Source organism: Ptychodera flava, chromosome 16 (genome assembly GCF_041260155.1).
Source record: "Ptychodera flava strain L36383 chromosome 16, AS_Pfla_20210202, whole genome shotgun sequence".
Lineage (NCBI taxonomy): Eukaryota > Metazoa > Hemichordata > Enteropneusta > Ptychoderidae > Ptychodera > Ptychodera flava.
Genome location: NC_091943.1, coordinates 26,550,390 through 26,673,888, shown reverse-complemented (window position 1 = coordinate 26,673,888; position 123,499 = coordinate 26,550,390). Strand labels below are relative to the sequence as shown.

Below are 123,499 nucleotides of genomic sequence, written 5' to 3'. Positions count from 1 at the left end.
TACAATAAATTTCGTTTTTGAATCACATTTAAAAAAATGTTGATTCACTCTATACATGGAAAAGTTGAGAAAACTATGAACATTATTTTACAATATAATACGATAATATCTGTGCATTTCTAGATGACTACTTGTTGATATAAATCTCCTCGGTGAGAATAGGGTGGTTACGGGTACATATGGGTACAAGAAATTTGAATTTGGAATTTCAACTGAAATATTGATTCACTTTACATTGCAGTCTATTAGGAAAAACTATGACCAATTTTTTCCAATACAAAACCAGCTAATTCTGTGTATTTATACACACTTTATAATTGATATTGACACTTGATTAGACAAATGTGTTTACAATTACATATGTTTGCAAGAAATTTGAATTTGGAATTTTACCGTAATGTTGATTCACTATACATTGTAAACTATGAGGAAAACTATTAAGATTTCTTTACGGTAAAACAAGCTTAATCTGTGTATTATAGACTCTTGATAATTGATGTTAATGTACTTGATTAGACTAGGGAGGTTACAAGTGCATGTGTTTGCAAGAACTTTTCACCGAAATGTTGATTCACTTGTCATTGTAGTCTATGAGGAAACTGAATATTTGTTTCTAATACAAACTTGCTAAGTCTGTGCTTTTATAAATGTTTGACAATTTATATAAATGTACGTTATGAGAACAGGGTGTTTGAAAGAGCAGATGTGAACAACAAATATGATATTGGAATTTCAACCTGGTGATTATTTGTGAAAGTTAAAAAGTGTTCTTTGAAAGTTCAAAGGTCAAATAAGAAATCATACGTCAATTTGATATTATTGATACATACTTTGACACGCAGGGGGGTCACTGTTTATGTGCATGAAAATTTTGGAGGGCCACTTTTTTCCTGCAAACGTAACATTTTTTAAGGGTCACTTTTTATTTTGAAACACACCTTAAAATTAAACATCATGTGTGGAGTGAAGCCTGATGTAAATTACATAATGCTTAATAAACGTTTGTGCGCAAGACTAGTTGCCAAATTTAGCAAGAACCCGCTAGCCTCTATATCCCAATCAACTGAAGAAAGTAGCTTTGTTTGATCACAGTTGGGCAGCAAATTGGCGTCGCGCGAAAGAACTATTTGAGAAAGAGTTTAAGCATGCGCACTAAATATGTTTATTAAGAACTCATATGTTCACCCTTTACACTTCCAAGTACCTGTATCTTACTTGTATGCTCGTTTCACTAAATGCAAAAATTAAAGTGATTTAGTGACTATGTCAATGTCTTCATCTACTGTACTTCTGCTAACCATGTGTATTATTAAATTCTGTAAATGTTTACATTAAGGTAGTATGCGCCTCGAAAGTGAAAGACTTAAACTTTTGCTGTAACTTTTCTTAAGTTATCTTTCACTGATGTTGATTTTGAAAGAGAATATCAAAATCAAGAATGAATAATCGGGGATTACCAAGCAAATTTTGCCACTGGAAAAACAAAACAAAAAACCCCAAGATTTACTGGTATTTAAAATTCAAAATGGTCACAATCCCTGTGTTTACTCCATGGAGAAAATTAAAATTTCGAATTCCGATAAACTAAGCCGGTCAAAAAGTTTTTACAAAATAGCTTTAAAATGAACGCCCACAAGTGGTATATCAGAAAAAAATTTATAAAAGTTTAATAGTCTGAATATCTGTCACCGAGGCGCATTCTTAATTAAAATAAACTACTATAGCTTTATTTTTCAGAAAGAGCAAGTGGAGCATCTAAATGCTCATACAAGATAAAACAGTTCACAAAAGAGAATAATTCCGAAAAAATATATGTTTTCACTGCAACTAATGTTGATCATAAAGATGAAATAGATAGGATTCACTGTTATCTTTCAATTGATCAAATCCTCAATTAAATAAATAAACAGTAAAACGATGATAAAATACTTATCCAGCTGGGGTGAGCAGAGGCGAACTTCCTCCCTTAACTTTGGCACTTGAGGGCATTGTGGGTATACATCAAATACCCTCCAAGCATTCAGTCGAAACAACTAAATGGTTCTTATTCCATTCTAGTGTCTGGAATCATGTTGGTGATATTTACATCACAAGATGCAAAATGAACGCGTCCGTCTGTTGCTGTGTGGTTATGTGACTCTTTCTCTGTTTCTCATCTTGTCGTCTCCCTAGGATTCATGTGTAACCCGTTTGAAACAGCGTAGAAACGGCAAAGTGAAGGTGACACTTGCCTGCATGAAGGCGAACGTGAGGTATTCAAGTTGTGTGTGTAGCAATTACCATGACTTTGAGAACAAATATCCCCATCTTTGCTCAAGCTCCAGACCAATGCTAATGTTGACATTTAATGCTCCACAGTGTAAGTTTGTTTCTAATATATCACGTTACCAGACAATATATGCAATCATGAAGTTTGTAATCGCGGACAAGAAAAATGTTACTGATGAGCTCTGGTTGGTGAATAAGACTGTTGTCAAGCTGTTAAGTGAGAGGGATGAGATTCTCAGTGCAGGTCCCGATGGAAGTGAGTCTGATGACCAAACTGAATTAAAACATAGACAGCCTGACATCAGCCATAAATAGCTGGCACAAAAACTGCCACTACAGCAGGTCCTGGATGAAAGAGAAGTCTGCCTGAAGGTGAAACGCACTGAACTGTTCTGCTGTAGGGGCTAATAGTTGGCCAGTTCCTCTAACTCTTAGAGCGACAGCAGCAATCATTACAGGAATTACTTTAAATGCAGTAACTTCCGTATTAAAACCTTCCGCAAGTGATGTAGGTTTTATTGACAAACGACTGTGGACATGGCTTATGGCTTTGACTTTCTTTATGGTCAGTGTCAGGCATCCAAGAATAAAAATTACAAATTGTTTGGGGCACCCGGCCAGTTTGCAAAGAAAGATTGATGGTTCTAGACTCTCTACTGGCTGCAGCTAGGCCCGCTTTTCCAGCGCAAACTCTTTGCAAGGAGCTGATGCTTTTTGACAGAATCCTGTTGATTGAGAAGGCCATCCTATGTTTTTATCTCAAACCGTTTGCAAGAAAAACTTTATGATTCCTATAGACGTTCACTTCGCTATTTAACAAGGTAGATTGCATTAAAGCCTATCTGTTGCGACCATTGAAAGAATGCAGTAGGCTGTGTTTGAGAAATTTTAACGATGTGCTTATGGTTTCTTTCTTCGCTGCTGTGATACAGAGAGTCAGTATTATGCCAGTATTCCTTGCTTGACGCATAAGAGCAATACTGTTTTGAAGGGCAGGGTTAAAATGCCGATATCCATTGTGATAACAGTCAATGAAGGAACTCTATGGATGGTTGTGCATGTTGTGGATTAACGGTACATATTGTTTATAAGTGTTACCCAAGAAGAAATTATTTGATATTATTTCTATGAAAAGCCAAAAATTAACACCGTTGACATAGTCAGTGTCAACAAAACTACTAATGCGGCTATAAGGGAATGTTTTCGTGTGGAGAGTGGAAAGTGGAAAACTCACGGGCAAAAGTTTTAAATCGAGGGGAAGGTGCCAGTTGCGAAAAGCTTTCACATTTCGCTAAGAAATTAACGTTCTTCAAAATACCATGGGATAGTATATTTATTTGTAAATTGCCTATGAGTACATTTGCACAAAACTGACCAGTTAGTTATTCCCGCATACACATATGTGTATCTGTTACACTGCGTTTCCTATCGGATTCGATCTCGCAACCTGCAGCACAGGCGGCCCAGACAGTATTAAAAAGCTTACTGTTGAGTTTTTCTGAGTTTTCTCTATCAGTTCCTCTCCTTTTCGTCATGCTCTGACTATTCGTAGTAAATAAAATAAATGACTATATAGCCTAACCTAGCCTCTTGACTCTTTATTTATGGTACATCCCATTACAAGGACGTTTATCTCTCATATACACACATTTTGTAATTAATTAGTCAACACAACTAATTATGCTAATCCATGGACTTATTAGGGATTTTATGGGTTGGTCAACATCGCAAAAGATAGGAAAAGTTACTTACATTTACATCTCTATCTTTCAAATATTGACCAACACTTGATAAATCCAACTCAATAATAAGCCTTTTAATAGTGTCTGGGCCGTTTGTGCCTGTGGCTGTAGCATCTAATTACATAGTTATGACGTCAGCGATGAGAAACACTCGTCAGATAATATCAGTATGTATCGTGTATGAAAACATAATGGTTATCCTCTAACTTTCCAAAAAAATGGAGTACTTTTTATGTACCACATGTTTTATTGAACTTATCCTCCTTCATTTTATGATAAATGGAACATATTGCTACTATTTGCCACGGACCCTTTATCTCCGAAATTTTAATATTACAGGGACAAAGTCGGCCATCTTTTCATGAATTTTGTTTGATACGAGATACTATTTATATTGTTTGACATGTTGAAAGATACTGAATGAATGGGTGACCATGCATATATTCGACTCCGGTGTTAGACAAATTAAATGAAACCATCGCGAAAATGTATTAATGGTCATGACCATTAATTCATTCTCGTGTATCGTGTATAAAACTTGGGTCGAATATATAAATATATTGAATATATATATATATATATATATATATATATATATATATATATATATATATATATTACATACCGGCAGTGACAAAGATAGCTCTGACTGTGAAATAGCTGAAGAAAAGTTCGGGTCATGTGTCGCTCATGGCAGTGATATTACTGTACACAAGGTCAGGCCAGAGGGCAACACATGGGAGACCAGTGGACTTAAAAGTTATCAGGGAGTTTTGAATACTGGCACATGAGAATAATGAAATATTAAAGAAGAAAGAGGGTAATCAAATATTAAAGAAAATGATGGAGGTCACCATGCTTGATTTTCTGAATTTTCACATTCTCATTGTAAAAAACACAAAGGACAGCTTTGTACAATAAACACTCTAATTTAAATGAAAAATGTGTGACTAATAGAATTATTCTAATTTTACCAAACCAAAAATTTGGAGATTAAAACGTATAATTGATGGAAACGGAAAACAGGGTACGAACTGTGGCCTACCAATACTTTAAGCATAATCATGCGATATTACATAGGTACTGAAGATAATCTTTATTACCTTCATTGTGGCATGTTTTTCCTAAACAGGTCATTCCTCCATAAAATGTCATGCATACTTTACATGGTTAATACGCTCTGATACGTAGAGCCTATATGTGTGTAGCTCTCAACTTCCATGAAAGAGTTTACAAATTGTACAGCGTATAACAAAGTCTGCTGTCGGTGGTACCAAAAATGCTACAAGAATATTCGCTTTGATGTTTATCGTTGGTAATGAACAACTATTTATGAAAATATACCTACGCAGGGATTGAATTGCGATACGAAAAGCAATGTCGAAGGATTGGGACGGTCAAAATAAAAACATATGTCTAGTAAAGATCAAAGTCTCTTAACAGCTTGCGGCATGCTGATGACATTTTGAATATCACTGTAAAAGAAGGGTTGGACGCAATTTGATAGGATGACGTATGTCTCAGTACGCACTTCTTTATAGGATGGCAACAGATATACACTAAAGGAGTTGCAATGTAAGCTCTCTTTTCTTTTAATTACGAAGACCATAAACTCCGCACTACATACGGCTAGTTTACTAAAATCGGGTTCGAACTCACAACATACGGCATCCAGTCGCCCAGCGGAGAGGCAACAGACAGAACCGCTCGGCCATATCCCCACTCTCAAAAAAGAGTGGTTCAATAACCGGGCTAAGTTGTTACATTTCTGACTGCGACCGCTCCACACGTTGTAGAGTTCTAAAGCACTCACGCTCGTACACTCACTATCACACATTGCACACAAACTTTATCGAAGCAATACATACATCGCTTAAACTGGGCGAAAGACAGCTTCGGGGACAATTCTATACACCAACAGAGCTATCATTCGCACTATATTGACCGTTGTTATGGTGAAATATGATGCAATCAACATAGAAACAAACACCACATTTTTAGTTACGACAAATCGATACACTACTAGCAAACTCTACCCTTCAATCATCAATCGCGGGACTTTTTATTTTCAAATCCCCCTTTTTTAGGTTGCGCACAGTAATGCGTCTAGGATGCAGACGAAGTTAGGGATCGTGTAGATGCAGAATCAGTTTACATCAATACCCAACGTGACGTTATAAAGAGATAATGATGTGTGGGCGTATAATTTCATATGTCTGTGACACGAATGCTTGTGAGCCAAATGGTGGAGAATCCGCTCCAATCCGTTATTCCGCTTGGAACTTGCTCTCAAGGAGAACTTTAAAAGAAATTTATACAAAAAAAGGGTTAAATGACCTATTGAGCACTTTCTGAATTTCTTTATCAAACTATTTATTGTATAATTGTGTTGACTTCGTTCCCTTTTACTGTCAACCTGCTGCGCAGTTTTATTTATTACCTCTGAAAACTCGCAAAAACACACCGTCAGACCTAAATCATATTTATTTGGAGTTCTGCCCCTAGATTAGCAAAATTGACGACGACAAAAGTTATGATAATTACAGTATATAGGTACCTATTTTTAACACGCAGCTGACGCCCTACTCCGAATTTCGTATGATTATGCTGTGGTATACATATATGTATACCACTGTATTTAACACTACATACACGCCGTGTTTTTTAGTGTATCTGTCAAAGCATCTTTAAATAAGCCGATTACTTGATTTTAATTGATTACTGGAGTAAATGTTTAACAGACACAATAGAACACTAATAATCGTTGCAATATGAATTTGAATACATATTGGAAACCTTTACATGGGGCGATATAATTATCAATATGAATACTTGAAGTGAAGTATCTCTTTCAAAAATAATCGATATTAATTTTTTTTATTTATATCATAAACGTTACATGTAAAATAAATTGGACTTGTTTACCCTCGATTTCAGAGTTGAAACTTAATTGCAGGACAGTTGTTTGCATGTAATACTCAGGGATAATACAAACGGATCTGAAGCTGATATAATGCACCGCAAATAATTACCAATAGTTAGGTTAACATTAACTCTTTACGAAGGATATACCAATGTGATTGGTGCAAACACGACGACACTGAAGTGGTCCAAAACTTAAAAAAGCGGGCTTCACCCTCTTTGGAACAGGCATCATGTAATCTATGATTTACTGGAAAGTTTATAGACTCTCAAATAATAATAATCAGACATGCTATACATGAATTATCATCACTATCATGCAGTTGCAGTAAATTATGCAATAAATTAGCGACTAAAACATTTCGCCAGCGCTCCAGTCAAGCGTCAGTAATCACGTTTGAAGTAAATACTGCCGATTTCAACAACCTTGTAACACGTGTATCTTCACTCAATAACGTAGGATTGAGCTTCATTTGCACAGTTTCTGGTGGCATATCATCTTTACTTGGCACAAGATCTAAATTGCGGTACATCAGATAAATAGAGTAAGGCTGCGTTCACAAATAATGGTGAGGAACTAGAGAAATGGGGGTTTGAAAATTGTCAGGGTAGTAGAGGGGGACTTGAAAGTTTGCTGTGACACTATTTTGGTTCCCAATAATTTTTAACTTTTCCACATTCCATAGTTTGGTAGCTATCTCAATGAAAAATGAATTACATTTTGTTATGTCATCCGATGGTTCAAATGTCAGTAATAATTAAAAGAAATCTAGAACCATTTTGTCTCATTTCGTGACTTTTATTGCGAAAGAAATCTAAACTGTATGAATGCCATTGAATTTTCATAAGGAAATCAAGAAGTAGCAACTATTGACAATTTTTTTTATTATTTCTATGCAACTTATCAAATACAGTTTCTTGGTGTCTCCCTACAGTATGCCGAGACATACAATATTCAGTCTGTCATATGTCAACATTATTGGTCACAAGAGTCCAGACTGAAAGTTTTTGGTCAGCGATACAAATGCATAGTACACATGTACAGGCAGTGTATGCAAGCTGAATACTTGGCATGTCAACACGCTGTAAGGAGTAGAACAAGAACGAACAAAAATATTGTCAAAATTATCAAAGTTAATATAGCTACTGCCCTGCTATTACCTACGGGCAGTGTCACTGTCACTGCATACCGTCAGTGACAGTGGTAGAGGTAACTCTGACTCTGATGTAGTAGGACAAAGTTTAGGTCATTTGAGGCTCACGACAGTTAAACATACTTGTACACAAGATCATAGACAATGACAAAAAGGGACAATAGGTGTATAGGTTCACAAAAATTTTGCCGATGATACACAAAGAGAGTGCATCTCCTTGAAAGTCATGGTACAGTTTACTTCTATTCCTATATGGCTACCTGTATTTGTCATTTTAAAATGAATACATTGTCCGTAGAGTGCAATAAAAGATTTGAATGATCAGTAGGTATATTAAACTTGGATTTTGTAAATGTTTATTGTGTATCAACACCATTTTTGTACTTAATTTGTTTTTAAATCGTGTTGAAATGCTTTAAATTTATTCACACAGCCTGAGTATTAATATGTAGCAGTCTTAGGGTATATTGACATTTCGATGTGAGGATAAATGAAAAGCAATTGATTTGATAGCAAGCGTAAATAGCACATGTGTAAGCAATTGATTTGATAGCAAGCGTAAATAGCACATGTGTAAATTGTGTTGATAGGTTGCATATTTTAAGGGACAAAGTCGGCCATTTGTCATGAATTTTGTTTGATACAAGATACTACTTATATTGTTTGACATGTTGAAAGATACTGAATGAATTGGTGACCATTCATATATTCGACCCCGGTTTTAGACAACTTAAATGAAACCATCGCAAAAATGAATTGATGGTCATGACCATGAATTAATTTTCGTGATGGTTTCATGTATCGTGTCTAAAACCAGGGTCGAATATATGAATGGTCACCATTCATTCAGTATCTTTCAACATGCAAACAATATAAATAGTATCTCGTATTAAACAAAATTCACGAAAATGGCCGACTTTATCCCTTTAATATAAACAGCAAAAATACAGAAAAGTACCAAAATTGTACATTGTTTGCTCAGTGTGTATGATCAGAAAAATTGTAGCTATTGTTACACGTTTGTATCAGGAATTTTTGAATTTCCGTATATTAAAATAACCAAATATTAATTTAGAAAAAAGAGAGGGTCACCATGATTGACTTTCTACAAACGTATGATAAAAAGTCACAGTTTTTCACAAAATCACTCAAAATTAAAATATGAAAACCATTCATTTCAAGTTCATTCAGTGAATATAATGTTCACATTCTTATCGTACGATAACACAAAATTAAAACTTTGAACAGTAAATATTCTAATTAAATGAAAAAATTTGTTAATACGTTGAGCTTTTTGTTTTCACCAAATTTGCCAGAACATCCAAAAGTTTCCGAGATTAAAAGTATCATCTGATGGAATTTTTCAACCTTTCAGTATTTTCAATTTTGTAAAATGTTTATTAGTAGCAACAGGTCGTATATATCTGTACTTTTTATAAAAACATTATCTCTAGTGTATCACATGATCAGTTTTTTTCACTATTTGGCAAAGTGTAGCGGGAATTCACGATTTGCATCCTCATGATGTCATTTTTGGTGCTCTTCAGCGGGGTCTATTCAACAGACAAGATTTGAATTAACTTAAGTCGGCCATGACTGATGAATCCAAAAGTCCACTCATGCATTTAAAAATAAATTAATTTAAGAACTTGTCTTAGGAATATGGCTCTACAAACTGCTGACAACATTTCTATAACCACTACAGAATATCTATGTGTGCGTCAAATCAAGGTAGTGTCGAACATCTGCGAGCAGAGCTGCGTAATACATGTTTATTTTTTCTGTGCGTACACCCTTTATAAATATACAGCTATATGATAGTTGGGGGAACTTGAACAATTTTTATCATATAGAGGGGGATTTGATTTTTTGGGTGGATTTCGGGGGATATTGGGGGAGGGGATCTAAAAAAACATAAATTTCAATCGCGATTCCTCCAGCCCCCACCAGTATTTGTGAACGCAGCTTAAACCAATCAACCAAGCAAACCCGATACCAAAGTACAGATGTCGCTTTGCTGAAGTTTAGTTAAAATGCAATCATTTTCCTTGTGATTTCATGGACAAAATAACTGTAATGATACAACAATTTCAATGTATTCGAAGTTTTTACCGATGTGAATTCAGAGGATGAACACGACGCAGACAAATTGACATGGTTAATTTCCTTTATGTTAAAATAGTCAGTTGCATTAAATAATGTAATGGTTTCCCTCTTTTTTACAGCACACATGTAGGATTAATATGTCAATTATTTATCATTGCACTGCCCATGCTGTTTCCCATCGGTCGGTATGAACTAACTGTTGACATTTTCAAAACAGGGTTTTATTGCCATGACGAGCTAAGCGCCAACAAAGGCCGATGATGTCACACCAATCGAGATGGTTACTATGGAGTTAGGGGATTTTAAATTTTATTAAATACGGCTAGTTTTCAATCGGGATGGAACTCACAACATACGGCATCCCATCACCTAGCAGAGAGGCAACAGACACAACTGCTCGGCCAAATCCCCACTCTCAAAAAAGAGTAGTTCAATAACCGAGCTGCGTTGCTACATTTTTCTGTCTGCGACCCCTAAACACGTTGTAGAGATCATGAGGCATCACGCTTGTACACTCACTAACACACATCGCATACAAACTTTATCGAAGCAATGAATTATTAAATTTCTACCGTTTGCGTAATTACCGATAATTGTACATTTGTGTCAATCAAACGCGACATATCGCACCCATTTTTCACTTGCAATGTTATCTAAATATATGCATATGTATTGGAATACTAAACGTACCTATACTCTCGTAGTTGTAAATGATATTCAGGGTAACAGTAAATTTATTTTTTTTATTCGGACACGCGACGTAGCTGTCGATCCGAATTAAGGCAGTTTTTTTATTTGCAAGAAGCAGTGATTTCCCTCAATCAAACGTTCATCGATAATACTTTTTCTTAAAACAGCTAATTTCAAGTGAAAAACACTTGAACTTTCTATCGCTGATGATCAATTCAATATACAACATCGAACTAAAACCCGAAGGGCAAATCATGACTCAGTAAAAAAGGAGAGAAAAAACTAGTGTTAATTTAGCTAATGTACATACAACCAAAATTATATCCGGGCACAGCGAAAGCTGTGACCTTGTATGATTGAAAAATAAATTGGGGGTCATTATTTTACTACTTTTTCAAATAGGTGACCGATTTAATAACATCGGCGTTATATATTTCCCTCACTAATCTGCTAGGATTGAGAAATACTCCTTTTACCTTCGCCTTTTGGATTTTTTACAAAAGGTTATCTCACTGTTGCTGATTTCAATGGACATAGGGTGTGCTGTTATGAAGGGCAAGGTTGAAAATGTCGCAATGAGGAAGCTATAATATAATATAGTATAATATAATATAATATAATATAATATAATATAATATAATATAATATAATATAATATAATATAATATAATATAATATAATATAATATAATATAATATAATGTAGTTCAATAATAACACGCGCCAGCAAGGGCAAGATCACGATTTTGTTGCCCGCCAAAGGGATGGTGCTCATGACGGTAATATTTATGATGCCCGAGCCGAAGGCGAGGGTATCATCAATATTACCGTCATGAGCACCAGCCCGAGGGCAGGCAACAAATCGTGATCTTGCCCGTGATAGCGTGTGTTATTAATTTACACCGAACAAACACTTGTTTTCGAAAATTTACTCAGAATGCTGTCAAGTGTCGATCGAGACTCGCCACAGTGAAACGTTCTATTTGTTGCTGGTCGCAATGCTACATGAAGTTGACATCTAAAAACGAACACAGTGTTGTTCAAGCTTTTCTCGTTTAATGAACTAAACTTGGTCGTGTACTTCAGGTCGAGCTAATTTCTTGTGCCTTTCCAAAAGCAATTGCTTTACAGAAAATACCAAGCAAATGTACGCGACGATGTGGTACGCGCAGAAAGTACGCGCGGTATTCCAGAACGTGGTAGTGGGCTATATCACTGCACCTACAGGGCTATATCAGCGCACGCGACAGGGCTATATCACCTAAGCCATGTTCTATCACTTTTTGTTCTATATCACGTGAGTGAGGTTCAGCCAATCACGGTACCTGAATAATACGTGAGGTGTAATAATATAATATAATATAATATAATATAATATAATATAATATAATATAATATAATATAATATAATATAATATAATATAATATAATATAATATAATATAGTATAATATAATATAATATAATATAATACAATGTAATACAATAAAATGTAGAATAGTATAGTACAGTTAAGTACATAGAATAGTATAGTATATTATATTACCATGCCCTGCCCGTCGCATTTTGATTGGTCGAGCTGAACAACGTGACTGACCACAAATACACAGTAATGGTTTGTTTACATGCCCATGAATATGAATAATAACATTAACAACTCAAAGTATCGTAACTTTACAGCTCAAACGTAAATCATAATCAATCACAAAATAAAATGGAGCACTGGTAGGTCCAGTTGAGATACTTTTGTCTGAAAACATCTCCGGATTTGCCAATTTTTTACAGCGCGCGTGACAGTGCGTCGCGTAATGCTCAGTTTATGGGGCCCAGTTGTCGTTCGCTAATTAAATTTTCGGAAATTTTGACGGTTTTCTTAGGTTCGCTGATAATATAATGGAAATAACAGACTCCGCTCTGACCACTAACGTTTATTTTTTAGCGCGGGCTCGAGGAAAGCCAAACAAAAATTAACGGGCTCGGCAAGCCTCGCCCGTTAATTTGTGGCTTTCCTCTCGCCCTTGCCCACAAATAAACGTTAATGGTCAGCGCGTCGCCCGTTATTTTAATAGTTTAGTATAGTATTGTATAGTATAGTTAAGTATAAATTTAGTACACTTTAATATACTATTAATACTGAAATATATATCATTTCATATAACGTCATGCTATGTAACACAATATATTATATTACCATGCCCTCTCCATTGCGTTATAATTGGTCGAGCTGAATCACGTGACTGCCCACAAATACACAGTATAATGGTTTGTTTTCATGCCCGTGAAGGTGAATAATATCGTAAACATAGAAACTTTACAGATAAAACGAAAATTGTGGATTGTACAAAGATCATAATCAACCACAAAATAAAATGGAGCATTTGTTGGCCAAGTTTAGACGGTTTTTTTTCAAACAAATCTCCGGATTTGCAAAATTTTTGCAGGGCGCGCACTACTCACTGACAGATTCTGGGGCCCCGTTGTCGTTCGCACGGGAAATGTTCGTAAATTTTGACGGTTTTTCGGGTTCGTTTATAGTACAATTAAAATAAAAGACTCCGCGCTGACCATTAAAGTTTATTTATGGTCGAGGGCGAGAGGAAAGCCAAATGAACGGGCTCGGCAAGCCTCCTCCGTTAAATTTTGGCTTTCCTCTCGCCCTTGCCCATAAATAAACATTAATGGTCAGCGCGACGCCCGTTATTTTTGTAATAATAGTATTAAGTAACATATTATATATATATGAGCTAGAGAGAGAGAGATAGAGAGAGAGAAAGAAAGAGAGAGATTCGTCGAACGGTTTCTAACATAGTGTCTGTAAATTACTCGAGCAGTCCGACACGCTTCCTGAAATATATTTTGTCCATAGTTTTTTTGTGTTAGTGAAACCGTGGTGTGCGTAGTTTGTTGTGTGGATCAAACGGGGTGCATATTTTACAACCGGTTCCCAAGATACGGCAGCAACACAATGGCGTCAGTGAACAGATGGCGGCCACAGATAAGCCCCACTGCAATGCAAAACCATCGCGGATTTAATCGTCGTGAGTACATATATATAATAGGTTTGTGCGCAATACGTGCGTCCTGTCACTCCGCCGTAGCCGGGAAGAAGTCACGACGCTCAGCAGAAGGCAAACACTATACCATCGACAAGTGAAAACTAGGTACGCACCTCTCAGCTTTCAATTGTCCGTATTGTGGCATTGTAGTATTTTTTATTATTTCAAGGTAGAATGTACGCAGGCAAAAATTTTCTTCCTTCTCACTGTGATACATTCTTTCGCATTTTTTCCTGGGGATTGTGTACACAAATGTGAAAACAAGGCAAATTCATTGTTATACGTATTTTTTGTTCTACTACAGCTTACTGCCAGTAACTTAAAGCTCTAGTAGAACAATATCCACAATTATATCATACCAGTATATTGATGGCGCAAATACAGAGATCTGATTGGTCGAGACGCGAAAAGAACCGTAGTATATTGACGATATACCACGCCTGGCATATGCGCGAGCTCTCAGGTTGAGCAAAGATCCGTTTCGGACGTTCCATGCTAGAATTTCAATATACTGTTATGATATAATAGCAATAAATCACACCCAGCGACGGTATACCACTCGATTTTGACCAGTTCACTTCATATATGCACTTGCTGTCGCTCGTGCATATATGTCGTGAACTAGTCAAAATCTCGTGGTATACCATCGCTGGGTGTGCTTTATTGCTTAAATACTTATCCACTGGGTGATTATAGAGGAAGCATCATAAAATACTTTTGAAGGGATTTGCTTTCATTATTTTTGACTAATAAGGAAAATACGGTTAAATTATTCTTTACCAAATTATTAGCAATAGTTAAAAAATCAATTTCACTACTGTGTCATACCTTCACTGAAAGTTCTCGCTGCTAAGAGTCCGTTTTTAAGAGAAATCTTTAGAAATCAAAGCTTTGATCCACAAGAATCACTGTTTACCATACTTTCCACTTAACCGCATAACCGTTTCTAAAACGAAATAGGTTATTTACTCAATTAAAGACACATGGATATATTTATCCTTCGCCATCGTTGGACTTCTGTCATCACATTTGGTGCATATTTTTGATGATCAATTGCAAGTCTTGGCCACCATCATTTATTGATGGATTTTCAGCGAAACATAATGTTATCATTAAATAATCACTGTTATAGTGTATCTAAAATGTTACTATACGCTTTAATGCTCAAAAAATGAACGTTACCGATTGTGTATATTTTGATGTTTTGCGTAATGTTTCGTGTTAGACGGAGATTATATCATTCTTAAATTAGTTCCTCTCAAACATTGGGAAGAAATATTGCGTAGCAATCGTAACCTATATTTGGCTTCCGAAATGGCTACTTATCTCTGTATTATCCTATGAAATGTTTGCTGTATTCTTCTTTCCGTTTCAAAATGATCCGATGTCACTGTTATAGAAGTAAGTACGGGATTACTTAAGGTAGAACGCGCCTCGCGGACAAATATTCGGATTCTCAAATTTCTATAATTCTTTTCTGATCTACCACTTGTGAAGGCTCATTGCTAAACCTCTTGAAGAAAGAAAAACTTTCACCGTCTTAGTTTTTCCATGAACCAATGTTAACTTTTCCCAATAGAGTTAACACAGGTGTGGCGGCCATTTTGAATTCAAAATATCGCAAAATGTTGGGCGATTTGTTTCGCTAGTTCAAAACTTTGCACAGTGACCCCCAATTTTTATTGTTGATTTGGTAAGGGAATGACTGAAAGCTTCATTCAGGAATGTTTGAGCAAAATATTAAGTCTTTCACTTTCGAGGCGCATACTACCTTAATATGCCTTTTTCGCCGACAAAGGACGCTTTATCTTGATTTCATCGGAGAAATTGCGTGTTATCTGACTTTCATCTTATCAACTGACATTTTGTTGACTATTTAATGTTGTATTTTGGCTTTTTTTATGTCAAAGGCGGAGCAATGACTAAAATTGTATTGTTTGTGACCATAGCCATCAGCATCTTGGAATCCGCAGGACCGGGTTAGTAGACCATTAATATTATTGTAGTCTTGAGAAATAAGACTGTTTACTTGAAGCGAAAGTTTATTCTCAGTGGTGACATTATCAACGAAATTGCGTGGTCTTATCGATATTTCCGATTCAATATTTTATCTTACCCTATATACTATAGCAGTTAAAAACATTTTCCGGGATTACATTTAAACCTCGTTTCTCACACATTTGAGGCAAACCGTGTGCTCCATGTACCAATCAGTCTGAGCAAAGCTTCACGATTACCCTTGATAGAACATGACACAGTAAGGCATAAGTGTATATGTGAATCGAATAATCATTTCAGAACCAAAGAAATATAACCATGCGTGCGATAAAGTATCAAATGGCCGTGTTCTACAAAACTTAGAAGTAAAAATTAACGGGTGTCAACCTGCCTAAACAAACAATACTGGGGCAAATTAAACGAGTGGCCTAATTCTACCCTTGCATTTATACCGTTATGGTGTTCCCTTGCCAGCAATGGCAGCGTGCGGTCAAGATGAATTCCAATGCAACTCCGGTGAGTGCATTCCAGAGAGTTACGTCTGTGATCAGTGGCCAGACTGTCCTGGAGATGAACAAGAAGACGAAGAGGGCTGCGAAATTAGTAAGTGACGAAACAGTGTTTGCAGTTACAGGTCAGGAGCACCTAAGATATCATTGAAGAAAGCTTTAAGGCATAAATATCAATTGAATTGTAACAGCATGAACTTCACTTAGATGGAGACAATTTAGTCACCGGATATCAAATATACAAAAGTGCCGAACCTTGCTGGGTTTAACAATTGTATGCACTCGATGACATTGAATTTTGTGATTTCAGTTTTATTACCGATACCCCTTGAAGTATGTAATGCTACGTCGATAGCACTGTGTATAAGTTCAACTTGACACTAGTCTTGTCGTCCTGAGATTTGTAACCGACGGACGGTCACTCTTTCCTCTTTCAGGACCTTGTCGGTTTCCGGATTTAGAGTTTCAGTGCGACAATGGTGTTTGTATAATCGGTTATTTGAAATGTAACGGAAGTCCCGATTGCAAAAACGGCGAAGACGAAGTTTGTGGTAAGGTCAAACACCTTTGTACATTTTGCATTAATTTATTTGCCTGAAGCTAAAAATGTTTGCGCTTCTATTCAACGAAATCAAAACAAACAAACTGAGCTAAACACCCTTCGAAATTCTTTAGATGAAACTGTAGTTTGAATAGCACAAGAGATTGCATTTCTTATGATTACTCGCATTTCATCACACGAACCAGGAGAACTGTAGCCCTGGTGCAGGCTGGGCCGTGCGGTTTGGGCTTCTGTCGTGCGGCTCGCGCTATGCCCCATAGCGCACGGCCGCACGGCCCAGCCTCACCAGGGCTACAATTATTGCAGCTACAGAAGACTAATATGTTGGCCGACGGTGTAGGAAGTGTGGTGTACTGCTAATATTATTATTGTGTAATGATACGTTTCGCAAATTACTTGGTACAGGGTTCAACATTAGTGTATTACACGTGATCAATCATTTCGGTCCACCAGTGGAATGATGTCTCTGCTTTGGGAGGTTCGCATCCAAATTCAATGTTACGGTCGTTCATGAGTCTGCTTTTTCATAGTTGGTCCGAGCATATTGAAGCGAATGTCCGTGGGACTGCAGAACCTTTAATAGTTAACGTTCCCAGGCCGTTTACCGATGGCATATGCCAGCTCTTAGCAAGACCGGCCAAACCATCCAATATATACGCGACTGCCATTGCCAAATCTATCCTGCCCTCGTGTCAACTCTTTTTATGTCATGTCATCGATTCACACGTTAGGTGTATGCGTCATCAAAGGACAATGAGAACAATCTCAATTGCCAAGCGAGTTGGTATTCATACTCGTCGGTCAGGTTTTCCTTTCAGCAGTATTGTTAAAATGGCATTGTTAAATTCAAATTCTCTTTAATCAATTCTGTAGTCTGGTATTTCTGTAAGTATTTACATCCTTCGACTATCAAATATATGACACCCGCCTGTACTCTTGCTGATTTATTACAGGAACACGATGTAATGATTGCCGCGGGTGGCACACTATCCGGAAGTACTTTCCGCCTCGATGTGAGGATTATGGAAAGTATCCAAAAGAACCATGTAAGCTCAAGGTAAATATTGAGGCATAGTATGTAATTTAACTCCGCGCGCGACAAATGTGGCAAATTTTCTGGTATTTGTAAAGTTGCTTTATCCTAATATATGGGATGTACCTAATCACATTAAATGAGTGCTACATGTATGCATCCTGCGGTATGAATATTATATGTATTTACTTGCATACATATAAACGAGAGAGAGAGAGAGAGAGAGAGAGAGAGAGAGAGAGAGAGAGAGAGAGAGAGAGAGAGAGAGAGAGAGAGAGAGGGAGGGGGGGAGGATAGGAAGGGGAGGGAGAGAGTACTCTGATAACGATGCGCCATGTATATATCGGTTTGAACTGTGTACATGTAGTATCAATGATTTAAGAGTTAATTATTCCCACTTACCAACAGCAAAAGCTTCTTTCCAGCTTACCATTACATGCAAAGAATGACGCAGAAAATAACCTTTAAACAATGATCCTCATCATCCTCATCATCCTCGTGATGTGACATATGCCACAGTTTTTACTTTCACATTTGTTTTATTTGCCTCGTCCAAGCCCTATATCTCTCTTTGTGTCCGTCCGTCTCTGTTTACTTGCCTCTTTCTTTCTGCCCTGTATTTTGTGTTTTGTTTTGTCTCTCTGCCTTTATATCATTATCTATCTATCTATCTATCTATCTATATCAATCAATCAATCAATCTATCTATCTATCGATCTATCGATCTATCTATCTATCTATATCAATCAATCAATCAATCAATCAATCTATCTATCTATCTATCTATCTATCTATCTATCTATCTATCTATCTATCTATCTATCTATCTATCTATCTATCTATCTATCTATCTATCTATCTATCTATCTATCTATCTATCTATCTATCTATCTATCTATCTATCTATCTATGTATGGCTGTCAAGTTGTCTGTCTGTCACTTTCTCTGTCATTGACTGTCTATGTTTTCTCTCTACTATACGTAGGAAACATGTATTACCCGTTTGAAGCAGCGCAAAAACGGTAAAATAAAAGTATTTCTCGGCTGTGAAAAGAAGAAGGTAAGCTGTAAAAGCTATGCCATTTATCATCTAAAACTAGCTAGGTAAAAGCGCCAAAACACTTTGGGCTTCGGAAAATCATTACTTATTACAGCTGGCTATGTATTTTGTTGCTTTGACAAATGTAAATTATACTCGTACCATATTTAGGTATGATGCAAATCCACCTCTGACCTTACAGACAGCTGTATCCAAAAACTGATGGGTGTATACTTACATGCTAAGTACAGATCGCACGTTGAATTTTCGAATAAGGGGATACGTATATACAATTGTAATTTTATATTGCGGTTGTTATACTCGAATTCACGTCTTTAGTGTATCATTGTTGACACACTAAAGAATATGTTCATGCAAAAAAAATTGCGAGTCAATTACCGAATAAATTGATGATTAAAAACGTTTCATAATAATGCATGATGGGAAATGAAACTGTTCGATTCACTTGACATTGGAATACCTTTTACAAGTCTGTTGAAACTTACCACAAAATGTTCTTGTTTTTGTTTTTGTTTTTGTTTTTGTTTTCTTTCAAATGATTACAGCGGTGTAACAAACTGATGCAGGAGAACAAGCCGGGTTGCCGCGAAAGCCCAATCAAGGTAGACAGCGAGAAAGGGTGCACCTTCTGCTGCGAAAAAGATTATTGCAACGACTATCCAGAAAAGAAAAACGTCACCGCTTTGTAATTGATGAAACCGTCATGATGATATCAACATCGATCAAAGATCACGCCGTTGAAATATAACATCATCGAGAGCCTCTTTTCTGTCTGCTTGTTGTAGGAGTTGACTACATGAGTGCAGGTCTGTCCATTTGTAGAATTTGACTTGTTCAATCATTCTAATTTGTTTATAGTTTCCCTAAGGGTATGCCATGCGTAACCATGCTCTTGATCATAGGTGATTCAGTTATCAGGATTATACTTTTGTAAGAAGCGGGTTTTTCTTATAAATAGTAGCCTTCTTTTTCCTTTACATTTACAGCCAACTTGAAACTAAAGTATCGATTCGAAATATATGTAAATATCTTTCCCTGCTTATTTCTCCGCTGATTTCGTTTGCTGCAATAAAAAATAAAATCCATGCGACTACATGCTTCACTTGGCACTGCCTTTTCATTTATTAGAACGATTGGATATCCTGTTTTTCGTTCGTTGACATGATTTGAAGCTGCTTGACGACGAATCATTGTTGAACTACGGGACTGGTCATAGCAAAATTTGAATGAAACCGAATGATTTTACGAAGGGTGATGTCCTTGGGGAATTTAAACAGTCCTTTTGCACTGCTAGGTATAGGCCAAAAGTTCAGTGATGGCGGGAAGGGTAGGACCGGGGATCTTCAAATAAGGCCGTCTGCTTAACTTGACACGTTGCACATTATAACTGTGTATAATTTCGTGCATAAAAACCTGAAGCGGAGGAGCAGAGATTTTCAAGTTCAAAAAGTCACAGACATGCACATAACAAAAACCGTCTACTTAACGTCTTTCGAAATCTATTTATCTTTCTATGTCTGCTTGCCTGATTTCTGTACTTGCACTGTACCTGTCTGTCTGTCTGTCTGTCTGTCTGTCTGTCTGTCTGTCTGTCTGTCTGTCTGTCTGTCTGTCTCTCTCTCTCTCTCTCTCTCTCTCTCTCTCTCTCTCTCTCTCTGTCTCTCTCTCTCTCTCTCTCTCTCTCTCTCTCTCTCTCTCTCTCTCTCTCTCTCTCTCTCTCTCTCTCTCTCTCTCTCTCTCTGCCCCGGAAGCCCCGCCACCGATGTATCAACTAACTAATCGTAACTGTTTAAATTGAGTCCAATAACTAAATTATTATTTTCTCCGACATTACATTAGCTTACGACCCTGTTTTCACACGTATGAGTAACGTCATAACAAAAACACGACTTAAATTGCGTTGACGAGCGGTTGCAAAGGATGTCGAGCTTCGAGATTTGCTAATCCTCAGCGTTTTTCAACATCCGCTGTAACTAGGCTGCGGCACGTACAGAAAATTCATTCCATTGAAGACAGCCATCAGCTATTTTAGTCTTCCTTCATGTAGATGCTCCATGCGTTCAAATTATTTTTGGCCCACTTTAGAGCAGATAACTCAAAATGTAATAAACAGATATGGAAGAGTTTGAAAACCTAATGTGTGAGAGAGTGAGACCAACTTCGATGAAAATTCTAATTGCTTTGCTTCTAGCATAATGAGGAAAGTTGATCGTAACGGTTATCATATCTATAGTTCATGTCATGAAAATGATGAGTCAAATTCACGAAGAAGGATTACGTTGGCATTCTCTTCAAAGTGAATGAAATACAAATACTAGATGAAGTTCTTCAACATAACGTGGCTATAATGTTTGAGATTTCACAGTATACATATGAAAACAAAGGATGGCTTGTTTCCTGAAATTAAGGAGAAACATATTCTATACTTTATCAATTTATTGTCTTTTACTAAAATTGAAATTTCTGCCTTAATAATATACCTTTGACGACTCACAGAAACAACGTTTTGTGTTGTCGAGCAAACGTGTTGTAACTTAACTGCGTATATAGGTGGACCAACAACATTTTCCGGATAATATTTCCTTGTTTGTTTTTTTTGAAATCAGCTAGTTCAACAGTCTTTCCACTTTTGCATTTTTCGGATTTTGTTCGAAGAAAGACAACGAAAATTGACTGCAATGTCACCGTGAATGTTATATTTTATCAAGCAGATACACAATCTTAATGTATTGATTAATTGGATGTTAATTCAGTTGAAGAAATGCCAACGAAGAGAACGAAAATTTCTCTGCAAAGTTTTTTAAAATTCTGTAATTTTCCGACAATAAAAATTAATAAATATTTCTAGGTAATTTGCCTCTTTCTGAAATATGATGAGAAAATGGATACCTTTTTATTGCAAAAGCTTCGCACTTTGACATGACTGCCAATCTTGTATACAGTTCCATGTATACCCTGAACACGATCGGAATAATTGGGATAATATTGGATCTTCATGGTTTTTGAATTTCTCAAAAGTTTAGGTGCCGTCACAATACGCAATATTACAAATTACAATTGAATGTTGCAATATTACAAATTACTCATAAAACAGGTGTAAAACTTAAAAGAGAAAAAGCAGATGAACTTACATTTTCAGATTAAACTGACATTTCTTTACCATCCAATTAGCCCAAATTAGTTCCAATAATGTTCTTGGCTTCAAAAGGAAATATGTTTCTTGCATAAGTTGAGGTTAAGGTAGTTTGCGCCTCGAAAATGAAAGACTTAAACTTTTGTTCAAAATTTCCTCAGGGAATCTTTTAACCGTTCTCTTTCAAAATTAAGAATAAAAATCGGGGTCAGCCTGCAAATTTTGGTACTAGAGAAACAAATAACCCAAGATTTGCCGATATTTAAAATTCAAAATGGCCGCCATCCCCACGGAGAAAAACAAAATTTTCGAATTTCGAAAAACTTAGCCTGGTGAAAAGTTTTTCTTACACAAAGAGCTTTAAAATGAGACATCACAAGTGGTATATCAGAAAGGAAATTGTAAAAGTTTGAGAGTCCGAATATCTGTTCCCGAGGCGCGTTCTACCTTAACAGATTCAGTACGAACGTTTTCCCCTCTTTTTTGTGATATGCTAAGTAAAAGTAGCGTTAATGACCATAATGATTTATTGACAGCACTTTTTAGTTTTGCCTGAACTGCCTGTTGGAAAAAATGTCGTTTATATGGTTGCATAAAACACGGTGACTCAGAGAGTAACACTTTACTTCAAAAAAGGAGCCGCCGATTTACATTCGAATGTAAACAAACACCCTGGCGAAAACGTAAGCGACAATAAATGCATTGAACTCTATGTTTGACCCCGTTGGACTCCCAGGGTGCATGAGTGAGCCTGAGCGGAGACGCTTACACTGCAATTTTGGACGGGCATAATGGTCGCTGAACTGAATTTCAACAACCCAACCGTTGTGGCATTAGCCAGGTATGGCGCTTTGGTTGTCGGCAAGATGCTGTTTCTGTTGCTGCTGACGTCATTTTTTAGAGTCACGAGAAAGGTAAGGAAACACAAGGAAGCCATTAATTACCAAACGAGCAACTCCCTATGGATTGGTAGTTTGGTATTGATCTATAGGAGGAGGGGTATTGAAAACTTGGCGATGGTAGCGGTTTTGTGCTGTAACACTTTTAAAAAAGATGTGGTGTTTTGATGACTGAAAATGTTAGTTTCAGAAATATAGGAACGCTGTATTAAGTAAATGGAGACACTGAAATGAAAGACGGTTAAATTTGTATTACATGGCGGGCAGTTGTATTACTTCCTGCTTCTGTCAAACCAGAAAGGAGTTTCCTACGTCTGAACGACCGAACCAAATCCATCAATCCACACTCGACTGAGAAAACTTCGGGAAAATTTGCATTGCATTGCAGTGGACCTGAATAGAGAGGAGCAGGGGTGGTTATTCCCTTAAGCCATAGTTTGCCGCTACAATGACCTATACCTCCAACTGAACTTTACCCTTGAAACGCTGACCATCGGACAAAGTCCATCCGAGGTCAAATTTTATACTTGAAGCAAAACATTCATGCTTCAATTAAAATTTTGAGACTGAAGACCTAAGGCTTTCCAAACTTGCATAGGAAGATTAATCATCAAATGTAGCTAGAAGGAAATAGCTATTTGAAGATCTTTAAAATTCGACCTTGAAGTCTTCAATCGTATGTCGAGCAGCAGCCATTTCTCCGATCGTTGTGTCGTCACAAACATGGTGGACAGAGCAACCAAAAAGCGTATTATTAAAGAAATAGCAAAATCGCCATCGCTCGTTCCCCGTAGGTTTTGCTGCACCAACCGTGGGACCGTACCGCATAGCCTTATCGCTTGGATATCTCACCTGCAAGAGTTTCAACGAGTAAATGTGAAATGTTAAGTAGCAGCTTAGGGAGCCGTCATTATTTACGGCCTGGGGTGGGGTCGGAGAAATTTCATCAGAGACCCCGAAATTTCGAGAAACCCACCTGCCAACCATGATGAATTTGAGTAACTCCCCCTCTCTAACTCACAAATTTTGACTGAAACCCCCCCCCTCCCGACTTAGAAAAGTTCAATGTCCATGTATATGTACATTTACAAAATACTGCAATAGTAAAGACCTTTCAAATCCTGATGTACCCTGCTAGATAATCATCGGTTATCTCATGAGGGTTGAAAAAGGTGAAACTATCAACTTAAGTCACAACAAAATACAGATATAAAAGCTCACGCTGTAACCAGTATCCGACGATATACATGTAGTATATTGTTCGATTGGTATCATGACAGGGTTTTCACTAGGATATCTGATTTGGAAGAATTTAAAAGTAATGGGGAGAACACGCGAGAGGCTGGGGGAAGATGTCAGGGGGGCTTTCGAGGAGAACACGCGAGAGGCTGAGAGGAAGGTGTCAGAGGGGGCTGTCGGGGAGAACACGCGAGAGGCTGAGGGGAAGGTGTCAGAGGGGGCTGTCCCCTATCTTGCCTGTAAAATTTTGAGAAATTGATGTGTGCAAGGGCGCAGTCTGGTGTAATCTGCGATGTGTTTTTTGTAAAACTGTCAGAGCATACCAAAGCGGAGGGCATGGGATAGGGTCCCCCCTCACGTATCGAACATTTTGAGAAATTGATGTGTGTAATGGTGCAATCTGAGAGGTCTATCAATTTATTTTGCACTCAGTAAAACTGATTGAAAATGACATTGAACACTGATATTTTTATTACATTTTTTGCGTGATCAGTGTTTTAGTTACAATATTAAACCAAACAATGACAATGCAGTTTGTAAAAACAGTTATCAGGTTGCCATAGATTGAAGACCAAAGAATATGCAGGAATAGAAAATCAGTGACCTTCTTGTGTCATTTCTCAAGCTGCCAGCGTCTATATTCATTAGACCAAGCACAAGTTCAGTTTGTGATCGAATTTATGCGGCTTTCCTGTGGCGAAACTTTTAGTCTTATGCACCAGGTGTTGCTATTTAAAATGTCCAAAGTTGAAACTTGATGACAGATCTCGATCAGTCTCTCCCGCGCCTTCAAAACATTCCCTGTGCGTACTTGAGTCTTATTTGTGATTGTGTTTCTGACTCATGTAGCTATCTTTGTCTCTTTCGGTGTGTCACTCAGTCTTTCTAGCTCTCGATCTGTCTCCTTATTGTTCCTCCCGACGGTCTGTTGCAATATTCTCTCTCTCTCTCTCTCTCTCTCTCTCTCTCTCTCTCTCTCTCTCTCTCTCTCTCTCTCTAGGTTTTTTCATGTCCCGAAGACGCTAGATCCTCATACCTAGGAAATGCAAAAACTGAGGACCAAGTCAAGAAAATGTTGATCAAAGATGATATGATAGAACGTGTTCGCAGGTACGATAGTATAAGCATTGTAACAACGCAGACAATTAAGAAAACAATAGAGGAATGTTACAATACAAATCTTTAAAAATTTAATGAGGAATATAACATTTATTGTACTATAAACAGGGACTTTCACAAAAAATCTGCTGAAAAATTCTCTACACTCTTTGTGAACAATACTGTGTTTGTAGAAACATGGGGTATGGAGGACGTTTACATTTTCAATCCCTTAATAATTCAACATGAACACGTAACTATTCAAAAGGGTTACCGGTTCAATTACTAGTATCACATGTATGGCAACGATGCGTAGTATTAAAGAGATCTCAACTCTTCATGCATTTAAAGTTTCCTCCGAGAAAACTATGCGCATAGAACAAGAATATAATTTGTGACATGCCATGCTTTTGAGGTTTATTAGTTTGAGTGTGTCCAAAACTTATGTTGTCTCTTGGTGGTGCCTTCGTTCCTGTGTTTTATCGACATCCGTACACTGAAGCCATGTTTTTAAAGAATATTTATTGGCTCTTTTCTCGTATGATCTATTTTCATATATTAAGGCATTATGAATGAGGCGATACATATGTTGCATTCGTATCATCTCTATATTTGTGATATATTATTATATTATTACCGGAGCAGTATATCTAATGCATAAATCACCAATATGTTAAAGGTAACGGTCGAATTGGTAATTGCTTCAACGTTGTGAGGGAAATTATAGGTACGAAGTTAAAGATGGGTAACGCTGTAACATAAGTTGTAAAATTGGCGCTTGAAAACCAAACCAGAAAAAAAGATGAGTCTTATTTTCAATATGGTCTGAATGTTCATGGAATTGAAAGTCAATCAAACCCGGTTGACCCTATCGGTACGGTGTGTGGCCAAACCAATAAACAAACAACATTTTACCTTTTGCACTTTGTTGACTATGGTTGGCTACTTGTGATTTATATTTGCATTCTTGAGGTTGATACATTGCACCATTTTAGCTAAATGACAGAGTAACCGATATTACTGTATCAATATTAATGAGACAGTATTCGACAATGGTCAGGGCACAAAGCAGTTTCGCAAATCCTGTAACATTTCGGCTGTTAGATAAGCTGCTTCTGCTGGTGAACCACATATCGAGAGGGGGGACACCGTATGACTTCTTCCGCGCAAACACTGGAGTGATATCAAAGTTTGCTCTCACTTCCTCAACAGATGTGTGCTGAACGACATGGAAAACATAATTCCTTTCCTGCTTTTGGCGCCGCTGTACATCCTGACCGGCCCAGCTGACAGCACTGCATTGCTGCTCTTTCAAATATTTGTCGGTAGCCGCTTCGTTCATACCATCACATATTTGTTCGGGATGCAGCCCTTCAGAGCCTTGGCCTTCACCGCTGGATTATGTGTAAATTTCTATTTCGTTTTCCACATCTTCCGGAACAGTCACTTTTAGGTATCGGTCATGATGTGAAACTTCAATAAAAGCTAAAATAAAAGCCTTTTTTTGCGTGAACCAAACCGTACTTTCGCAATTTTTTATCCCTTCAACATCACAAACTTCAGTTTCGCTTCACTGTCACAAAATTAAATCCAATACATCGCTGACGTGGTTTTAGCGACACACAAAAGAAACGGATGAAAGGTTACGTCCATCTGGAAAACAGTGGGCCCAGAAGGGAAAGTGAATTCGCCAACATTTGGGTAGGGAAAGTACATGGTTGAATGAGCTTTGCATTTCAGCGTTACAAGGGAGGTAATTTATTTTGTCCCCAAAGTTCGGAATCGGATTGATATAATTAGGGGCAAATGATTTAAAAGAGGTGTCTAAAACTGCATAATTTTCTCCTTTTAACCCCACTTAGCTTGTTCACTTTGCTTGTCACCTGGTTATCTTGTTTTCCTGTCTTTGCCCTTTCATTTTTGCGATGAAAAATTGTCAGATGATGCCCTGTTGTTTCATGATGTCGAGGGTTAGCTAATGTGTTTGGTCGAAGCATCTGTCAATCATGCTCTCTTCGTCCCTACAATGTGTACCAGCTGACTTAAATCCTCAGACCATCTCCAAATCACTCGACGCATAATAACCAAGCAAGCAAAGGACCCTAAAACGATTGAGCTAACATGGTATTTCATTTATGGTATGGTATATCATACAGCAACGACCAGATTTCTGGGAAACCCGTGTCTTGCACTTCTTGATTTACTGTTTCCTTTTCAATTGCCCACCAATTCCTTAACTTGGTGAATGAAGCATTAACACACATATTGCCATATTTTATAGATATAATGCACCTCAGGGAGAGATATTCGGACCCTAAAACTGTTACAATACTTTTAAGTCTACCGCATTGTGAAGCTCATGGAATAACTTAAGTTTTGATAAGCATATTCGAAAACCTTATTTCCCCCCAAATTGTTTATGTGCACATCAACAGAACACTGTCTTCATATTTTGTCATTACAGGCAGATTTTAGCTTCTGAAAGATAATTACAGTGGATTTTGAAGGATTCGTTCTGTTTATAGTTTCTCTAAGGCTCCACCATGCGTTATCGTGCTCGTGGTCATCGCTGCTTGAGTTTTCTGTAAAATCCTACTGTGAAAAGAAAAGTTTGTCAAGTACGAAGACTTGTCCTTTTGCTTTATGTGTACAGCCATCTTAGAGATAAATTCCTCGTAGTTATCTTTCTCTTCATGTCGCCTTGCGTATTTCTTTTGCTGCAATATAAAATGAAATCATCGGATTGCGTAATTGACAAGCATTTGATTAGAAAAATTTGAAACCGGTTTTTGGTTCATTAGACAGTATTTTCAAGTAGCCTGCTGATGAATTATTATAGAAATATGAGTGAAAGCGAAGGATATTCTAAGAACGATGTCCTTGGGAAATTTAATTTGTCTGTCTGTCTGTCTGTCTGTCTGTCTGTCTGTCTGTCTGTCTGTCTGTCTGTCTCTCTCTCTCTCTCTCTCTCTCTCTCTCTCTCTCTCTCTCTCTCTCTCAGTAAGTCCCGCAGCTGTTTTACCTACCAATCGTACACGTTTAAAATATGGCAATAACTAAATTGATTTACTCTCCGAGATTACATAACCTTCGACCCCGTAATTTACACCTACGAGTAATAAATACTGATATAAACTAGACAAAATGCGCGATTCATTACGTTAACAAGCTGTTACAATAAAATCGGGCTTCCACATTTGCCAAAGCATGACAACTTATTGATCGGCAAACGCGGCTGTAACTAGGGTGAGTAACGCTTAGGAAAAACTGCATTTAATTGGAGAACAGCGATATCAGCATTTCACTAAAGTAGAGAAACACCCTCATTACTCTATTCTATGTTGTCTCTCTACAGTTTTCTTGTCTTATGGTAACAATTGTTGATAAAATATTAACCTTATCTTATCTATCTGTCTGTACGTGGCTAAAAGCGTCATTTTCTCATGTAAAGTTGCCAATTTTGTTTCCAGATAACTTTTCGACTGTGACCTTAAAGGGAAATGTGTTTCATGAAGAATATGAGGTTGAGAGATTCGGTATAAGTCAGCGAGGAAAGTACTTTATCTCTCCTTTTAGTGATATAATGCAAGGTTATTTCATGACAATAAAGATTCACCGAAATCCTACCACTGTTGAACAAAGAGTGTCGGAAATCAGCGTTTAAGGTTTGGATATCTTAAGGAAATTAAGCTAAAGTCAAAGACCACTTCTTTGGTTCAATCTACATAAGTTTGTATCATGGTGTTCTGCTTGGTTTTGCTTTGCCTGGACTGACTTTATTAACATGCATTAAGTAACTCTGCATTCCCAAAAGGAGCTGCCGATCTATATTTACATGTGTTTAATGAACACCTTTTCGAGAATATCATGCAGCGACAGTAAGTAAGTGCATTGAACTCAAAGTTTGACCTCATTGGACTCCAAAGGTAGTTTGTGTCTTGGCGGAGACGTGTACACTGCGTTGTTAGACGGGCATAATGGTCGCTGAACTGAATTTCAACAACCCAACCGTTGTGGCATTAGCCAGGTATGGCGCTTTGGTTGTCGGCAAGATGCTTTTTCTGTTGCCGCTGACGGCATTTTTCAGAGTCACGAGAAAGGTAAGCAATCACAGTGACGTCAGTAATCGGCATTTAATTGAAAACAGCCATTCCTACTGATCTGTAGTCTGCAGGGATTCACAGGATCTATCGTGAGGGGTATTGAAAATTTTCCTAGCGGAGAGCGGTTTTGGGCTGTAACACGAAATGAATTTAAAAGACAGATGTAAGTTGATGACTGAAAATGTCAGTTTAAGAAATTTAGAAACAAAATGGTATTAAATGAATGAATATGAGATGGAACACAGTTGAGCTTCCAGCTTCTCCAAAGCCGACAAGGGCGTTCATTGAGTACATGTTTGAATAACCTGTTCAATTGCTGTTTAGTGCATCTGTATAGGCGGAAGGGGGACTATTAATTCTCAGATGCCATACTTTGCAAGGTTCAATTAACCGTCCAAACTGGGACCCGTACCCTTATTTGCACTACCACCTTGAGCCGCTGATCATTGAGCAAAGTCCATCTAAGGTCAAACCATAATATGCAATGCACAAAGCAAAGCATTTAGGAATTGTACAGGCTTGTCGCTTGAATATGTCTCATGCATCATAAATCAATAATTTATGAGTACATAACAAAACTTAATACCAGTTTACGCATACTTATAACGTCTTCAAGATAGCAGTTGTGCACTCGATTTGTAATAAAATTTATGAATCCTTCATTTGCGAAAATTGCAGCGTTGTACAATACATTCTTAAGTATGGCTACTTAAAGACCAGAAGTGGAAAATTGTTTCCATCTTCTTTCAATACATTTTGCTCGTCTTCCGGACGTTATCTGTGTCTCTGGTTTGTGTTTTTGTCTGTGACTCGATCTGCCTCTGTTAGGCCTTCTGCAGTCTCTGTCTCTTTCCGTTCTTCTCCTATCTATTTCTTACTCGCTGTCTTTGTCTGTCTGTATGTCTGTCTGTCTGTCTGTCTGTCTGTGTATGTCCCTCCGATTCTCTCCTGTCTCCCCTCCCCCCTTCCTCCCTCCCAGGTATATGCAAACCCTGAAGATGCCAGATTTGCGTCAGTAGGAAGTGCAAAACCCGAGGCCCAAATCAAGAAAATGTTGGTTCAAGATGAGATGGTAGAACGTGTTCGCAGGTAGGGTAATATCACCATGGCAACGATGTTGACAAGAAAACAGACCCTTTGCTCCTCTGTTTCATCGACGTAGTTGTACATCAAGCCAACATCGTTAGGGGTGGACCATTTGATATAACCAGGGGGTATGGAAATGTTCGGGGGAAAAAGTCCCAAAAATTGTCAATAAAAATATCAGCCAGAGAAGGCTTGACAAACAAAATGGGGAGAGTGGGAAAAAATGATGTACAATGGATTAAGTAAAGTATAATACTACCTCATCAATCTTCCTGACTCCCAGGATATCAAACGGCCCACCCCTTAGAAGATTCACTCTCTCTCTTCTCGCGTGATTTATAATTATGCATTGCACTTACGACGGTATTATCGTCATATTACTGGCGAGGACAGGAAAAATGCCTTTATTAAGGAAGCGCTGCACGTGTTGCATTCGTACTATCTCAATGTGTCTTAAAACGTTATCATAGGAGTAGCAGAACATTGGCCACAGATACGTTTGGTAATAATATATAACGCATGCTTAACGGATGAGGCCAAATCCTGAACTGCTTCAGCGTTGAGAGCAACACGTTATACTGTAAACAGTTGATGTGCAATTTACTCCTGAAAACCAAAAGCAATAGGAGGTGCATCGCACTTCAAATATCGTATCAATCATCATGGAATTGAAAGTCAATCAAACCGTTGACCCTTGCACACATGTCGATGCTCAAACCATCTAAGCAACAGTCTACATTCAAATTTATTTGACTGTGATTTGCTGCTTGATATATATATATATATATATATATATATATATATATATATATATATATATATATACTGCATTCTGATGATTGATACGCTGCACGACAAAATACAAGACCGATATATATATATATATATATATAATTCTGATGATTGATACGCTGCACGACAAAATACAAGACCGATCTATAGTAATAGGCTTTGTTGATAGTTTCATCACGTGTTGTCGTTTGATGGCGAGTATGTATATTAAGTGGTCATAGGAAAATGTCAAAATGGTTTTGGGACCCTTGTAATTAACATTCCTGCTGTTCTAATAGTTGGTAAACCACGTTAAGCTGAGCCCCTATTACTAATAAATAAAATAGGGAGACCGAATAGTATTAAAAGCAGTGTGCCTCGAAACCAAAAGACTTAAACTTTGTTCAGACTTAAACGTTCCTCCATGAATATTTCAACTATTCTCTTTCAAAATCAAGAATGAAAATTGGGGGTCACCAAGAGTTTTAAAATGATCCCCCACAAGCGGTGGATCAGAAAAGAATTGCAAACGTTTGAGAGTCCGAATATCTGTCCCGAGGCGCATTCTACCCTAAGTTAACTGCTTGCCCAATTAACAAAAACTGGACGTACAACCACGTTTGCTCTCTCTTACTCAACAGATGTGTGCTGAACGACATGGAAAACATAATTCCTTTCCTGCTTTTGGCGCCACTGTACATCCTGACCGGCCCAGCTGACAGCACTGCATTGCTACTCTTTCAAATATTTGTGGGTAGCCGCTTCGTTCATACCATCACATATTTGTTCGGGATGCAGCCCTTCAGAGCCTTGGCCTTCACCGCTGGATTATGTGTAAATTTCTATTTCGTTTTCCACATCTTCCAGAACAGTCACTTTTAGGCATCGGTAATGACATGACACTTCAATAAAAGCTAAAATAAAAGCTTTTTACTTAAAGTAAAGTATACTTTCGCCATTCCTTCATCCTTTCACCATCAAAAACTTCGGTTTCACCTTTAGCAAATTAAATCCAATACATCGCTGACACGGTTTCAGCGACACACAAAAGAAACGGATAAATGGTTACACCTATCTCGAAAACACTGGGCTCAGAAGGGAAAGTGAATTTGACATAATTGGGAAAGGCAAAGTACATGTTGAAATGAACTCTGTATTTCAAAGTTACCACAAAGTTCTGGATTTGGAATGCTACATCAGGGGCAATTGATTGAAAAAAGGGTCTAAAACTGCCATTTTCTGCTTTCAACCCTACCTACTACTTTTTCACTCTGCTCGCCTCCTGGTTATTCTATTTTCCTGTTTTTATTCCTTCATTTTTGCGATGGAAGATTGTCAGATAATGCGCTGTTGTTTCATGATGTTAGGGGTTGTGGTCGAAGCACCTGTCGCTCATGCTCTCTTCGTCCCTGCAATGTTTACCAGCTGACTTAAATCATCAGACCATCTCTGAATCACTCGACGCATAACCAAGCAAGCAAAGAACCCCAAAACGATTCAGGTAACAAGGTATTTCATTTATGGTATGGTATAGGCCTATCATATAGTAATGACCAGATTTCTGAGAAACCCGTGATTTACACTTCTTCACTTACTATTTCTCTAGTACCAAATTTTGCACAATGATTCCAATAGGAAATCAAATACGCCGATTTGATCGGCTTTGGTTGACACTTCACGTTCTACAGGAGCGTTTGGTAGTCGCTATCAGAAGTGGTATCCTGAAATCTTAAGGTAATATGCACCTCGAAAGTGAAAGACTTAAACTTTTGCTCAAACTTTCCTCAGTGAAACTTTCAACCATTCTCTTACCAAAGCAAGAATAAAAATCAGTGGTCACCGTGCAAACTTTGGTACTAGAGAGACAAATAACTTGCGATTCTCGATGTTTGAAATCCAAAATGGCCGCCATCCCTGTGTTAACTCTATGGGAAAAAATAAAATTTTCAATTTTCGAAAAACTAAGACCATGAAAACTTTTCTTTCGCCGAGAGCTTCAAAATGAGCCCCAACAAGTGGTAGGTCAGAAGAAAATTGATAAAATTTGAAGGCCCGAATTTCTGTCCCCGAGGTGCGTTCTACCTTAAATTGCGTTCAAATTGTTCGTGCGCACATCTACAGAACACTGTCTTCATATTTTGTCATTGCAGGTAGGTTTTATGTTCTGAAAGATAATTACAGTGGATTATGAAGGATCGTTCCGTTTTATAGTTTCTCTAAAGCTCCACCATGCGTTATCGTGCTCGTGGTCATCGCTGCTTGAGTTTTCTGTAAAATCCTACTGTGAAGAGAAGTTTGTCAAGTACGAAGACTTCTCCTTTTGCTTTATGTGTACAGCCATCTTAGAGATAAATTCCTCGTCGCTTCATGTCGCCTTGTGTATTTCTTTTGCTGCAATATACAATGGGATTGCTTAATTGACAGGCATTTGATTAGAACGATTTGAAGCCTATTTTTCGTTCGTTAGACAACATTTTCAAGCAGGCTAGTCTACTGATGAATCATTAGTAAAATACAAGTGGAACCGACAACGATGTCCTAGAGAAATTTAATTTGGCTCTTTCTCTGTCTGTCTACTGTCTGTCTGTCTGTCTCTCTGTCTGTCTGTCTGTCTCCCTCCCTCCCCTCCTCTCTCTCTCTCTCTCTCTCTCTCTCTCTCTCTCTCTCTCTCTCTCTCTCTCTCTCTCTCTCTCTCTCTCTCTCCTCCTCTCTCTCTCTCTCTCTCTCTCTCTCTCTCTCTCTCTCTCTCCGGAAGTACCGCTGCGCAGCTGTTTTACCTACCAATCGTACACGTTTAAAATGTGACAATAACTAAATTGTTCTCTCTCGAGATTATATAGCCTTCGACCCGATAGTGACACCTACGAGTAATATACTGATATAAAGTAGACAAAATGCACGATTCATTATGTTAACAAGCTGTTACAATAAAATCGGGCTTCAAGATTTGCCAAACCATGACAACTTATTGATCGGCAAACGCGGCTGTAACTAGGGTGAGTAACGCTTAGGAAAAACTGCATTTATTGGGGAACAGCGATATCAGTATTTCACTGAAGTAGAGAAACACCTCATTACTCTGTTCTCTATGTTCTCTCTACAATTTTCTTGTCTTGTGGTTTAATTGCTGATAAAATGTTAACCTTATCTGTCTGACAAATACGTGGCTAAAAGCGTCATTTTGTCAATTGTTGCCAATTTTTTGTCCTGATAACTTTTCTACCCTTCCCTTAAAAGAAAATGTGTTCATGCAAAATGTGAGGTTTAGAGATTCGGTATAAGTCAGCGAAGAAAGTACTTTATCTCTCCTTTTAGTTATATAATGCGAGGTTATTTTCATGATAATAAAGATTCACGGAAATTCTACCACTGTTGAACACAGAGTGTCGGAAATCAGCGTTTAAGGTTGGGATATCTTGATGGAATTAAGCTTAAGGTCAAAGACCACTTCTTTGGTTCAATCTACACAAGTTTGTATCATGATGTTCTGCTTGATTTTGCTTTGCCGGGACTTACTGCATTAACATGCGTTAAGTCAACATCGAGTCGGGCCATACCCATAAAACAACGGCGACTTAGACAGTAACTCTGCATTTTCAACAGGAGCTGCCGATCTATATTTACAGGTGTTTAATGAACACCTTTCCGAGAACATCATGCAGCGACAGTACGTGCATTGAACTCAAATTTTGACCTCATTGAAATACTAGGGTACATAGTTTGTGTCCTGGCGGAGACATGATTACTGCGACTATCTGAAAAAACGCCATTATCTGACAAAAAGACTGATTGCTGCTTGTAACCCTACTCAATTGCTGAAGCTTATCCCCACATAGTTCGCCTGTCAAAGCATAGTCCAAAATCACAAACATCACAAAATGGCCATATACATGTAAGCTGCTGTGGCGCGAGTATCAAAATCACCACAATGAAAAACAGAGAACTTCTTGTTTTGCATCACTTTCCTTGGCTTTTTTTGTTGTGGTCGTTCTTGCATCAGCCGCCAGGGTCGCTCACTGGTTGAGATACTAGGTGCTTTTCTTATCATCCACTTGCATGTTTATTGAGTAATGACAAAATTAGCGATTATGAATGTTGACCCTGGCGCGTCAAGCTCGAGGTCCAAGCATAGTATTAAACTTACACCGTGTATACGCACTTGTCTGGTTCACAGCGTCACAAAGCTATTGCTTTGTATTAACGTATACCGATCATGTAATCGGCACACTCCGTGCACTGTAGCGATACATTTAATGACGGCGGAGCAGTGCGCTGGCTAAGTGACTCCCGACGCTATTGGTAAAAAGAGTTTTGTCAGATTAGCACGTTTTGTCAGATATTTGCCGTACAGACGTGTACACTGCGTTGTTGGACGGGCATAATAGTCGCTGAGCTGGATTTCAACAACCCAACCGTTGTGGCATTAGCCAGGCAAGATGCTGTTTCTGCTGCCGCTGACGTCATTTTTCAGAAACACAAGAAAGGTAAAGCAATCACAGTGATGTCAGTAATTGACATGAAATTCAAAACAGCCATTCCTACTGATCGGTAGTCTGCAGGGATCCACAGGATCTATCGTGAGGGGTATTGAAAATTTGCTGAGGGAGGAAGTTTTGGGCTGTAACACGAAATGAATTTAAAAGTTAGATATACGTAGATAATTGAAAATATCAGTTTCAGAAATTTAGGAGCAAAATGGTATTAAATGAATGAATATGAGATGGAACACAGTTGATCTTCCAGCTTCTCCAAAGCCGACAAGGGCGTTCATTGATTACATGTTGGAACGACCTGTTCAATTGCTGTTTAGTGCATCTGTATAGGCGGAAGGGGACTAATAATTCTCAGCTGCCATAGTTTGCAAGGTTTAATTAACTGTTGACACTGGGACCCGTATTCTTATTTGCACTACCACCTTGAGCCGCTGATCATTAAGCAAAGTCCATCTAAGGTCTAACCATCGTGTGCAATGTATAAACAAAAGCACTTAGGATTAACAAATTCTTGTCGCTTGGATGTTTCCCATGCATCACAAATCAAGAGTTTCTATGAGTACATAATAAAAACTTAATACCAGCTTACCCATACACGTAACGTGTTCAAGATAGCAGTTGTGCAATCGATTTGCAATAAAATTTATGTATCCTTGATGTTTTAGATTCAAACGAGAGCTTAAAAATTATTTACTGGAATTGTAGTTTTGTTGATTTTGTAACTCAGACCGTTTTCTCTCACAGTTACCTTTCCCTTTTTTGCTGTAGTTTTGTGTTTTCATGTATTTTTTTTTCCAAGGCTTCATGCCTAGTTCATTAACTTTCTGTAATATTTGTCACTGTGATATATCGGAACAGTCGCCATATTTAAAAAACCTGTACATCAATCTTTCTTGAGTTTGGGGCTGAACCCGATTAGTGCCTAGAGCAACTATTTTTCAGTCCTTTTCTCATTGTAACGCTTCAATGTGTACAAATTATTGTCTTTTTTTCAAAAGAATATGAGAAATAAATTATTATTATTATTGATGTTGCGAAAATTGCAGCCTTGTACAATACATTCCCAAGTACGGCTACTTAAAAGACCAGAAGTCGAAAATTGTTTGCCGTCGCCTTTCAATACATTTTGCTCGTCTTCCGGACGTTATCTGTGTCTCTGATTTGTGATTTTGTCTGTGACCCGATCTGCCTCTGTTAAGCCTTCTGCAGTCTCTGTCTCTTTCCTTGCTTCTCCTATCTATTTCTGACTCACTGTCTTTGTCTGTCTGTCGGGCTGTCCTTCTGTCTGTCTGTCTGTCTGTCTATGTCCTTCTTCTGTTTCTTTCCTGTCTCCCCTCCCTCCCTCCCTCCCCATGTGTATGCAAATCCTGAAGATGCCAGACTTAGGTCACTAGGAAATTCAAGACCTGAGGCCCAAATTAAGAAAATGTTGGTTCAAAATGAGATGGTAGAACGTGTTGCAGGTAGGGTAATATCACCATGGCAACGATGTGGACAAGAACGCAGACCAGAAACGGTTACAAATATACAATTTTTTGATGCTTTAACGTTATTACGTTATAATGTATCATAATGTGAGACTTTCAAATACAGATTTTCCCCACTCTGCATGTACGATGCTGTGTTTTGTATCTTGAGACTGTGGGGCGTTAAAGATATCAATCTATGTAGACATTGCGCAACAACCACAATATGGCAAAGATCTGCATTAGTGGTGGTTCTAAACTCTCATAAATTTAAAGTTTCCTTGCACAAAAAAAAGCTAAGAGCACTGTTATTATTTGTAACATGTCATAGTTTTGATCTCGAAACAGTGTAAACTTATGCGTTCGTTCACTGGGCATGTCTACTCAACTTATGTTGTACAATTTTGGCGTTACGAGCCTCCGCCGCTGTTTCATCTATGTAGCTGTACATCAATCCAACGTCGTTGGGGGTGGACCATTTGATATGTTGGGGGGGGGGGGGTTCTGGAAGTTTTACTAACAAACTTCCCAACAAATGTCAATAAAATTTTCAGCAAGATAAGGCTTGACAAACAAAAAAAAGGTGGGAGAGTGGGAAAAACGATGTACAATTGATCAAGTAAAATATAATACTACCTCATCAATCTTCAAGACTCCAAGATAACAAATGGTCCACCCCTTAGAAGATTCATTTTCTCTCTTCTCGCGTGATTTATAATAATGCAATGCACTTACGACGGTATTATTCTGTATTTCTGGCGAAGACAGGACATATACCTTTATTAACGAGGCGATCTCAATGTGTCATAAATCATCATCACTTGGAGTTGCAGAAGAAAGGCATTGGTCACAGATCTAGATATGTCCAGGTCATACATAACGCATGTTTAACGGACGAGGCCAAATCTGGAACTGCTTCAGCGTTGAGAGCAACGGGTAATGCTGTAAATAGTTTATGCGAAATTTACTCCTGAAAACCAAAAGCAATAGGAGGTGCATCGCACTTCAAATATCGTATCAATCACCATGAAATCGAAAGTCTATCAAACCGTTGACCCTTGAACACATGTCGATGCTCAAACCATCTAAGAAATACTCTACGTTCAAATTTCTTTAACTCTGATTTGCTGCTTGCGATCTATATTTTGCATTCTGATGATTGATATGTTGCACGACACAATACAAGGCATATCTAGTAATAGGCCTTGCTGATATTTTCATCTGGTATTGTCGTTTGAGGGCGAGTATGTATATCAATTGGTCATAGGAAAAATGTCAAAATGGCTTTGGGACCCTTCTAACATTCCTGCTGTTCGAATCATTGGTAAACCACATTAAGTTGAGCCCCAATTACTAGTACCTAAAAGAGGACCGTACAGCATTTAAGGTAGTATGCGCCTCAAAAGAAAGACTTAAACTTTGCTCAGACTTTCCTCCATGAATATTTCAACCATTTTTTCAAAATCAAGAATAAAAATTGGGGTCACCGTGCAAATTCTGGCACAAAGAAACAAATTACCGAATATTTACCTAGATGTGAAATTCAAAATGGCTGCCATCCCTGTATTAATTCTATGGGAAAAAATAAAATTTTCGATTTTCAAAATTCTAAGACAGTGAAAAGTTTTTTTTACAAAGAGTTGTAAAATATGCCCTTACAGTGGTGGATCGGAAAAGAATTGTAAAAGTTTGAGAGTCCGAATATCTGTCCCCGAGGCGCATTGTACCTTATTATATTTTTAACTGCTTACCTACTCAACAAAACCTGGACTGACATCCACGTTTGCTCTCTCTTCCTCAACAGATGTGTGCTGAACGACATGGAAAACGTCATTCCGTTCCTGCTTTTGGCGCCGCTGTACATCCTGACCGGCCCAGCTGACAGCACTGCATTGCTGCTCTTTCAAATATTTGTGGGTAGCCGCTTCGTTCATACGGTCACATATTTGTTTGGGATGCAGCCCTTCAGAGCCCTGGCCTTCACCGCTGGATTATGTGTAAATTTCTATATTGTTTTACAAATCTTCCAGAACAGTCACGTTTAGGTATCGGCCCTGACGTGAAATCTTCAGTAAAAGCTGAAATACAAGCTTTTTTCACTTGAACCAAATCGTTCTTTCGCATTTTCTTTATCCCTTCACCACGGGAATCTTGTCAAAACCTAACACATTGCTGACATGGTTTCATAAGGGTGAAACGTAGAACACGACAACTGTCAAATCACTTGAGGAATAGAAGGCCTACCACAGAAAGTGAATTTAACAAAATCTACATTGGGAAAGTAAATATGAAAATGAACTCAATCTAAAAGCTAGCCAAATTAATTTGATCCTTAATAGGGATGCTATATAGGGGCAAGTGGATGAAAAGACGGTTGTAAAACTGCATCATCTTCTCGCTTCAACCAGACGTACTGGTATCTTGGTCTTTCTAACGTCTAGTGTCTATTTCTTCCTTTTTCGAGATGAAAGATTGCCGTTGTCACGAGATGACAGAGTGACAGTACCTGGTGGCCCTGGTCGAAACTCTCTCTTCGTCCCCACATTATTTATCAGCTAACTCCAACCCTCGGACCGCTTCGAATCATTCGACGCGGAAATAACCAACCAAGGACTCTGAACACGATTGAGGCTATGTGTTGTTTCATTTATCGTATTGCATATTTTATACGAATGACCAGGTTTACAGGAAATCCATGTTTTGCGCATCTTGAACTACTGCTTTCCTCAGAGCTTACTCCGACCAATTCCTCAACTTAGGAAGAGCCAAATGGTGACTTTTCGCTCAATTTGAAAGGAATGCTTTGTATGACTGACCCACATAAATACAGCAATCTTGGTACGACTTACATTTCATAATGGTAGTGAATTACCATACAGTCTAAAACTTGCTAACCCCCCCCCCCCCCCCCTCCCCTGATGGACAACGCACGTAACTTTCGCAATTACTGATTCACATGTAATGGAAAGTGTTAATCTATGTGGTTGATTGAAGAAAATTGGCCCCCTCGAGTAATGACGAATTTTAGATCCACTCAGAAGGGCCAAATATTAATCAGGACTGCCCAAATGAAATGATACATCTAGCTAGGCCGGTAGGAGAGCTACTAGGTGGACAACTTAAAGTGAGAGAGGCCATCAGAATTCTAGGCCATTGGCGGCGCTAAAATTTATTCAGAAGGTACGGTTATAATGCAAATATCTGCAACATGATATGTGCGCGTCGAAACTGAAATACTTATTTTTCTGTTCCTAATTTCCTCAAGGAAACTTTCAATCATTCTCTTACCAGAACAAGAATGAACATCAGGTGTCATCGTTCCTTGGTACTAAGGAAATACAAATTACCAAACATTTGACGATATTTGGAATTCAAAGCGGTCGCCATTCCCGTGTTATCTCCATAGAGAAAAATTAAATCTTCGAATCTCATAAAACTAGATGGTGAAAACTTTACAACAAGCCCATGCGCCCAAACAAGCCGTAGATTAGAATAATGTTGGAAAGAAAGAACTGCCCCAGCGGACTCTCTTACTGTTCAGAGAGTCTGCCAAGGCAGAATTGTGACCGCGCATGAGCAATGCTGCTGCAGTGTAACTATATCGACCATATTTCTGAGGGTCTGCGCTACAACTGCGTGAATTTGGCATAAATACTGATCATCATTTAGGGTTCGAGCGCTGTAGGGTACCTTTGTAAGTATACAATAATGACAGAAATATTAAATTTTTATCAACAGTATTCATAGTCATAAAATTATTAATTTTTTTCACATTTGCTGTGACTGATAAAGCCTTATGGCCCTTTGCATGCACATGTACAAATCATATCTAGTCATTACAGGAGGGTTTCAGATTCTGTTCCTCCTCATTCTTTGAGCAACAGCAGTTAAATAGAAATGAATATAACGAATAGGTTCTGTCATGAGCCGAGCAGAAATCTTTGAGGTACATGCAATGAAACCGATACAGGTTTACCGGCACTTCGGGTGGGGTGGGGGTGACCAACGGGGTGAAATTATTGCCTCTCATACCGGCTTCATAGTAAACCGGCATATTTGCCCTCTCCTATTGGGTGATAATAAATTGAAACCACAGCAACCTTACTCAAACAAAGATTTTTTGATAGTTTTTGATTCGACATATACAATGGACTGATGGCAGTACCCCGGTGCAGTACTCAGGTGCTCCTGACATCCTGAAGAACCGCCTAACCTGCTTTAGAGCGTCGATAGTCGATAAGTATTCAACCATTGACGAGGAAAATATGTGAGAAAAACTAATCTGAAACTTTATGTTAACTTTAAAAACTATCTCAACGGGGGTCAACGCTACTCACGTGCCCCTAGCACAGTGAAAACTCGTGATGCTAGTTTGACTTCGATAAACTTTGTGTAATTGGTGTCAGCGGGTTTGAAACAACTTTATACCATGTTACCTAAAATCTCTGGATTTCAAGGTAGATCACGCCGCCTATGATTTCCTGACCAAACAAGAACGATATAGCAGGATGGTACACTACCTTCAGGCTGTCAAAAGTTGATGCGTCTAAATGACTCAGCAATAAAAAAAACGTCCGAAAGAATATCAAAGTCCCTGTAACTGTAATCTATTCAGTCACACCAAAACCATTAATCAGTGGGGTGCACTAATCTAATCACCGCTGTGGTCGGACCTGTTAATACTCGTTTAAAGAGAGATAGAAGAGACAATACTTCGGGGCTCGTTGATCAGCTAGACCAACTGATGCAAGCTTTGGATCGGATGTAATTTTTTTCCTGACGATTAGGATTCATTCGTCGTCAGTTCAAAGAACCGAATCTTCCTTGTTCATGGTCACACAGACGTGTTGTCATAACGTTCCCAACGATCGACCCAGTGCAATCGAGACAAAAACGAACTTGGAGCACAATATCGACAGGGAAAATATCTACTCTTGTTTAGTGGAGCACGATAGGTTATAGAAGGGAAAATCGAAAATTGAGACCGGAACTCAATTATCATCCACTCATATTTTACATGATCTGATAATATCGTAAAACCTATATTATTTTCAGTGGCAGAAGTTGACACGAGTCGAAATATTCCCTATGAGTCGACATCCATATCGACGGTCCCTAATTGCCAACGGAGCAACACCAATCGATGACATGACCCTGCCATAATACAGGTCGCACCTTGGTGCGTCTACCCGGGTCTGATAACCAGTGTTACAGAGTGTCTTGTAAACAGTCCGATCACGTTACTTCTTGTACTACATTTAGTGTCCCTGCGAACTGGACTGCACTAGATAACTAGACACCGAAGCAAGATGGTCGCCGAACTGAATTTTGACAATCCAACAGTCGTGTCGTTAGTCACCTATGGTGCTGTCCTTGTGGGCAAAATGCTATTCCTCTTGCTACTCACGTCGATAGTGAGAATAATGCGAAAGGTAAGAGGTATCTCTAATTTTTTGCTATTGTACAGCTGAGCAAATGGTACTTCATATGTTTAAAGCTCCATAAGCTGTATCTTTTGGCTATTTTTCAGAACTTTTGTTTAGTGGTTTCCCTACACTTTCTGCATTGAATCCCTAAACTGTAATTTAATGCCAAGTATTTAGCATATCAACACAACTTATATGAGTATAATCTCATTATTATTGTTGAAAACTGTATTCAAGTCCGGACTAGAATTCATTTGTCAACAATAAACAATGATCACTACACACATACAAGCTGTATTGACAAAAAGAATACTCGAAATTTCAGCATGACAAACCGATTAGGGTCAGACACGGTAATTGTTATACAGAAGCAGAATACTGAAAAACTTGTCACAAGTTACGACTTATGTCATTGTAATGAAATGTAGATTTGCAGACCCCTATCTATGGGCTCAGCACGGTTTGACCTATCATTTTGTAGAAATTTGTAGAGTTTTGACGCCAGTATTTGAGCCAAATGTTGGCCTTGATCCCGATTTAACGACAAAATATAGAGTTTGTGCTTTATATTCGAACTGTCTAGGGTACACCTGTACCCAAATCTGGGGCGAGTGCCCCATCCTGTTATACACTGTAAATCTCTGTAATAATGTTTGCGAGTCAGAAAATTTTGCTATGAGATCAACTGAAGACAAATTATGAAAAGTAGGTCATCGCGAAACACTTAATCGCCCCTCAAAATCGAACACAGAATTGCACCACCACTACTGTACAATTCAAGGGTGACAATATTCTTCTGACCTCCATAAAGTCGCCATTCCTTTAGGGGCAGGTGCTCGGACACGTTTTTCTGAGACAGTCTTATCTTGTTGGGTATAGCTTAGTGAGGCTAAACGGATATTGGCTGTATATCGCATAAGAACGCATTTTTCAGGGCAAGATACGGAGGTTTTGTACCTGCTTTGATGCCACGCCACCAGGCAACTTTCCCACCGAGTTTTACGTGTGACGCAAAAAAAGTATTTCCAATCTTTGAACGAGTAGATAGTATAATTTGTAAAGCTGTGCCTACAGAACTTTGCTCCGTCGCATGAGTGCTGCTTACTCCCACAAAATCGTATCAGCCAACCAAGCGAGTGTGATTTGTTGTCGAACCTCCGGTCAAAAGTTCATCTGAGGTCATATCAATGAGATTATGCTGTTCATTCAATAGAGGCTTGTGTGTACAGAGTTCATCAAACCTTCAAATTCATGGCAAGAAATTCATTTCAACAAACTGCTTTTTTTGGAAAATATAACTTATACATTAAGGAGGTCTTTAAATTGGTCTATCAGATTATTTTAAGTCAGCTGTGACTTATTATCTCTATTGTTGCTTGAGGAAATCAAGTTGTACTGAAAAATGCACGAGAAATATCTTGCAAAAACCTGTATAAGATTAGAAGTATAGGCTCATTCAGGCGTACGAGTTATAAGACGCGTGTTGTCCCAGATCATTGGCTTATTCTTTGTATAGACATCGTGTAATATGTTAATTAATATGATTATTTATAGAATTTTAGATTAAAATGATTCCTTGAACGTTCTTTCCGGGAAGCGTGAAATCAAATGCTCAATAAACACCTTTTGTTGATAATGATAAATTAGGGGCGTTGAAAGTCACAAAAATGAAATATAATGAGATTTCTTACCCTGTGTGTTATATTATAATATGAAAATTAATATTACTACAACACAAATCAACACAAATTAAAAGTTCAAACAGCGACTCAATATCCAACTCCTGAATGAACAATACTCTTCCATTGTGTGCTAATATGCAAATTTTCAGTGGGCAAATAAGCCTTTCACCTGCCCTGTTTTCCGGTACATATAATGTACGTACTAACAAAGCTATGTTTATCCCACCACATTTGATGACTAGAATTGGGCAAACCCAGAGGATGCTAAGGCATTCAGCAACGCCAGAAGCAACGAAGAGGCCAAAAGGATGACGGTTCGTGACGAAGCTGTAGAACGCGTTCGCAGGTAAATCCATAGGGTCGTAAGGTTATCAGTCATGGCAAGCGTGTAAAAAAATTATAAATTAATGATAAGGAATATTCTTAATAAAAAATATATTTCTGTCATTATTGTATTGTTTCAAAAGTACCCCACAGCATTCGAATCATGAATAATAATCGTAATTTATGCTAAATTCACGAAGTTGTAGCACAGACCCTCAGAAATATTGTCAATAAGGCCTATAGTTGCAGCAGTAGCGTTTGGTAGTACCGTTATGCGCGCGGTCACTGTATACTGCCGAGACAGACTCTCTGAACGGTAAATGATACTAGCTCTTTACTATTTAGAGAGTCTGGCACGAAAACTGATAGTCATTCAGGATACGAGTGCCGTGGGGCACTTTTGGAAGTATACAATAATGACAGAAGTATATGATTTTTATCAACAGTATTCACCATTATAAATTTACTACTTTTTTACACTCTTGCTTTGACTGACACCACCTTATGACCCTATGGTAAATCAGTAGAAATCTCTGAGTGGATGCAGCATAGTCTACTCTAGGGGCAGTCTATATACTACTCAAACATGCACATTATTGATGTTGGCTTAATCCAAACTTCCTCAGTTCGTGAAACAGGGTGTTGATCATATCTCAGTTGTCTATGAACCGCATACGACAATCACTGATAAGCACTTTCCTCGGTAATTTGTATAATTATTCAAGTAAGAGACAAGAATAGTTGGTAACATGCTGTGGCAATTAATTAAAGAAGGAATATGCAAACAATATACGAACGAAAGAATAAACAAACAAACACACACACACACATACATACACACACAAAAAATAACAAAAAATAAATAAAATAAATGTGTTCAGGGTATCAAACTGAAAGGTATATTGTTTTTAATGCCACATAATTGTTATGATGGTGTTTAATATTGCATTCCAGCTGAAGTTGCAACGGCTTCTTATTATGCTAACTTTGCAAAATAATAGTTTACAAATGACCAAATTAGCAGATTTTCTTTGAAAATCAGAAAAAAAGTGCAGTTTTGATTTCCGCCATTGTGTTTTCTCAATGCAGGTGTGTGCTGAATGATATGGAAAACATCATTCCATTCCTACTGTTGGCTCCCATGTACGTCCTGACCGGCCCGGCGCACGACACCGCAGTACTGTTTTTCCGCATTTTCGTCGTTAGTCGCTTCGTTCATACCATCACGTACTTGTTTGGGCTGCAGCCGTTCAGGGGTTTTGCCTACGGTGCAGGCCTCTTCGTGAACAGCGTGTTCGTCTATCAAATCATCAAGAATGGAAAATTTTAGTCAACACAGTTTCTACCTGTTGATCAAATGATACTTTTCACACAGGCATTCAGTTACTGTATGTTTTTTTGTAATCATATTACCTGTAAACCACATCATATCAAATTTTGGACAAAATCCTGGTATGTTGTCAAATATGTAGTACTAGAAAATGGCCGACAATATACACTCGGGGGTTACTGGAGTGTCAACTTGAAATAACCACTGCACTTTCATAAAATCAACCTCTTTACCGATAACAACACATTCTGTTTTCTCTCTGATATACTCGACACACGAAATCGTATTTGATTCGGCAAGTGCAGGCAGTGTGGGTAAACTAGGCAATGCATTTGGTTTTTCTTCAAGAATATAACGACGCCTTTCTTTGTATAAACCTGAAGGAAATTCTGAACTTTAATTGAAAATTATTTTTTTTTAAATAAAATATCTCCATACAAAACAAATTTATTGAGTGGACAACCTATCATTTATTTTTGCAGAAAGGCTGCAATAAACACGAACTATTCAAGGAATTCTGCTACACAAGTCGAACACTGAGTATAGGATTTCTCTATTTTCCCTTTTCAGTAATATCTCATACATTGTATAACTTTACCAACGGGTAAAGTACCTGTAATTTTTGATGATATTTTTTTTTGCAATTTTTTTGTTTTTACTGTCAACTACATGCACAATTTCTTGTTGTACCACCATAAGGCATATTGAGATACACGCGTAATGGTGAGGTTAACTCCACCTGTAAATGTGTAGACTGCATCAGTATTGTTTACAAGTGAGATCTAGTCCGGACAAGAATTCAGGCGTACATAGAAAACAGTGCATTTTACACATGCAGATTCTGGTTTGACAATCAAAATAGCCTGTGTCACAGTATGCTTTAGGGAGCTGATCAAGAACTTGCGATTGACACTCAAAACAAACGTAGTGAAAACAGTTACAGACACTTGCCATTGACATTTGTCCCTAATATGGAAAGTTTGAGTATCCCCTCCAGCTTGTGGAAGAATTCTGTGACCTAACTTGTGAATGACCACCCCCTGGTAATGTGTTTATACCTGTATGTATGTATGTATGTATGTATGTATGTATGTATGTATGTATGTATGTATGTATGTATGTGCTATTATGCATATGTGCATGTTCAGTCAAACGTGTCTTAGTGGTCACCTCGCAGTGGTTCCTTGGCGTTTTACATGTTAAAGGCCCTCTACAGAACAGCACCTCTCTTATGTGGTCAGTGGACGCAAGCCATTGCTCCAATTTGGAACAAAACCTAAGTATAGTGTTAGCATATTTGACTTTGAATGACCCCTGCCAAAAATACTTTGAACGGAAAGCAAGAAATGGGTATATTTAGACCCAGTAGTAATGCTAACTTTTGATGATTTTTTCGCTACTTTTGTTTTTAATTTCAATCATAATTTCTTGTTCTACTCTCTAAAGTATGTTGAGATACACAGTATTCAGCTTGTCAACTCAGCCTGCACATATGTAAACTGCATCATTATTGTTGACCATTGAATTCAGGTCTGGATTAGAATTCAAATGTAACAATAAAAGCAAATTTTACACATAAAGGTACTAGGTGATATGTTGATAAGCTAAATAATGGGTGTTTCCATATTTTTTTGGGAGTTGAGTAAGAACTTGCTATTGGCATAAGCTTATGACATAAAAATAATGAAAAAAACCTCAAAAGTTAGCATTACTGGCCTTTTAAACTGATTTTATAGCGGCAAATAATTCTTTCAGGAATTAAATGCGTGTACATGTATCATGATTTTCAAGGGATTTATGATACAGAACTTCATTACTGTTGTTATCTGTTCCGAATTTCACCACTCAACACCCTCTCTGAAAGTAGTGCCATACCAACCCTCAATAGAAAGACAATCTCCACACAATGGTCACTTTTTTCTTGGTCCTTTGGGTGACCGCTATACACAGGTTTGACTGTACATACATGTATGCATACTTTTCTCCCTCCCTTCTCTCCATCCGAATAAAAATGAAAGTATTTCTTGGTATATGAAGTAATTTATGTATATATGAATACATATAAATATATAAATATATATATATATATCTGTCTGATGATTGCAGGATGCATGAAAGTTAAGTAAAAGATATATATATATATATATATATATATATTATATATATATATATATATATATATATATATATATATATATATATATATATATATATATATATATATATATATATATATATATATATATACTGAGAATCTAGGAACTTGTAGTTGTCACTCTACAGGCTGTTTCATGCGCTAAGCAATCATCAGGATGATTGCTTAGCGCATGAAACAGCCTGTAGAGTGACAACTACAAGTTCCTAGATTCTCAGTATTACCGCCTGCAGAAATGCATTGAGCACTATACTTTGCCTGCATTGACAAGCAAGCCATTTTCGTATATATATATATTATATATTATATATATATATATATATATATATATATATATATTATATATATATATATATATATATATATATATATATACACACACACACATATACATGTGTGTGTAAGCATACATGATATGTTTACATATATACATACATACATATCTATAAATAATGTAGACTTGAGTTGACTGTTTAGACTTTCACTAGAAAATTGTGATTATATCTCTAGACATTGTTTTAATATCTGCCGCCATTCCTACACACTGACATGAAAGCAATCAATTTACTGTATCATAGAATACACAGCAATCTTCGTCAACAAATTAGACATGGTTTGGAGTAATTGTAATAGAGGTTATCTCACCACTAAGGCTTACATGAAACAATTGTGGATGAAAAATGTTTGAATAGCACCCCCATCACCTTCAATCCAGAAACTTTCGAGTGACTCTCTTGTAGCTGTCAAATGTTTGAGTGACCTTGTCAATTCTTCCATCCGTTTGGTCATAAATAATGACAGATCCCTCCAAGTGTCACACTACCATTTTTTTCAAAATTGACAAATGAACATCAGCTGTTAATGACAGCTGTACATATGTACACACTTAACAAAATAGCCACAGTGTTATCAGATGGGAATGGGCTAATCTTCAGTGCAAGCCAATCTCATACATTTACATTGTCAAAACAATCACCAGTATCCTCGCATGCCATGCTGGGAGCTTGTATATTCACTTTACCTTTTTTATGGCATGTCCTTGTAAATAATTTCTTTTCTTGGCGTTGTATAGCCATTACTGATTACCATCATTTGAAAATTTGAAGTGGTATCCAACTAAGCACATCTTTACCTTAAATACTTGAATTCGTGTATACATACCATATGGCTGAGTAGGTTTTTTGATGTGAATAAAATCATACATATCACATACAAACAAACCCTTCCCAACAAACAGATGCACATATGCACACAAGAGTGCACTTTATCTAAATCGCACAGTTTTATTTATGGAAAACTTCATAAATAACTTTTCTGTTACCATTAGAAAATTCATTACAGATCCTGATAACAACATTATTCTAATTATTCTAAAGCCCCTCACTGCTTTACGGGGTCTACAGTATTCGTGGAGCTTTTTTCTTCCTTAAAATTGACAGTTATAAATATAATGACAACGGTTGGGAAAAAATGCAAAAAAAAGCAAAGAAGACAGAAAAGTTCTCATCTGCAAAACATACTGGTATTTTTTAGAAGTGAGAGCACGAACAGAACTACTGTCCACGCAAAATCGTGTTAGTGCTTTGTCAATAAAGGTAGTGTGCAGCTCGGAGACAGAAACTTTGACTTTCAAACTTTTACAGCACTGCCTTGATCTTCCACTTGTGGGGGTCATTTTGAAGCTCATGGAGTAAATTTACAGTTTTCCTTTTGTGACAATCGAAAATTTAGAGTTGACACAGGGATGGCGGCCATATTTAATTTCAAGCGTTGTTGTGTAATTTGTTTCTCCAGAGCTAAACTTTGCTCAGTGACCCCTGGTTTTTATTCAGGATTTCAAAAGGTGATTATTCAAAGATTCTCCATGGAAAGTTTGGGCAAAAGTTGAAGTCTTGATTTCGAGGCACACACTACCATGAATGTGTGGTAAACAATTAACAAACAAAACTAAGGCTTCTTGCAGAGCTTTGGTATCTGGGCAAAGTCTTGCTCTTTTCAATGATCTTCGGAATTTTAGTAATATCAGGGCTACGGCTTGACCTTGCTCACCACTACACTTGGTACAATCCCCTTGTTCAAATTTGGATGGGTAGAGCTACATGCACAGAAATACGGGTGAAGGGGTTGAACGGTTGAATTCTTCTGATTGCAAAACAAGTCTCCCTGTAAATAGTATTTGTTCAGAATTACTTAATACAAATAATCTTTTCTTTTATAGTTCAGTTACAAGTATGTATGATGACTGTTCTTTAACTCCTTTCCTGCCAAGTTCATATTTCACCATCAGGTCAAGTTAAAACTAGTGAAGCAAAACATGTCCCATATGGTGCATTCTAACAAAGACTTGAAGATTTGAAGGTCCCTGAAGATACAGATACTGCAAACAAGATTTTTACAGACTAAAGCTGATATAACATACCAAGTCAAGTGGGTGAAAATACATGTGGTTTTGGCTCAATACCACGCTTTACTGACTTGGCAGATGGGGAGGTGATACTGTCTGGCAGGTAAAGGGGTAACTACCAGTTATAAATACATGATATGGTGAAGATCAACAACTGTGTGACTTGTAAGATTTAGCACACATGAACGTTTCATCTTGTTAAAAGACAAAAATACGCAACAAGGTGAAAACACTGAATTTTTGTCCCTATTTGCATTGGTCTTGGTAGATAATGCCTGTCAACGGTCACTTATATACATTACCAATTTTTGACTTCCAAAACAAAAACTCTCACCGAGGAATGCCTCTAAATTCAAAACCATTATCATGCGCATAATGTATACATATTGTACACATCTCTGGTGTGAAAGTTTGTAAGAAATTACAATACCTATCCCTATGCGATATGTATTTCTCAGAGAAATTTTGACTCAATGGAAGTCAATTGAGACAATTTTGTCAAATGGAATGTTTTGCATAAATTGTATGCTGCACACAAGTTAAATTGACATTCGAAAGAAAAACGATCAAACTTTAGGAATTAAACACTTTGCTCCCTCACAAATTTATGAGCCAACAAAACCGGCTCCTTCGTTTTACGACAGCAAACTGACAGTTTCTTCACACTCTCTTGCTCTCATTCATATCATTCTCCACAGTCGATTTCTGCAAAATACACACACGGCTGTTGATCATTGTCAGACTCTGTTACAAAAGGTATGAATTTCCGCCGTCAAACACTTCTGGCACTCACAGAAAAACTGAGAATCAGGTCATTTTACGCACAAAGCGCTTCTGCGGCCCGTCGCTATGATGACCACTTTAAAAAGTGTAAATATTTCATTGATATGTACATATAGGGAGACTGATACTGTCATTATCAAGGTGATTTGTTTGAGGTCTCTGATGCTCACATGACATCTCTTGGGCTGTGTGAAATTCAACAGACTCCTATTATTTTGATCTATCTAAAATAAAACATCGTAATTCACACTATTGATACATACATGTATTGAACAAATGGCTCTGTCCAATCAAATAGAGCTTGTTGAAAGATGATCTCATTTGCGAATTCATTCGACATTCAGCATACTTTGAGCTAAGCTCAGTCTGGAGTCTGTGAGTTTTGACCCCTCTGTGTGGAAAAGGACAATTTTTTTTGATCAAAATATTACCACAAACTATATTGCAATTTTAGAACATTCTGTGTAAAATAGTTAGTACCAATGTTTTCACATTAGTAACAATTATGCAAAACAATAAGACTCTTGAAAAGTATAAGATCTCTATGTTTTATCAATTAGCTGTAGGGATCCTCAAAATTAACATTGAGCTATGATGCAAAATAAGGATACAAACTTTGTACATTTCAGGACAAGGATATGTAAAGTGAAAATACTTGGCATAATGTCAAAATATTAGATTTTCGTAAGTTCAAGATACAAACATTGTAACAGAAATTTGTGTAAAGATTTGGCCCAGTCATTTGGGAGTTTAAGGGCATTTGTGTGAAATCATAAAGTTTTGAGGATGCTCATCAAATGTTTTTGTTACAGTACATCGACTACAAGAAGACATCAATGGCCTTATTGATCCTTGTTCGGCACAAAGGGCAAAGTCTCCTATCCAAATAATGATCATGGATGATTTCATCAGCGCAGTCTTCACACATACACATGTGCTTGCATGGCAAGACCAGGACATTCTTCTCATTGTCCTGGCAAACCACACACAGCCTTTTGTCCCGCTCCTCCTCAAGTTCACGTTTGAGTGTCGTCACGTCCTTGTCGGGGTTGACTGGCGTTTTGGGAGTCTGACGAGGTGAGTTTCTCCCGTACCCACTTGGACCAGGCATGTCTTCTTCTTCGCTGTCTTCGAATCTGTATGTGTTGTGGTTGTCTCGTCTGGTTTCTAGAGTCGCCCACAGTCTGTCTCCTCCAGGGTAATGATCATACAACTGATCTTGCCAAACAAAGTCTCGTCGGTTTGCAAAATCATGGCCATCTTCAGATTGGTTGTCAGATTCTTCATGATCACTGATGTCACGATCTTCATCCACATGAGCATCAATCTGGTTCCTGCTTCGATGTAGATGAACAAATTGTGCAAAATTGCTAAAATGGTATGCCAAGTTCCTGACCAGCAGCGGGCTGACAATCACCGTTGCACTGTAGACAAACCCAACAAAAGACAAGGCCACGATTTTCAGATAACGGAATGATAGCATGAACGCACTTGAAAAAAGTACAAACGCAGTTACCATGGCTATGTAAAAGCTGTAGCTGAGAATCCCTTGGATTAGGGCCACGAATAAGTCTCTGCAGAATAAGATGGGATAAATGGAAATTTCTACAGCTTCCATTGCGAGAGATCTGGCAGCTGTCACTCCATGATCCATATAAAGCGCCGATGCATCGAAAACTGTACGGATATGGGTCGTCAGTCTGCCAGCCATCTCAACACTTTTATCGCGACCATCTTCACACAGATCGACGACCTTGGAAAAAAGCAACGGTGTGCAATCAGCCACCATTTGGAAGACGACAACGGCGGTTTCAGAAGTCCAGACGGCGAGGTGAGTACCGGCGGTCACCAGGTACTTTCCCGTGATATAAGCGGCGTAAACTAGCATTTGGGAAACTGTATATATTGCTTCAATCGCCGTGGTCGTCCCAGTGTAGAGACTGCCGACGAAGTATGCAAATCGTCCCGTCGCTTCAGCTACGTACTCCAACACATCGACGAACGCAAACAGGACTTCCCGGGAGAAGTGCATCACCCCGCCAAAAATCCGCGTCGACGTCTCTATGAATGCCGATATCAGGTTGAAATTCACCTTCAGAAGGGTGCCCATCACATAAACCAAGCGGCTCACCAAATGTAAAGAGAGTTCTATCAAGTCAAAAATGAAGCTGAAAATGTCTGCCATAGTTACTATCTTGCGAGAAAACCAAATGCACGCTGCGGTACCTGACCTGGTTTGAAGTGCTTCTCCACCAGCACGATTTAAGCATTCCCTCCTATGGTCATAATGTTGATGTCATTCAAGAAACTCTCCTTGAATCGAAGTTTAACACGTAGTTTACGTCGCATCTTGGCTAATTTAAAGCTTCTGTCCGCGACTTTGTGCGACGTCGTTTAACTTTTAACCTGTTTGCCGTCAAAGGGTAAGTCGTAATGCCTACAAAATGTCGAGGTGACCGGTGACCCAGTACTTCAGCTATACTTCGGCAAGAGATATACAAACAAAAATATCTTTGTCTTTATTTTTTAACGTCCAAATTGTTCTCAGATGCATTTACATGTAAATATTCGGTTGTTGTAAATTGCTGCAAAGCACCGTGGTTCGACCTCATTACGGTAGGTTTCTACTAGGCGTCAGGTTAGTGTAGGTTAGCGACAGTTTACGATCTCCCAAGTACAATACCGCCCACGCGAGGTCGATATAAACGAAATCCATAGGATGTTACCTTAACTCACATGGTCAGCAAATAGTACATACGATGGGAATAGTAACTCATTTTGGCTAAGCTTTCACGACAAAGAGTATGCTATCAAAACGATGCACATTCGTTTAGCAACCTATTTGGGGGCGCTGTTCCACTAGTTTTTTTCGGACAAGTTGCTTTGTAAGGATGTACCAGTTATTATGAAGGGGAGGGGCACATTTTACATCTTGCCCAAGGGGAGGGTCACATTTTACAAACTTAGCCTGGGGAAGGGCCAATTTTTACATTGCAAAGTTTATGATGAATGCAAAGTCTGAAATGCTGTGTAAAGAAACTTAATTCACAACACCTTATAAGATTGTGATTGCTGTCACTGCAATTCCCATAGTGTCATACAGTTATGTACAGGCCTACATGTAGTTTTGTTTTATTTGCTATTTTGTTGAAATGGATTTATCTTTAAAAAAGACCAGCAGATTTGTCAAATATTAGATTGTGACCCCACCATGACACTGCATACGTTCTGCGTGTCAACTGCAATGTCAGGTTCAAATCCTTGAGGTATGATAAAATGCCCAGTATTTATGCTATCAACACATCCTATATTCGTACAGTCAGCATTATTATTGTTGAGCATTGAATTCAAGTCTGGACTAGAATTCATTTGTCAATAATAACGATGGTAATAATAACAACACACCTCAGGAAATTTGTGGTAGAGCAAGTTACTAATTAAATCTGACATTACACACATAATTTGGTACTTGAGACTGCGGCAGGGCGAGATTTGGGTAGTGTTTGAAATATATCTTAAAATGTCTTAAGAGTCATTGCACGTGTATGGGCTTTTTTGGCAAGTAGAATACTTGGCATACTAACATGCTATAGGTAGTTGGACAGGGAAATTCATTTGATACGCAGAACAAGAAAACAAACAGTATATATGATCCAAAGTTGCAGCAAATGTCCCTTTAACATCTTTATTTGTCATATATCAAAGTCAGCAGCTAGCAGCTCTATCAAGATTATACACACATACCAAACTTTTGAGTTTGGAGGGTGAAGGTGGGGGAAGGTCACATTTTAGAGAGGAGCATCTGGGGAGGGTCACATTTTATATGATAGACCACCCTCAATTTCCTCTACCAATCTTCTTAATATTAACTGAAGGCTCTCATTTTGTTCGTTTGCTCGACACATTCACAGTTATGTCGGCCTGCAATTAGTTTTGTTTTATTTGCTATTTTGTTAAAATGAATTTATATTTCTAAAATATGGAACATACAGGCCTAAACTTTTTTATCAATGAAATCAATGCATCATGACTCTTGAATGGGTTGATGAAATTACGGCTTCTTCGTACCGTATCTGGTACGACATCACTGCTTTGGTCTGCGGTAAAGATTAGGGTTTCTCTGTTCCTTTCTTTATTCTAAGATTTGATGAAAAATTGTTCTATCAACCACCATATGTGAAAATCTAAACTTTCGTGTTGAAGACTGCGTGCACCAACCTTGATAAAGACAAAAACACTATAGGACAACTCGTGAGCGACCTGGATTAAAAGAGCAGTCGCCTGTCTGTCTTTGTCTGTCTGTTAATTTCTATCTGTGTCTTTCTCTTTACACATGTCCTCTTCGGCCTTTTGGTTTACCGGTACATAGGAAAAACACTGAAATTTTAAACATTAGCATGTGATTAAAACAAACCCAAGTTTTCTTCAACTATACAACTTTTTAATACTTATCAATAGTATTTAAAATACAGCCCCCATACAGACAGCAAAACTTCTTTGTGACCCATTCTAAAAATATTACAGAATACAGTTGATCTTTTGGAAATACTTTTTTACTATCTGGAGGTTTGTAATGGTAAATTTCACCAAACAGGAGGCTATTCCAGATATCACAAAAATTCTGATACACTTAATAAACTGCCTCCATCAGATCAAGTACATCTTGACCCTGAGAATAACAAATTTATTATGTTGCTTCAGCCACAATTCACAAAAAATATCTTACAAAATTCCGAGGAAATGTTTGAAAGACTTCTAAAAAAAGTCATATTAAATGCAATGTAAAGAATGAGAAATAGTAACATTTGTGGTTTCAGAAACATCTGTCTACAGTGTATTGCCGCGCCATGCAGGCAAAACATTACAACATTTTAAAAGTTGCAAACCTTTTACAAGTTGAATTACCCTCTTGAAGTATCTGTTAATCAAAGTGATGTGTCCAAATTTCAAGGGCAGTACATTCACCATTTTAATGCCAAAATAAACAGACACATACATGTAACATGCAAATCTTATACACATACACTGCCACATTCGCACACAGATACACAATAGCGTTGATCGCGATTTCGGATTTGTTACTAAATATAGCTGCACCCGCGCGACTTTCGGACGAATATGCTGAAATTTGGACAAATTTTGTTGTTGCCATGCGCGGCTGCTGTTGCAGCTTGTAGTCTCAGTCATCAATTCATACGAATAAGTGTGACACTAAATACCCATTCTAACACTCGCAGGTTTTATTTTCAACGTTTTATGCGGAAAATGCGGAGAAATGTTTACTTGTGCATATTAATGAGATAGAACAGTGACCTCATTTGCGATCAGCGCGATTAACCCTTTGAGTGACAAGGTCAACTTTTGTTGCAGTCATAAAATATAGTGCAGACAATTTTTTTCAGATCAAGACAATTTCTTTTTAGATTTTTCCCAAAATTTTGATGAAATATTGAAGTCAATGAAAAGTTATGTCCTTTTGCTCCAAAACCACCAAAATAATTACAGAAAAATTCATGAAAATTTGTAAAATGTTGCACTAAAATTTAGGTGGGAAAACTTACAGCTCTCAACGGGCTAACAATCCCTGATAGGGATGATGACATAGCCACGTAAGAGTGCTTATTAAAGCACTTGGGTGCTAAAAATCACATCATGGTTTAATATTTTGGTACTGCAGGTATGTACGGTACATCCTACGCCTCTAGTACCACAGTAAATATGCGATGATATCCACTTATGAACGGAAGACTGCATGGACATCATGACTCCTTGTCCCTCAGAAGTAGTCCTCCCTTCCTCTAACCTCCACCAAAGTCTTGCAACTTCCATACTCTGCATTGGCTCAACAACAGGATTATTCCATGATTTCTATGGGTGGCAGAGGAGTGTTAATACGGGCACCAGACATCTCCCATTTCCACATAGACCGTCTTCAATTGTGTGTACTGTTCAATGGTGACTTTACCGAGCTCCCTGCCGATGCCGGATTCTTTGTAACCGCCAAACGGCAATTCAGAAGGGGTCAAGTTGAAGTTGTTAATGTAGCAAGTCCCTGCTTCTATTTTTGAAATAACTCGATGGGCTCGTTGCAAATCTCTGTAAAAAAAGAATATGTTTCGTTTTGTTTAAAAAAATATGAATTTGGCAAACATTTTCTTTCTTAAAAGTGACTTCTTTAACTTATGCACAGTCCCTCTATCCACCGGTCTGGAAACGCCTATTGTAAAAGTGTCAATCACCTAGACCGCACAGCTGAACCGCGATACGAGGGCCAGTCACGTGAAATGGATAGCTTGGGTTTGTCCTGCATCTCACAGTCCCGATTGTGTGTACGCTTTTCTCGAATTTTCGCTGTTTTTGGCTCTATTTAAGTGTTCTCTGCGTCTATCTACGACACGAAGACAGAAATTATCATATCCTGAAACCGGTGTGTGTTTTTCGTGATCCTTATCCATCGTAAATGATGATAGTGTGCGATAATTTCTGGGGTGACCGCTGCGAGTGTGTTGACGTACGTAGCACAAGCAACGGCGGAAATCACACCGAAAAATTTGTGGTCCCTTTCTCTTGCAATGCTAGTTACAGTGTCTCCAAATATGATCTAAATATCTTTTCTGTGTAATATTCTGTGAAATCATGTCTCTTAACTGAACAGAATAGGAAAGACAACTGCAGACATGCATGTAGATTTTAGTTGTGTGGTCGCAACATTTTCCCATGCAGCGTCAATATGGCGAACTCTCGATACGTACACTCGCTCAGGCACGGCTAGAAACACACCGGAAAATTTGTCGTCCCTTTCTCTTGCAATGCTTGTGGTCAGTGCCTCCAAATATGATCTAAATATGTTTTCTGTGTAATATTCTATTAATATTCTGTGAAATTATGTCTGTAAAGGCGGAGCCTCCCTTTAAAAGGACGCCAAGGTATGGCGGCGTTCATTGTGTAAGTGGACACCAAACAGGCAACACGCGGGCACTCGCTCCAGAAAATGCAACTTTTTAGTTTTCCCCAGCCGCAAAAACCCAGACAGACTGCCAAGCGGTCAGCGTGACGTTGCTGCTGATCGAACTCTGTGGTTATATTCAAAGTCTAACGCGACTGGAAGACAATGTTTTAGGAAATTCGAGCGTTTATGGTGGGGAATCAATGACCATTGACTATTTGAACTGGCCGTCAATCAAAAGCTTGCATAAACTCTGTTTGCAGGATTAGAAACATGTGACAAAAGGTTGAGATCAGTTTGTGTAATTAATGTTATAGAAATCAAACGTCATACTGGCCAAGTGTTTGACTGGGAGGAGAACTCCACTAATGCGAGAACCAGGGATTGAAAAGTGCCGCTTTAACTGAGCAGAATAGGAACGACAAGTGCTGAGAAATGCACGTAGATTTTATTCGCATATTTTCCCATGTAGCGTCAATATGGCGAACTCTCGATACGTACACTAGCGCTCAGGCACAGTAAATACCTTTTACAAAATGCTGTCATGTCAACACAATAACAAGTTTGGTAATGAACTACTCAGCTGTTGATGTTAATATTCAGCTGATTTTGCCTGTCTTCTTGATTTCGGCACAGTCCATGGACTGTGATTTCTGGCAATAGTTCATGACACTTGCGGAACAGTGCGTGGCCATTTTTTGCAACCATAATGTGTGGTCCCTTTAAAGCTTTATCTAGAGGGGCAACGTTACCCATTTAATGAAAAATAATTGTTTAGTGTTTCTAAAGGGAACAAGTTGTAATGTTTTGTGATATTCTGAAAATAACAACCACAAAACGTCATGTTTTTGAACGATCACATTGCGGCTGTCATAGGATCGTGGGGTAGCGACATCGATATAACGGCAAGTTGAACATTGTCAGTGTCCTTTGTTTAAGGTGTGAATCATGTGTTTGTTCATATCATGGAGTGTCACAAAGAAACCAGCCACGTTTCCAGACCGGTGGATAGAGGGACTGTGACTTATGTAATCAAAGCAGACTGGTTTAAAAAGTTTTAATCATATGCCTTTTGAACATACTGTACATCAATCTCCACACAGAGATTGAAGCGCAGTGGGGCAGCAGCGCGGCGTGGATAATTCGAACCAAGCTAGAAGGTCTCCGAGTCGTTGACCACGCACCCCCACCAATCTCTTCTGCAGGCAAATTTAAATATTCCAAACTCGGACTTCTTTCAGTCCTGCGCGCGCCCAACTGGCTAAATAAACGTGGCGGAAATAGTAAACGGATAGGAGCAATCCAGCTAGAGATGGCACTTTCGCACACTGTAAAAATAATACATTAATACACTAATAAAAATAATAAATAATCTTTTAAAACTTTGGCGATCGCGTCTGCAAAGCTGACAGCCTTTGGGGCATACATTTTGAATCATCAATTTACATCCCTGTAACCTAGAGCAAGGTCTATGTTTTGCAAGTGTTCACGGAATCGAGGATCGATATTGAAACTAGTGTACTATTCATTTATCTAATTTTTTTTAGTTTGAAGTATTATATATAAAAAAGACAGAAAATGTATATCATGGAAAATGCGCAATACCCAAAAAGTTAGTGAAAACCGTCGCCTGTGGCAGAGATTAATGTGGCTACTGCTGAGACTCCCCAGCTAGGTTATAATTTTCCACGGCGCTACAATCTCTGTACGGAGATTGACTGTACATGCAACTGAAAGACTCAAAAGAGGCAGATACTGCAGGGGTCAAATGTCAAAGATACTGTAAGGGTCTTTGAAATCTTGGTAGCCCAGCAATCCCCTATTGTAACACTCTAAATATTGACGACAGTGAATGAGGTTTTCTTACTTTGTGAAAATGCCGCCAGCAAGTCCAAACTTTGTGTTGTTAGCCCTCCTCAAGACCTCCTCTTCTGTATCAAAACTCATGACAGACATCACAGGACCAAAGACCTCCTCCTTGACGACTGTCATGTCGTCATGGCAATTGTCAAGGATGCAAGGTGAGATGTAGAATCCCCCGGAAAGTCTGGAATCACTCGGGGTGACTTTTTCTCCACCACAGAGAACCCTGGCACCCTGATGAGGAATAAATAACAGACAAAGAAGTAAATAAATAAATGAATTAATGAATGCATACATACATACATACATTGTACATAAACGTGTACGTGCATACATACAAATGTGCATATGTATATACAAATACATACATACATACATACATACATACATACATACATACATACATACATACATACATACATACATACATACATACATACATACGTACATACATACATACATACATACATATATACCTACATGATGCATACATACATACATACATTGTACATAAACGTGTATGTGCATATGTATATACAAATACAAACATACATATGCATACACACACACATGTACATACATACATACATACATACATACATACATACATACATACATACATACATACATACATACATACATACAGATAGACAGACATACATAGAAACACTAGACAATGTATCAATTGAACAGGTTTCCATTGTCAGAGGTTAGGTGAAAAGGGACATGGTGACCGTAAATGATCAAAATGGCAATTTCATTCCCATATTAAACCTTTGAGTGCTCTAATTTTTCCCACCAAAATTTAAGGGCCACATTATACCAATTTTTATGAATTTTCTATATTTTGTTTTGATAATTTTGAACCAAATAGACATCATATTTCATCAGCTACAGACTTCTGCCAAAATTTTGGCAAAAATCTGAAAAAATTTGAGTGGGGTATATTTTATAAAGGCAACAAAACTTGACTTCGGCGCTCAAAGAGTTATAAGCTCTGACCTTACCTCTTTCTTGGCACCTTCAATGTATCCCATGACCCTCTTGCCGTGGTCAGCACTGATTGTAGCCCCTACCATAGTGTCTTCTGTCATCGGATCACCTATCTTCATTTTAGCTGTCTTCTCGATCACTTTCTTCAGAAACTCTTCCATGATGGATTTCTCAACAAACACTCTAGTTCCGTTCGAACAGACCTGGGGAGTCATTGACCATTACAAAGAACAACAATAAAATTACATGTCTTCAACTGTTTACAACATAAAACTTTTTCACATTCAGTGTTGATGTACCCTATGCTTCAGAAAGTGTAAATATCACCAGTCATCAACACGTGTAATTTGTTCAGCTTGATTAATATTCATGAGGATTGCAGAAAGCACTGAAGATTACATTTACACAACGCACAGGTCAAGTGTGATCCAAGGTAATATAATCTGATGCTGATCGCCTAAGTATTGTGATGCTGTGATCAAATTTTCCTTCTAGCGACCTTCAAGGTCACTCATATTCCACTGTCAATTTGCCAAATATGAATTATTCCTGTACTTAGAAGGATACATTGTACCTGCTCTCACTACTTTCCCGTAAAATGAAATGAAAATAAGAAATGCATATATCACAAAAGAATACAAACAGACTGGCAAAAAAGTTTTTAAATTTTATCAAAGGCTGCTATTAGGGAGCATTAAGTTATTATACCCTGGGCTGGGTCACCAAATTCTTCTTGCGCCTACATAAAAGTAATAGAACCCCCTGTAAACTCAAAAAAATTTCCCCTCGAAGATGAAAAAAATTTGATGACCAAGATTTTTTGACAGGGTGGAAAGCTTTTAAAGTCAAGTATCCCCCCTCCCCCGATCAACTGTTTGACGAAAAACATGACCCCCCTCTTTGCAGTTTTCAAATTTCAAGTGAACCCCCTGTTGATTTTGCAGGCCTAACCCCGGCCGTAATAACTGAATGCTCTCTAACTTTTATCCATGAAACTATGCCAAATCTTGTCCTTAATTTTTTGAAGAAGTTGTAATTTTTAAAGAATTTGAACCAAAGTTGTCTTTCTTTTTCTTACTGGGTGCTTCCCTATAAACATGTTCACATATGTTTTACCCTTGAACCTTGACCCCAGGGTACCTGTGACATCAGATAGAGACAACAAACCATAATGAGCAGAGAGTTTGTAAATGCTTCCAGGAAATAAACGTTATTACTCACTATTTCAGTGAGCATGGCAACTTCAGGACTGTTCTTCTGAAATGAAACCTTAAACCACCATTTAAAGTTTGCTATTTATCAATTTAAATTACTTCTTTCAAATGTTTATGATGTCTAGAAAACCTCTCATTTGCTTTCTTATCCACTCACCTGCCCCTGGGACAAGAAATTTGCCATCATGGCGCCCTTGACGGCATTCTCCATGTCGCAATCAGCAAATATGATCAGCGGAGATTTGCCACCGAGCTCCAAAGTGACGTGTTTGATGTCCTTGGCACAGTTGGCCATGATCTGTTTTGGAAATCAACACGTCACAGACGTGATGTGAATGAGATAAACATGAAAAATATTTACACACCTTGAAAGGACAAACGATGAATCATGGTAGAACAATGCAAGAGTCAAAACATGGTGGTTTTCAGAGCAAACTACTAAAGCCATTTAAAGAAAATTCTTTTGTTTGCTGTCCTTGGTTTTTTTTTAAAAAACCTACCAGCCAGCTAGGGAAAAAAACAACACAAACAAAAGACAAAAAACACCAAGTGTAATAACATAAGTTCATTTTTATTTGGTTTCTTATTGAAAAATAATATTTTTATTTGTTGTAGTGTTAACATGTGTTTTTTTTTTTTATTTTCTCTGAAACCTACCAGCACTTAGATGGCAAACAGAGAGTTTTATTTTAAAGCCCCTAATACTAAATTGAAAGTTAAGTTCTACCGTAAATGGCTTTTCCACCAAATATTCTGATTGTTACCACATTGTAAAAAATACCGTCAATGACGCTGTACCTTCTCTAATGTGTGGCCAGGTCAGGTAATTGGTTGTTGGCATGGAGTTGTTGGTAAATAGTTGATGATGTAGGGGCATGAGGTGGGATATGGACCCAAAGAACCCAAAAGATGATTAAATACATCAATCAAAAAAATTCTAAGCTACAGTATAAACTGCCTAAAGATAGTTCAATGTGGAAAAAAAGTTAAATAATTCAGAAATAAGAATTAACAGTCCAAAATAGTAATGACGCACTTCCCTACTGACCTGAGTGCATGTGAAATACACAACCTGGCATCTGTAAATTAAATGTATACCAAGTGATCATTTTAGTTACTTTTAACTGTTTTTAATGGATTTTCCAAAGAGTCCTGTGGAAATGATGAAAACGCTTATCTGGTCTTGTGTTAACCTCATGGCTGATAATTGTCATAGTATTGAAAAAAAATTGAAAGTGAAGAAATTACTGTTTTTAATAGGCATATTTTCCTTGAAATACATGACCGTGTAAAGAATATATGCTAAAAGTGTTTAAGAGTAAATTTCTTTTCAAAAAATAATTTAATCTGTGACCAAAGGATTTTTATTCTTTGAGTTTACAAATTCAAACATTGCAATTTGTTCAATCATCTTGTTCAGTGCAAAATTTATAAAATGACTGAAAAATAAAAAATTGGCAGAATTACAGTCTTTGTGATGTAAAATTATGGGTGACATCACGATAATTGTTAATCTGTTCAAAGTACTACTATACTATAATTTAAAAAAGAAAAGTTCATGCAGAAACGGTAACATATATTGTCCGCAATGTAGTGTTAATTTTGACTTTACATCAAAATATGCCTTTGCTGGATACCAAATATATAGGGCGAAATATTAAAATCAGCCATGTTCAGCAAAATCCACACAACAGCATTGATCCTTTTCTAATTTGATTTGCTTTGCTTATGTTATCCTTGTATGACAGTCAGTACAATATGGAACTTGAACACAACACAGTGAATAAGTATGCTGTAAATGAAATGGTGTGGCTGCATCCACATGCAGCAATAGGAGTGCCTTTGTCTCTCACCCCTCATTTCCAACCTGTCCCATCCCTGAAAAAATAGTTTGGTCTTATATTTATAACATTAATTTCTGTATTTGTTAAAATGTGCGCATCTCAAAAACTTTTGATCATAAACATTTTCATTGTTTTTTATAGCTGACCAGTCAGCTAACCTGTTTATTTTGAATATTTGCGCATTTTTCCTCAGTATTTGACATTTTCAGAATACCTTCTTATTCAATTTGTCATTTTCTAAAAGTTTAAATGCTCCATTGTGTGGTCAAGCTTTCCACAAGCATCAAATGTGGTACTTCATATAGGAGGGTCTGCCTCTAGAGGGCGGGCATCATGAACAGTGTTTGTTAGTTTATTTCCTCCACATAAACTTCTGATTGTACTGTAAACATTGAACATGGCCGACGTCCGATTTTCCTGTCTAAAACTTTCACTCATTTTCGTTCATATGACTCTGAAACTCCAGGAAACGATTGGGAAGAAAGAGTTATCTTGAAATATTGAGGTACTCGCCGATATTTTGCAAAATTTAATGAGAAAAAATGCAAGGAAAATGCCGACAGGCTTACACAATGACCGTTTTCAGACTCAGAGGCATATGATCATCTGCAGATTATGCAACAGGCCCATATCACGTGAGGCCATGAGGGGATATCCACGCAACTCAGTACCAAACACTAGCGCACACAGAGTGAGCAAACACAAAGTGAGTACCCCTAACGTCAGCTCAGTAGTCTGTAATAGATTGTAGTCAACTAAGAAACCTTGGAGAAAGGCTTAACACTGTGGTTATGCCGCTAAGTCCCTTTTGATTTTTGTCACAGCTCAAAATCGTTCTCCTGCACCTCAACCTGACCATGAACACCCCACCAGTTTATGATATGACCCATCACAATAGCATGACGTCAACGGATCTTGACAGACGGAAGTATTGACAGACGGAAGTAGTTGACACTAGCATACTGGTTTTTCAACTCTATACCTTCTCTGTCTATAAATAGACACAAGAAGGTAAAAATGTTCTTAACCGTTTGAGTGCCAAAGGTGATTTTTTGTGCATTTATACAATATAAAGCCAACAATTTCTTTCAGGTCTAGACAATTTTTCTCAGATTTTTCCGCAAAATTTTGGTCAAAAAGTAAAGCCCATGAAAAGTTATGTCCATTTGGTCAAAAATCATGGAAAAAATTGCAGAAAAATTCATCAAAATTGGTAAAATGTTGCCCTGATATATTTTTTGGGGAAAAATTACAGTGCTCAAAGGGTTAATCTCTGAAGGCTTTCAGTTAAGGTCTCAACCATCACATGCTGAAGATCCCCTTAAAAAAATCTTTCCTGAACACATATCGTGTCTGATGAGCAAATAACGATTCAATATCATTTGATATTTGACAGACAACACAACACAATATAAATCTGAAAACCAATAAAAAAGGATCTATAATGACACTGAAGTAGACCTGGGAAATGTTTTGCTGACGCAGCTTTTCATATATGTCTTTGATTTGTTGGCTTTATCGAGACTCACCTTCTTGCCTGTGGGAACACTGCCAGTAAACGTTACTTTGACGACATCAGGATGTGTAGTGAGTAGATTTCCCGTTTCAGCGCCACCTTGGACGACGTTGAAAACGCCCTTCGGAATTCCACTCTCTGGGCAAATAATTTAGATGGAATGATGATACACACATGTGAAATTAGAACACTGTTTGGTGTAATAATCTTCATTACATATTTCTGTGCATGTGAGTTAATTCTTTTCAGAATTTGCATACAAGCACACATACACAAACACACTAAAGAAGACATACAAACACAAAAATACAATTTAACCTGTTCACCCCCAAAGTCCCTGTAAACAAGTTCACATCCATCATTGATTACAATGGGTTTGGGTCAAACCATGGTTATTAGTGGGTTAAAATGTTCATTCCAGTCTTAAATCTATTCAAATAGTTTTTTGTGATGACAAGGTATCAAAAAGAAGCAAGTGTGAAGATTGGAGAATATAAACCTTTGGATGCAAACTAAAATGAATTTCCTGGGGAGCCTCTGATTATTTACTCAAATCACTCCCTAGGCTACCATTGATTAACTCAACACACCATCTCTGTCCGCTGCTCTTCATTTTTACTATAGAATACAATGTGAAAGCATCTACGCTTAATTTCCTTCATTAAAGTTTCCTTTAATATTGAAGTATGTGTCACATCTGTCTCATCTGGTGGTTTAGGGACATTTACACTTTCAATTTGCTTTTAAATAATCTGCAAGTTATGAAGTAACAATTAAACATTGGTAATTACGCACCAACATATATCTCTGCAAGCACTGTCGCCGTCAATGTTGTCAGGGGAGACGGCTTGTAAACCATGGTGTTTCCACATGCCAGAGCTGGGGCCGACTTCCAGCAGGCAGTCTGGAAGGGGTAATTCCAGGCACCGATGCCGGCACACACTCCAATTGGCTCCCGTCTTGTGTAGCCAAACGAACCTCCTGGTAATTGGATGTGTTCACCTGAGATATGGAAAAGTTGTGATATAAACTTAAGGTATTACGCATCGTGAAAATGAAAGACAAACTTTTGCTCAAACTTTTCTAAATGAAACTTTCAACCACTGTCTTACCAAGTCAAAAATCAAAATCAGGGGTCACCATGCAAAGTTTGGAATTAGAGAGGCAAATTGCAGAACATATACCGATATTTGAAATTCAAAATGGCTGCCGTCCTTGTTAACTCTATGGGGAAAAATAAAATTTTTGATTAAAATCTTTGATTTTCGAAAAACTAAGATGGTTAAAATGCTTCTTACTCAAAGAGTTTATAAAAAATAGCGTCAATGACACTGTGCTCCCATCCTGGACTATTTAGTGTTTGTTCTCTGGTCAGATATTTGAACATGTGTGAAAGGGATAAAGTGCATCAAGTGAAAATACATAAATTACTGGAGACAGTGAAATATGTTTAATGCATTTATTCAGAATATAAAATGGAAAAAATACAGAATTAGATATATCGAACACTGTGATACCACCATTACCTCAACAAGTCATTTACAATAACATAGTCCCCACTTGTAATAGGAGTATTAGTCTTGATGGGGCAGGAAAATGTGGTCATTAAGAAGTATCACTGGAGTGTATATTGTTGAGATCTATGGGCACATAGTCCATGTCGTTGTTCCCAATTTGAAACACATGAGGCATGTCTAAGTTATGGTTCTAAATCGGGAAAAAAGATCAGACCTCTAGCAGTATTGGCCAGCCAAGAAATACATATGCGCATTATAAATGAGGTACAAGATGTGACATCTTAAGGTCTAATATCCTATCAAAATTGGAGGGTACCCTTACGAAAAAATATGGCTTCTGGCACATAGTTGTGCATGTAACCCACAATAGTTGTGGATACCAAGCTGCAACTGTTTGTGGCTTATAAGCAGGTTATTCATATTTTATCATGCAAAGATCTGTTCTGGCACAGTTTTGCGGCATACAGGCCGCTGTGATTGCAGACGATATGCCGCAAAAAAATGGGGCGGGGCTTTTAGCGGCATAGAGGCCGCTGTGATTGCAGACAATATGCCACAAAAAATGGTGGGGTAAAAGGTTTCATGGTAAAATGCTGCTATGCATGCTTCCTGTGCTACCCCCCCCCCCCTCCCCAACCATACCTGCATTTGTACCTACCAGTTTTATACTAGCCAGGAGATTACCATACACTTCACATCTTCATTTGTTTTAAGGGACAGTAGCTGTAACTTATGATGTTGTTCTTTTAACTTTTGTGTGTTGAGGTAACTTTTCACTTTACTCACTTGGCAAAATAGGCAAAAATCAAGACACATAACAGTATAAAAATACTGCATAAAAATGAAGTTACAGCTACTGCCTTTTAAACCGCCTACTCACAGATGCAAAAAAAAAAAAAAACACTTACCACATATCTTCACGATAATACCCCATTGTTTATTTTGATATGTAAAACAATGATGTTGGTACACTAGGCTGGACCACTAAGAAATTAAAATAAAATCAAAATTCAATAATCTAATGAGGTTCATGTGAAAAACATAACAGAACACGTCTAAAAGTCTGCATTTGATTTTTCACATAATCCAAAGTTCTTTTCGATGCCATCCTAATGTTTACGATCTTGTTCTGAAACTTCAGATTGAATGTTCCTGTTGATCCATTGGTCTGTTCAGCTTCATGGCCTTTGCCCATACACTGAGAATAAAAATGATAAATAACAGACAAGGATATTATTACATGTGCAAAGTGAAATTGCTTGTATTTTGTCGACTACCCTTATTATATATTAATACAAAAATTCACGGAAAAGAGCATTCATGTGCTTGAAAGAAATTATAATAATTAATATTAAATAATTTACCTAATGATACAAACTCATGACATATCTATACATTATGTTTATTGTGATTACCAAATCATTGCTTTTCAGCCTCATTTTCACTATTTACTTGTGACACACCACTCCAAACTACAACTATTGACCAGCGGTGATTGGGTTTCAGCACATCTCAAACAGAAGAAATGTAAATGGAAAACTGTCTCATAAATTGTTTTAAAACAAAAAGTATCCCTTTATAATAGCGCAGTGCACGGTTACAGGTTTGTTACTAAATATAGCTGTACGCGCGCGATATCGGACACGCAGCTTGAAATGCGGACAAATTTTATCAATGTTGCATACATTGCTGTTTTTGCAGCTTGTACTCTGAGTCGTGGATATGCCTATTGGTATTCATTGTTACACTAGCAGTTAGCCCACTGAGTTGTATTTTCGTCGTTCTTGCATTCGTAATTTTCAAAAGCGTAATCTAAAAATGCGGACGATGCTGTGTGTTGGCCGCTACAGCTAACACACAGCATCGTACGCAGGGCTAGCGAGAGTTGCCGACATCGACGGTTATTTACGAGAAGTGAATAAAAGACTGGCATTTTTGGAAGCGATCGAGTAGCTGAGGTAGGCAGGGATACGACCTGGGCCCAAGAACGCTGAATTTCGGCAGTAATTTGGCTTTTTACGTCAAGTCCCAAAATGGATTTGAAGTCACCGACCCTACCTACGCTACGGGTCTTTGCAGGGCTGTGGTGAGCGGGGCGATTAACTGTAGCGGAACACACAGCATCGTACGCAGGGCTACCAACCTCCATGATTAACTACCGGTATATTATTTTTGCCAATACCATACGTTCATTTGGCATACTTGAACAGGGTTCGCCAAGAACAACATCAATATAGCACGACCAAAGACAGTGAAAACTGCGAAAATTATAGAGACAACTCGTGGTATTGAAAATTACTTACCGAATTTTTAAACGATCTGTAGCTCTTCGATCAAACTATGGGTGTGTCCGTGACCGTTGTTCTTCGGGACGATATCACGGTCTCAGAATCGGTCATCCAAGGGCCATCAACGCATCGCAAACGCTGTTTGTTGGTTTTAAATTCATAGCTAACCGTACCCTGAATGATAATGTCCTACGGTAATTTTACGCTAAACTGTACAAAAATCAGAGCGAAAAAACGGCGACGATATACTCCTCGCTCAAACGTCCTAACGGCCTACCAGTGCATATCAGATTTAATTTGCCGCTCAGGATTTGACCCATGACCTTTTGGCAATCTGACCAATCATAAAGAAATCTTCACATGATCTACAACAATCTGACCAATCATAAAGAAGTCTTCACATGATCTATGACATCATCAGGCGTGATTCTAGAGTTCCGGGTTCAAAGTCTGTTCTGACCCACGCATTGTCTCCCTGCTTGATCGAGCTCGAGCTCAGCTGCATGCGAGCTTGCGTTTGAAAACCAAAACGACACAAATACATGGGAATAACCTTTCTAGATCAACACAAAACTCTACAAAAACGGCTCCGACATAGCAGTCTCGTGACTTACAAACTTTGCCCGACGATGACTTTCATCGCGCACGTCCGTATTTTGAAGACCAGCGTGATCAATGTTGAAACTATGCGTACATTATTATACGCTGGGAAAGCTTTACCGTACGTACCTCCATGCCGTACGTACGCTTTCAAGACCTACTCCGTACTTGCAGTTCATTTAAAACCCGCGTGTGGAAAGGGCGTAAGAAAACACAAAAGAACAAGATATACGTTATTTTTGAGTTGCAGTTCTTTGAAAGACTAGTCTTTCCAAGGGAGATATGCACGTGAAATAAGTTCATCATACGTCGATATTAGCCCTGCACTGCGTACGATGCTGTGTGTTCCGCTACAGCTAATCGCCCCGCTCACCACAATTAGCTGTAGCGGAACACACAGCATCGTACGCAGGGCTAACGTCGATATATGGTTCGCCAGAGTTAATATTTTGCAAAGCCTTTTTTTCTGTAGAAACAGTTACGCTGTCAGTGAGAACCAATCATTTGCAAAACGTACATAAAAAGTCAGTGATTGATTTATTGCACCGATCAAAGTCAAATGGTAGTTTTTCACACAATTTGTTGAAAATCAAAGGTTTCCTGCTGTGCCAGCTGTAGTGTCACTGTCAATGGATATCTCATCTAAGAATGCGTGATCAAGTGGAGTGTCAACTCAATGTTGTGGCTTATAGTGAGCAATATCTTGCTCAAACTGTGTTTATTTAAATATTTTAGCATATCTGCCACAAAAGATTTGACTGATTGTCTTTGTGTGCCTGTTAAGTGCCTCTAGTGGCACATATCGGCACATAATGAAAAAAAAGTTCTGGCAGCCTTTTTTGTGTGTAGCTTATAAGCCGCAAGACAGTGGGACATATGCCACAAAAAAAAAATTTCGTAAGGGTATAGAACTTGTGGTTACTGAGATATGCATATATATGTATAATCAAGGTCAAAGGTCATCAAGGTCACATGACATTTTGAAAAAAAAAAATTATATTGCTAATTAATCCATATATGCCAAAAAATCAGATCTCTAGCTCTATTCGCTTGCCCAGAATTAGATGTGTACATAATTAATGAGGTAAAGCGTGTGTTGTCATAAGGTCTCCCATCCTACTAAATACAAAGGACATAGCACTTGTGGTTACTTATTTATTGACATAAACATATATTTTAGGTAAAAGGTCATTGAGGTCACATGACATTTGGTCAAAAAATTTCTCTCCTATAGTTATCCCTATATACCAAAAATCAGACATCCAGCTCTATTGGCTTGCTCAGAATGAGATATGTGCATAATTATTGAGGTACAGTATGTGGTGTCATAAGGTGTCCAATCATACCAAATATGAAGGGTGTAGCACTTGTGGTTACCGAGTTATGGACAAATATGTATATTTGAGGTCAAAGGTCACCGAGGTCACATGACATTTTGTCAAAAAAATTGTATTGCTAAGTTATCCCTATATACCAAAAATCAGACCTCTAGCTCTATTGGCTCGCTCAAAATTAGATATGTGCATAATTAATGAGGTACAATATGTGGCGTCATAAGCTGTCCCATCATACCATACATGAAGGGTGTAGCACTTGTGGTTAATGAGTTACGGACAAATATGTATATTTGAGGTCAAAGGTCACCGAGGTCACGTGACATTTTGTCAAAAAAATTGTATTGCTAAGTTATCCCTATATACCAAAAATCAGACCTCTAGCTCTATTGGCTCGCTCAAAATTAGATATGCGCATAATTAATGAGGTACAATATGTGGTGTCATAAGGTGTCCCATTATACCATACATGAAGGCTGTAGCACTTGTGGTTACTGAGTTATGGACAAATATGTATATTTGAGGTCAAAGGTCACCGAGGTCATATGACATTTTGTCAAAAAAATTGTATTGCTAAGTTATCCCTTTATACTTCAAATCAGACCTCTAGCTCTATTGGCTCGCTCAAAATTAGATATGTGCATAATTAATGAGGTACAATATGTGGCGTCATAAGGTGTCTCATCATACCATACATGAAGGTTGTAGCACTTGTGGTTACTGAGTTATGGACAAATATGTATATTTGAGGTCAAAGGTCACCGAGGTCATGTGACATTTTGTCAAAAAAATTGTTTTGCTAAGTTATCCCTATATACCAAAAATCAGACCTCTAGCTCTATTGGCTCGCTCAAAATTAGATATGTGCATAATTAATGAGGTACAATATGTGGCATCATAAGCTGTCCCATCATACCATATATGAAGGGTGGTAGCACTTGTGGTTACTGAGTTATGCACAAATAGTATTTTTGAGATCAAAGGTCATCAAGGTCACATGACATTTTGTCAAAATATCCGAGATATCTGTGTGAACGGATGGACTCACGGATGGACGAACAGACGGACATGACCCAATCTATAAGCCCACAGGACTTCATCCATGGGGACTAAAAATTGTGTCACTGCATCCTTTTTGCAATATTAATACGATGGGAAACTAAATTTTTATTATTCGTGGCCTTATACATGGGAGTCTATGGAGATCTGCCTTATACATGGGAGTCTATGGACGTGTAAATTAAAAATATGCAAATTTCACCACGATTTGCCCAAATTTGGGAAAGGTCACTCCTATGCACTTCCATACCAAGTTTCAAATCAATCGGACTTATGGTTTCAGAGAAGAAGATTTTTTGACCAAAAATGGGAGAAAATTACAAAAAAATTCATGAAAAATAGCAAGTCCAAGATACTGACCCAAGATGTGCACAATCATTTCAGGTCAGCCCAAAGTACTTACATGCTAATTTTTCATGTAATCTGCTCAGTGGTTATTGGTTTTTTCAATTTTGACATGTTTTTACACTTTTTCACTTAATTTGCATATTTTTGGCAATGACAACTTCATTTGAACAAAATCTCATCTACAGCCCATCATCCATGTACACACCAAATATCAAGATGAAATGTACAGCGGTTTTGGAGTTTTTGATGTTGACGGACAGACATACAGACATACAGACATACAGACACAGACATACAGACATACAGAATACAGACATACATACATACAGACATTTCCCTAGCCTATAAGAATAGCTTCCATTGCCATATATACATATGGCTATGGGAGCTAAAAAGTACTAAAACAAGTGGTAGATCAGAAAGGTATTGCAAAAATTTGAGAGTCCGAATATCTGTCAGCGAGGTGCATTCTTGTTTTCAAAATGTTTCATCCAATTCCATTTACATACATGTTGACCAGGACAATAAAATCAAATTATTGTAATTCACTGTTTCCAGGGTGTGGGGCCTCTAAAGTTACTTGAAAAATCTGAAAGTTTGCCTGAACTTGCAACAATTATCAATGACCTTACGCTTGGCAGCAGCAATGAAAAACGCCCTACATGTCAGGGCTTACAAACACTGTATATCACTTGTGATTTACATGTTATGCTGCTGTTTGAATATACATTTGATCTGGTGCCTATTGTTCCCCTGTATTGATACACAATGCACATACAGCCTGCTTTGAAGAACATATTTTTTGACATATGGTCTATTACATTATGTAACTTACAAGTTACATATTCACTGCTCTCTATTCTGATATTTTCATTCAGAACTCTGAAAGTCTATTTGCATAATTAATGCATGATTACTCATTTACATATGAATAATGTATATTGAAAACAAACTCTCTGCATAGTAAACGATTGTTGTTGTCGTTAAACTTATTCTTCAATCCCTGACTCCTAAATGCAACCATACCTGATATGGTTGGTGCAACTCCAGCATAATATTCCAAGACATCCACCGTGGATTGCACATCCATTCTTGCCTCCCACAATGCTTTGCCATTATCCTTGACTTCTGTATGGGCAATCTCTTCTAAGTTTTCCTGTGAATCAAGGAGGGAGCAAAATGTGAGATACACTGCATTTATTATTGTTATTACTATCATTATTTTATATTATTATTGTTGTTGTTGCTACTATTATATTGTTATTGTTGTTTTAAGGTAAGGCTATATCTTAAGGAAGAAAGACAAAACTTTTTGCTCAAACTTTCCTCAAGCAAACTTACAACCATTCTCTTTCAAAATCAAAAAATTGCGTGTCACTGTGTAAATTTTAGTAACAGAGAAAAATTTTCTGATATTGACCAATATATGAAATTCACACGGACACCATCCCTGTATTATTTCTATGGGGGAAAATAAAATACCTGATTTTCACAAGACAAAGTCAGTGAAAGTTTTATTTACTCCATAACTTCAAGCTTCAAAATGAGCCCCTACAAGTGGTAGGCAAAAAAAATTGTCAAAGTTTGAGAGTCCGAATATCGGTCACTGAGGGGCATTCTACCTAACAGTGCTTTTTCTGTCCTTGTCATATGAATATACCATGAACATGACTGGGTGACTTTCTTGTAGATAAACATTGCCTCTTTCCAGAAATTGGTGATGAATGTCTACAAATTTGATGCAAATTCAGCATTTGATGTATAGTTCATCAGTTTTGTAGCTTTCCCACCACTGAAAGACTTTGCCAAATAAACTTTGATTGCGTTCCTTCATTTATTAAGCTGCTTCGGCAATGGTCACCAGTTCAGGCACAGCTGCCATTATAATATTTTGGAAATGCACCTGGGATGTTGGCATATGATGTCTAGACACCTCATAATGAATCATTTTAACTTATAATCAGTTTTTGCAGATGACCGACCCCTGTCAATATAATGCCATTTCTAAGCTTTTTTACAAGGCCTGGCCCACAGACTATGTTGTATGGGTCCCATACAAGTGGCCGCAGACGGATCTACCTTACTCCCTTCAACAAAAGACGAATCAAGCAGTGATGGAGAAAGATTTAGTTATGTAACATTCTATGACAACAGATTCGCAAGATCATGGTAAAAGAGATGGCAACTTGCATTTATATGCTAAATTCATTGAAAAAATTTGGATAAATACAATCAAACCAGGGAAAAGGTCAAAGGTCATGAAAAATAGGTATTTTAGGCAGAGGGAAAAACATGAGACATCTTTTGTCCTTGACATTCAACTAATGACGCAATGATTACCAATTATCTATTTTTAGTTTTCTTTTTACCCTAAGCGGTAAACCACTTTATTACTTGGTTAGTACAACACACTAATTTTTTCACCAACTAGAAATTACTGTTTCTTCACTGTTAGCATTTTTCTAGCATGTGAGGGAGGCAGCTCAATGAAACTACACTCTATTCATTATCATGTGTAAGCTTTTTGGTTGGGAATACCAGTGAGGATTTTGTTGAACACACCTGCTGCCAAGATTTCAAAGCCACTACAACAATGACTAAACATAGGGCCAAAGTCCCTGAAGCTACTATAGACATGGATACAAAATTAAGTATTTCCTGACTGTATGAAATTCTCTCACTAAGGTCATCCTAGGGACATGTAAACCAAATATTAAAGCTGTCTGACCAGCGGTTTTGAAAAACAAGCGACTCAACAGTTGACAGAGCTCTGCTGTTTATGTAGAGAATAACCTTTTGTGACACATGTATTGATGAAGGTGGATATCTTTGATAGCTCATTTCAGGATGGCCTGACCAAAAATGGAAAAAAATTCCGTAAAAATACAGATTTGCATATTTCATCAGACTATATTAGTCTATAATAGCAAATAAACGAGAGTTAATTACATTCTAATTAAAGTAAACAAGACTTGCTTAAATCAAGATTTAGGTCATAATAAAACAGCATATCTGTCAGGTTATAAAGAATCTTGAGCTGGTTATCTTTTATTTTCATCCTATTAACCAAGCACATTTTAACTTTCAAATTAACATTGTAAGTAAGTTCTGTTGAATAAGTTGAGACTGTACATACTCAGAGAAAGCACACTGAAGAGACAAATGTTTGTAACTTAAGAAGTTCAAGGTCATCAAAAGCATTATAAGGAATCATGTTACACTTTCATTGCACTGTTTACACAGATTGCATAATTGCTATAAATAGCACAAGGAATCTTACAGCCCAGCTTTACCATAAAAACCCTATCACTTTGACCACTCTTTTAATTGACCACCATCTATTTTTTTCCTCAAAAAGTAATCTTATTTTATCCTTACCAAGTCAACCATAAATGGAAATTAGAACTTTCTCTATCTCTATTTATTTGACCACCCTATCATGACAAACTATTATGAGCAATTTCTTTTAGATAACATAAATGGTGGTTCAGAATATATCAAAGTTGGGATTCAGGAAGATGGTAAGCATTTCACTATGAACTGTCAAAAAAAGGTGAACTTTCTGATAATTCCACACTAAAATTATTTTGGCTTTGATGATTATTTCAATTATTTAAAATCATATTAATTATTTTTTTCTGGGTGAATTGATAGGGTTTATACAGTACAAGAATTACATACAATGTAAGTCAAATTTTGACCAAAAATGACAAAAAATTCCTTAAAAATACACTATTTGCATATTTCATTACAATTTGAACAAATCTAAGTTGGGTTATCCCTAGGGACCTGTATACCAAATAACAAAGCTGTCTGACCAGCGGTTATGAAGAAGAAAATTTTTTACCAAAAACACCTTTTTTGGCATTAATTTGCCTATTTTCAACAATATCAAAAAATTAAAAAAAGTAGTTTCTCAAAATCATATTTTCATCTACAAAACAAATATCAAATCAATAAGTACTGCGGTTCTCAAGATATTTGAGTGGACGGACGCCTCACAAACGGACATACATACATACATACATACATACATACATACATACATACATACAGACTGACGACGGACGCCGGACGGATACCATCCCAATAGCTTCTATAGACTATAGTCTATAGTAGCTAAAAAAAAATGAAATAAGAAGGGGGGAGCTTATATCATGAAATTTTTCCCACTGCCATGTACAAAACTCACTGTTATTATTTGAGCCGCTTTTCGGAGATATTTGGCACGTTCACCACCAGAATACTGTGACCATAGCAAGAAAGCTTCTCTGGAACTCCTCACGGCATTGTCTACGTCTTCTTGGTTTGAACTTGGACATGAGCAGAGCACTTGACCTGGAATGAAACACCATTGTGATTATAAAGTTTCTGTTGGTGGAGATGAACATTTTCTTGGTATGTTTTTCTGTGCTTGGTATCTACCTTGGTCTGATTATGTTTTTTTTCCTGTTTTTAGCATGTTACACACCATTCTACAAAAAACATGTGTCATGCATGACAATAATCCTTGAAAAGAAGGCTGAACTCATTAATCTTTTAACCACTTGAAAAATTAATCATTCTAATCTATAATAGTAATTGTTTTAACAATGATAATAATAATAATTATTATTATTTGTTTATTTATTTATTTATTTATTTCAGACTGATTAAAATACCGTCCATACACAATGAAAAATAGACAAAAGCTTATTTTGCATACAGTAGGCTGTTGTCCGTTCAGCCTATCTGACGTTCCACCTTAAAACTTCGAAATCCCCGGTAACAAGTAAAACTGCAAATGAATCAATGAATGAAGAATGAATGAATGAATGAATGAATGAATGAATGAATGAATGAATAAGTAAATGAATGAATGAGTGAATGAAATGTGATGAAGTTCATCCAAAGTCATTCCTTCCACGCTGCTGGCACCGCCCTTTACCGTGTTATGATTATGACTGACCGAAGCACCGTCTTTGTTTATTGCTATCGCAGTGGACCGAGGTCATCCTCTGTGTCCTGAGATTGGTTGTTTGTCTTTATGGTAGTGCATCCTTTCACATGCAAATAGAGAACGGTGCGCTGCTGGCACTCGGTGACAGGGTTTGTTTTGTCCTTCACTTTTGATTAGGAAATATTTCGGGCAAAAATTCCTGAGAACTTCAACGTGTCAAAGTTAAATACAAAGAAGTGTGTACCTCAATGCTCCATCATGGACGTAACAAAGATCAGAGTAGCTATTCATAAAGTATCTTGTATAACATTTAAAATATCTTGTACAAACATGACATGGAACACTTATTCGATGAATGTGGGCGATTTCAGATGAGTCATTTAGCCTGCTGGTTGTTAAGGCCGCGTTCAAAAAAAGTGGTGAGGGGGGGGGGGCTGGAGGAATTCAGGGGGGATTCGAAAATTTTTGGGGTAGTCGAGGGGGGACTTGAAGTTTTGCTCTGCCTATAGGGGGGGGGGGGGGACCTGAAAATATTTGACTCCCAACATTTTGATGTCGGCCAATGGTTCTAAATGTTAGTGATAATTAAACAAAACCCAGAACCGCTTTGTCTCATTTTATGTCTTTAATCTCGAAAAAGTCTAAAAATGTATGAATGTTATTAAATTTTCGTAGAACAAGTTGGCCTTGTAATGGGGCAGGAGCTACAACTGTTGATAATTTTTCAACATTTCTGTGCAATTTATCAAACACAGTTTCTGGTGTCTCTCTACAGCATGCTGCTGAAAAACACAATATTCAGTTTTTCAACAAAGCCCGTTTGTCTAAATATTGGTGATAATTAAATGATGCAAATGCACGGTACATGTAGGCTGTGTTGGCAAGCTGAATACTGGATAGCTCAACATTCTGTAGGAAGTAGAACAAGAACACAATTAAACTGAACAAAAATATTGTCAAAATAAAAAGTTAATACAACTACTGCCCTGCTACTACATACTGGCAGTGACAGTGATACATGTAGCTCTGACTCTGATGTAGAGTTTCGGTCATAGGACACTCAATTGACAGTGAAACATACATCTACTTGTACACAAGATCCAGCCAGAGAGCAACACATAGAAGACTAGGGGACTAACAGTTACCATGGATTTTTGAATTCTGGCATATGAGAACAATTAAATATTAGAGAAAAAAGATGGGGTCACCATACTTGATCTTATACAAATGTACGATGAAAAGTCAGTTTTTCTAAAATCACTTAAAATCAATATATAAAACCATTCATTTCAAGTTCATGCAGTGAATGAAATTTTCACATCTCATTGTACCAATAACACAAAAGTAAAACTTTGAACAGTAAAGACTCTAATTTAAACGGAAAAATGTGTGACTAAATGGAATCATTTATTTTTTATCAAATTTGCCATTATTACACCCAAATTTCTGAGATTAAAACATTAATTTCATGGAATATTTTAACCTTCCAGTATTGTCAATTTTGTAAAACATTTTATAAGTGGCATCTGAGTTGTATGTCTTGTACTTTTGAAAAAAAAATTTCAGTAGGTCACTGTGCTCATTTTTCACAATTTGGTTAAACGTAGCTAGGAATACACAATTTTCATTACTCTCTCATGATTGTCATTTTGTGTGCTTTTCAGCTGGTGCCATTGAACTGGCCAGAGTTGGATAAACTCAAGTAGGCTTAGACTGAGAAATCCAAAAAGTTCACTGATGCATTTAAAAATGATCAATTAAGAACTTGCCCTAGGTATATGGCTCTACAGCCTGCTGATAAGAGGTAGTGTTGAACATTTGCGTGCAGAACGACACATTACATGTTTTTTTTAATCTGCGTGCATTCCTAACAAATATGCGGCTATATGGTAATTTGGGGGGGGGGGACTTGAAAATTTTGAGGGTATTGAGGGGGGGGGACTTAAAATTTTTGAGGGTATCGAGGGGGGATCTGAAAAAAAAAAAGATTTCAATCACGATTCCTCCAGCCCCCCCTCCACCATTTTTTTTGAACGCGGCCTAAAGTCGGACGATGTGTACTTTTAAATTGACGTGGCAAATTTGGAAGCGTTAATTCAGTTAAAGTGGAAGTTCTCCAATACATTGTCCACACCTCTATGGATAGAGGGACTGTGATTTAACATATGATTCTCGGAATCAAGAGGCAGCGCCGTACACGGTGATATCGTATTTCGTGCGATGTCGATGTGTGTGTCCCGCGACTCATACATATCATGCAAGCGTTTGTCGTACAGAGCACGATAAATCTGATTGAAAAGTGGGTGCCTCAGAGAACTTGAAAAGTAAAGATGTTCGAGGAAAAACACCGAGTTTTGTGAAAATTACGTTGTTTACATACCTGTGGCCGGCTCGATCACATCGAAATCTTGTGATCTGTCGGCACTTTTACTTGCTGACGACACACGCTGTCCGTGGATAAAGTTCAAGCGGGCTGTTGATTCTTCAGTTTGTAGAGAAACAGTCCCGAGTGATCGCGTCGATTTTGAGATGATCGCCTTCGTCAATTGCCGAAAACCGCGGCCGAACGGCCTTGTCAACATCATGTTGTAGAGTTTGCGCTATGACAAACCTTCTTACCCGTTAACGAACGGATAATAACACAAGCTTTGAATACAAAACAAGCTTCATGTTTCGCGCAGTTCAGTCACGTGTCATGTCAATCATCCACAAAGTGCCCATGACCCCTTTCCATGACCCCTAATCCTTAATGCAAGAGGGGTCAAGGGTTGTGAAGTCACATAGGTCGCCCTCATGGGTAATCCTGTAAATTACTTTGTTTATTATTTTGTCGATCTATTTAATATTTGCAAGCGCAAACAGGGTTTCCGCGGTTTTTCCTACAGGTGTTTTTACGCTTTGCCGCAACTCCTGTCTCGTAAATTCGAGATGAATTGTATTCCATTTCACAGTTTCAGCAGCGACCTTACCTAACCTACTTATTCTAACGTAAATATAAAGTAACTTTAAAATACAAGCAAACTATCCACCACGGTCGACTGAAACACAGTCCCTCTAGAGGGACTGTGACTGAAATAAGATTACGGCTTAATCATCATAGAGACCTCTTTAGGGTCTATGATTTACGATATAGCCGCGCAGTGAGTTACACGAACGATCGGTAATGTAAGTAACGCACCTGTTTGATTGATCGAAATTCCCGACAAGTATATTCCGGTGAACACGCCGCTTATGATGGCAAGTTTAATCGATGAAAAACTTGTAAGTTGATAAATTTTATACGCGAACAATGAGTACCTTTATGGACACGAGTATAGTAGACATCGATCTTGTCTTAGTGTTTCGTTTATTTCAATTCGATTTGAGCAAAGCACGGCGTAGGAAACTCGCTGAGAAAATGATATAAAAACAGAAACAACAGGCTATGCTCGCATCTTATTCATCATTAGCAACCCCAATTATCACAAAATAATGCTGGGGTGATATACGGCATAATGAGCATGTTTTACAGCTCAAACTGGCGTATACTGTAACAACACGTGTAGAGTCGCATGCTTATTTGAATTTGGTTGTCTGCCTCATGAAAACTTTAAAAGTCTGTCTTTCTTGTTTGGTGTGTGGCATCTCGTGGAAGGTAGGTCTAAAATATCTATTGTTCACACAATAATAATAAACGTTAAAGCGTCGGACATTTTGCTAAACTGTAATGGCCTTCGAGAAGGATGATCTGCTGTACAAATGTTTGATAACTATGTTAATAAAAATTATAGCAGATATATGAAGATATTCGGCTTATAGAATTATTTGAAGTTTGTAATGAAAGCCACAGTGGCATGTTAAATATTGTATAGAGTTTATTTTTACAGGTATCGACAAAGCATGAGGATTTCCTTCAATGTTGCCAAGATCGTACCGTTGCTTGTGGTACTCTCAACGTACGCCCAGGCACAATCAGGAAGCCTTCCCTTGGAAGATGAAAAATATCTGGACGTCCTTCTTGGGGAAGAGGTCAGTGCCATTTTTGTTCAAACTGTAGATTGAAAAAAAAATCGCTGGTGGAATATTCGAAGTTCAAATGACATAATCGTCTTTCTGCGTGTGCTAGATTTGGAACACTCGTGAGATATCGGATTGATATCGCATACTCAAGCCTTTATGTTCGTTTTTATTTTAAACCATATAACCTCGGTGGACGTGATGCAGCCACCCCGAGTTACGCTGAAAATCTCGCTGTGCACCCGGCTGTGCACGTGCATCCCAACCAGCTCACTTCGCAGACTCCGTCGTACAGCGTTATAGCTAAATTTAGTTCAATTTTTCACCCTTCGGACTGCAAGATTTTCGGATGAAACAAAGGAAAGATACATGAGAAGATGGTGTGATCGTTTTCATTGTAATTATATTCACTTGTTAATGCTTGTAATTAGAAAAACTGCACCATAAATTAAGGTTTGCATGTGTTATCAGTTTTCTGCCTGAGTCGCACCTGTTATGTTCTCACTACAGCTGCGCTACACCATTTGACTCGGTATTGAACAAAAGCCCTTGCTGATGGGTAAATTTATACAGACAACAAAATTTCTACATTCTTTGATATATCTATGATCCTCTTATGGTCATTCCCATGATCCGATAGCTTCTTGCGTATTTAAAGCCCCTGCCGACAATTGCATGTCCTTTTTTTCACGATTGCATCTCAAGCGCGTACACTGTGCGCAACGCCCTCTGTAGGGTAATGGAGAATTTTTTTGTTTTTTACTTTATTGTTAGAGTCACGACGTCCTGAACAAGACCCACGTTAAAGGCAGACTTGAAAAATTATTCCGAATGATGGACAGAAACAGTAATAATCGAGTCGATAAAAGTGAGTACCGTGATTACATTTGTATTTTGCCCTTACAAAAATATAATGAGGACTTTGAAGCAACCATAACATTTATGCTCATGTTCATGATCAGTTTCGAGTATAGGAGTCACAAGTGACCGGTACCATTGCAACGATGCTAACTCATCACGGACCTTATTTATCGTCATGTTTCCAGAGCGGGCATTCGTTCTAGTCAGACGTGGGGCATATATGCATTCTATAGGACGGTGTTAGGTTAATAATTTCAACATATTAACGAAATATAGCGATCTTGTAAACTTTAATACTGATACTCAAAAATGTTTCTAAAAAAAGATTAATTCGCTAGTACGGTACAGAACATGATTGGTAATGGCTTACTTCATTGAACCAGCCTTCATTTGCGAATAATGCAAACATCATCTCCGATAAACAGAGGAATTGAAGACCTGGGTGTACAAGACATTCATCGCTGGTTACAGGAGAGATTGTGCAGAAAAGATGAAAGTGGCTGATACGAACGAGGATGGTAAATTATCCTGGAACGAAACGAAGATATTTACATTTGGTGAACTCGAGGACGAGGATGATATGACATACGTAGATTTTGCGAAAGTATGTAAACTTTTCGTCTCTCAGTAAACTATCCAGAAATGTATATGGTTTTCGTAAGAGCCTTTGCAAACAGAGAAACGAACGTTTACTACAAAAATTTTAAACGCGTTCATGCTGAAAAAGAGCTTTTTAGACCAATAGTCTTCAGATTTTCCCGCCAACGCTTTTGTGAACTTCTCGAATTTTCAGTCATCACTCCTGCAGCTCTCCGAAGGTGTAGCAGTTTTTTTTTGTCTCTGTGTGCTATACGGCAGAATTATCGATTTTGTCTCAATTTATGAAGCTTTAATTGGATTGCCCATAAGGATGCGAATGAAGCTGAACAACAAGCTAAAGTATACTTTGAAGAAATGGCGTATAAAAAATTCCATTCTTGGGTGACGTGAAAGACAGACAACGCCACACAATATTCGGTGAAAGAAAGTTTTTTTTCTCTTCAAAACTATATGATCTGAATGACACCCACAACCTTTTCATGTTCCTTATATTTTTTCAAGGCTTTATCTTGCCTGCCTCAACGTCACTTTTGTACAGTTGGCAAAACATAACGTATACAAGGTCTTGAGCCTTACTCACCGATCTCTTCCAGGAAATTGAACACGACCAGAAACGTTTCCACGCCGCAGACGCCGATGAAGATGGTCTATTGTCGATCGAAGAGTTCTACGCCTTCCTGCATCCCGAAATGTATGACCATTTACAGGTAAATATAACTAGCAAACTATAAAACTTTTTCACGGGAAGGCAGACAATGTCTCCGTTGCCCTTTCGATATTGTAGCTATTTTTGACACAACACTGACATACAGCCACACTTCTTTAATGCAGCGACGACATTCAAACCGCCTCTGCACCTTTCACTTGCTTCATAACATTAACATTATCCTTAATTTACTGAAGGACTTCATCACATGGAAATTTTTTGATGATTTTGACCGCGATGGTGATGGAGGCGTAACTCAGGTGGAATATATCGGTCCCAATCCATGGCCGGATGAAGAAGCTGGCGACGTGGAAGGTGAAGGTACGAAAACTTACCGGTTATCGCCTTGATATGACATGCGTGCAACATTAATTTGTGAATACTATTTGCATTTTGATGGAAATGACTGCAAGTGTCATACTCCTAACACACCTTATATGTGACGCCAAGATTTTTGACGTAATAAACTTAGCATGTTTTGTTTTTGTTCTGTTCTCAAAATAACAACCAAACAAACGAACAACAACAACAACAACAACAACAACAACAACAACCTAAAGAAAACCCCCCAAAACTCAACAAACTCCAAATATGGTTTATTTGTTATCATTTGGATTATATCATCATTTGCCCATAGAATGTTTCAGTTTTTTCTCTCTCTCCAAATCTGTAACCAGAACCAAGCTGGGTACCCGATGCCATTGAGAGATTTAACAAGATTGACACCAATGGGAACGGAAAACTAGAACAGTCCGAAGTCTTAGAAGTTCTGCTTCCGAACCTTCACATCTCAGCCACGTATGGGGTAAGTTCCTCCACCGATCTGAAACAATCGCACAAACCATATATAGACAGTAGAGGGGAAACGTCTACTGTCTGTGTCCAAACAAACAGAATCAATAAACAAACAACCACACAAATAAAAACAAAAACAAAACCTTGACAAGAAAACATGGCCGATCATCAAATCTGAGAGTCAACGACACAGCGCATCGACAAAAACGATTATTTCCAATCTCCGAGCCAAATGTGAACAACCTGTTAGTTTCTGAAAGGTTAGTTGCTGAAACTTACATTGAATTCTTGCTCACGTCTTTGATGTGTAACTTTCCACTCATACACACGCACTGAACACCTCTGACGAAGCATACACGCAGCGCCGTGGATGGCGTTATCGTAAACGAGATTTGAAGCTGGTTTCTACTGAATATGATCGCTCAACATACTTGTTTTATTGAAACTTAAACGTAGGACCTAGACGCTAAAGAGGACTTCTCTCATAATTACCTAGCTCACCATTTATTGTACGCTAACTTGTACAATGAATGTTCTGGGAAGAAAACACTGAATTTTACCAAAGGTAAAAAGTCTGTCTTCGATTGACATCTCCTCAGACTACATTTTATTATCTTTCGAAGGCAAAACTGATCATGGAGAAAGCAGACGACAACAACGACGGAAAGCTGAGCGTCAAAGAAGTGAAGAAACACTACAAAGTATTCATTCAAAATCAAGAAATTGATTTCGATGGGCAGATAAGAAGAATCCGAGATGAACTTTGACCCAGATCAAAACCTTGTGTGCATAAGTTTTGAGTATTTCTCAAAGATAAAAAAGAAATGTTTAGCGAAAAGCCAACTTTTTGTTATACATTATGCAATGTACGTTTTATGACCTTAAATTTAAAAGGAATGTTTGCGATACGTACGCTGAAAGGCTTTGGCTAGAGAATTGAAAGTTGGATAAGGCATGATTCAACCCCCCCCTCCCCCCCCCCCCCCCTCATTTTTCAGTCTTCTCCTAATGAGAAAATGCCTGCCACAATACATATTCCATTCGTTCGCTTCAGTTTAGCTTTGGAAAAGGTCTAGGTCGAACAAACAAGAATTGCTGTGAATTACATGTAATTGCAATATCGTAGCTTTGTCAATACCAGTGAATTTGTGATGTCACCCCCCCTCAGATTCACTGGCATTGCCAAAACTAAAAAAAATAATAGCAATAATGTACCCCTCCTGGTAAACTTTGGACTCCATAATATACCCAACTTCGCCTCATACTGCGTGTTGCGCAAAGTGTGCTTTCGTCCATTATGGGCAAGGAAGGAGTACATCATGGCTTAAATAATATGCCAGGATAATTCAATTAGTTTTTCGAAAGGAAAGTTGTCAAGCGATGCAGGGAGATTCACGACTCAAATGTCCATTGCAACGCAAGTGTTTGGCCACTCTGGTTATTGAAGATACAATACAGGACAGCTGAGCTATTGAAGCTCAGTTGCCGTATGAGTGGTGAATTTGTTCACAAAAAAAGAAGAAAAGCTGACAATGTCTTGCTACACAGAGCCACTTCTCCCATTTTGAGCAAAGTCGTTGCCTGTAAGTCTGATTTCCAGTACTTTTGTTAGTAAAATAGAGTTTCTTGTTTTAATTCTAACATCGGGATGACACTCCTAGTGTTCAACTGTCAAGACAACCGGTATTTGCGTGATGCCCAGTAAGTTCCTAACAAGTGAATTGCAGCCCAATAGAATTCCATTGTCAATGATAACATCACATATTGTGAACAATCCAGTATTTCAAGATACTCTGGGGTGGAATACGAAAATGTGTTTGATATGTGGAACAAAAATGATGAAAATTTTATCATAAAGTTAACTATTTCCAACATGGCTTTTAGGTAGAATGTGCCTTCTTTTCTGATCTACCACTTGTGGGAGCTCATTTTAAAGCTCTTGGGGTAAGGGACATTTGTACCATCTTTTAGTCTTTTGAAAATCGACTTTGTTCCGTTTTCCCCATAGACTATAAAAACAAAGTGGCCATATCAATAAATCTTGGGTAATTTGATTCTCCAGAACAAGTATTTGCACCGTGACCCCTAATTTTTATCCTTGATTTTGATAGAGAATGGCTGGTTTGCTTGAGGAAAGTTTTATTAAAATATTAATTTTTCACTATTATTGTTTCATATGCTAACATCATGTTCTTGTTCTACTCCTGAAAGCATGTAGAAACCACAGGGGGCAGATGAAAGTCCCCTGGGGTGGGAGGAGGTTTTCTTTGTGCAACGGTTTACCTTTAATATTTGATTTTATTAATTTTGACTGTGATATTTCAAATAAAGCTTTCGACTCCAAACTGTCTGACTGTGTTTCCAATTCCTTATCTCCTCTTCAACCATTGCACATACCACTCTAATTGCTGCGCAAACATTGCCAACTTGTTAATGACTGAGCGTATCAGCGGATTAGCTTATTTAAGTCAACACCACGTCCCACACAGTTATTTTAATGCCTGTGGGACAGCTGTGGTCTTGACTCAATCACTTAATCCGCTGATACCGACAGCGGATTAGCAAGTTGGCAATGTTTTCGGAGCAATTACAGTGGCGTATACACAAGTTGGAGAGGAGATAAGGACTTGTAGGTAATATATAAAGCAGTCAGACGGTGTGGAGTCGAAATCTGTATTTGAAATACCACAGTCAAAATTAACAAAAATTACTTGTAGTAATAAAGAAAGCAGTCAGACGGTTTGGACTTGAACTTTATTTGAAATATCACAGTCAAAATTAATAAAATAAAATGAGGTAAACCGTTGCACAAAAAAACTCCCTCCCCACCCCAGGGGACTGATTTCTTTCCCCTATGTAGAAACCCTGCCTGTCAACACAGCATGTTGTGTGAAGTGTAAGGCGCACTGCTTGAATACAAGTTCAGACTAAAATTCACTTGTCAAGAGTCGACAAGTTGAATACGGCGGATCTCAACATGCTTTGGGGAATTGAATCAGAAACTAGTTGACATGCAAAACAACAATAGTAAAGAAAATCATCAGAAGTTAACAGCTACAGTCTTTTTAAATACATTCTCCATTATCCAGTTTTGAAAATGTATCATAGTCAGGAAATGTAGAATCAGCCAATATTTTCAAAGGAACAACAATCTACTAAAATATAGAATTGACAATACTCATTAGAAGGGCCAGCAGCTGTAACTTTTGATGACTTTTTGGGGGTTATTTTCATTTTTAACGTCAACTGCTGTTTCTTGTTCTACTCCTCAAAACGTACTCTGACACACAGTAGTATTAAGCTTGTCAACTCAGCTTGTGTATGTGTAGACTGCACTGCTATTGTTGACAAGTGAATTCTAGAACTCCAGTAACACTGCTTTTTTTCACACCTATATATACACCGTCTCACCAAGCCTAAATAGTGGGTGTTTCAACATGCTGTGGGGAGTGGAATGACAAGTTGCTATTGACATACCCAAGATGTCACTGAATTTTGCATCACATCAACCAAGCTACCTGAACACATGGCTGCTCCACAACCTGATAAAATGACGCCACTCATCATTGTTTGTTTTGATACATTTTTAATATCTCTCATGATTCCCTATTTTGTTATTGACAGCAGCATTTCAATGACACCTGAAATGTACTTTTCAATTTAAAAATTCTTCCTAATCTGATGTCTGGAGACTGAAAGTTTACATAACCCAAATATGAACACTATTACATACATACATGTATGCTCATGTAAGTTCTCTGGTAATAAAAAAGGGAGAGATGAACTATGACCTATGACATGATTTTGCTTTGGCATTTTATGGTATCAAAACCACGCCCAAATATGGATATCAAAAGGTCAAAGGTTACAATCAAAACTATGCTTGAGAGAATGACATCATGAATTTTTCCTCAAAGTCCATCTGGTGGGAACATTTTGAATGAAATCCTTTGTCCATGAAGCTTGGATTCTGCGATGCAGGCATCTATCTTCTAGGGCTTCATTTTTCCAACACCAACACAGGTTTAAAATCAGACTTGAAAAACAAGAATACATCCAAAGCATACGACAAACACTTCACATTGAAAAAGGTAAATTAATGTCGCGTCATATGTGTAACGCTCTAACAAAGCAAAGTTTCTGAGAAAAACCCGGTATAAATCTTGGGATTTATAGAATAATGGCTGCAGTTCTGTACATTCACAACAGGAAGACATCAACTGGCAACAAAAAGGGAGCAGGGTACTCTACAACTGGAACTGACCAGCTGACAAAGATAAACACATTCAACAAGGAAGGACAAATCTGAATACCGCAACAAGTGGCATATATGAAGACTCAGAACACTAACTGATGAAAATTATCCATTTAAAAGCAAACATAAACAAGGACGCAAGAAAACTTTTTGTCAATGATTCCGAGAAATGAGTTCCTTTTATTTGGAAGATGACGAAATTTGATGGCGATCTGCTCTGTCTGCAGTTTGGTCAGTTTCACTAAAATTCTGAGTTTTTCTCATTGAAATTTAACAAAGCTGTAAATTACAATCTAAAAGCCTAGAACAAGCTGTATATTGTCATAGCAAAACAGGGCTTTCAGTAAATAGAACGCTGAATGCCCGACTTAATCTGAAAGAAAGCGTCCCGATTAATGCATATCATCGCCTGATAGACATTCACGCCCAGCTACCACACAAATATGAATGCATCCCGTATATCAAAAGCTATTGTGATAGACAGACTTTTTCATCAGAGGGAGAAGCAATTTTTCAGGCTTTAGCAGCTGCAGTAATATACAGAGGGGGTTTGATTTGCCCTTGATGTGAAATCCTGAAGTAAGAGTTGAAAGGATGCAAAGCAAATTAGTAGCTTCTATGTGTAAAATTCAAGTCCTCACAAAAAAAAATTAAGTATTGTTGGACACTATCATTTAGGAGCTGTATCAGTGTATCTGTGATACTTCACGATGTACGGTAGTGTAATGTATGGCCAAGAAAATAGGTGGGATACGGGTAGATGGTTTAGAGGGTTGATGCTTTTGAGCAGAGGAAGGTGCATACTGGTCAAGTTCAAAGCTGATAATTTACACAATAATACTGTAGGACTTCATATGGTCTGGCTGTCTTTGGTTATGGGTAGTGGGTAGCAAACAGATTCACGACACACACTTGGTATCAGCAACTGACTTGAGTTCTTTATACATATTTCATTAATTTCTAATCAAACAATCAACGAACACACCAATGGTGTGTGTGAATCTTCCCAACTCCATCAGCGGATGCATCTCTGATGCAGAACATGAACCTGATTCCGTCCAGGTAAATGAATCATACAACTCTGATAAACATAAGATTGTCTTGCATCTCCTTTTGTTCTAAAGCCTACGAGACTGTCACTCCATTTTAAAAGAATAGCTGTCCTTGAACAAGTTAAAAGCTGCTGTCTCTTTCTCTTTCTGAGTCCCTCTGCCCTCTACAATATATATGACACGGTGTACATCCACTGAAGATGGCACAATCACCTTTCTTCAGTTTAACTGTTGGTTAAACAATGTTTAGGAATAGAAGCAATTACAACTGGAAATGTCATCGAGGACAAAAAGATTTCACTGCATTATCATCCAGAAAGTTAGTGTTTTCAGATACCAGACCCTATGTCTCTGACAAAAGTCTATGAGCCGTTTTACATATTCTGTATGAAATTAAAATTTTACATCAATATCCCTGCTGGAGCTACTAATTGTGTTACTAGATTCTTTGTAATAAGCAAAAGAAAAAGTATAAGTTAATTAAAACATTCTTTTCAAATGTTTCATTACACATCCCATGAGAAATCTTTCATGTCATACACAGAAGAAAATTCTGTTGCACCATTAAAGGCATCAACTCTGACCTTTGACCTCCAATTTAACTACCAGTATTCCGAATAATTGTTATTTGGTGATAACAAGCCTGCAAGTCTTTGTGTTACCAACTGTAATCATCAGTTCATCCTGATTGGTGGATTATCCACATGACCTTTGACCTTCAGTTTAGCCAATCCAAATCATCTTCGTCATCATCATCTGGGAATAAAGGTGGTGGAGGTCTTGGTTTGGTGACCTAAAAGAAAAGAATAAAAAGAGTGATTATTTCAGGACTGATTGGACCAGAATTTTTTAGTTGATTAATGACAGAGTTTTGAAATTTATGGAAAGAAAATAAATAATTGTTGTGAATTTATCATGCAGGACTCAAAATTCACTGATGTACATGGTATGTGTGCACATTTTGGGAAAAGGCAACAAATCCTTGACGTGATTTCAAAATTCATGAACTCGTATCAGAGAAAACAAAAATGTATCATACGTAATATGTCGTTTTAAGTTTTCTGAAATCTTTCTTTTACCAAAGTTCTGTGACAAACTAGTGACAGCCCTTGACTGAAGAATATGGACTATCCGTATTTTCAGTTATCATGTAAAATGCAAGATGTGATAACCAAATTACATGCATGAGCATTTTTCAAATGTTGGTACATGAAATCATAACATTATACTTTTACTTAGACACTTACGTCTTCATCGCTTGATTCATCGTTTTTGTCTTTCTTCACCTTTGTTTTGTCGTCAGTAGCTTCCTCCTCCTCTTTCTTGGTGAACTCTGGACCAAACGTGTCCTCTACTGTGTTGTCTGCATCACCAAATAAGTCATCACTGCAAGATGACATGAGAGATGATCAGACGATTAAAATAAATTCCTACCATGTATGTGTTCGTGTAGATATGATACTCACCTTTTGTTATCGGTTTCTTTACTCTTTGCAGCTTCTGTGAGTGGATCTTGAACTGAACTTTCATCCGTTTCCTCAGCTCTTTTATCCTCTGTATCATCAGCTGCATCTTGTTTCACATCATCATCATCATCATCATCGTTATCGTCTTGCACTGGTGGTAAGTCAGGGCTGATCTGTTCAGACTCCGGGAGCTGAGCGTTGTTCTCCTCCTGGGAATTCAGATCCTCCGACTTCTCCTCTTTTCGCTCCGGTTCCTGTTGCTCACTTTGTGATTCAGCGCCCTCTGCTGGCAAGTCTGTGAATCGGGGGAAGGACAAGTGTCATGAGGTCAAATGTCACAGAAATGATAGTCAGGTTAAAGCATGATTTTGGAGACGAACACAAAGGGGAGTACATTATTACTTTTCTAAATCTTTTTGCAAAATGTAAATTAATGGTTCTAAATCAGACTAACTTTTCACTTAAATTTACCATTTTCATTTGAGGAGAGCTCTTCTTTGTTATCTTCCTCTGGTTCAGGTGATTCCTCCATGTGATCAGATTCAGTTGGTCCTGCATCCGCTTCTGCCTTGGTATCCATGGCTACCCCTGCATCAGCTTCTACTTCTGTATCCAAGGCAACACCGGCATCAGCTTCTGCTTGAGCATCCACGGCTATACCAGCATCTGCCTCTGCACTCACTGTTACCACAGCAACTGCAGCATCAACTTCTGTGCTCGTCTCCTTGGCGACGGCGGCTTCATCTTTCTGTTGTTCTCCTTCCGCTTCCACATCCTCGGGTTCTTCCTTTTGCTCGTCTTTGGGAACATCCTGGGAGGTACTTTCTGACTCTGGTCTCGACTCTTCAACTTCTTCAACTGGGGGTGGTGGGGGAGGAGCTGATGGTGGGCCACTGTCCGGTGGATTTCCAACATGTAAAGCTTCCTCTGAAGAGGGAATATAATTGAACATCAACCCCATGTTTTGAACAGGAAGGGATGAAAGGGGAGTTATGTGAAGCATGGTTATTTGACAAAACAACATGGTTTGTGCATGGAGGTAGGAAGAGAAGGAGGCTGCACCAGAAAATAAATGGATTAACCACCATTGTACAATGCCTAGATAATCCTGTTATCTCCTTTCTTATCCTCGCTTTAGCCGGTCCTGCAAGGCCGCCTAGTCACATAACTGTCAAATTTAATGAGTTCGAAATATTTTTTATCGTGGATTTGAATCGAATGTGTAGACTAAATATACTGTGATAGCACATGCGCAGTTGATGCTTTTGAACACAAGAGGTTATGTAACTCGTCGGAGGACCAGATTTAGATCAGCCGGACGCATAAAAATTGCGTACGGAAACATTTGTTCGTCTCTACAGCTTATTTACAAGTCACACTACTTATACTCTTTTCGGGGGTTTCCGCAAATTTCCGCAAAAAACGTCGACATTGTTTTAAAAGAACGTAACCTTGGGTTGTAGATAGTCATATCAGGTTGACGTTGCGACGGGTTGCGTTTCTGTAATTGAAGTCGGAATTTCAGTCACTTTACCGACCGGGTTCAGTGATTAGCACATGGAGCCATGATTAGCATAATGTAGCATCGGGAGTCTGAATTACGTCCATGCTGATAGTAAGTCGCTATGGTCCGCATCTTATTTATCGTTTATTAAACATTGCAACTTTGTAGATACTAATACATTCATGTCGTATTGACGATAGGATATTGTTACCAGTACATAATTTTCTCCGTGCCGTCGAACCATGCATTAACAAAAGGTCAAACTAGCTGTGTCCGTAGTCGAACTGGCCACTCTTGATAATTTGTTTCCAGTGTTTCGTGTCATTTCCTTCAAATTCAGAATACTTAAAAGTTTAAAGTTAAGAAAAATCGTCGATCAGATCGCCTACTTCAGTCATCACATGATTGTTCGCGGGAGACGCGTACTTGTATTAGCGCATGCGTACTTTCTATCCAACTATTCCCGAAGAACATCGTACGTATCCGAAGCGGCATAATCCATTTATAGGATTACCCGGGCAGATGCGTTATTGTTTGCTTAGCAAACAAGCGGCATGTTTCATCTCCCTCAAAGGAGACAATAGACGTGCAGGCTCCTTCTCTTCCTAACTACATGGTTTGTGCAATCAACCAAATCTCTTGCACTTCAGTCCAAGCTGCCAGACAACGTTTTGTATTGATTTAACGATTGACGCTTTGCACCCTGACCCCCTGGTACTCTATGACGTCATCGGACATTTATGTCCGAGCCCGGTTCAAAGGGTTAACCTATGAATGAAACGTTGAGTATCTAGACATAGAGAGCACCCATGGTCCTTTTAGTTGAAACTTTAATGCATGAAAAGTTAACTTAAAAGAGACCTCCATGATAAAATTTCAGCTCATGATGCTAGAGAAAGCAAGAATTCAAAGAAATAAGTCCATAGCGTGTACTGTAAATGAGTATGTGAAGTATGAAGTCGTCCTTGCTGGACACCAAAGACTACAGTTTGTCATTGATACAGCATTTACTAATACATGAAAGACCCACTTGTTTGTTGACACTTACCAATCTTCACATCTCCTTCCGCTGCTTCTTCTTCTTCTTCTTCTTCACTTTCCTCTTCCATCTCAGATTCCTCACTCTCCTCTTCCTCTTCCTCCTCATCCTCACTTTCTTTCTTTCCTCCTCCCTCCATCAATTTCAGAGTTACAGCCTGAGTGACAACGATCAAGTCATATCTGTTGAAAATCCTTTTTAATAATATGACAACACTGGTAAACTTCCAAGATTCTCACTTTCACAGTATGTCAGCAAGGGAACCAATTTTGGTGGCATTGATGGAGTGGTCATAGGTTAAAGGTTATAGGCCAGTATGTTGACTACGTACCTTGATTGTATTCATCATTGTTGCAAGGATTTCTGTGCCAGTGTAACTGTGATCCGCTTCAAACTCACTCCGGAGTGAGTAGTACACGTTGTTCATGATTTTCTTGACCTGTGAAATGACGAAATGTTTGACGAGTTACATGCTTACAAAAGTAGATGTTTAAAACTATGAGCTTGCACTGGTACTAACTGGTATTTTGCAGGGGGACTGTCTGAGAAAAGATCTTGATGGTTCCTGTGTTTACACATGTGCAATACATTATGCTTTTTGTGTCAACGGCACGATAGGGAAACGTCTAATCTGAACTACAGAGGGCATGAGTTATCTGACAAGTGGAAGACATGAAACGCATATAGACACCATGTGAACAAAACAACTACAGGTACATATACTGACCTGTTGAAGATGAGAGGTCAATTTTATGAAGAGAATGGTTCGTTGGCTGGACAAAAAAGCGAGAAGCAAAATGCATGGGTAGAAATGAGGCCAGGATGAGAAAGACAAAACACTGAATTGGTGTCATAGGTCAGAGGTTACTGGCAATCGTGATCACAAGTTCATACCTCCACTATCAGCTCTTCCTTTGAATATTCACCACCCCCACCACTGCTTGCGCTGGCTGAGGTTGCAGATGCAGCGGCTGCATTGGCCTCTGATAGACTTTCCGACAGCTGCTTTATTCGGCTTTCATACCGGTCCTTCAAGCTCCCGCTGCTCCTTTGTAAGCTTTCAAACTGGGAAGCAGTGAAAAATTGGGAGAAAGAGAAAAAAAAATAGATCAGGAAACGTGATTGAGAAGAAATCTGATCACTCAGCAAATGCTGAGCAGTATGTAAGCCTTCAAGAATCACTGGAGTTCCACACAATCATGAAATATTAAAATAAAAGGATTTAGGTAAGCAGTGATAGTATACAAAATTCAGGCAACAAATCTTATATGCACATAAATAACACTTGGCATATGGCATACAGGTACATATGTGAAAAAAGATATCGTACTATACTATGGACAAAATGCTATTCGTGTGTATTGTATACACATGCAATACATAAGATTGTATGGTATATGCAAAAGGAAAAATGTAGTCATTATACATGAGAAACTAGACTTGCATGGTGGAGGGGTTACTGTACTGATGCCAGTTTATCACGGTTGTATTTATCAACTGTTGAAGAATTACAATATCTCAGTGCTCACCTTGTCTTTCCACTCTCTGGCCTCTTCAAGTTCATCTCTCAACTGTTCAATCTGTTTCCCTCCTTCTCCGTGCGATGATTTCAAAACGGCAAACTAGGAATTACAAATACATGAAAATACACACAATGATTACAATGCTTCAAACCTTCAATATAAAAAACAAAAGAGTCTACAAGGTGATTTGTATATATGTCTGTGCTTGCTCCTATCTGCTATCTTGGATGAAAAACTGAACCTGATAAACAGTAATCAACTAAGCCTTTCACATCTATCTCTTTGAAGATACCAAATGAGTGTTCTGAGTATAATTGAAAAATTCATGATGCACTGATGTGGACCTAGGAAATCCATCTACCTTTTCTTCTACTGCAGCCAGTTTCCTAGCAACCTCTTCTTTCTCCTCTGACAACTCATCATAAGCTCGTTGATGTTTTTCATTGGTCTGTGTGACAAGTCTATCACACTTCTCCTTCCACTGGTTTTCCAGCTCTTTCTCTAGTAGCGCCACCTGTTGACATAGAAATGTTATGCCTTTGTTTCAAGTGAACCTGAAGCAAATATACATGTAGCAGCCTCTTTGAGGTGTAAATATTTATGTTTGAGAACATCATCAGATCTTCAGCTTTCTTAGGTCAATCAAAATATTTGAGATTTGTTTTTTGTTGCTGATAACATGCTTTACTTTGGAGACTGGTGGTCTTGCATCATATTTTTTCTGTGTTAGAATGGCTTAAGGATTACTCTTGCAGGAATATGTGAGTGTTGTGCACACAGTTTCTCCATTAAGGTAGAATGCGCCTCTGGGACAGATATTCGGACACTGAAACTTTTATTATATTCTTTTGGCCTACCACTTGTGGGTTCTCCTTTTAAAGCTTATGGAGTAAATAAAGTTTTACCGGCTTAGTTTTGTGAAAGTCAGGAATTTTATTTTCTCCATTACACAGGGATGGCAGCCATTTTGATTGTCAAATATCGGTAAACACGGAATATTTTGTTTCTCCGGTACCAAACTTTCCACAGTGATAACTGATTTTTATTCTTGATTTTGAGAATGGTTGAAAGTTTGCTAGAGGAAAGTTTGAGCAAAAATTTCAGTCTATTTTTCGATGCGCAAACTACCTTAAAACACTTTGAATATGAACTTTGTGGTAAAGACTTTGATTTGCGAAGGTAAAAAACAATTTTGTTCTCAGGAAAATTTGCTCAGGTAGTTAACCTCCTCACAGTACAGTATTGAGTACTGGTATCTTTATATAAACACACGGGCATAAAAGTTTTAACGGGAATGTACAGGCAACATGTATACATTACATTTTCTCATAGTATCAGTGTGCATTTATTGCATAAATAGCACTGAATTAGCTGAAATCTGGGCTGCCTCAGCGACCTTCGGCAAAATGTGAGAGAGAAACAAGCCTTGTTATCTTCATTTCTCACCTGTTCAGCTGCAGCAGCATCCGTAGATGTTTTCTGATACCGTAGTTTGGATTTCAAACTTTCAATTTCTTCCTGGAAAGGAAATATTTTCAAATGAAAGACAATGAACTTGGAAAGAAGTGTGAGCACATAACAGTTCTAGAGTTTCTCTGTGTTAAAATTGAACAAACCTGAAACCCAGCAGCCAAACTAGATGTATGTGTAAATTTAATGCAGTAAGTTGTGTGTAGAGTTGTGGATGCGATCGATCAGGAGTCTGCTGTCTACATTGCATTGCAACATTTCCATCATGGTTCCAATGTTATGTGAGTGCACAGACATATTATGACTGATTGAAAAATACCATAAGGACATTAAAGGGCTAGTAATGCTAACTTTTATTTTGATTATTTTTTTTCACTCTTTTTGTGTTCAATGTAGACCATAATTTCTTTTTCTACTCCCCAAAGCATTTTGATGTACACAGTATTCAGCTTGTCAACTCAGCCTGTACATATACAGACTGTATTGTTATTGTTGACAAATGAATTCTGGTCCGGACTAGAATTCAAATATAAACAGCAACAGTGCATTTTAAACATATAGACGCTAAGTTGACAAGCTAAATAGTGGGTGTTTCAACATTCTTTTGAGAGTAAATTCAGACTTTGCAATTGACAAACAAAATAAAAATAATGAAAAAAATCGCCAAAAGTTAGCATTTACTGGCCATTTAACTATTCTGTGGGATTTCATTTTGCTATTTTTGCTGAGAAATTTCATCTCAGTGAAATGTACATTAACAGGACATTCAATTGTTTTAATGGCAAATGAGTGAATTCAAATTTATGTGAAAATGCCTACGGTAACAAAATGGTGAAATTAAACCCCCTTTGAAAATTAACGCTTTTATGATATTAGCGTGCACTACGTGGAGCAGACAGACTCCTGACCTTTGACCTCTTTCACGCCTGGCATGTGTTACAGTTTCTGTATGTAGTGACAACACGACATATGCATGCTCTATTTGGCTGTGATGCAACACTGAAAAGCAACGCTTAGCACTTCCAGCCTGCCCCTGTAGTGAAGACAGTAGAAGCTGTGGGTAGTTTGCAAAACATGCAGACAAAACAACACAAGTACGACAAAAACATAATCCACGAAAAAGGTAGTACGAGGTCAGTATGATGTTTGCAAAAAGTAAAAATTTCATGAAACAGTCTTCCTGCTTTTAGTATCATCAGCAGGATAAGATTGAAAACATTACTGAACTTTTTTCCACCACAACTCAAATTTCCTGTGCTCACATATAAGGACCATAAAAAAACTGCATGTTTTCAGTACACTACATCTTTCATCTGCAATCAACAAACCAGTGTAAAGAGCATATACGTTGCCATAATTGTCTCTTTTGGGTGTAAGAATTTTTATATTAACATCGTTTTACCAGACTAAGTGCAACAAACCAAAACAAACTGTGCTATTTGGAGCTGGTTGATTGATTTCAGTTGTGAAGAATTGACAAGGTTTTGGATTCTGTGACAAGTTGAGCTGGGCCGTGCATGCAAGGGATCTAACACCTACATTGTATACTCTATGTGTTGTAGGAGCGTGGTTTAAAAACACTCACAAAAACGCACAGTGATTACAGATTGAAGTGAAGAGGGAGAGAATGGAAAAAAATATGATGGTGGTACCTGAGATTTGCCAATGTCAGGGGCAGACTGGGCGCACAAAAGTGAAAAGAAAAAAAATGAAATGAAACATTGAAAAGAAATAGCCACAGTTAGCTCAGCTTTAAATGTTGGTGCGTACATTTCTGCAGTTACAAAGAAATGAAAAGAGTGACGAAAGATATGAAAGGAATCCCAAGTTAGGCCATGCTAAATCTGAAATTCATTTTCATTTGCAGTCTCTCTCTCTCTCTCTCTCTCTCTCTCTCTCTCTCTCTCTCTCTCTCTCTCTCTCTCTCTCTCTCTCTCTCTCTCTCTCTCTCTCTCTCTCTCTCTCTCTCTCTCTCTCTCTCATGTGTTTGCTCGCTCACTCTATGTTTGTTTGCAGTGATATGTATTCCTGTAATGGACATGATAATGACAAAGTAGTCTGTTTTTTCTACCATTGTTAAGCAGTAACTTTTGAGAAGAAAGATAGACCTCAGCTTTCACTTCTTCCATGCAAAAAATGTATGTGTACTTCAGTAACACAAAGCACATGATTACTCAACCGACTGCACATTACTCAGGAATGTTTTGTTAGTAAATAATCCCACACTGAATACTGCATCTGGTAACTACTTCCTACAATCACAAATTTGATCATGTTGACATGCAACTGAATCACAGTTATTTGTACCGTCAGAAGTCAGAAGTGGTCTTGTATGAATAAACTGATGACTTGCATTGAAAATATTTGGAGAGCCAATCAAATTTGGACACAGACCCCAGTGTAATTCAAAATGAGCCAATCACACACCTCAAAAGATTTTTTCAATTCCTCCATTTCCTCCTCAGCTTTCTTCTTCTCAGCAAGAGCTTTTTTCTTCCTGTCTGCTAGGCTCTGTGGAGAGATCAAACAGAAATAGATGATACAGCCTACATCTGTTTCAGCAGTTAAGGTGGTGTTACACTTAATCAACACACATTTTTTCTAAGGAATATCTCTTACAAAAGATGACATAAAAACCCCCTCATACTATATATTTTCAAAAAGCAGAGAATTTTAAGTTTAGTAGGGTAGCAATAATTTACTCGAAGGATGAGGGGGTATATATTTAGGGTAGAAAACCTCAATTTTGGCATTCATGATAAAAATTTGTTTAATTCAAAACTCGATACTACTTTATGACATGAAAACAAAAAACCATAAATTGGAAAACAAAAAGTATTTTCATGCCAAAACTCTTTTTAGTGATTTCCATCTGACAGAAATAAACAAATTTCCCTCTGTGTTTGTGCAGACAGTAAAAGTACACAAGTTTTAAGCACCTTGAAATTGTAAAAAAGCCATGAAATTTTTAAACACACTGGTCACTGGTCCTGAAGAAAATGATTGCAATGCAAGCAAACCATACTTAAGACTTCATACTTTTTGCCCAAGGACTAACCACCATAAGACAACAATCAAATGTAATTTCTCACCTTTTCTAGAGAGTCCTTTTCTGCTTTTACATCTGTAAATTCTTCTTCCATATTTTCAAGTCTGCTTTTATATTTCTTGACTTCAAGTTTCTCCTCTTTCAGAGAATTGCTCAATTTTTCTATTTTGGTTTCACACTCTGCAAGAACAACGAAACAATAGCTGTACCATGGTGTAGTTTTCAAAGATTCGGGTATTTGAAATGTTAAAAAAAAAGTTTTACACTTCAATAAATTTGAAGTACTTAGGTAGTACGTTTCTCAAAAGTGGAGGCCTTGTAATGGTATAATGCCAGTATTGTACGGTGCTACTGATGTTCCATATTGCGACTCTAAAAATTTCATCGTATTTTTTTGGTCTACCACTTGTGGGGGCTAATTTTGAAGTTTATGGAGTAAATAAAGTGTTCACCATCTCCTTTTAGTAAAAATCCCAAATCTAATTTTTCCCAGAGACTTAACTCAGGGATGACTGCCATTCTGAATTTCAAATATTTATAAATCTAAAGTTCTTTGTTTCCAAAGTACCAAAATTTGCACAGTGACGCCCCCCCCCCCCCCCCCCCCAAAAAAAAAAAAAAATAAAAAAATAAAAAAAATTTTCTTTAAAAGACAATGGTTGAAAGTTTAACTGAGGATGGTCTGAGCAAAGAAAGTTTAAGCCTTTTGATTTCAAAGTGCATACTACCTATATGCAAATTCATCGACAACTGAGCGATTTTAATCCTTGCAAGCGGACAGCGTGAAACTCACCAAACTTGGTGCTCTTTAATGTGTGTATTTCTTCCGAGTTTGCCTGTGAGGTTGCCATGGTATTCTGTAACTGAAGCTTGAGTTCACTCTCTTTCTGTTTGTAATTGGCTAGTTCTAGCTGCATAGTACTGATCCTGGAAGTTGCAGCACTCAGTTCAGTGGTTAGATTGACCTGCAGGGCAGAAAACGACACAACATTGAATTTGGGTAAATAGTCATGAATTTATTCGTTCTCACATTCAGTGCTAGTTTCTTGGCAATTTTTTGTGTATTTTCATGTTGTGATGTCAAATCTCATGTGAAACAAGAAATGGACATCATTTGATGAGGCCCTTCAAGTTCATAATTAAGAATTTGTGAGAAGTCTACAATGATATTGCGCAGTTTGCAATCCTGTACGTACCAACTCACAGCAATCTAGCATGAACATATTCACAATACATCATTTATATTACTGATATTATGAACGACAGTTCCACGTTCAGTGATTTTCAGTAGGATAAAAGAAATTTAGTACATAGCAAAAATCTACACAAATCTAGAACACTATAATGTACAAGCTAGCTGTTTCATGAGATAACTACCCGGTATATACTTTCTTTTTGACATTGCATTGCACTTCAGTAACAACCAGCTGATCCACAAACACATCAAAGAAAACAAATGAGCAACCAACCAAAGCAACCCAGAAAACTAGACACAGTATGGCCGATAGACTTACCTTTTCCTGTTCCAGTTCTAACACCCTGGCTTGAGACTGCGCTGTGGTGTACTTGAACGAATCATTTCTCTGTTCCAGCATCACGTTGCTCTGTTCAACAAACCTGGCAGCAAATGCACCAATAGGTATGCAATGTGAGTGTGTGTAATGATGAGTAAAATTTGATATCAGTCACATATTTTACAGCTATGCACTTCAGAGCTGTAGACTTGGACTTGAACTTCATCAATGAGAAGTTGAAAACTACTTCACGCACTTTCTTATCATTGCATAATAAATACATGGGTAAAAAGTGAGTATAGTTCATTTCTCCATGTATTAAACAAACTTGAGTTTCGAGTGTAATATGGGCTTGCTTGTACATGAACATAAATGTGTGAGCTGATAAGCAGACTTGTGTATCTACAGAAAGTAGGTCAAGGTTCATTCCCACCCTTGCTGAAGAATCTCAGACGTGGTACAAACAAATATATATATATAATATGAAGGCACAAAATAATATGCAAATCAATTTCAACAAAACAATTTTTACTAACTGTTGGTTTCTCTGCAGCAATTCAGAAATCTTTTCATTCTGAACTTCAATCCTGGAACTCTTCTCAAAGCTCTCTTTTCGGAGTCGTTCATTTTCCTGAACTATCCTCTGGATGTTCTGTATGACGACGCTGGATTCCATCTTGGTGTCGCCACCGGGAATGGCCAAGCTTTGACTGCCTTGTACATGCATGTGATCAATCTGAAAATAAGTGTTATGAATACGGTGTTTAATGCATTGACTGCTTGAAATTTCTGGCTCAACAACGAATTACCTGACAGTGTTCACTGCATACAACATACAGCACAAACACTGGAAGAATCTACCAAATGTCAACCCTTTGGCTTTCACACCCCAATTGTGATCCACTCCCATTGTTTCATACAGAGTGTTCGGAATTGTACATTTGGAAACGGGGAGAAAGACTGAGGCAGGTATATGTGTCAGACAATCCTTTGGTGCAGTGCAAAGTACAAATGGTATTAAATAAACATCTTGTAGCACTCCTACAGAATTTTGGGATAATTCCTAAAAGCCAGGCATATACGATTCTGATTGAAAAGTTATGTGACTGTCCTGTAGGACAGTTCCATAATTGGAATGTTGTACTCAGAAGCACCCTAGAGTAGTCAAATAGGAACTTACATTTACTTTTACATATAAATACATATGTGCTTGTAAGCAATGTATTTTGAATATCAATATTTGATGGCTGAACGATTAAATTTTTCCTATAAGTGTATATAACATTTAAACAACTTCTTACCTTGGCTGAGAGAGACTCGATCTTATCTGTAACTTTGCCAATGGCCAGTCGAATCTCGGTCTGCTGTTGCCTGGTTTCTGAGAGTAGCACCGGCGTGGTGATGTCGCTGACCGAGGTCTGCTGGGGTGGCGGCTGGGGCTGGGGGTATATTGCACCGTATTGTGAGACTGGGGGAATTGGCTGTTGCATTGGAGGCTGTCCGTACATCTGAGTTGAAGTGGTAGTTCCTGTGTATTGCTGTCATTAGAAGTGAATGATAGTGTTAAAATGGGAGTTTGTTTCTCTCACACACTCATATGATATGTTGTAATCATGTTATCTGTAAGGTAGAATGCCCCTCAGGGACAGATATTTAGACTCTCAAACTTTTACATTGTTTGTTTGGTCTACCACTTGTGGGGGCTCATTTTGAAGCTCATCGATTAAACAAAGTTTTTCTTGGCTTATATTTGTAAAATAAAAAATTTTACTTTTTTCCATATAGTTAACACAAGGATGGCATCCATTTTAAATTTCAAATACTGGTAAATGTAAGGTAATTTGTTTCTGTTGCACCAAACATTGTACGATGACCCCTGATTTTTATTCTCGATTACAAAATGAAATGGTTCAAAATTTCTTTACAGAAAGCTTGATCCAAAGTTAAAGTTTCAATTTCAAGGTGCATGCTACTTTACATTTTCTTTCTGTACACAAAATGACACGGACAATTTCACATGATAAAACATTTTTCATTTCTAAGTTTATCTCATTGAAGAAAGCCCTGTCCTCCACTCTCAACTTCCTTCGCTATGGATGCAAATCTTTCACAAGGACAAACTATTATCACACAGACAAAATGAATGATCCTACATCATTGAACTTCAGGCTGGGCTAAAGAAGACTTCGCCCAAACTGAATGACTGACAAATCAACATAATCTTAGGGGGTCAAATTATTTCATAATGTTCTGGAACCCCCTAGGAAAAACACATCATTCTTTCATACTGGAGGTTTGGTCCAGTTTTCTTAAGTGGTATCACTTGGTTTACTATCCGTAAAATCTTCCACAACATAAAAATAAAAAAATAATTTATGATAAGCTGATTACAATAAGTTAACCAAATTGTATAATTGTTACCAGATTATTTTGACTGTTATACAGACAATGAGTCCAAAATAAACACTATAATAATAATAACAATGCTAGAAGAACATGACTTTTCACTGATTTAATCAATTGATGTTGGAGACATAAAATCGGTTGTATGGATATGTGAATTCCGATTAAATTGATCAAATTTGCTTGCATTATACTAGCTTCCACTGAAGACTGAACTCTCCCAGATCTACAGCTGGTGAAATATTGCATGTTTTGTTTTTCTTCTGTGGAAACCTGTATAACAACAATGCAAGCACCAAATGACATTTTAAGATACTCACAGGAAAGGGAGCCTGTGGCTGCTGCATCTGTGGTGGTTGCATTTGTGGCTGTGAATGGTACAAGGCAAGTTGCTGCTGTGGGACAGGTGCTGTAAAAACAAGTTGATAACATAACAGGTTTGGGGATCATTGTAAAAGGCAGGTGGTGTATTGAAACGAAAACAAGGGCAAACCAGGGTGACAATTGCTCTCTATTCAAGTTCAGAATGAAATTGCACAAAATTCAATTCTTTCAAAATTTTACAACAGTCCGATTTGAGTATTGTCGTACTGGCCAGGTACCTAGGAAAATATTGCTGATAGTGAGTGTAGGTTTGTCACCTAAATAAACCATAGCAATGCATGTGCGGCATTTTACTGTTGCCAATAGAATTCTGACGAATTTCAACAACAGTCTTTATTACCACTGCTTGTGTTCATATGCTTTGGCATATTACTTTTATAGTTTCATTCAGAACGTTAGTGCTATTACAGTACCATTTTCACAATGACTGTATGATTAATTTCCAAAGTTTCATCGAAATTTTCAGTCCAACATTTAGTTTTGTATATTAATGATGGAACTCTGACACCCTACAGGCATGAAATTTAAATTATGCTGTAGAGACAGCAATATACCGGTAAGCATTTTGTTGCTTAGAATTTGCGAAAAGTGTATGTGTAAGAGTTGTCTATTTGTTTATATAAATTCAAAGCAAATTATTTGCTAGTTTGCTTGTCTTTGTACAACTCATTTAAAAAAGCTGTAAAATGAAGAAACACCACTGAAAGTTGGTTGACACAGTGTGGGTAACGGTGAAATACCTTGAGCCATTGGCTGTGGCTGGACAAATGGCTGACCGTAGGGCGATGCTGATTGTAACTGCGGTTGGGGCTGAGGCTGTAACGTTGGTTGAGCTGGCTGCGGTTGTTGCACTGCTGGCTGCTGCTGCTGCTGCTGATGCTGTGCTTGCTGTTCTGGTTTGGGAGGAATAACGGGATGTGGACCTGTTGCCCCATGGGCACCTGATGCAGCAGCGTGTGCATCCTGAAAATTGAAGGGTGGAAAATGTGAAAGTGAGTATTAGAAAGAATGTAATTTTTGCTGGATGACGTCGTTGAAGTTTGAGGACAGCATGTTAGAGCAGCCAACACTTAACAGATCAACTTCTATTGATAAAAAAACTTTTCCTGCAAATTAATTTGGAATTCTTTTGTATTGCTTGATAGCTTAAGATAGCATGCACCTTGAAAGTGAAAGACTTAAACTTTTGCTCAAACCATTCTCTCTAAATTGAGAATTAAAATCTGGTGTTACATGTATTGTAGAGAAACAAATTACCTGACATTTACCAAATTTTAAAATAAAAAAATGGCTGCCATCCCTATGTTAGCTCTATGGGGGAAAATACAAATTTCGAATTTCGAAAAAATTACGATGGTGAAAACTTTCCTTACTCAAAGAGCCTGAAAATGACCTCCACAAGTTGGAGATCAAAAACGTATTGTAAAAGTTTGACAGTCCAAATATCTGTCCACAAAGCGCATTCTAACTTAATTGAGTGCCATAGTTTGGAATTTCCACAATATTCTTTTTCTTGCCTTCATCTTCAAATTGAGGGTTAAACAGAATACATGTACTCAACAAATAGAAAATTTGGAAAGAAGAATGTAAATTCAATACCAAAACTTCTAGCCAGCGTTCACTATGACAGTTTGGAAAACAATAATTTTGTGTCAATATGGAAGTGTTTAACTGGTTTCTCATTACTGTACTAGCACATGAAAACTGGCAATGGGCCAAGATCTAAAGAATTCTATATTATGAACAGAACATTCAATACTGTCTAGATCAAGGGAATCCAAACATATGTATTTGTATACTGGTAATCAAAATGAAGCAAATCTACCATACTGCAGTACTTGGGTTTCAAAAACTACACTCAAGTTTCACAGTCACACTTTTTGCCACATACAAGTAGCATACCATACCTCCACAGTGAAACATTTGCAAAACAGATACCGTTTTAGATTAAAACATTGCATTTCACAAAAATCAGGGATCGTTTACCAGGGTCACTAACAAGGTTTGTAGACTCACCTCAGCTTCAGAGTCTGTGCTGTCAGGTTGTGCAGCGGTGGCTCCCATCATTGGTAACATTGGCTGACCCATCTTGGCCATCCGTGATATCAACTTGGCTTTGGTCTCACTGGGGTTCTATGCATGATAAAATGATAGACTGTTACCCCCTTGTAATTCTGTACTGCTGTTGAAAATTATATATTGTGTGGAATGGGACACAAATGAAGATACAGCAAAACTAGACTTTCATGGTCATTTCTCTGATTTATTCAACAACTTTTTCAGTTTTTTTAAATCACCTTTTCACCCCAAATAATCAGTATACAACCCGCATAACCTAATGATGACAGGGCAGATGTATCTGGGGGCTCATGGCATTAAACAGAATATACTTCTATTCTAGTGCTTTCACTCCCACCATTTGGATTCACCCTATGGCTTTTGACTTCTGTGGCGGAATCCATACGCTGAGAAAAAGGGGAGAAAGGGTTGAAAATGACTGACCAGTAACTCGCAGGGACTTCCACTCACCGTTGTTATCTGTTCATTCAGAGATTGGGTTCTTGACCGCACACCTGATTCACTGAAATGAGAAAACAGATGATCACATCATAGAGATGACTGACAATGAAACTTGCTTTATATGTATCAAACATGGATTCTTGTCTTTTGAAATAAAAGTACAATCACACAGATGGTCAGTGTGTAAAATGATGACCATAATTTCTTCACTTAATTTTTTAGTTTCCTTGGTAACATGTATGTGTACTGATATTTCTTGGGCTTTAGGTAAAAATCAACTTTAACAAATCCGATTATAGCATGATTATATGAAGATATTTCGATTTTACATATGGAAACATTATTGTTTCTTGATTAAAGATAGGAAAAAAATATCAGATCTTTTTGCTTGTGACATTAAAAAAAGTACTGCGGCTATTGTACATGTAAAGATTCATGCAAGAATATCTTTCATCCATTCAATCTTGAAACTCCTCTCTTATCGTAAGCTACAACATTCAACTCACCTGGAAGAATCTGTTTTGGAAGACTCTTCCGGTGTTGGAGTTCCGGCCACCGATGAAGAAGACGATGAACTCTTTTCTTCTCTCTCCTTGGAAAACTTCACCTGGAAAACAGAAGAGAAACAAATGTCATTTGGAGTTTTTTTTAATTCAGTATAGAACTCGGTGTCTTAAGATAGTCAAAAGACGTATTCCAAAGACAGTTCAATTGACTACTCTGAGAATAGAAATAAGTCTTTGCTTTGCAGATTGGTGTTTGATTTCACTGACACTTGTAAAGCATCTGTGCACACAAAGTACCTTTTTTGGGGGATTGGTGATTGAGCAACACAGTCAATCCAATTGATACAATCTCATTGGTAGAGTTTCTACGTAAACAGTAAAATACTGGGTTTTTGACAGTGAGGGTATGACTATGATTTGATTTGAAAAAACTCACCTTTTTTATTTCAATGTCAAATATCAAAGTGGAATTTGGAGGTACCCTATCTCCAATGCCTTTACTTCCATACGCCATCGAGGGCGGAACAATGATTAACCTTCGACCTCCTTTCTTCATTCCAAGTATACCTTCATCCCAGCCCTGTTTGGAGAGATGCAAATGTTACTCAACCTGAAAACCCCTATTACGCAGTGGAATAGCCCTGACACAGTCAAACAGGGGACTCTGAGGTAGAAGGAGATAATGGCTCATTCAATGGTGGTGTAAGTGATTCTATAGATGGGAATATTCAACAGGCCACACACACACAGAAAGATAGCATCCTTAAAGACGACGACGAAGACTTGAAGGGCTGGAATACCAGAATACTACTAAAAGAAAGTATCATTAATTCTCAATTTGCTTTATTAACCTGCATATGGGGGCAGATCCAACTCAGATCCAATGGAAACACATTTGTTTCAATAGATTTAAAATTAAATGTAAAACAATGACTTGTAAGAGTGAATGGAGAGCCCGCTGGGGATACCACTTTTCCGATGAAAACCTACATGAATGCCATTTGTGATAAAACATCAAATAGTTCTGACATCTGGCTGTGACATAGTAAACCTTCCATAGTTCATCTCATCATGGAAGTAGGACACAGTCAAGTGAATTGAATTGAACTGAATTGAATGACTGCACTCAAGGAACAATGGACTTCAGGCGAGCACAGACTGATGGAAAGTTCAAGGTTAGGTGAGGTCTTTATTCATTCCACATGGGAGTATTTCTTACCTTGATGACCTTGCCTTTGCCTAATTTACATCTGAAAGCTTTGTCTGAGTTCACGTTGCTGTCAAAGACCTAGACGTAGAAAAACAGAATCACCTCTTCACTTCACATACTCAGAAAAGCAAATACGTTAAAGTGCCAGTAATGCTATTTTTTGAAGATCTTTTCATTATTTTTATTTTATATGTCAACTGCAGTTCTTATTCTACTCCCAAAAGAATGTTGTATTACCCACTATATGTATTTAGATTGTCAACATAGCGCCTATATGTGTAAAATGCTGTGTTATTGCTTACATTTACTGTCAATGATGACAATGCAATCCACATATGTACAGGCTGAGTTGACAAGCTGAATACTGTGTATATCAACATGCTTTGCACAGTAGAACAAGAAATTACGATTAACATTAAAAATAAAAATAGTGAAAAAATAATCAGAAGTTCGCACTACTGGCCTTTTAAATATATGCTTAACATGTGAATAGGCAAAAACGTCACTGCTGTCCTTTCATGAAATGTAAAGAACTACTGATAGGCAGGATGCGGGTATCAGCACCATCATCAATGGTTGATTTGATCAATGTCATTTAGAATACAGTAGAGTATCTAATGTGCATGAAGGTATTCATTTACTTCACTGTCATGCTGACATGCAGAATTCACATGACCTTTTGGGTATTACGGTTGAAATCTTAAGAACTTGGAGGTTCTCAAAATAGTTGTGGACTTGAAACAACACTAGAATTCATATCTGAACGAGAAGTACAGTATAAAATACTGGGAAGTTAAATATATTGGACGTTTTCAAACATTTTCAAAATTGGTTGATTTGTTGTTTCACAAACTTTTGCATTGAACCACAAGTAAATGTATTGTATGCAACACTGGGAAGTAAAGGTTTCTGATAAAATTCTCATTAAAAAATTTCAAGGCACCGTACAAGTACATGTATGTGAGGGGTTAGGAACTGTCTAGTATCAAAGTTCAGAAATGCATACAAATTTCTGAGTTTACGGTAATGGGCCATACAGGAAATACTGGATCAAGAAACTGTAGACCAGGAGTACACTTCATGTATCAATACTTTACTCACAGTCTTTCTGAAATGGACGCTTTTGAAATCTAAAACAGTTGATTGTTTCTTCATTTCATCTCACCTTTCCAAATGTATTGTTGGTGTACAGCCATCCGGTGTACTTGACTTCAACAGAGTCTCCCGACTCCAGACCCTGACTATCACCTAAAACCAAGTCTTGCTGCACAACACCAGTTGTGGTACCACCAGCAGAATTGATTTTGGCCAATGCAACCTGTGTAGTTATACATTATACATGACAAAAGAATATTACTTTATGATATTGAACTAGAATGGGATATCCCATGATTTTTTTCATCTGAACACAATAAAATGTTAGAAAGGGTAAGCAGATTCAAAAACTTAAACATTTTGCATTTTTTTGTTCTTGCTCTGTTTTGAGGAAGTTGTCCATCATTAACATATGTGCACACAAAATTACTTTACACACTTTTTATCTGTCCTGAAAAATTCCCCTAAACCGTTAAAGATATAGGGGAGAGGGACCTGTTGTGAGAAATCTGAAAATTGCAAAATCCCCTCCAAGACTAAACATTTCATACTCTGATTCACAGTCATGGATGTGGAAAGAAGTGAATAAAAACATAGGAAAATGCTTTCAATGATCACATGATACAAATTTAAATACTGAGCACAGAATTTTGAACATTTCAATACTGAACACATATCATTAATATTTTCATATTTACAAACAACACACAAGTCAGCACAACAGAAATTACCTGTTTTGAGAAATCTATGACGTTTTGGTCCGTATCAAACATCACGGACCAGCTCTGCCTCTGATCATCATAAAATGTGGCGTACTTATTTGATTGAATCTGAAAGGGAAATAGATGCATGTTAAATGCACTATCAATCATCAAGCAAATTGAATAGAAAATGACCATGTTTACAGGCAATTTACAATTTGTATATCTGGTGTCAAAAGCCTACAAGAGACTTTTTTACAACCAGTAGGGCTTTTAGATATTTTTCTTGACATACTATCAGCAATTTGAGTAATTCCAACAAAAGACACAATCTACAAAGGTTTACTTCTTAGGAAAGAGGCAAAGATTGAGGTAGAATACGCCTCCAGGACAGATATTCCGACTCTAAAATTTGTTCAATTCTTTTCTGAACTGCAACTTTTGGGGGCTCATTTTAAAGCTCTTGGAATTAGGAAAATTTTAGCTGTCTTAATATTTGGAAAATCAAAAATTGTTTTTCTCTGCAGAGTTAACACAGGGGATGGCAGCCATTTTGAATTTCATATATCTGTATCAAAATCTTGGGCAATTTATTTTTCTGGTACATGTACAAAACTTTGTATGATGTTCCCTAATTTTTATTCTTGATTTGGTTTAAGAGAACGGTTGAAAGTTTCATTAAGGAAAGTTTAAGCATTAGTTGAAATCTTTCACTTTTGAGGCGCATACTATCTTTAAATAAAAACTTACCACAAAACTAAAAGAGGCAGTTATCTTAGCTGAGGCTACCTGTTGCTGTTTACCTACGTAGAGTAATATTCGATACTGTGGGACAAAAAGGAAATAAAACAGTGCAAATAAGAGTCAGACATTGGCATTAGATAATGAACCACACAGAAAAGTTTGTTTCTTTTATTCCTGTTATCACACAATTTTATTTAACCTTGATGTCTTCTTAGTTCATCGTTGGTTACACCTGCATGGAACAACTGATCACAGAGTTTTTACAGACACAATGTGTGTTTCTTTTTAGTAGCACTCACTCAGTCATTTAATGGCCAATTTCTAAAAAGAATGCATTCATATATGCAAAAGTTTGATAACAAGCAGTTTTAGTATCAAATCACATGAAAGTAAATCACTATCAGTGGAGAATATTCATTGGTCCATAACCTTGCAAACTTGTCAAAGGTAAGGTGGAGATGTTGTTAATATTAATTACCTCATTTGTCTGTTGGTTTCCTAGCAACGCTGCTCCAAGCTTTCCCTGTTTGTTGTATTGCCCATTCACACTGTGTTGTTGTATAAAAAAGGTTGCAAAATTGTGAGAGGAGAAAATTTGAAATTGCACAAGCCAAGAAAATATTTGTAATTCACGAAGAAGATATTTTAAATCTTGATTCTTTGTAAAATTTTAATGAACACTTTTCCATTGTTATCTCATTGAAACACTTGTTTACGCCAAATTTATGAAACAGAGTTCTATGATCTGAAGGTTTATGAGTAATAACTTCATAACTTTGCCATACTTACTATTTATATGCCTGGACAGCTAATGCTAAAATGACCTGGGGTGCTCCACCCTGATCTCCTAAATAAACAAACAAACAAATAAATAAAAAAACAAACAAACAAATAAAAAACAAACAAACAAATAATAAATAAATAAATGAATGAATAAATAAATAAAAATTTTAAAAATGAGTAAATTCAGCATGTATATACCAGTTCACCGCTGTGCCCTCAAAGAAGCCAAGAAGAATATCATATACTCCTCAGTGTGGTAGACTTATTGTTCTATGTACACACAAATTTAATCCATATTTTCCAAGAAAACTAAAAACTGCATATTCGAGATTTATTGCATTGAAATTTCAATACTGTGCATTTCAGCTGTGTAAACAAGTCCAAATTCGTGATGAAGTCTGAGTTGCTGGCAATGCATTATGGGCAACTTTATTTCAAGAACTCCCATGGTAGAAAACATAAATGCAGCAAAATCAAAGGCTACTTTGGCACATCAAAAATGTGTGACTCCTAATATGTTTTAGCGTAGACTGTGGAACTTATTTTGATTCATGAAAACTCTCATGGTATTTGCGCTTCTAACTTTTTTAAGAATCAAAGCATGAAGATCAGAATGTGAACTTTCATCTATTGATTTTCTGATCAATCCAAAATCAGAAGAGTAACACGTCTGGGAATACTGTAACAGGATTTATGGCTGAAGATGTGTTATATTAGTAACTATTGATGTATCACACACAAATATTATTTTTGTCCAGTTTTTGAGTAAATTCGACTTACCTTTTGCTTGTTTTCTGGGTTGTTTGGGAGCTGTGTACGTCAAAGACTCATTTCCACCCTGGCTACTGGCATGGTCCATTCCAAATATGGAACCAAGTTTTGAACTTGTATAACATAGAGAAAGGAAAGAGACATAAAGAAGTGAGCATACTGCTACATTGTACTGCAATAACATTGCAACATATCACATCGAAAAATCTCAAAATGATTTAGATAAAGAAAAGGAAAGAAGATGAACCAAAAGGACAGGTAAACTAATAAGCTTTAAAATGGTGAAATTGCAATGAAAATCATTTGGTAGAACTAACACTGGTACTTAGAATTGCTTTGCTTTTAAACATTGTGACTTTGGATCACAACGTCTTGTACTTAGTACACTTGTAGTATGTATCAGGCCAGCGTGAAAATTAGACGGAGTATTCCATTACCAAGTTGGCCCATTCACAAAAAAAAAATAAATAAAAAAAATTAAAAAAAATAAATTAAAAAAAATACACCAATGATAATGTGATCACATCTACGATTTTGCTGGAACCTTCAGGCACACAGGGTACACTGTAATTCAATGTGGTGCCGGATTTGTGAACACGGTCTTGTAGCATAGCCGAAGATGTTAAAAATATTGTGCAATGGTTTGTTTGTTGTAGTCTTGGACCACTGGTACATCTTGATTTGCTCTTACTTTCACATAATTTTGATCAGAGTTATCAAAATTTTTGAGGTCAATACTATTTGATCTTTACGGAACTATTAAGATGTACACTTCATGAAATTTTTGTCAAAATACCATTTGAATCAATTTGCTGAGAACAACATTATGTCTGTATCTCCAAACCATCTTAACAAGAAGATGACTTAATATTCCAATATACTTCAGAAAGTAGATGATTAAAAGTGAAACACACAAGCTATAAAATTTCACTTGTGCATAATCAGCTGTTCTGTTCTTTTATCACCAAATCATCTGTGTCCATCAGTTTCATTTTGATGGAACATAGTCCCTCCACAACCGGACTGTGGATGGAAGAATTTTTAGGGTCAATGACAATAACACTAATAGTAGGGGCTTTATATATTCATATAGAGAATAGCGCCTGATTACAATGTTAAATCCAAATCATCATCTCTGTCTGTGTATATTGGCATCACTTCCATCTAAAACATGAAAGTGAAGCCGCATTGTGTATGCAGGCCTAGATAGTTACTCGTAGAGGATTCAGGGAGTGGGAACTGACAGCTTTATGACCAGTTCATGAAACGATGCCCTGTTCGACCCCAATGCCCTGGGAACAGGTCCGCAGTCACCATTGATAACAATGGATTTGGGCTGAACAATGGTGGTGAAAGGGTTAAGTTTAAGAATGGGTTCATGGACATCAAATGTATTCATGGACTGACTCAGTGAAGCGGTTCCTTGGTTTGGGAAGGCTTTGTGGTGCTTTATATGTACACTGACTTCTGTAAGTGTGGACACCCTCCTAGTCAGGACACATGTACACAAACGAAGGAATTTTCGAATGAAAAGCTAGAACATGAGTAGCAAATTGTGTGTATATTAAGAACACCTCCGAACATAGCTCTTGTGATGACCGAAAATCGCCGTACAGCCTGAAGGGGTGATTGGTACCAAAGTTGTATATTCATCTAATGAGGATCTTCAATGGCAATGCCTGCAATCAGATCAGAGCGCAAGGCCCGATATGGAAGGGGCGGGACTGCTTTTGAAAGCGTGTACGATTGAGTGAGTAATGGCTATACAGTACAATGCCAATGGTGCGTTTATATTACGATATTGATCATGACACCGACAATAATAACGAATTCGCAATGTTTACAACACGGTTCGTTTACAGTGCACACTTATTCTTCGGAGAGACTGGTTTGTTGGTGCGCTTAAGTTTCATACTCACAGTGACCTTTCATTGCACCAACTTCCTTTGAATATTGGTGGTAGTTCCTGAAATTTGTCAGTCATGTCGATCAACGGACTAACTAGGCGAGTCCTGTGATCGTGTCATCATTCTTAGTTTCGCGAAATGTTAGCAAAAAGGCCAAGTAAAGATAAAGGTTTTACCTTCCCTCGGGTGAGAGAAAATCGGAGTCATCGTCATCTCCTCCGAAGAACATCTTAAATATTAACTGCCCTTTGCTGTGTTATTTCCACTTCTGCAAAGAATACAGAGAACTGACTCCAGTTCAGCTGCAGTACGCCGCCTCCCCTCATGTGACCTCACAAGTAAAATGGCGGATTCCCGGCATGCACTTGGCAAGGGATTTCCCAAGACCCTCTAACTTCGTTGAAATAAAGTTTGAAACTCCCTAAGGACATGGTAATCGCCTATTTGCTTTCTGCCAAACCGAAGCAATTATATATATTTATTGATATAATATTTTATCGACGGTCTGACATTACTAATGCTTTCAATATGAAATAGAAAATATAGATCCCCGTAAAGCTGTTGGTTACGATAAAATTCACCCCAAACTAGTTGTCGATGCTGATAGTATCATCTCCCGTCCCCTTGCGCACGTCATTTAACTGTTCATTATCCCATGGTAAATTTCCCGATGCACTGAAAATAGCAAAGATAACTCCAGTTTTCAAAAAGGGGGCCGTTGAGGAAGTCAGTAACTATAGACCTATATCTATTCTCCCCATTTTCAGCGAAATTTTTGAATCAGTAGTCAATAAGCAGTTTATGAGTTACCTCGAGACTTGGTCTCTGATATATCAACGCATCTGGACAACGGTCATCCTACATTAGGTCTTTTTATTGACCTAAAGAAGGCTTTTGATACCATCGACCATACCATTCTGGTACATAAGTTGGAGCATTGTGGTATCAGAGGAATTCCTTTACACTGGTTTGAAAGTTATTTATCCTGTCGAAAACAGTCTGTCAGCATTGACAATGTGTCATCTTCATATAGGGAAATAAAATGTGGCATCCAACAAGGGTCTATTCTTGGCCCCATACTGTTTTTAATTTATATCAATGACATTGAAAACTGTAGCAACTCTTTTCACTATAAATCTATTTAAGTTTTTGGAAGGCAATGACCTCAATCTAGCGCACATAAATTCAGACTTCCAAAATGCCTGTGATTGGTGCCATGCTAACAAGCTGACTATCAGTTTTGAAAAGACAAACTTCATGATCTCTAAAACATCGAGAAGAAAGGTAAATGTACATGGCAGGGTGGAAATTGACGGATGTCCCATAGAAAGTGTTCAGTCAGCAATTTACCTTGGGGTTTCACTTGATGAGAACCTTACATGGAAGTCTCATGTCCAAAAAGTTGTAAAATGCTATAGCCCCCAAAATTGGTCTAATTTCTCAGTTAAGGCATTATGTACCAAGACATATCCTTCTTTTGTTATATAACTCTCTTATTCTACCGCATATTACATACTGTATTGAAATATGGGGCAATATATTTACTTCGTATCTAGAGCCAATACTCCTGTTACAAATTTAAAGAAACTTGTCCGTCTGATTACATTTTCTGACTTCCGCGCTCCCTCTGCCATTTTGTTCCAACAACATCGAATCTTAGATGGTCATCAACTCTGTAAACTTCACACATGTTTGTTTATATATGATCTGCGTAAAGATCATTTTGCCCATGATATACATCATTACCTAAATCCAAAACCCCATGATTATATCACCCGCTTTGCTTCTCTTGACAATTTCTCTATTCCTAAAGTTCATTTGACACAGAGTAAACACAACTTTACGTATGCTGCAACACTTCATTGGAACTCCCTACCAAATCATATCACAAATATTTCAGAGAGAAGATTATTTGCAGCTGCAAGTATAAAGGCGTACTTGCTCATGTAATTTACTGTGTATTGTATTTTATTTTATTGAGTATTGTAATCTTCTTTGTCGTTAATTTGCGGTTGACATTTAGTATTAAACTACTATTATGCTCGTTTAAAGGTTTCTCAAACGGTTACACTTGGAACTCGCTATAGTATAATCAAATTTGTTAGGGTCGTGGACTTGACTAGTTCAAATAGAACTACTTCCACGACCTCACCAGAAACAGTTTTTGAGTTTACTGCTTTGTTATGTACGATGTTCGTGATTTTCTGGAGAAATAAATTACAATTACAATTACAATTACAATATTAAAGCTGCAAGCAGCGTTGGCGGGGCCCAAGCGATTAACATGGTGTCCAATTCTTGCACTGATTACATTATGTGCAAAATTTCAGCTTGAAAACAGTCAAGTTCTTGTAAAGAAGAATTTTGAACATCATCTCATATTTGTCTGTTTCATATGGAAAATACGATATGGGGACAAAACCACGTGACCGATCCAATTGCCTTTCACAAACTTGAAAGAGCTCTCACTAAGAATGACAAAAGTGGAATTTCACTCCCATCAGTGTTTTGGTTCTGGAGAAGATTTTTAGAGATAAATTGCGATTTTCGCGAAATCAAACATGGCGTCTTAAACTGAGCACGGTGACCTACCAAAAATTTGTTTCAAAAGTACAAGACATATGAATTAGATGCTACTCAAAATTGACAATACTGGAATTTTAAAATATTCCATCAAATGAATGTATTCATCTCTGAAATTTAGGCCGTAGTAATAATCGCAAATTTGGTTAAAAAATAAATAATTCCATTTAGTCATATATTTTTTCATTGGATGTTTACTGTTCAAAGTTTTACTTTTGTATAATTTTATGACAAGACTGTGAAAATTTAGAAAATCAAGCATGGTGACCCCATCTTTTGTCTTTAATATTTGATTATTCTCATATGCCAGAATTCAAACATTTCCATGTGTTCTTCCTCTCTGGCCTGATCTTTTTTAGGTAATGTTTCACTATCATGAACGCCATTTGACACAAACTCCACAAACTCTTCTTCAACTACCATGTATATCAGAGCCAGAGCTTTCTCTGTCGCTGCTTACGTATGCAGTAACAGTGACACTACAGTAGCAGTAGCAGGGCGGTATCTGATAGTGACAGTTGCCAATAGGCAGTAGCTGTATTAAGTTTGATAATTTTGACAATATTTTTGTTCAGTTTATTATACAACTGTGTTCTTGTTCTACTCTCAACAGCATGTTGAACTGTCCAGTATTCACAGCTTGCTAGCACAGCCTGTGTATGTGTACTATGCATCAGTGCTGACAACTGACTGTCAGTCTGGACTCTAAATAAACTATCACCTAATATATATTTATATATACAGGCTTTGTCGACAAACTGAACATTGTGTGTTTGAGCTGCTGTAGGGACACCGCAAGAAACTGTAGTTGACTCTATTGGATAGAGATTGCAAAAATCATCAACGGTTGCAGCTTCTGCCCTGTTACTAGGCTCAAGTTTGATTTTTTTACGACAATCACACATGTTTAGATTTTTTCGAGATAAAAGTCATGGAATGTGACAAAATGGTTGTATATTCTGTTAAATTATTACTAACATTACAACATTTGAATGACATAAAGATGGTATTCATTTTTCATTAAATTACCTAAAAAAAACTTGGAATCGGAAAATGTAAAACATAAAAGGACCACTAAATTTTCAAGTGCCCCCCTACAGGTAGAGCACAATTTTCAAGCTCCATGAATTTAGCAAGCGATGCTCGGACAGCGCACAGCGTATCGATGACGCTTGGGTCAGGGGTCATGACCAAAAACGTCAGTGTGTATTAACGGCCAGCTTGAATCATGCCACGGATCGCGGAAATCATGGAGGGATCATAAATCCAAATGTTCATGTCTATTACGTAAATAGAACCCTAAAATATAAAACACATAATGTTTTGATATGGAATAACATCTTTTTGTTTCACTGACGATCAAGTTAAATGCTCAAATATCGTGACAAGACTTGCGCATTTGCACGACATGAATGTGGATCGTACGTCGACTCGGTAGATGAGCGAGTGCCTTCTCTAAAAACCTGATTACGATATCACATCACAGTACACTGAAAATTCTTGCGAATTCATCATTAAGGAAGCCAATTCACACAAGTTTCTAACGTCAGTAGGGATATATGCTTGTTGGCAGCAATACACCACCAACATTTCGCCGTTCAGGAGTGCCTTACTCGCTCTACGTTGTAAAAAAAGCGGTATGCTTTTGCCGTGACCTAACTTTCCAAATTCACGGTAGACTTTCCGCAATAGTCGTTGGAGATTTTGTTCAATATATCATGCGTGGTGGAAACCGCAATTATCCATAATCACACAGGCACCTACAGCCAAACACGGATTTCCAAACTTTAATCCGGACGTAACTTGAACAGCCTCTTCGAAACAGTTCAGTGACTCCAACCTGTTTGGTGGGTCAACGATCTCATCAGAATGATCGACACCCGTTGCACTGATACATTGTCATCAAGAAGTTTTCTTATGATTTCGTGTTTCCTTGGCTGCCGCCTTTAGGGACTGGTCAGTTTCTTCGGCCTGGGGGGGCCGGTGGATTATTTTTTGCCGACGTCAAAAAGTGGCTGACCCCCCCTATTCCAAATTTTGAAAACAGGGTGACCCCCCCTATTCCAAATTTCGAAAACAGGGTGACCCCCCCCGGCGCGCGACATAGGTAAAAAAAGGTGGACATATATATATATATATATATATATATATATATATATATATATATATATATATTATATATATATATATATATATATATTATATTTTACATTTTACATAAATATTTATATTTTAAATAGTCATTCTATGTTTTAATGAAATTGTTAACATGTCAGTTGTAAGATAGGAATTTCAAAGTGTCAATCTTAAAGTTTGAATACAGTACATTTTGAATGAGCTGTATTTTGAATGAGCTGTGAACGTATTTCACACTTTCTATGCTTAACCAGATGTCCTGAACTGTTGTACAGAAATGGATGTCAATCATTAATATCAAAGAGGAAAAAGCAGTGAATCAAAAACTTTGATGGGTGTTAAGACTTGCCAACCATCCAATTAAATCTCCTGAGGAGCCAAAGAGAGCTTTTTTAGCCAAATCTGATGTGTACAGTGTCTGAGAGGACCTTTTCTTGTAACATTGAAACCATAAAAGCACAGCTAATAATGACAAAAACTGCCTTTTTTAACTGTTATTTTGTTCATAAAAAAGCATCTTTCTACAGAAAACCTGTGACACAAAGGAAAATAATTGCATCAATGAGAAGGAAAGATATCTTGTCATTTTTCTATCTCTAAAATAAGTCACTGTATCAAATATATATTGTGAAATATTTGTTCATGTTGCTTTCTCATACTGAATTCTCATGGAGAGAACAGAAAAGTAGCAGGAATTTGTCATCCTTTTCATATGAAATGCAGATTTCATAATGTACACTTTCACTTTGCAAACATCAAGATATCTCTGATTTATCAAAGTATGGCGCCCGAAGGGCGCGCCGAAAAATATGAAACATCCTGATATCTCTGATGTATATGCCTTGTATATTTAAGTCGTGCACCTGAAGGGCATGCTAAAAAATGTCTGATATATTAAAGTAATGAGCTTGAAGAGCACGCTGAAAAATATTGAACATACAGATATCTCTGATGTATGTATGCTTGATATGTTAAAGTTAGGTGTGCTGAAAAATATGACTGATTATTAAAGTTACGCGCCCGAAGGGCGCGCCGAAAAATACAACTGAAAGATGAAATTTGTGGCTGACACTAGCATTTTAGGCAATGATGAGCCTGTGTCAAAATTCAAAAACACACTGACCCCCCCTATTGGGTATTTCAAAAACATGGTGACCCCCCTATCACCAAAGTCAAAAACATGGTGACCCCCCCCATGAATCCACCGGCCCCCCCCCTCAGGCTGAAGAAACTGACCAGTCCCTTAATAAAACTTGTTATGTTGTTGACAACTCTGGTGCGTTCTTGCACTGGTCTATCACTGGCTGTCAGGGGGAGGACACAGCGACATTGCACTTTTACATGATATCCGATAGTTACGGCTAATAGACTATGCAATATCGAAGTTAAATTGGCTCGGCTAGATCTATTAGGTGGTGAAATCTCAGATATAGGATATTTACCTGCGATTAGACAGAATCTAGTATCGCCTAGTGTCGAAGTCAGAGTCAGTCCTTGGGAGTCGGGTTTGACCAGAACAGTAAGGTGGTGAAATCTTCGATATATATCGGATATTTACCCGCGATTTGACAAAATCTAGTACCGGTTTCGTCCAGTATCGAAGTTAGAGTAAGTCCTTGGAAGTCGGGTTTGACCAGAACAGTAAGGTGGTGTAATCTCCGATATATATCGGATATTTACCCACGATTTGACGGAATCTAGTATCGTCTAGTGTCGATATTAGAGTCCCCAAATCACCGATAAATATCTCTTAAATATCGGCGATTTCACAAACCTTGCGTGTCGACGAGGCACAGGGCAAGTCATTCTAGTGTCGTCTACTATCGATATAGAGTCCCCAAATTGCCTATAAACATGGAGTAAATATCGGCGATTTCACAGATCTGGCGTACCCAAGCACAGGGCAAGTCATTCTACTATTGTCTAGTATCGATATTAGAGTCCCCAAATCGCCGATAAATATCGGGTAAATATCACAGATTTCACCGATCCGGCGTACCGAGGCACAGGGCAAGTCATTCTAGTATCGTCTAGTATCGGATATTAGAGTCCCTTAAATTGCTGATAAATATCGGGTAAATTTCGGCGATTTCACAGACCGGGCGTGCAATGGCAGAAAGCAATTACAGTGAAATACGATCAAGCTACAGAACTTCATAAAACAAGGTGTTGTTTTAATCGATGTGTATCAGCGATCTTTACGATATAAACAGCTGGGCTTGATGTGGTCTTGTTTACATCTTTAATCAGCTACATGCTCTCAGTTACATAACGCACAAGGGCCACCCAATGCATGTCTCATAGATAATCATAAACAAATCACCACACCTTGCAATGTCATGTACCTTTCTTTTTTATTCGTGATGAATAAGTGAGCGTGCATTCAGACACCAACACATAAAATTACCCGAATAGCTTCATTTATGATCCTTGACACTCACATATCAGCTGTGCGTAGACCCCAGTACTTGTGCCCTGGCAGGACCTTGTCCCGCCCTTATTCAGTCAATCACACCAGTTGGCCACCCCTTAAAGCTAGTGGCACACTCCTCTAAGTACTTCAGTGGCAGTATACATGACAACGTCACCTGGCGTACAAAAGCTGGTCGCCAAAGTTGCCTTACACAAGGGCCGAGATTAGGGTTTGTGTGACTGCAAGCTGAATTTGACAGCGGGCATTGCAGTCTGTTGTGCTGTCTTTGACTTTCAAGTGTACAATATAACATACATCACTGATCGATCTTCTGACTGACGATGTTTTAAACTGCAGCCTTATGAACATTGAGGCGACTTAACCAATCCAAATGCCTTTCGCAAACTTGAAAGTGCTCGTACTAAGGGACCGTTCAGTTTTTACGGCCGGGGGGGGGGCGGCAAAATCTTGTCGCCGGTGTTCAAAAAAATGATGACCCCCCTTTGTCAGACAAAAAAATTTGATGACCCCCCCCCCCCCCCCCGCTGAAAAATAACCAAAACCCATATGTCAAATTTACCCGCACGGTTTGGATTTGAACTCCGGTACGCGGCGCACTTTATTCGTGTAGCAGAGATGCCAGTGTACAAACTTCTCAGCCACATCCATGCAAACGTCTGTTAATTAGGACGACTGTAGGGCAATTTTTAACTTCATTTCCATAGACAACTTATGTCCATGGACATTGTATAAAGTAAACTTTATTGGAGTGGTTCGCCAAAGGCAGCCCTCTGGTTAAGAGGGTCATGGGCCATTACGTAAAGTCAACTTTATTCTAGTGGGCAACCAAAGGTGGCCCACTGGTAAAAAGAGGGTCGATCATGGCCATTGCATGAAGTAAACTTTACTGAACATGGCCGCTTAAAGCGTCCGGCCGTTAAGATGGTCATGGGGTATTACAATAAAGTCAATTTATTGTAGTGGGCCGCCGCAGGCGGCCCGCCGGTAAAGAGGGTCGATCATGGCCATTGCATGAAGTAAACCTAATTGGAGTGGGCCGCCAAAGGCGTCTGCCCGCTAAGAGGGTCATGGGTAATACATAAAGTATATTTATTGTATTGGGCCGCCGAAGGCGGCCCGCCGGTAAAGAGGGTCAATCATGGCCATGGCATAAAGTGGACTTTATTGTAGGTATTGTTTTTGAAAATGTGGTGACCCCCCCTTTCCTACCAGTGAAAAAGTGATGACCCCCCCTTCTTGGATTCCAAAATTATGATGACCCCCCCCCTGGATTTTGCCGCCCCCCCCCCAGCCGTAAAAACTGAACGGTCCCTAAAGAAAGACATGAGTAAAATGTCAGTTGAATCTGTGTGTTGGTTTTTGAGAAGAAGATTTTTAATGATTAAATTGCGATTTTCGCTAAATCCATTACGGCGAACAAACCTGACTGACCAAAACGCCCTTCGGAAATTAAAAAGAACTACCACTACGGATTATGAGTGTAAAATTTTAGTTCAATCGGTAAACTGGTTCTGGAGTAGAAGATTTTTAAAGATTAAATT

The 123,499-nt window shown here is 37.8% G+C and overlaps 7 protein-coding genes and 2 long non-coding RNA genes across 13 annotated transcripts; 6 read left to right on the top strand and 3 right to left on the bottom strand.

The window, feature by feature from the left end:
• The first annotated feature begins 13,939 nt into the window (after positions 1–13,939).
• On the top strand, positions 13,940–20,200 carry LOC139114992 (very low-density lipoprotein receptor-like). 2 transcript variants are annotated; one of them, XM_070676899.1, is made up of 7 exons: positions 13,940–14,041; positions 15,847–15,915; positions 16,409–16,537; positions 16,881–16,994; positions 17,959–18,062; positions 19,024–19,098; positions 19,644–20,200. In XM_070676899.1, exons 2-7 carry the CDS (start codon positions 15,855–15,857, stop codon positions 19,785–19,787), a joined length of 627 nt encoding a protein of 208 aa, XP_070533000.1. In that variant the 5' UTR covers positions 13,940–14,041; positions 15,847–15,854; the 3' UTR covers positions 19,788–20,200. The 2 variants fall into 2 exon arrangements, with proteins under 2 accessions (XP_070533000.1, XP_070533001.1); XM_070676900.1 differs by having other exon boundaries at positions 13,954–14,030.
• Positions 20,201–22,958: 2,758 nt separating this feature from the next.
• LOC139114440 (microsomal glutathione S-transferase 1-like) lies at positions 22,959–26,972 on the top strand. The gene is made up of 3 exons (XM_070676182.1): positions 22,959–23,145; positions 25,370–25,479; positions 26,680–26,972. The coding sequence occupies exons 1-3, from the start codon at positions 23,023–23,025 to the stop codon at positions 26,918–26,920; spliced, it is 474 nt and encodes a 157-aa protein (XP_070532283.1). The 5' UTR covers positions 22,959–23,022; the 3' UTR covers positions 26,921–26,972.
• Positions 26,973–29,282: 2,310 nt separating this feature from the next.
• On the top strand, positions 29,283–32,371 carry LOC139114439 (microsomal glutathione S-transferase 1-like). The gene is made up of 3 exons (XM_070676181.1): positions 29,283–29,567; positions 30,550–30,659; positions 32,069–32,371. Exons 1-3 carry the CDS (start codon positions 29,445–29,447, stop codon positions 32,307–32,309), a joined length of 474 nt encoding a protein of 157 aa, XP_070532282.1. The 5' UTR covers positions 29,283–29,444; the 3' UTR covers positions 32,310–32,371.
• A 4,889-nt stretch (positions 32,372–37,260) lies between these two features.
• LOC139114441 (uncharacterized) lies at positions 37,261–39,308 on the top strand. The gene is made up of 3 exons (XR_011547874.1): positions 37,261–37,383; positions 38,151–38,322; positions 39,191–39,308. It is a non-coding gene; the product is annotated as an uncharacterized lncRNA (long non-coding RNA).
• Positions 39,309–42,547: 3,239 nt separating this feature from the next.
• On the top strand, positions 42,548–46,594 carry LOC139114438 (microsomal glutathione S-transferase 1-like). The gene is made up of 3 exons (XM_070676180.1): positions 42,548–42,818; positions 44,737–44,840; positions 45,908–46,594. The coding sequence occupies exons 1-3, from the start codon at positions 42,696–42,698 to the stop codon at positions 46,146–46,148; spliced, it is 468 nt and encodes a 155-aa protein (XP_070532281.1). The 5' UTR covers positions 42,548–42,695; the 3' UTR covers positions 46,149–46,594.
• A 9,431-nt stretch (positions 46,595–56,025) lies between these two features.
• LOC139114435 (4-trimethylaminobutyraldehyde dehydrogenase-like) lies at positions 56,026–80,703 on the bottom strand. Its single transcript, XM_070676175.1, has 9 exons — positions 80,332–80,703; positions 77,205–77,350; positions 74,039–74,168; positions 66,662–66,868; positions 65,880–66,004; positions 62,664–62,804; positions 61,307–61,495; positions 60,304–60,533; positions 56,026–57,586 (listed from the first exon to the last, which is right to left on the bottom strand). Exons 1-9 carry the CDS (start codon positions 80,534–80,536, stop codon positions 57,379–57,381), a joined length of 1,581 nt encoding a protein of 526 aa, XP_070532276.1. The 5' UTR covers positions 80,537–80,703; the 3' UTR covers positions 56,026–57,378.
• Positions 68,300–69,951, bottom strand: LOC139114437 (uncharacterized). Its single transcript, XR_011547873.1, has 2 exons — positions 69,845–69,951; positions 68,300–68,367 (listed from the first exon to the last, which is right to left on the bottom strand). It is a non-coding gene; the product is annotated as an uncharacterized lncRNA (long non-coding RNA).
• A 359-nt stretch (positions 80,704–81,062) lies between the features above and the next one.
• LOC139114436 (calumenin-A-like) lies at positions 81,063–85,821 on the top strand. 3 transcript variants are annotated; one of them, XM_070676178.1, is made up of 8 exons: positions 81,063–81,116; positions 81,818–81,959; positions 82,722–82,815; positions 83,234–83,412; positions 84,002–84,115; positions 84,312–84,435; positions 84,792–84,919; positions 85,533–85,821. In XM_070676178.1, coding segments are annotated over exons 1-8 (927 nt in total). In that variant the 5' UTR covers positions 81,063–81,114; the 3' UTR covers positions 85,677–85,821. The 3 variants fall into 3 exon arrangements, with proteins under 3 accessions (XP_070532279.1, XP_070532277.1, XP_070532280.1); XM_070676176.1 differs by lacking the exon at positions 81,063–81,116 and adding an exon at positions 81,155–81,212; XM_070676179.1 differs by lacking the exon at positions 81,063–81,116 and adding an exon at positions 81,522–81,585.
• A 2,654-nt stretch (positions 85,822–88,475) lies between these two features.
• Positions 88,476–115,172, bottom strand: LOC139114434 (FK506-binding protein 15-like). 2 transcript variants are annotated; one of them, XM_070676173.1, is made up of 31 exons: positions 114,982–115,172; positions 112,908–113,011; positions 112,134–112,191; positions 111,823–111,892; positions 111,351–111,425; positions 110,631–110,729; positions 109,970–110,122; positions 108,814–108,882; positions 108,031–108,174; positions 107,595–107,695; positions 107,098–107,149; positions 106,585–106,701; positions 105,309–105,531; positions 104,505–104,593; positions 103,083–103,319; positions 102,318–102,517; positions 101,782–101,884; positions 101,061–101,232; positions 100,311–100,447; positions 99,646–99,729; positions 98,871–98,897; positions 97,195–97,266; positions 96,110–96,262; positions 95,755–95,847; positions 95,120–95,290; positions 94,557–94,664; positions 94,235–94,382; positions 92,154–92,609; positions 91,683–91,977; positions 91,464–91,602; positions 88,476–91,009 (listed from the first exon to the last, which is right to left on the bottom strand). In XM_070676173.1, the coding sequence occupies exons 1-31, from the start codon at positions 115,032–115,034 to the stop codon at positions 90,935–90,937; spliced, it is 4,077 nt and encodes a 1,358-aa protein (XP_070532274.1). In that variant the 5' UTR covers positions 115,035–115,172; the 3' UTR covers positions 88,476–90,934. The 2 variants fall into 2 exon arrangements, with proteins under 2 accessions (XP_070532274.1, XP_070532275.1); XM_070676174.1 differs by lacking the exon at positions 98,871–98,897 and having other exon boundaries at positions 114,982–115,161.
• Between the last annotated feature and the right edge of the window lie 8,327 nt (positions 115,173–123,499).

What these genes read in the sequence shown, in the direction of transcription:
- LOC139114992 (XM_070676899.1), top strand. Translation starts at nt 15,855, where the DNA reads ATGACTAAAATTGTATTGTTTGTGACCATAGCCATCAGCATCTTGGAA. An exon ending in CTTGGAATCCGCAGGACCGG is followed by an intron (nt 15,916 to 16,408) that starts GTTAGTAGACCA and finishes TTCCCTTGCCAG; the next exon opens with CAATGGCAGCGTGCGGTCAA. An exon ending in CGAAGAGGGCTGCGAAATTA is followed by an intron (nt 16,538 to 16,880) that starts GTAAGTGACGAA and finishes TTCCTCTTTCAG; the next exon opens with GACCTTGTCGGTTTCCGGAT.
- LOC139114440 (XM_070676182.1), top strand. Translation starts at nt 23,023, where the DNA reads ATGGTCGCTGAACTGAATTTCAACAACCCAACCGTTGTGGCATTAGCC. An exon ending in TTTTTAGAGTCACGAGAAAG is followed by an intron (nt 23,146 to 25,369) that starts GTAAGGAAACAC and finishes CTCTCTCTCTAG; the next exon opens with GTTTTTTCATGTCCCGAAGA. An exon ending in ATGATAGAACGTGTTCGCAG is followed by an intron (nt 25,480 to 26,679) that starts GTACGATAGTAT and finishes CTTCCTCAACAG; the next exon opens with ATGTGTGCTGAACGACATGG.
- LOC139114439 (XM_070676181.1), top strand. Translation starts at nt 29,445, where the DNA reads ATGGTCGCTGAACTGAATTTCAACAACCCAACCGTTGTGGCATTAGCC. An exon ending in TTTTCAGAGTCACGAGAAAG is followed by an intron (nt 29,568 to 30,549) that starts GTAAGCAATCAC and finishes CCTCCCTCCCAG; the next exon opens with GTATATGCAAACCCTGAAGA. An exon ending in ATGGTAGAACGTGTTCGCAG is followed by an intron (nt 30,660 to 32,068) that starts GTAGGGTAATAT and finishes CTTACTCAACAG; the next exon opens with ATGTGTGCTGAACGACATGG.
- LOC139114438 (XM_070676180.1), top strand. Translation starts at nt 42,696, where the DNA reads ATGGTCGCCGAACTGAATTTTGACAATCCAACAGTCGTGTCGTTAGTC. An exon ending in TAGTGAGAATAATGCGAAAG is followed by an intron (nt 42,819 to 44,736) that starts GTAAGAGGTATC and finishes TTTGATGACTAG; the next exon opens with AATTGGGCAAACCCAGAGGA. An exon ending in GCTGTAGAACGCGTTCGCAG is followed by an intron (nt 44,841 to 45,907) that starts GTAAATCCATAG and finishes TTCTCAATGCAG; the next exon opens with GTGTGTGCTGAATGATATGG.
- LOC139114435 (XM_070676175.1), bottom strand. Translation starts at nt 80,536, where the DNA reads ATGATGTTGACAAGGCCGTTCGGCCGCGGTTTTCGGCAATTGACGAAG. An exon ending in AAGCGGCTCAAATAATAACA is followed by an intron (nt 74,169 to 77,204) that starts GTGAGTTTTGTA and finishes CTTGATTCACAG; the next exon opens with GAAAACTTAGAAGAGATTGC. An exon ending in AGTTGCACCAACCATATCAG is followed by an intron (nt 66,869 to 74,038) that starts GTATGGTTGCAT and finishes TCCATATCTCAG; the next exon opens with GTGAACACATCCAATTACCA.
- LOC139114436 (XM_070676176.1), top strand. An exon ending in CATACGTAGATTTTGCGAAA is followed by an intron (nt 83,413 to 84,001) that starts GTATGTAAACTT and finishes GATCTCTTCCAG; the next exon opens with GAAATTGAACACGACCAGAA. An exon ending in ACATCTCAGCCACGTATGGG is followed by an intron (nt 84,920 to 85,532) that starts GTAAGTTCCTCC and finishes TATCTTTCGAAG; the next exon opens with GCAAAACTGATCATGGAGAA.
- LOC139114434 (XM_070676173.1), bottom strand. Translation starts at nt 115,034, where the DNA reads ATGTTCTTCGGAGGAGATGACGATGACTCCGATTTTCTCTCACCCGAG. An exon ending in GAAACCAACAGACAAATGAG is followed by an intron (nt 111,426 to 111,822) that starts GTAATTAATATT and finishes TTTGTCCCACAG; the next exon opens with TATCGAATATTACTCTACGT. An exon ending in GGAAGGAGATGTGAAGATTG is followed by an intron (nt 92,610 to 94,234) that starts GTAAGTGTCAAC and finishes TTCCCTCTTCAG; the next exon opens with AGGAAGCTTTACATGTTGGA.